The 125,176-nt window shown below is 35.3% G+C and overlaps 6 protein-coding genes and 3 pseudogenes across 6 annotated transcripts; 1 reads left to right on the forward strand and 8 right to left on the reverse strand.

The window, feature by feature from the left end:
• Window positions 1-18,629: 18,629 nt before the first annotated feature.
• Window positions 18,630-19,580, reverse strand: Or5d41 (olfactory receptor family 5 subfamily D member 41). Its single transcript, NM_001000336.1, is given in 1 exon segment — window positions 18,630-19,580. A coding segment is annotated over 1 exon segment (951 nt).
• A 10,462-nt stretch (window positions 19,581-30,042) lies between these two features.
• On the reverse strand, window positions 30,043-30,999 carry Or5d41b (olfactory receptor family 5 subfamily D member 41B). Its single transcript, NM_001000926.1, has one exon. It carries the CDS (start codon window positions 30,997-30,999, stop codon window positions 30,043-30,045), a length of 957 nt encoding a protein of 318 aa, NP_001000926.1.
• On the reverse strand, window positions 44,709-45,410 carry Or5bo1-ps1 (olfactory receptor family 5 subfamily BO member 1, pseudogene 1; annotated as a pseudogene).
• Window positions 49,024-49,956, reverse strand: Or5w8b (olfactory receptor family 5 subfamily W member 8B). The gene is given in 1 exon segment (NM_001000654.1): window positions 49,024-49,956. A coding segment is annotated over 1 exon segment (933 nt).
• Window positions 49,957-60,116: 10,160 nt separating this feature from the next.
• Or5d40 (olfactory receptor family 5 subfamily D member 40) lies at window positions 60,117-61,067 on the reverse strand. Its single transcript, NM_001000337.1, is given in 1 exon segment — window positions 60,117-61,067. A coding segment is annotated over 1 exon segment (951 nt).
• Window positions 61,068-79,064: 17,997 nt separating this feature from the next.
• On the reverse strand, window positions 79,065-82,002 carry Or5d45 (olfactory receptor family 5 subfamily D member 45). Its single transcript, XM_087655043.1, has 2 exons — window positions 81,991-82,002; window positions 79,065-80,021 (listed from the first exon to the last, which is right to left on the reverse strand). Exons 1-2 carry the CDS (start codon window positions 82,000-82,002, stop codon window positions 79,065-79,067), a joined length of 969 nt encoding a protein of 322 aa, XP_087511169.1.
• Window positions 91,972-92,896, reverse strand: Or5d45-ps1 (olfactory receptor family 5 subfamily D member 45, pseudogene 1; annotated as a pseudogene).
• On the forward strand, window positions 110,515-111,462 carry Olr617-ps (olfactory receptor pseudogene 617; annotated as a pseudogene).
• A 4,390-nt stretch (window positions 111,463-115,852) lies between these two features.
• Or5d3 (olfactory receptor family 5 subfamily D member 3) lies at window positions 115,853-117,782 on the reverse strand. The gene is made up of 2 exons (XM_087655338.1): window positions 117,754-117,782; window positions 115,853-116,783 (listed from the first exon to the last, which is right to left on the reverse strand). The coding sequence occupies exons 1-2, from the start codon at window positions 117,780-117,782 to the stop codon at window positions 115,853-115,855; spliced, it is 960 nt and encodes a 319-aa protein (XP_087511464.1).
• Window positions 117,783-125,176: the final 7,394 nt, after the last annotated feature.

The following is a 125,176-nucleotide window of genomic DNA, read 5'->3' on the forward strand; positions in this document are numbered from 1 at the left end:
AACATTGGATGGGGGTGGAGATCATTGTGGAACAGTTGAGGAAAGGATTGAAGGCCCTGAATAGGGTAGAAACCCCACCGGACGACCAACAGTGACAAATAACCTGGAGGCCTGGGAGCTCAGAGAGGCTCAACTACCAACTTTAAAGTATCCATAGGCTGGTCAGAGACCCTGGGCACTTATGTAGTAGAGGGGGGCTACTATGTATGAATTCAGTGAAAGAGGATCTGCCCAATCTTGCAAAGACTTGCTTGATGAGTCTGGGTCAGAGGATGCTCAGGGAGGCTACACCCTCACAGACATGAAAAGGAAGGAGGAGAGGGGAAGAGAGTCTCTGAGAGGGGATCTTCGTTGGGAGCAGAATTTGAGAAGTAAATAAACAAATAAATAAACTACAATGAAATAATATTTTCTATAAAATATTTAAAAAGAAGATGAACATTATATTTTCTGGAGACTGTTGATCAAGATGAAATAAAATAAAATGATAATCGCTGTAGCCATATTATAAGAAATTGAATTTTGCAAGAAGTACCTATTGACTTCATCATATTTTTCTTTTTCATTCCTTTGCATATTTGATAATCTTTAGTATAAAAGCAGATAGTAGATAAGCAAATGAAAAAAAGAGAGCTTGATTCATCTGTGAAACAGAAACAATCTCTAGCAGTTTCTATTTTTTTGAAAAATAAATTTTCAGAATACGCTTCATTTCAAAATTATTATTCTGCATACGTTTTCAGAATTGGATGCAGGTTTATATAAATAGTGTCATGCTGACAATATCTTCATCTTCAAAACTGACATTTAATTGTAGTTTTAAGAGACAAATTCCAAAATCTGTAGGTACGTTTTATGTACTCAAACTCAGATTATATGTATTTCAAAATACAATAGAGAAATTGAGAAGAAATTGATATTTTATTGGACTTATTTTTAAGAAGGAATATATTATAGAAAAATATTTTCAAGTTGTTATACAGAAAAGCAGGACAGTTGTTAAAAGAATAACTCTAGAGATTCATTCTTTTCTTCACAAATTTATTAAATAATTTTAAAGAATAAAGTATTCATTTATTAAGGAATTGGAGTTGAGAGCACCAGGTGTGCTTTCAGGTACAATAAAAAGACATTACAAAAGGTTTCTGACAAGAATGGACACATGCCTGACAGACTGAGTTTAAATTTTCAAACCCCAAATTAAAAAGCAAAACAAAACAACAAAAGAAACAACAAACCAGGTGTTCTGTGATGTGTTCTTCATCTGTTGTTAAAAAAAAAAGTTCCTTGATGAGGGGGGAGAAAGTAATATTCAATGGGAGAAATAGAGTTACCCTAGAAGAGAACACCAACTGTTTGCACAAGAATTAAAAACATAGAAACATGTAGCATTAAACATACTTAGCAGTTGTGTCTATGTATTTAGGACTAAATATGTATATCCAAATGCATATAAGCATTTAACAACAAGTAATTTGAAGGAGCAAGAAAGTGCATATGACACAGATTTAAATGAGAAAAGGAAAGACTGAAGTATATATATTTATGATATAATCTCATAATATATCAGTATTTTCAAAGCTAGTGGTGTTACCATGCATACCACTGCTATTCAAATGTAGGCAGAACAGGATAGTCTCTAGAAGCTTATGGACCAGGCAGCATGATGTGCATAACAACAAACAGCACTATTACTGTCTCCAAAAAGGTGGAAAGTAAGGACCACACAAAATTGGAATTTAACCTTTTCACATAGCAAGGCATGTGTGTGCTTAGATTCATAAACATGAATATGTATGCACATACACAAAAATCATATGCACACATGCACCCATCCCTCTATCACAAATCTTGCAGAAAAATATAGCAATAAATAAAATAAATTAGAATAATACACTATGAGAATACAGTATCAGGAATATTTTTAGGATTTAATTTTAAGTAAACTTTCTAAGAGTAATAAATAATAATTTGTATCTCATGAATCTTAAAAAATAAGCAATTGGTTAAAAATTATAAATACATAGACATGAAATGATAAGAATGTTTCCAAAAAACAATTATTTGAAATTAGTATCAGGACATTTAAAATATTCATTAGCCAACAAAATTGCAGTAGTTACAATTTTAAAAGAAAAAAAATTTATATAACCACATGACATTTTCAAAAAAAAAACTACAATCCATAAAAGAGAAAAATCAGAAGAGAAAAGCTAAAAATGCATATTTAACGATGAAATATCCAATAATTATGAAATTTTAACAAAGTTATAGTCCTAAAACCCTTACTAGTTTCTTCCTTATTAATAAATACTTTATTCATATATAATGTACATGGGCAACCAAAAATTATTAATAAATAAAAGGAAAGAGCAAGACATACCATTAAATCCAAAACTGTAGTTTTCAATGTATAATAATGATGATGATAATAATCACTGAAAACCATTTAAAGTATGAATTTTCAATTGTTATGATTTTTTTCATAGTGAAATGCATATAATTATTGGTCCTTTTCAACTTCAATAAGCACGCTGAAATTTTTGTGCTAATTTTAAAGAGTTTTAAAGCTCTGTATTAAGTGATAAAGAGTATAAGACCATATACGGAGCTTAATAAAACTAGGTCAGAATATGATAACTAGGGATGTTTTGCTAACAGTTAAAAATGAAACAATAGGGGTTGGGGATTTGGCTCAGTGGTAGAGCGCTTGCCTAGCAAGTGCAAGGCCCTGGGTTCGGTCCCCAGCTCCGAAAAAAAAAAATAAGGAAAAAAAAAACAATAGTTCTCTGCTGTTCTCTGCTTTCACAATGTTCACATTGATTCCATTTGGTCCCACATTCTGAAGTCTGCTAACATGTCTCATAAGAGCTTTTAATCATTTCTTCATCAAAAGTTGTAACCAATTCATTGAATTAAAAGGCAAACCACACCATGCCTATTGTGATTTCATCCACTATCCAAGTAACTAATTTCAACTAAGTCAACAATTCCAAGGGATGATCTTGATACATCTGGAGTGAAAGGAGGTTGTGCTATAACACCTCTGTTTCACTGGTATTGGTTACTTATCTCATTTTCAAAAGACACCTTAAAAAAGCCCTTGATGAAGGCTTTGTTTTAAACATGCTTTCTAGGTTAAGTCTATCATGGAAGAAGTAGACTGAGTGATGCTGGTACGCAGACTGCTTCCTTCTTTTCAAAATGTTGTACAATCTATTTGCAGTTCTGTAGGCTTCCTATATGCTCATGGACATCTCTTACTTTAGGCAAAGGAAGTTCTCTTCTATAATTTTATTGAAGATATTTATTGGCTTTTTAAGTTGTGAGTCTTTCTTCTCTATTATATGTATTGACCTAGGTTTAATCTTCTCATTGTTTCCTGTATTTTCTGGATGTTTTGGGTTAGGAGCTTTTTGCATTTTACATTATCTTTGACAATTGCATCCCAAATAGATTTGACCAGAAAAGAAATTCCTCCCATCACATAACACTCAAAACACCAAAAGCATAAAACAAAGAAAGGATATTAAAAACAGTAAGGGAAAAATGTCAAGTAACATATAAAGACAGATATATCAGAATTATACAAGACTTCTCACCAGAGACTATGAAAGCCATAAGATCCTGGGCAGATGTGCCACAGATCATAAGAGAAAACAAATGCCAGCCCAAGCTACTATATCCAGCAAAATCCTCAGTTAACATAGATGGAGAAACCAAGATATTCCATGACAAAAGCAAATTTACACAAATTTTTCTTCAAATACATCCCTACAAAGAATAATGGAAAACTCCAACACGAGGAGGAAAATTTGAAAAAGCAAGAAAGTAATCTCCATACAATGAAACCAAAAGAAGAGAGCCACACAAACATAGCTCTACTTCTAACAACAAAAATAACAGGAAGCAAGAATCACTATTTCTTGATATCTCTTAACATCAATGAATTTAATTCCCCAATTAAAAGACATAGACTAAACAGACTGGATATGTAAAGAGGATCCAACATTTTTCTGCAGACAGGAAACACACACCTTAGTGACAAAGACAGACACTACCTAAGAGTAAAAGGCTGTAAAACAATTTTCCAAGTAAATTGTCTGAAGAAACAAGCTGGAGTAGCTGTTCTGATATCGAATAAAGTTGACAAAACAGACAAGGACGGACACTTCATATTCTTCAAAGGAAAACCGCACCAAGATAAACTCTCAATCCTGAATATCTGTGTTCCAAATGCAAGGGCAACTGCATTCATAAAAGAAACCTTACTAAAGTTCAAATCACAAATTGCCCCTCACACAATAATAGTAGGAGATTTCAACATCCCACTCTTATCAATGGACAGATCAAATGAAACAGAAATTAAACAGAGACATGGAGTAACTAGCATACATTCTGAACCAAATGGATTTAACAGATATTTTTAGAGTATTTCATTCTAAAACAAAAGAATACATCTTGTTCTCAGCACCTCATTGTACCTTCTCCAAAACTGACCATATAATTGGTCACAAAACAGGCCTCAATAGATACAAGAAGATTGAAATAATCCCATGCATCTTATCAGATCACTATGAACTAAGGTCTTCAATAACAGCAAAAATGACAGAATGCCTACAGATACATAGAAGTTGAACAATGCTCTACTCAGTGATAACTTGGTCAAGGAAGAAATAAAGAAAGAAATTAAAGACTTTTAATATTTTAATAAAAATGAAGGTATAACATACTCAAATTTATGGGACACAATGAAAGCAGTGCTAAGAGGAAAACTCAAAATTCTGAGTGCATCCAAATAGAAACTGGAGAGAACATACATTAGGAGCTTGACAGGACACCTAAAAGCTCTCGAAAAAAAGAAGCAAATATACCCAAGAGGTGTAGATGGCAGCAAATAATCAAAATTAACCAAGTAGTACCAAAAGAACTAAGTAAAGAATCAACAACACCAGGATCTGGTTCTTTGAGAAAATCAACAAGGTAGATTAAACCCTTAGCCAGACTACCCAGAGAACACAGAGAGACTATCCAAATTAACAAAATCAGAAATGAAAACAGAGACACAACAACAGCATCTGAGGTAATTAAGAAAATCATCATAACATCTGCAAAATTCTATACTCAACAAAACTAGAAAATCTGTATGAAATAGGCAATTTTCTGTACAGATACTAGGCACTAATGTTAATTAGGATCAGATAAACCATCTAAACAGTCCCAGAACTGGTATAATAATAGAAGCAATTATTAAAGTCTCCCACACACACCCCAAAAATGCCCAGGACAAGATGGATTTTGTGCAGAAATCTATCAAACCTTCATAGAAGAACTTCATACTAATACAGTTCAAACTATTCTAGAAAACAGAAACAGAAAGGTCACTATGAAGCAACAATTATGCTTATTCCTAAATAGAACAAAGACCCAACAAAGAAAGCTAACTTCACACCAATTTCCCTTATGAATATCAACACAAAAATAATCAAAATTTTCACAAACCAAATCCAAGAACACATAAAAACAATCATCCATCAAGGTCAATAGGTTTCTTCCCAGAGATGCCGGGATGATGCAATATATGGAAATCCATCAACATAATCCATTATGTGAACAAACTCAAAGAAAAAAACCACATGGTCATCTCATTAGATGCTGAGAATGCATTTGATAAAATTCAACACTCCTTCATGTTAAAGGTCTGGAAAAGGTGAAGAATTCAATCCACATACCTAAACATAGTAAAAGCAATAAACAGCAATCTAGTAGCCAACATTAAACTGAATGGAGAGAAACTTAAACAATCCCACTAAAATCAGGGACTAGAAAAGGCTCCATAATCTCTCCCTACTTATGCTATATAGTACTTGAAGTAGTAGCCAGAGCAATCAGACAATAAAAAGAGGTCAAAGGGATACAACTTAAAATGGAAGATGTCAAAATACCACTATTGCAGAGGATATGATAGTATACTTTTGTGAAACCAAAAATTCCACCAGAGGACTTCTAAGGCTGGTAAACAACTTCAGTAATGTGGCTGGATATATAATTAGCTCATATATATCAGTAGCCTTCTACTGCTACTCAAAGGATAAATAGGTTGAGAAAGAAATTAGGGAAATGACACCCTTCACAATTGTCCCTAAAACATAAAAACCTCAGTGTGATTCTAACCAAGCAAGTGAAAGATCGGTATGGCAAGAACTTAAAGTCTCTAATGAAAGAAATTGAAGAACATCTCAGAAGATGGAAAGACCTTCCATGCTCATGGATTGGCAGGATTAATATTGTAAAAATAACCACTTTGCAAAAAGCAATATACAGCTTCAATGAAATTCTTATCAAAATTCCAACTTAATTATTCATAGACTTAGCAAAAGCAATTTGCAAATTCATTTGGAATAACAAAAAACACAAAAACTATACTCAACAATAAAAGAACTTCTGGGGGAATCACCTTCCCTGACCTCAAGCTGTATTACAGTGCAATAGTGATAAAACCTGTATGGTGTTGGTACAGAGAAAGACAGATCAGTGGAATAGAATTGAAGACCCAGAAATGAACCATCTATGGTCACTTGATCTTTGACAAAGGAGTTAAAACCATCCAATGGAGGAAGGATAGCATTTTCAACAAATGGTGCTGGTTCATCTGGAGGTCAGCATGTAGAAGAATGAAGATCAATCCATTCTTTTTTTGTGTGTGTGTGTTTTTTTTTCAACTACATTTTTCTTTTCTTTTCTTTTTTTTTTTATTAACTTGAGTATTTCTTATATACATCTCGAGTGTTATTCCCTTTCCCGGTATCCGGGCAAACATCCCCCTCCCCCCTCCCCTTCCTTATGGGTGTTCCCCTCCCAACCCTCCCCCCATTGCCGCCCTCCCCCCCATTCTTATTGCCTTGTACAAAGCTTAAGTCCAACTGGATCCAGGACCTCCACATCAAACCAGATACATTCAAACTAATAGAAGAAAAAGTGGAGAAGAATCTAGATCACATGGGCACTGGGGAAAATTTCCTGAACAAAACACCAATGTATCGTGCTCTAAGATCTAGAATGGACAAACGGGACACTATTTCTATAAGGTAAAGGACACTGTCTTTAGGACAAAATGGCAACCAACAGATTGGGAAAAGATCTTTACCAATCCTATATCCAGTAGTAGAGGGTCAGTATTATATATATATATATATGATATTGGAACTCAAGAAGGTAGACTCAAGAGAGTCAAATAACCATATGTATGTATGTATGTATGTATGTATGTATGTATGTATGTATGTATGTATTAGAAATCAAGAAGTTAGATGCCAGAGAGTCAAATAACCCTATTAAAAATGGGGCTCAGAGCTAAACAAAGACTTCTCAGCTGAGGAATATCAAATGGCTGAGAAATACCTGAAGAAGTGTTCAACATCCTTAGTCATCAGGCAAATGCAAGCACTTCTTGACATCAACAACATTGTCTGGGTTCGGTGGCTGAATATGGGATGGATCCCCAGGTAGGGCAGTCTCTGATTAGCTTTTTCTTTAATCTCTACTCCACTCTTTTCTCTGTGTTCCCTTTAGACAGGAGAAATTCTGGGTTAAAATTCTTGGAAGGCTGGGTGGCCCCATTCCCCACCTGGAAGCCTCTGGATATGTTCTCTATAGGTTCTTCCTCTCCTTTGTTGGGTTTTTCAGCTAATCTTATCTCTGTTGGGTCCTAGGAGCCCCTTGCTTTCCTCACATCTTGGACTTGCTGGTGACTGACACTAGTTCTCTCCCCCTCATTGCTACAAACCTATGTTCAAATTCCTGATGCTCTGTGTATCATCTCATTCTCCTTGCACACCTGATGCTCCTCCCCTTCTCCCCCTTCCCCTCCTCTTTTCCTCCCAAGTCCCTCCAACAATCTACCTCCTGTGAGTATTTTGTTTCTCCTTCTAAGAAGGACTGAAGCACCCACATTTTGGTCTTCCTTCTTCTTGAGTTTCATACGGTCTGTGAATTGTATCATGAGTATTCTAAACTTTTGTTCTAATATCCATTTATCAGTCACTCCATACCATGTGCATTCTTTTGTGACTGGGTTACCACACTCAAGATGGCTCAGCAATTAAATACTAGGATCACAACAAAAAATAACTTTCCAAATCCTCCCCATCTCTCCACCCACTCAAAACCTTCCACTCTTTCTCCATCTCAGGATCCATTTATTACATATATTGTCTCCAATATTTATCAATGCCTATGTTCTACAATCAGAATTTTAAATGTCTTTTAAAATAATTTTGCTTCAGACCATACATGTTTTAGTGCAGAAATTTAATATATGAACAAGTCTTCCTATTTTACATTATAGTCATTCAGACCATCTCAAGAATTCCAAATTTCTCCAAACTTTGAAGAAACCTAAAAGTGAAAAGCAGCAGTCTATGACATGTCCATAAAGACAAATTAGTCAGGAAAAAAAAGAACTGCACATGTATCTGGGTAATGATGAGTAAACTTTAATAGCAAAGAGACAGAGAGACACTTATAATATCACATTTGAATGAATGTCTAATCCACATTTCAGTAGATTTCAGACATCCACAGAAGAAGAGAATTGTAAGAGCCAGAGGAGTAAAGGACTCCAGAAGAACACAGCCTATAGTGTCAACTAAACAAGGCGCATAGGGTCTCACAGAGAATAAAGCAGCAAAGAAGCAAAGAAGGGTTAGAACTAGGTCTACTGCATACAGTTTTTAGAATGGCATTTTTGACTTTTATGGAATTTTAACAGTGGTAGTGGAGGTGTCTCTGACTCTTTTGTCTGGTTTTGGGATCCTTGCCTCGCCCAGATTTGATATGAGAGTTTATGACTAGTTTGACTATAACTTGTTATGCCATTTGCTCTTTTCTTAATGGAAATTGAAGAAGAGTTGATCTGGGGAAGAAGAGAGGAGTTCCTCAGAAGAGTGGAGGAAGACGAAATTATGGGAGATATCTTTTTTTTAATTAACTTGAGTATTTCTTATTTACAGTTCGAGTGTTATTCCCTTTCCCGGTTTCCGGGCAAACATGCCCCTAACCTCTCCCCTTCCCCTTCTTTATGGGTGTTCCCCTCCCCATCCTCCCCCCATTGCCGCGCTCCACCCAACAATCATGTTCACTGGGGGTTCAGTCTTAGCAGGACCCAGGGTTTCTCCTTCCACTGGTGATCATACTAGGATATTCAATGCTACCTATGAAGTCAGAGTCCAGGGTCAGTCCATGAATAGTCTTTAGGTAGTGGCTTAGTCCCTGGAAGCTCTGGTTGCTTGGCATTGTTTTTCATATGGGGTCTCGAGCCCTTTCAAGCTCTACCAGTTCTTTCTTTGATTCCTTCAACAGGGGTCCTGTTCTCAGTTCAGTGGTTTGCTGCTGGCATTCGCCTCTGTATTGGCTGTATTCTGGCTGTGTCTCTCAGGAGTGATCTACATCCGGCTCCTGTCTGCCTGCACTTCTTTGCTTCATCCATTTTGTCTAATTGGGTGGTTGTATATGTATGGGCCACATGTGGGGCAGGCTCTGAATGGGAGTTCCTTCTGTCTCTGTTTTAATCTTTGCCTCTCTATTCCCTGCCAAGGGTATTCTTGTTCCCCTTTTAAAGAAGGAGTGAAGCATTCACATTTTGATCATCCATCTTGAGTTTCATGTGTTCTATGCATCTACGGTAATTCAATCAATTGGGCTAATAGCCACTTATCAATGAGTGCATGCCAAGTCTGTTTTTCTGTGATTGGGTTACCATGCTCAGGATGATATTTTCCAGTAACAACCATATGCCTACGAATTTCATAACGTCATTGTTTTTTATAGCTGAGTAATATTCCATTGTGTAGATGTACCACATTTTCTGTATCCATTCCTCTGTTGAAGGGCATCTGGGTTCTTTCCAGCTTCTGGCTATTATAAATAAGGCTGCGATGAACATAGTGGAGCACGTGTCTTTTTTATATGTTGGGGCATCTTTTGGGTATATGCCCAAGAGAGGTATAGCTGGATCCTCAGGAAGTTCAATCTCCAATTTTCTGAGGAACCTCCAGACTGATTTCCAGAATAGTTGTAGCAGTCTGCAATCCCACCAACAATGGAGTAGTGTTCTTCTTTCTCCTCATCCTCACCAGCATTTGCTGTCACCTGAATTTTTGATCTTAGCCATTCTCACTGGTGTGAGGTGGAATCTCAAGGTTGTTTTGATTTGCATTTCCCTTATGACTAAAGATGTTGAACATTTCTTTAGGTGTTTCTCAGCCATTTGGCATTCCTCAACTGTGAATTCTTTGTTTAGCTCTGAACCCCATTTTTAATAGGGTTATTTGTCTCCCTGTGGTCTAACTTCTTGAGTTCTTTGTATATTTTGGATATAAGGCCTCTATCTGTTGTAGGACTGGTAAAGATCTTTTCCCAATCTGTTGGTTGCCTTTTTGTCCTAACCACAGTGTCCTTTGCCTTACAGAAGCTTTGCAGTTTTGAGATCCCATTTGTTGATTCTTGATGTTAGAGCATAAGCCATTGGTGTTTTGTTAAGGAAAACACCAATGTTCAGTGCCCATGTGTTCGAGATGCTGCCCTAGTTTTTCTTCTATTAGTTTGAGTGTATCTGGTTTGATGTGGAGGTCCTCGATCCACGTGGACTTAAGCTTTGTACAGGATGATAAGCATGGATCGATCTGCATTCTTCTACATGTTGACCTCCAGTTGAACCAGCACCATTTGCTGAAAATGCTATCTTTTTTCCATTTGATGGTTTTGGCTCCTTTGTCAAAAATCAAGTGGCCATAGGTGTGTGCGTTCATTTCTGGGTCTTCAATTCTGTTCCATTGGTCTATCTGTCTTTCTCTGTACCAATACCATGCAGTTTTTTATCACTATTGCTCTTTAATACTGCTTGAATTCAGGGATAGTGATTCCCCCTGAAGTCCTTTTATTTTTGAGGATAGCTTTAGCTATCCTGGGTTTTTTGTTATTCCAGATGAATTTGCAAATTGTTCTGTCTAACTCTTTGAAGAATTGGATTGGTATTTTGATGGGGATTGCATTGAATCTGTAGATCGCTTTTGGTAAAATGGCCATTTTTACTATATTAATCCTGCCAATCCATGAACACGGGAGATCTTTCCATCTTCTGAGGTCTTCTTCAATTTCTTTCTTCAGAGTCTTGAAGTTCTTATTGTACAGATTTTTTACTTGCTTGGTTAAAGTCACACCGAGGTACTTTATATTATTTGGGTCTATTATGAAGGGTGACGTTTCCCTAATTTCGTTCTCGGCTTGTTTCTTTTGTGTAGAGGAAGGCTACTGATTTATTTGAGTTAATTTTATACCCAGCCACTTTGCTGAAGTTGTTCATCAGCTTTATTAGTTCTCCGGTGGAACTTTTAGGATCACTTAAATATACTATCATATCATCTGAAAATAGTGATATTTTTACTTCTTCTTTTCCTATATTTATCCCCTTGATCCCCTTTTGTTGTCTGATTGCTCTGGCTAGAACTTCAAGAACTATATTGAATAAGTAGGGAGAGAGTGGGCAGCCTTGTCTAGTCCCTGATTTTAGTGGGATTGCTTCAAGTTTCTCTCCGTTTAGGTTAATGTTAGCAACTGTTTTGCTGTATATGGCTTTTACTATATTTACGTATGGGCCTTGAATTCCTATTTTTTCCAGGACTTTTATCATGAAGGAGTGTTGAATTTTGTCAAATGCTTTCTCGGCATCTAATGAGATGATCATGTGGTTTTGTTCTTTCAGTTTGTTTATATAATGAAACACGTTGATGGTTTTCCGTATATTAAACCATCCCTCATGCCTGGGATGAAGCCTACTTGATCATGGTGGATGATTGTTTTGATGTGCTATTTGATTTGTTTTGCCAGAATTTTATTGAGTATTTTTGCGTCGATATTCATAAGTGAAATTGGTCTGAAGTTCTCTTTCTTTGTTGGGTCTTTGTGTGGTTTAGGTATAAGAGTAATTGTGGCTTCATAGAAGGAATTCAGTAGTGCTCCATCTATTTCTATTTTGTGGAATAGTTTGGATAGTACTGGTATGAGGTCTTCTATGAAGGTCTGATAGAATTCTGCACTAAACCTGTCTGGACCTGGGCTCTTTTTGGTTGGGAGACCTTTAATGACTGCTTCTAGTTCCTTAGGAGTTATGGGGTTGTTTAACTGGTTTATCTGTTCCTGATTTAACTTCGGTACCTGGTATCTGTCTAGGAAATTGTCCGTTTCCTGCAGATTTTCAAGTTTTTTTGAATATAGACTTTTATAGTAAGATCTGATGATTTTTGGAATTTCCTCTGATTCTGTAGTTATGTCTCCCTTTTAATTTCTGATTTTGTTAATTTGGACACACTCTCTGTGTCCTCTAGTTAGTCTGGCTAAGGGTTTATCTATCGTGTTGATTTTCTCAAAGAACCAACTTTTGGTTCTGTTGCTTCTTTCTATGGTCCTTTTTGTTTCTACATGGTTGATTTCAGCTCTGAGTTTGATTATTTCCTGCCTTCTCCTCCTCGTGGGTGTATTTGCTTCTTTTTGTTCTAGAGCTTTTAGGTGTGCTGTCAAGCTGGTAACATATGCTCTTTCCTTTTTCTTTCTGCAGGCCCTCAGGGGTATGAGTTTTCCTCTTAGCACAGCTTTCATTGTGTCCCATAAGTTTGGGTATGTTGTACCTTCATTTTCATTAAATTCTAAGTAGTCTTTAATTTCTTTCTTTATTTCTTCCTTGACGAGGTTATCGTTGAGTAAAGCCTTGTTCAACTTCCACATATATGTGAGCGTTCTTCCCTTATTGTTTTTGAAGACCAGCTTTAGGCCGTGGTGGTCTGATAGGACGCATGGGATTATTTCTATCTTTCTGTACCTGTTGAGGCCCGTTTTTTGACCAAGTATATGGTCAATTTTGGAGAAAGTACCATGAGGAGTTGAGAAGAATGTATATCCTTCTGCTTTAGGATAGAATGTTCTATAAATATCTGTTAAGTCCATTTGGTTCATGACTTCTGTTAGTCTGACTACATCTCTGTTTAATTTCTGTTTCCATGATCTGTCCATTGATGAGAGTGGGGTGTTGAAATCTCCTACTATTATTGTGTGAGGTGCAATGTTTGTTTTGAGCTTTAGTAATGTTTCTTTTACGTATGTAGGTGCCCTTGTATTTGCGGCATAGATATTTTGAATTGAGAGTTCATCTTGGTTGATTTTTCCTTTGTTGAATATGAAGTGTCCTTCCTTATCTTTTTTGATGACTTTTAGTTGAAAATTGATTTTATTTGATATTAGAATGGCTACTTCAGCTTGCTTCTTCCGTCCATTTGCTTGGAAAGTTGTTTTCCAGCCTTTCACTCTGAGGTAGTGTCTGTCTTTGTCTCTGAGGTGTGTATCCTGTAGGCAGCAGAATGCAGGGTCCTCGTTGTGTATCCAGTTTGTTAATCTATGTCTTTTTATTGGGGAGTTGAGGCCATTGATGTTGAGAGATATTAAGGAATAGTGATTATTGCTTCCTGTTATATTCATATTTGGATGTGAGGTTATGTTTGTGTGCTTTTCTTCTCTCTGTTTTGTTGCCAGAACGATTAGTTCCTTGCTTATTCTAGGGTGTACTTTGCCTCCCTATGTTGGGCTTTACCATTTATTATCCTTTGTAGCGCTGGATTTGTAGAAAGATATTGTGTAAATTTGGTTTTGTCATGGAATATCTTGGTTTCTCCATCTATGTTAATGGAGAGTTTTGCAGGATACAGTAACCTTGGCTGGCATTTGTGTTCTCTTAGGGTCTGTATGACATCTCTCCAGGATCTTCTGGCTTTCATAGTCTCTGGCGAAAAGTCTGGTGTGATTCTTATAGGTTTGCCTTTATATGTTACTTGACCTTTTTCCCTTACTGCTTTTAATATTCTTTCTTTATTTTGTGCATTTGGTGTTTTGACTATTATGTGACAGGAGGAATTTCTTTTCTGGTCCAATCTATTTGGAGTTCTGTAGGCTTCTTGTATGTTTATGGGCATCTCTTTCTTTATGTTAGGGAAGTTTCTTCTATGATTTTGTTGAAGATATTTACTGGTCCTTTGAGCTGGGAGTCTTCACTCTCTTCTATACCTATTATCCTTAGGTTTGATCTTCTCATTGAGTCCTGGATTTCCTGTATGTTTTGGACCAGAAGCTTTTTCAGCTTTCCATTATCTTTGACAGTTGAGTTGAGATTTCTATGGAATCTTCTGCTCCTAAGATTCTCTCTTCTATCTCATGTATTCTGTTGGTGAAGCTTGTATCTACAGCTCCTTGTCTCTTCTTTTGGTTTTCTATATCCAGGGTTGTGTCCATGTGTTCTTTCCTGATTGATTCTATTTCCATTTTTAATTCCTTCAACTGTTTGTGTTTTCCTGGAATTCTTTCAGAGATTTTTGTGATTCCTCTCTGTAGGCTTCTACATGTTTATCTATGTTTTCCTGTGTTTCTCTAAAGTACTTCTTCATGTCTTTCTTGAAGTCCTCCAGCATCATGATCAAATATGATTTTGAAACTATATCTTGCTTTTCTGGTGTGTTTGGATATTCCATGTTTGCTTCGGTGGGAGAATTGGGCTCAGATGGTGCCTTGTAGTCTTGGTTTCTGTTGCTTGGGTTCCTGCGCTTGCCTCTGGCCATCAGATTATATCTCTAGTGTTACTTTGTTCTGCTATTTCTGACAGTGGTTAGACTGTCCTATAACCCTGTGTGTTAGGAGTGCTGTAGACCGGTTTTCCTGTTTTCTTTCAGCCAGTTATGGGGACAGAGTGTTCTGCTCTCGGGCGTGTAGTTTTTCCTATCTACTAGTCTTCAGCTGTTCCTGTGGGCCTGTGTCATGAATTCACCAGGCAGGTTGCTTGGAGCAGGAAGGTTTGTCTTACCTGTGGTCCCGAGGCTCAAATTTGCTCATTGGGTGTTGCTTATGAGCTCTCCGTGGGGGCAGCAACCAGGAAGATCTGTGCTGCCCTTTCCGGGAGTTTCAGTGCACCAGGGTTCCAGATGGCGTTTGGTGTTTTCCTCTGGAATCAGTAATGTGGGCAGAGTGTAGTCTCTTCTGGTTTCCCAGGCGTGTCTGCCTCTCTGAAGGTTGAGCTCTCCCTCCCATGGGATTTGGGTGCAGAGAACTGTTTATCTGGTTGGTCCCTTCAGATTCCGGTGGTGTCTCAGATGCAGGGGACCTTCTGCTCCTTCTGCCCTTATCTCCAGAAACCAGGGAGATATCTTATAAAAGAAGAATAAAAGTTATATTTTAATTGCAAATGAAACTTAATAAAATGCAGTGATAAAATTGTGAATGGTTTATTTGTGATTTAACAAATTCATCTAGTATTTTTTGTGTTTTAGATATTATTTATTTAATTTTTGCATTGTTTTTTGTTTGTTAGTTTTTGAGACAGGTTTTCACTGTGTATCCCTTGCTCTCCTGGAAATTTCTCTGTAAAACAGGCTGGCCTTCAACTCATGGAGATCCACCTGCCTAGGCCTCTGGAGTTGTGAAATTAAAGGCATGTATCAGTTGTATCTGGTCACTAAATTATTAATAAATTATTATCTCAATAAGTAATTACATAGCTGCATATTTTATATATATTATATATGATTTAACTTCATTTTGTAGATTCATTGAATTTTTGCTGCAATTAGATAATCAAGGGGGAAATATTTATTTTAACTAATCTCTTTCTGTGGCACAAAATCTCATATTTGATCCCTTGAACTAATAGCAGAGTTTGGAACTGGCGTTTTGGAACTTCTATACTTCTGACAGTGTGATTGGTTTGGCCTTTTACTTTTTATCTAAATTTCGTTGCTTCTATTTATACATTATGTTGATGATGATTTCCACAGTGTTTATGTATTCCATTTATTGACCATGTTTCCAGCATTACTGTTTGCTTATGCCTCTTCATTTCAGTTTTATTACTGAATTATCCTTTACATTTTGAAATTTGTCTTCTCTGAACTTATACTTTTTATTCATGAAAGACTATTCTGTGTATGAAATTTATTCCACTGAGGATATTGTTAAGGTGTAATGGTATGCATGAATAAAACCTAAAATAACAAATTGCTTTCATAAGAGAGACACAGAAAAAAAATGGGTGTTTATAAAGTAGGAACAAGCTAGATTTATATGAAAACAGAAACTAGACTTATTTAAAAAATTGTATTTTGTTATTGTGTTTTCACTGTTAATCTTTCTCCAAGATATATTGCTCAGCAGAAGCACTCTGACTTTGAGAAATATTCCAGTCATTGACAAAATATAAGATATTTATAACATACACAGCAGATTTCATTTCTTAATACAATTGTAATTGTACTTTCTGAATTAAATACTTTGTGCTTTACATTAACTTACATCTACTGGTTAGACTTAGAGGAGATGCCTTAATAATTGGCTATGAAGATACTTCGAGTACTGGAAATAAGATGGGAAATGACAGAACAGTTTATGTTTAATTCACTTTACATTCGGATCTCTGTGCCCCTTCTAGATCCCCCTTTCCATAGTTCTCCCCATCCAACCCTCCTTCCCTTCTCCTCGGAGAGAGTAGTCCCCTCCTTTGGCTTTCCCCACCTGAGCTCACGAAATCTCTTCAGGGTTGGATATTTCTCCTCCAGAGACCAAAGAATAAATCCAAGTTAGAGGAACAGGTTACACACAGACAAACCACCTCATTTTTATTGGTTATTTTATTTACTTACATTTCAAAAGTTATCCCTATTCCCATTTTCCTTTCAACAAAATTGCTATGCCATCCCCCATCCCCCTGCCTCTATAAGGGTGCTCCCCAATCCATCTACCGACCCATGCCTCAGTGCCCTACTATTCCCCTGCCCTGGGTCATCTAGCCTCCACAGGACCAAGGGGCTCCCCTCCCAGTGATGTCTGGTAAGGCAACCCTCTGCTATGTATCCAGTTGGAGCCATGTGTACTCTTTGGTTGGTGATTTAGTCCCTGGGAGCTTTGGGGGGTCTGGTTGGTTGATATTGTTGTACTTCCTATAAGGTTGCAAACCCCTTCAGCTCCTACAGACAAACAAGAACTTTAAGGATATTCCCCATCCAACTTGTTCAGAAGACCAAGTTGTACATCTTCTACATATATTCAGGGTGCCTTGGTATTTTTTTTTGTTGGTGTTTCAGTCTCTGAGAGAACCCAAGGGTTCAGGTTAGTTTTCTCTGTTGAACCTCTTCAGGGGTCCTCAATCCTTCCTATGTACACCTTTAATTCCTGCACTTGGAAGCAGAGGTGACCACATATCTAAGAGTTTGAAGTCAATGTTGTCTACAAAGCAAGTTTGAGGAGAGCCAAGGCTACATATAGAGGACCTGTGTTAAACAGAATAAAACAGACACTGGCAATACTCCCCTAGTACACTGCTCAGAAATAAAATGCATATTTTCCTAAAGTTATTTTATTTTAATGATGATAAAGAGTAAGTAAATGATATTTTTTGTGAAATTTTTTTCACATATACACTGGAAAACTCTGACAACAGTGTCAGGCTCCTAAGAAAGTCAGCATGCTTATAAATTTTCAATAATGATACTAGATATGCATTATTCATGAGGCTAAACCTAAATTGATGTTAAATATTAATAATGTGATTGTACTAGCAACTCTAACAGAAGAGACGTTAAGATAAAATCACTTTAGTTATATAAATCTTATCACTGAAAAAATTAGGAAAGACAAAGAAACAAAAAATTTATCATCTTTGGTCAATCGATGAAGTATATTCACATATAATTAACTTCTTAGTAATAGACTCAGGGGGAGATTGCACAATCCAAGACACAAATTAGTAATGTGATTTTCTGTCAGTGAAGAATTAATTTATGTGCTATTAAAATAAAATGGAGCAAGTAATTGATACCTTTTTGCCTCAATGTTTAAACATAACATGTTGTTATCATGAATTGGTAAGAAATAGAGATAGTTGTTTGGAATTATTGGCTTTTTTAATATGGGACATTGTTTTCATAATGAAAAACACAAACAGATATAGGATTGCTTTATAAAATACGATGAGGAATTGAAGCTAAAGTAAGAGTTACAGAAAAAAAGCATTGAGACAACTCGTGAGTTATGATCACAAGAGTTTGGATTCTGTACCGATAACTATCATCTGCATGAAAAGAATTCTTATGAAGCTATCTGCATATTAAAAAATAATGTAAGTAGTGAATTGTGCTATTAAACGTCTGAATCCTAATATCCAACATATCTAGAGGTTTGTAAATATTCCCTATGCTGAAATTGATTACATTTAGTTGGTCAAATTAAACTATAGATAAAATAGAGAACATATAAGGCCATATGAACTAAGAAAAGTACAACAGTCTCTTGACTCCCTCTCACTACTTTTTGCTTCTCACTATTTCTCTTTCTCAGTGTGTGCCTCTCCTGGTCTCATCATCTTCCTCCCTCCCTCCCTCCTCCTCCTGTTCCTTCTCCTCCTGCTCCTTCTCCTCCTCCTCCTCCTCCTCCTTCTCTCTGTCTCTGTCTCTGTCTCTGTCTCTGTCTCTCTCTCTCTCTCATACATACATACATACATACACACACACACATACACAGAAACACATACCACCCAATATTCATAATCATGTCAAGTGGGAGTGTAGTTTTGAGCTGATGAGTCTCCTGACTGTGTCCTTTACATCTTTATTTCTAAGGCTATAGATAAGGGGGTTCAGCATGGGGATCATGACTGTATAAAGAGCAGTGGCCACTTTCACAAAGAGCCGTGAGCTGTTTGAGTTGGGGACACAATATAGTAGGAGAATGATCCCATGAAAGATTGTTATGGCAGTCAGGTGGGAAGTACATGTGGAAAAGGCTTTTCGTAGTCCTCCTTTGGAAGGCATCTTTATAATAGTGACAACTATGAACACATATGAGGCTAAAGTGATCAAGACACTAGAAGATTCACTAACTATAGAAATGACTAAGCATGTTATCTGGCTAAAGGAGGAGTCAGAGCAAGATACAGAGATGACAGCAGAGTACTCACAGCCAAAGTGATTGATGATGCCATATTCACAATAGGATAGTTGCAAAAGAGTATATATGAGTATCACAGCACATAGTCCACCAATCATGTAAGTCCCAGCTACTAGCAAAGCACAGAACTGAAAAGGCATTACAACTGTGTAGAGTAGAGGATTACAAACAGCCACAAACCTGTCATAGGCCATCACTGCTAACATGAACATTTCTGTAATCACGAATGTACAAATAAAGAAAAATTGAATCATGCATCCTGTGAAAGAAATGGTCCTGTCTTCCATGATCAAGATCTGTAAAAGTTTGGGTGTAAATACACTAGAATAACATATATCCAGAAATGAAAGATGGCTAAGGAAAAAGTACATGGGTGTGTGAAGTTTAGGATTGATCTTTATAACCACAAGTATGCCCAGGTTCCCCATCAGTGTCACTGAGTAGATGGCCAAGAACAGAAGAAACAGGGGTATTTGGAGCTGTGGATATTCTGAGAAACCCACCAAGATGAATGTGGTCACAGAACTCTGGTTTGTCACTTCAGAGGCCATCACTTTTCATATTATAAAAGAGGAAGAAGAGAAAAGTGAAACTAAATAGAACTTGAGAGAGTGGAGCAGTAGAAACTCATGTGAGGCTCACCATAAATCATGAAGTGAGATGTGAACATATTCCATTTGTCAGTGATCTGTCTTGCTTTGGGTTCTTATGTGGCCAGTCAGTGATTAGTGATTTAGGACAATGTCCTTTGTTCTTCACAATTGTATTTATTTCATCTGTAATTAAAAGTTAGTACTCATCAGTATCATTCTATGTGAGTTATGTTTATATGAATGTGTAAATGATATATCCATTTTTTTGATGCTAGAGTACATCATGATAAAATATCATTATAGTCATTAGAAATAGAATGCAAGGTTTTGTAAGCACCGAGAAGATTGCAGTTGCCATTAGTTCAGGTTAGAGAATGTCCACACAAACTAAATACCCAACATATGGTTACAAATGCCGAATCCTTGACACGAAGTGGAAGAATACTAGAAAAGTCTTCAAATTTTTACATTTCTTACCTTTATCAAATTTTTTATTCATTGTGTTCATATATTGAAAGAAGACATTGATAGCTATTTGTTGGCAATTAGAAACAAAAATAAACACTTTAGCATTAAAAATGTAAGAATATATTTTAATAAAAATACATAATATTTAATTTAAAATAAGTGTAAATGCTTTAGTCATGTGTGCAACTGAAGAGCATGAGGCAAAATGATTCATATGTAAAGTTAAATAATGTGACTGTTTCATATATTCCTCAAAGATATTAAATAATAATTGCCAGGGCTTATGTCATGCATGTAGAGGACTGGCACATCTTTTTATCTTTCCCTAACAACAAATAACTTACCTTAATCATAGTCACTACTATATTCTAGTAGAGACCGCAATCTATACAATCATACTGCCAGTGGTATTGGGATTTATGGGACTTATATGAATTTCAGTCAGTAATAAGTATTGAGAAAATCTTATCTATGAACTTACATTAATTCTACTGTCTTGAAACTATACAATTTGCAGTTTCTCACAATAATCTGCTACCACTATAGATAATTTTGATAAAACCATTATATACATAAATGATCTTCATTAGCCGTTGGAGAAAGAACACCCAGAATATTTACAACATATGTTAATTAAATGATTTAAGTAAATTTTCTGATCTCAAAACAGGACAATGAATATTGAAAATAAATGGATTCCAAATGATTTATATGTCTTGTAGTCTCTCTTCATTAACAAATTTTCCACTATTTTCTCTGTAGTTAAATTTCTCATAACTAAAGAACCTTTTTTAATGTTTTGACTATAGAATCCTAACCATTGACTACATTTAAATTTACATTAAATATTTCATAGAATATTAAATTTCTTATTATTATTAGAGACATTGATTCATAATAAGTTTTTAACAAGTCTCATGTTTTATTTTGAGTGTCATTGAATAGTTATAATTCTAGTGAATTTCCATTTATATTTACAAATATTTCAAGCCACAATGCCCAATATTCCATTTAATTAAAGAAATAGCTTTACACTTGTTCTTGTTTCTGTTTTTCCCTACTTTACAACCTGATCTCTCTTTTTTTTCTTGCTTTTTTTTAACTTGTTTTCTCACACAAGATAATTTGTTTCTCAGAGTACATAAACAACTTTCTTCATCAGCTCTGCATCTTGAATTAGTGTAGGAGCATTATGAGGCTAAATACAGGTAGCCCTGCATTCAGGATTGAGATGCAGAAAATTCGTGAATTTGAGGCAATTACATATAAATACTGAGAATATCTTGATACAAGAAGAAAAACATAGTCAATTTTATTATTTGGTACAGATAAATAAATTTCCATTGTTTATATATACTACATTTTATTGTTGAAGAGCACATAGGTATATCTCTTTTCTAAGGAGATATTAAAATAGCTCAAGTATAATTAGAGCATTATAAATTGTGCCCAGAGTTCAAAACAAATAGTACATTTTAAAAAACAATTTAAATATATAGGAACAACCAGAAAACCTTTAGCTGTTCATGCTCTAAGTGAACATGTCAATCATGTCATTTTCTAGTTCTGAGAATAATATAAAGTACAATAAAAAATATAAAAATTTAATTAAGATTCCTAAAAAAATCATTGTTAAAATTATATTTTGGTGGTAAGGTTCTGTATAGTAACTAAGATGTTCTTTGAAGTTGATAAAGAAGATAACAAAGAACCTTGGTAGATTGTTACAGGGAATAAATCATGCTGATTTTATAGCATTTAAAAATGAAACATAAGAGACATGTAGAGCTATATCTTGTCTCGTTTTAGAACAAGGATTAAGAGTCACTTTTGTATCTATATGTACATTGATGCTTCCCTTAATGCCAGTGTTAAAGAAACAGATTTTAATATTTTCCAATAACACTCTAGAGCTTAATGATTATCCTGTTTACTGATGTAGCTGTAGGAAAGTACTCCACATCAATGATCACCAATCAAAGAGATAAGACTATGTGCCTCTGTGCTCTTCTTTCTCTGTCATTACCAACTTCATGTTATTTTGATTAAGGGTTCTTTACTCTCTTCTTATCAAATAATCCATGTTTTTTTAATTGTAAGGACACTAATTTCCCCAAGCTTCATATGATTTTATAAAATTCACAAATTAATACTGCTTTGCACACACTACAATGTATTATGTAAGAAGCACAAAATTCAAACTATCATGATCATTTTTATCAGTATGCTTTAAAAACAAAACAGAAAAACAAAAACAAGTTCCCTTTATATAGCTTTAAACTATATGTTAGTTTAAAACTTAAAAAATTCTACCTGCCTGTACTTCCCAAGTGCTTAGATAAAAGGCATGAACAAATAAAGTAAAAATAGTTCATGATTCTGAAAAATTACATGGAGGAGTTCAAGAGAGTGCTTGGAAAAAGTAAAGAAAAATAAAGTAAAATAAGTGCAATCATTGAGTAACGTTTCAAAATGCCCACGGTGACTTTTAGAGGTATTTTAATTTTACAACCTCTAGGGAAAATAATGTTTGATGGTTTATATTCTGTTTTTTAGACAAGTCTTATACCCAGCTCTTCTAAGAAATCTGCTTTGTCCATATTAATCCCACCATTTTTATTACTGCTCCATTTTTCTTTGCAACTATTATATTGTTTTATATAACCTGTTTTATATGTTGTGTTATTTTTAGTGGACATATCTTGTGTTCTTTATACTCACTAAACTCATGAGGATGAGGGAACTATTTGATTAATTTTCAGCAGAGTAACATAGTATTAACAAACAATTTTAAAATCATTAGAGTGGAAAGGAACAAAAAACTTCAAATTTAACACTCAAATATGTATCACTAAATAAAGGAGGAGTTTATCATTCTTTTTCAGCTCACATGAGTTTATCCTTCCTTCTAGTATGTGTAGATCCTGTGTACATCCACAGACTGAAAACAGAGAGAACTCACCAAAATAGTGGCATTCCTGGTATCCAATTTTTGATAATGTTGTTAATATAATCAATAAACCACATGTACTGTTTACCTCAAAATTTTTCTTTGCTTTTGAGTGCTTTATAATCTTTCCAACTACAGTAACAACAAATAAAATAGAATTCAACAGAGTACACAAATACTAATATTTTAGCTACTGGGACCTCTTTGTAAAGAACAAAGAAGAGTCATGCAGAAGACTGAAACCTGGAAATTTATTTCGTGCTATTATTCATTGTTTAATCTGTAAGTGCTTGACACTAGGGACATAAACCCTGAGGAATCCAAACTGCTTGTTTTCACAAAGCATGCAGAAATAATTAAAGGAAATCTCCACTCCATTACTGAAAATAAAATTTCATCACAATAATTTTTATTAGGCTCTCTCATGACATGATAAATTCTAACCCTATATAGATAATATATTTTAAAGTCAAGGAAAGAATAATAAATATATAATATTTATTCTAATATATTAACCTAATGAAATTTTATATGGTTTTGCATTTCATGATCACTGATACATGACTAAGAAGTAGACATGATATATGTAAAAACATGAAACTTTCCTGCCAAAGATATATTCATTAGGAATTTTATACTAAGTATGTATTCAACTAGCACTTCATTGGTTTAGTAAGCATTGTCATCATTCTATATATCCATTTATGCTTATCAGAACAAGAAATGAAGTACAATGATTACATTTTAAGTATTCATGTTGTTTATCTTTCATGGAAACCTGCTGATAAAGGGGTTAGTTCATTAGTCGGGTACACATATCTGCATCTGACTCTTTCAGTTGATTGTTGGATCTTTTGGAGGGCAGTAATGATAGGTTCATTTTTTCAATGCCCTATAGCCTCAGTGATGTTGTCATATCTTGGGGCCTCCCTTTGATTTGGATCCCTCTTTGGGCCTGTTACTGTGCCTTCTTTTCCACTGGACCCCTGAGATCTCTCAGACACTGGTTTACCAATCAGGCAGTATATACCAGCTGAGACAAGGCCCCCAACATTTATACCATACAGGACTCCTCGGTCTTAGTTCAGTTAGGGAAGATCCACCTTACCCTCAAGAAACTGGAGGCCCCAGGAACTATAAAGGTCTGGTGGGGTGGGTAGAGTGTGGACCTCCGTTCAGAGACATGGGTCGGGAGGTGGTATGGGATGTGGAACTGTCCAGGGGGGACGTTTGTGGAATGGCAGGGAATAAAATCTGGAGTGTAAAGATAAATAAAAAAAAAAATTAAAAAAAAGAAACAAAAAAAAACAAAAAAAATTGAGAGACAGGCTCCAGTGAGGAAAACAGACCAACACCAAATGCTTCATTTCTTTCTCCACTGCTCCAAATTCAATAATGCAGGCTCAGCACTAACTCGGTAGCAGAGTATTTATTGTAGCAGCCTTGTCTCGCATTATCTCTAGCAGATCTCAAAGAGTTTTCCCTCCCAATGTTCCTACCCTGGTGCTTTGTCCTACCCCCAAACTCCCTCAGTGCTAACATATAGGCCAATCCACACAGGGAAGAGGAGAATATTCTTAAGCCCACTAATACAGGAAAGACTTGATGAGAAGAAGAGCATTAGCACAGGAACTAACACCAAAATTCAATATGGGACGTTCCACTACCTGAGGACCCAGCTATACCTCTCTTGGGCGTATACTCAAAAGATGCTCCAACATACAAAAAAGACACATGCTCCACTATGTTCATAGCAGCCTTATTTATAGTAGCCAGAAGCTGGAAAGAACCCAGATGCTCTTCAATAGAGGAATGGATTCAAAAGGGTGGTACATCTACACAATGGAGTACTATTCAGCTATCAAAAACAATGACTTCATGAAATTCATAGGCAAATGGAATGAACTAGAAAATATCATCCTGAGTGAGGTAATTCAATCACAGAAAAACACACTCGGTATGAACTCATTGATAAGTGGATATTAGCCAAAAAGCTCGAATTACCCAAGATACAATCCACAGGCCACAGGAAGCTCAAGAAGAATGACCAAAATGCTGATGTTCCCACTCCTTCTTAAAAAGCGAAAAATATAACCATAGGAAGGGATATGTAAGCAAAGTTTAGAGGAGTGACTCAAGGAATGGTCCTTCACAGCCTGCCCAACATGAGGCCCACATATATACAGCCATAAAACCTAGATAAGATTGATGAAGCTAAAAAATTCAGGCTGAAGAGCAATCAGAAAACAAAAGGAGATCAAAGGGATATGGATTGAAAAGGAAGAAGTTAAAATATCACTATTTGAAGATGATATGATAATATGTTTAAGTGATCCCAAAAGTTCCACCAGAGAACTACTAAACCTGATAAACACCTTCAGCAAAGTGGCTGGGTATAAAATTAACTCAAATAAATCAGTAGCCTTCCTCTACACAAAAGAGAAACAAGCTGAGAAAGAAATTAGGGAAATGACACCCTTCATAATAGTCCCAAATAATAAAAATACCTCTGTGTCATTTTAACCAAGTAAGTGAAAGATCTGTATGATAAGAACTTTAAGATTCTGAAAAAAGAAACTTAAGATCTCAGAAGATGGAAAAATTTCCCATGCTCATGGACTGGCAGGATTAATATAGTAAAAATGGCCATTTTACCAAAAGCAATCTACAGATTCAATGCGATCCCATCAAAATTCCAAGCCAATTCTTCAGAGAGTTAGACAGACAATTTTCAAATTCATCTGGAATAACAAAAAAAAAACAGGATAACTAAAACTATTCTCAACAATAAAAGGACGTCCTGGGGAATCAGTATCCTTGATCTCAAGCAGTATGATAGAGAAATAGTGATTAAAAACTGTATGGTATTGGTACAGAGACAGGCAGATAGAATAGTAGAATAGAATTGAAGACCCAAAAATGAACTCACATACTTATGATAACTTGATTTTTGACAAAGGAGTCAAAACCATCCAATGGAAAAAAGATAGCATTTTCAGCAAATGGTGCTGGTTCTACTGGAGGTCAGCGTGTAGAAAAATGCAGATCAATCCATGATTATCACCCTGTACAAAACTTACATCCATGTGGATCAAAGACCTCCACATCAAACCAGATATACTCAAACTAATAGAAAAACGGTGGGGAAGAATCTCGAACACATGAGCACTGGAGAAAATTTCCTGAACAAAACACCAATCACTTATGCTCTAAGGTCAAGAATCATCAAATGGGATCTCAAAAAACTGCAAAGCTTCTATAAGGCAAAGGAGACTGTTGTTAGGACAAAACAGCAACCAACAGATTGCAAAAGATCTTTACCCATCCTACAACAGATATAGGCTTATACCCAAAATATACAAAGAACTCATGACATTAGACTGCAGGGAGAGAAGTACCCCTGTTAAAAAATGGGATTCTTAGCTAAAAAAGAGTTCACAGCTGAGGAATGCTGAATGGCTGAAAAACACCTAAAGAAATGTGCAACATCTTTAGTCATAGAGGAAATGAAAATCAAAACAACCCTGAGATTTCACCTCACAACAGTCAGAATGGCTAAGATCAAAAACTCTGATGACAGCAGATGCTGGTGAAGATGTGGAGAAAGAGGAACACCCCTCCATTGTTGGTGGGATTGCAGACTGGTACAACCATTCTGGCAATCAGTCTGGAAGTTCCTCAGAAAATTGGACATTGTGTTACCAAAGGAGCCAGCTATACCTCTCTTGGGCATATACCCAAAAGATGCTCCAACATACAACAAAGACACATGCTCCACTATGTTCATCTCAGTCTTATTTATAATAGCCAGAAGCTGGAAAGAACCCAGATGCCCTTCAACAGAGGAATGGATGCAGAAAATGTGGTACATCTACGCTATAGAATACTACTAAGTTATCAAAAACAATAACTTTAGAAATTCATAGGAAAATGGATGGAACTTGAAAATATCATATTTAGTGAGGTAATTCAGTCACAGAAAAACACACATGGTATGTACTCACTGATAAGTGGATATTAGCACAAATGCTCAAATTACCCTAGATGCACAGAACACATGAAACTCAAGAAGGATGACCAAAACGCAGATGCTTCACTCCTTCTTTAAAGGAGAAAACGAATACCCTTGGGAATGAATAGGGAGGCAAAATTTAGAACAGAGGCTGAAGGGATGCCTATTCAGAGCCTGCCCCACATGTGGTCCATACATATACAGCCACCAAACTTGATAAGATAGATGAAGCAAAGAAGTGCAGGCTGACAGGAACCAGATGTAGATCTCTCCTGAGAGACACAGCCAGAATATAGCAAATACATAGGCGAATGACAGCAGCAAACCACTGAACTGAGAATGGGACCAAGTTGAAGGAATCAGAGAAAGTACTGAAAGAGCTTGAAGGGGCTTGAGACCCTTGAACAACAATGCCAACCAACTAGAGGTTCCAGAGACTAAGCCACTACCCAGAGTATACATGGGGGTAATTACAGAAAGTATTGAAAGAGTTGAAGGAAATTGCAATCCCATAAAAACAACATGCCAACCAACCAGAGCATCCAGGGACAAAATCACTACAGAAAGAGTATTCATGGACTGACCCAGGGCTCCATTTGCTTATGTAGCAGATAATAATCTTGTTGGGGCACCAATGGAAGGAAAAGCCCTTGGTCTTGCCATGGTTGGACCCTCAGTGCAGGGGAATATGGGGGATGTATAGGGGGAATACCTGTATGGGGAGGGGGAGGGGAGGGAATGGGGGCTATGGACAGGTAACTGGGAAGGGGAAAAGTCTTTGAAATGTAAGTAAATAAAAATATAATAAAAAAATTTAAAAAAGATACTTCAGATACTGGAAATCAGATTGGAAATGGTGGGACAGTTTATTTTTAATTCACTTTACATTCAGATCTCTGTGCCCCCTCTAGATCTCCCTTTCCATCCCTCCTTCCCTTCTTCTCGGAGAGAGTGGTCCCCACCCTCGGTTTACCCCACCTGAGCTCATAAAATCTCTTCAGGGCTGGATATTTCTCCTTCAGAGACCAGGAAAGATATCCAAGTTAGAGGAACAGGTTACACAGACAAACCATGACCTTTTTTTATTGGTTATTTTATTTATTTACATTTCAAATGTTATCCACATTCCCATTTTCCTTTCAACAAACTTGCTATTCCATCCCTCATCTCCCTGCCTCTTAAGGGTGAATCCTCCATCTGTCTATCCACCCCTGCCTCAGTGCCCTAGCATTCCCCTACCCAGGGTCATCTAGCCTCCACAAAACCAAGGGGATCCCCTCCCAGTGATGTCTGATAAGGCAACTCTCTTTAGCTATATATCTATCGAGTTAGATCCATAGGTGCCCCCATGTGAACTCTTTGGTTGGTGATTTAGTCCCTGGGAGCTTTGGGAGGTCTGATTGGTTGATATTTTTGTTCTTCCTATAAGGTTGCAAATCCCTTCACCTCCTACAGACAAACAAGAACTTTAGGGACAGTCCCCACTCCAGTTGATCAGAAGACCAAGTTGCACATCTTCTACATATATTCAGGGTGCCTTGGTATGTTCTTTTGTTGGTGTTTCAGTCTCTGAGAGCACCCAAGGGTTCAGGTTAGTTGTCTCTGTTGAACTTCTTGTGGAGTTTCTATCTCTTTAGGGGTCTTCAATCCTTACTCAGCACACCTTTAATTCCTGCACTTGGAAGCAGAGGCAACACATATCTAAGAGTTCAAAGTCATTGTTGTCTACAAAGCAAGTTTGAGGATAGACAAGGCTACCTAGGATCTGTGTTAAACAGAACAAAACAGACACTGGCAATACTCTCCTATTATTCTGCTAAGAAATGAAATGTATGTGTTCCTAAAGTTCTTTATTTTAATGATGATAGAGAGTAAATAAATGATATTTTTGTGAATTTTTTTCACACATACACTACAAATCTCTGACAACAGTGCCAGCTTCGTAAGAAGGTCAGTATGCCGATAAATTTTCAGAAATGATACTAGATATATATTATTAATGAGGCTAAAAACTAAATTAAGGTTAAATCTTGATAATGTGATTGTAGTAGCTGTTATAACAGAAGACACGTTAAGATAAAATCTACTTTAGTGATACAAATCTTATCACTGAAAAAATTAGGAAAGACAAAGAAACAAATAATATATCATCTTTGGTTCATCGATGAAGTAGATTCACATATAATTAACTTCTTAGTAATAGACTCAGGGACAGAATGCACAATCCACGATATGAATTAGTAATATGATTTTGTGTCAAGGAAGCATTAATTTATGTGCTATTAGAATAAAATGGAGCAAGTAATTGATACCTTTTTGCCTCAACGTTTAAACATAGAATGTTGTTATCATGAATTGGTAAGAAATAGAGATAGTTGTTTGGAATTATTGGCTTTCTTAATATGAGACATTGTTTCATAATATAAGACACAAACACATATTGGATTGCTTTATAATATAAGATAAAGAATTAAAGCAAAATTAATAGTTATAGAACAAAGCATTGAGACAACTCGTGAGGTATGACCACAAGAGTTTGGATTCTTTACCAATAACTATCCTCTGCATGAAAAGAATTCTTATAAGGCTAACTACATATTAAAAAATAATGTAAGTAGTGAATTGTGCTTTTAAACACCTGAATCCTAATATCCACCATATGTAGACATTTTTAAATATTCCCTATGCTGAAACTGGTTATATTTAGTTGGTCAAATAACATTATACATAAAATAAATAACATATAATCCCTTGTGAACTAAGAAAAGTTACACATTCTTCTCACCCTCTCTCACCTCTCTTTGCTTCTCACTATGTCTCTGTGTCAGTGTGTGCCTCTCCTTGTCTCACCATTTCTCTCTCTCTCTCTCTCTCTCTCTCTCTCTCTCTCTCTCTCTCTCACTCTTTCTCTCCCTCTCTCTCTCTCTCTCTTACCTTCATACACATGAATATGCACACACACACAGATAAAAACACACACTGAACTGTACTTATAACCATATCGAGTGGGAGTTAAGTTTTGAGCTGATGAGTCTCCTGACGGTATCCTTCACATCCTTATTTCTGAAGCTATAGATAAGGGGGTTCAGCATGGGGACCATGACTGTATAAAGAACAGTGGCCACTTTGACAAAGAGCTGTGAGCTGTTTGAGTTGGGGACACAATATAGGAGGAGGAGGATACCATGAAAGATTGTTATGGCAGTCAGGTGGGAAGTACATGTGGAAAAGGCTTTCTGTAGTCCTCCTTTGGAAGGCATCTTTATAATAGTGACAACTATGAACACATATGAGGCTAGCGTGACCAAGACACTAGAAATTTCACTAAATATAGAAATGACTAAGCATGTTATCTGGCTAAAGGAGGAGTCAGAGCAAGATACAGAGATGACAGCAGAGTACTCACAGCCAAAGTGATTGATGATGCCATATTCACAATAGGAGAGTTGCAAAAGAGTATATACGAGCACCAGAGCACATAGTCCACCAATCATGTAAGTCCCAGCTACTAGCAAAGCACAGAACTGAAAAGGCATTACAACTGTGTAGAGTAGGGGATTACAAACAGCCACAAACCTGTCATAGGCCATCACTGCTAACATGAACATTTCTGTAATCACGAATGTACAAATAAAGAAAAATTGAATCATGCATCCTGTGAAAGAAATGGTCCTGTCTTCCATGATCAAGATCTGTAAAAGTTTGGGTGTAAATACACTAGAATAACATATATCCAGAAATGAAAGATGGCTAAGGAAAAAGTACATAGGTGTGTGAAGTTTAGGATTGATCTTTATAACCACAAGTATGCCCAGGTTCCCCATCAGTGTCACTGAGTAGATGGCCAAGAAGAGAAGAAAGAGGGATATTTGGAGCTGTGGATATTCTGAGAAACCAACCAAGATGAATGTGGTCGCAGAAGTCTGGTTTGTCACTTCAGAGGCCATCACTTTTCATATTATAAAAGAGGAAGAAGAGAAAAGTGAAACTAAATAGAACTTGAGAGAGTGGAGCAGTAGAAACTCATGTGAGGCTCACCATAAATCATGAAGTGAGATGTGAACATATTCCATTTGTCAGTGATCTGTCTTGCTTTGGGTTCTTATGTGGCCAGTCAGTGATTAGCGATTTAGGACAATGTCCTTTGTTCTTCACAATTGTATTTATTTCATCTGTAATTAAAAGGTAGTACTCATCAGTATCATTTTATATGAGTTGTGTTTATATGGATGTGCAAATGATATATCCATTTATTTGATGCTAGAATACATCATGATAAAATATCATTATAGTCATAAGAAATATAATGCAAGTTTCTGTAAGCACTGAGAAGATTGCAGTGGCCATTAGTTCAGGTTAGAGAATGTCCACACAAACCAAATACCCAAATATGGTTAGAAATGCCAAATCCCTGACACGAAGTGGAAGAATACTGGAAAAGTCTTCCAATTTTCACATTTCTTACCTTTATCAAATTTTTTATTCATTGTGTTCATATGTTGAAAGAGGACATTGATAGCTATTTGTTGGCAATTAGAAACAAAAATAAACACTTTACCATTAAAAAGGTAAGAATCTAATATTTTGCCTTTCAAAACACTATTTTTTTAATTTGCATCATATTGTTTTTTCTTCTCCATCTTTATTAAATTGGGTATTTCTTATTTACATTTCAATTGTGATTCCCTTTCCAGGTTTCCATGACACCATCCCCCTAACCTCTCCCCCTCCACTTCTATATGGGTGTCTCCCCCTAATACTCCCCCCGTTGCCTCCATCCTCCCAAGAATCCCGTTCATTGGGGGTCCAGCCTTGGCAGGACCAAGGGCTCCCCCTTTAACTGGTGCCCTTACTAGGCTATTCATTGCTACCTATGCAGTTGGTGCCCAGGGTCAGTCCATGTGTAGTCTTTGGGTAGTGGCTTGTCCCTGGAAGCTCTGGTTGGTTGGCATTGTTGTTCATATGGGGTCTCAAGCCCCTTCGGCTCTTTCAGTCCATTCTATGATTCCTTCAACAGGGGTCCCGTTCTCAGTTCAGTGGTTTGCTTCTGGCATTCGCATATGTATTTGCTGTTTTCTGGCTTTGTCTCTCAGGAAAGATCTACATTTGGTTCCTGTCAGCCTGCACTTCTTTGCTTCGCCCATTTTATCTAGTTTGGTGGTTGTATATGTATCGGCCACATATGGGGCAAGCTCTGAATGAGCGTTCCTTCAGTCTTCGTTCTAAACTTTGCCTCCGTATCCCCTCCCAAGAGTATTCTTGTTCCCCTTTTAAAGAAGGATTGTAGCATCCGCATTTTGGTCATCCTTTTAAGTTCATATGTTCTGTGCATTTAGGGTCATTCGAGAATCTATTTTTAATAAAAATACATAATACTTAATTTGAAATAATTGAAAATGCTTTAGTCATGTGACCAACTGAAGGGTGTGAGGCAAAATGATTCATATATAAAGTTAAATAATGTGACTGTTTCATATATTCCTCAAAGATATTAAATAATAATTGCAAGTACTTATGTAGAGGACTGGCATATCTTTTTATCTTGTCCCTAACAACAAATAATTTACCTTAATCCTAGTCACTATTATATTCTAGTAGAGACCATTATCCACACAAGCATACTGCCAATGGCATTGGGGTTTATGGGACTTATATGAATTTCAGTCAGTCATATGTGTTGATGAGAAAATCTTATCTATGTAATTAGATTACATCTACTGTCTTGAAACTATACAATTTGAAAAGTCTCTCACAATAATCTGCTCCCACTATAGATAATTTTGATAAAACCATTATATACATAAATGTTCTTCAATAGCAATTGGAGAAAGACCACCCCGAATAATTACAAAATATGATAATGAAATGGCTTAAGTAAATTTTCTGATCTCAAAACAGTAGAAACCATATTTAAAATAAAGGGATTCCTAATGATTTACGTTTCTTGTATTATCTCTTCATTAGCAAATTTTCCACTATTTTCCCTATAGTTAAATTCCTCATACCTAAAGAACCTTTTTTTAAAATTTTTTTGACTATAGAAACCCAAATATTCACTACATTTAATTTTACATTAAATATTCCATAGAATATTGAACTTATTATTATTATTATGGATATTGATTTACAATATCTGTTTTTTACCAGTCTTATGTTTTATTTTGTATGTCATTGAATAATTATAATTCTAGTATATTTTCATTTATATTTACAAATATTTCAAGCCACAATGCCCAATATTCCATTTAATTAAAGAAATAGCTTTACATTGTTCTTGTTTCTCCCTTTGCTCTCTCCTTCACAGCTTGATCTCTCCTCTATTTTTTTTGCTTTTCTTAACTTGTTTTCTCACTCTAGATAATTTGTTTCTCAGAATACATAAAAATTTTTCTTCATCAGCTCTGCATCTTGAATTAGTATAGAATTATGATGCTAGCCCTGTATTCAGTATTGAGATGCAGAAAGTTCATGAATGTGAGGCAATTATATACAAATACTGAGAATAACTTGATAGAAGAAGAAAAGCATAATTAATTTTATTATTTGGTACAGATAAATAAACTTTCATTGTTTATATATGCTACATTTTATTATTAAAGAGCACATAGTTATATCGCTTTTCTAAGGAAATATTAAAATAGCTCAAGTACGATTAAAGCATTATAAATAGTGCCCAGAGTCCAAAACAAATAGTACATATTATAAAACTTTTTAAAAATATAGGAACAGTCAGGGAAGCTTTAGCTGTTCATGCTCTAAGTGAATATGTCAATCATGTCAATTTCTAGTGCTGAGGATAATATAAAGTACAATAAAAACAAGAAAAATGTAATTAAGATTTCTAAAGTAATCATTGCTGAAATTATATTATGATGGTAATGCTCTGTATAGTAAGTGAGATGTTCTTTGAATTTGATTAAAGATGATAACAAAGAACCTTGGTAGATTGTTACAGGGAATAAATCATGCTGATTTTATAGCATTTAAAAATGAAACATGAGAGACATGTAGAGCTATATCCTGTCTTGTTTTAGAACAGTGATTAAGAGTCACTTCTGTATCTATATGTGCACTGATGCTTCCCTTAATGCCAGTGTTAAAGCAACATATTTTAATGCTTTCCACTAACACTCTAGAGCTTATTGATTATCCTGTTTATTGACGCGGCTGTAAGAAAGTACTCCACATTAATGATCACCAAATCGAAGATATAAAACTATGTGCCTCTGTTCTCTTCTTTATCTGTCATTACCAACTTCATGTCATTATTATTAAGGGTTCTTCACTCTCTTCTTATCGAATAATCTGTATTTTGTTTAATTGTAAAGACACTAATTTCCCCAAGCTTACATGATTTTATAAAATTAACAAATTAGTACTGCTTTGCAAGCACTACAATAAATTATATAAGAAGCACAAAAAGCAAATTATTGTGTTCCTTTTTATCAGTATGGTTCAAAAACAAAACAGAAAAACAAAAACAGGGTCCTTTTAAATAGATATAGATAGCGTGGAATTCACTAGACTATGTTAGCTTTAAACTTACAAAACTATACCTGCCTGTGCTCCCCAAGTGCTTAGATAAAAGGCATGAACAAATAATGTAAAAAGAGTTCATGATTTTGAAAAATCACATGGAGGAGTTCAAGAGAGTGCTTGGAGAAAGTAAAGAAAAATAAAGTAAAATAAATGCAATCATTAAATAACATTTCAAAATGCCCACAGTGACTTTTAGAGGTATTTTAACTTTATATCCTCTGGGAAAAATATTGTTTGATGGCTTATATTCTGCTTTTCTCACAAGCCTTATACACAGCTCCTCTAAAAAGCTGCTCTGTCTGTATTAATCCCACCATTTTTATTACTGCTCCATTTTTCTTTGCAACTATTATATTCAGTTTTATATAACCTGTTTTATATGTTGTGTTATTCTTAATGGACATATTTTGTGTTCTTTATACTCTGCAACTGACTTCAATAAACTCATGAGGATGAGGGAACTATTTGATTAATTTTTTACAAAATAACATAGTATTAACAAAACAGTTTTAAAATCATTACAGTGGAAAGGAACAATAAACTAAAAATTTAACACTCAAATATGTATCACTAAATAAAGTAGGAATATATCATTCTTTTTCAGCTCACATCAGTTTACCCTTCCCTCTAGTATGTGTAGATCCTGTGTACATCCACAGACTGGAAACATAGACAACTCACCAAAATAGAGTCCTTCCTGGTATCCAATTTTTGATAATATTGTTAATCTAGTCAATGAACCACATGTACTGTTTACCTCAAAATTAAAGTGCTTTTATTATCTTTCCAACTACAGTAACAACAAATGAAATAGAATTCTACAGAGCATGCAAATACTAATATTTTAGCTACTGGGACCTATTTGTAAAGTACAAAGAGGAGTCATGCAGAAGACTGAAACCGGGAAATTTATTTCGTGATATTGTTCATCATTTAAATTGTAAGTGCTGACACTTGGGACATAAACCCCGAGGAATCCAAACTGCTTGTTGTCACAAAGCATGCAGAAATAATGAAAGGAAATCTACACTCCGTTACTGAAAATATAATTTCCTCTCAATAATTTTTATTAGGCTCTCTCATGACATGATAAATGCTAACCCCATTTAGACAACATATTATAAGTCAAGGAAACAATAGTAAATATATAATATTTATTCTAATATATTAACAAAATTAAATTTTATGCGGTTTTGCATCTCATGGTAACTGGTACACGATTGAGAAGTAGACATGATGTATATAAAAACATGAAACATTTCTCCCAAAGATATATTGATTAGGAATTTTATAGTAAGTATGTATTCAATTAGAGTTTCATTGGTTTAGTAAGCATTGTCATCATCCATATATCCATTTATGCTTATCAGAACAAGAAATGAAGTACAATGATTACATTTTAAGTATTCATGTTGTTTACCTTTCATGGAAACCTGCTGATAAAGGGGTTAGGAGCTTCTGTTCATTAGTCGGGTACACATATCTGCATCTGACTCTTTCAGTTGATTGTTGTGTCTTCTGGAGGGCAGTCATGATAGGTTCATTTTTGTCAATGCACTATAGCCTCAGTGATGTTGTCATATCTAGGGGCCTCCCTTTGATTTGGATCCCTCTTTGGGCCTGTTACTGTACCTTATTTTCCTCTGGACCCCTGAGATCTCTCAGACATTGACTCAACAACCAGGCAGCATATACCAGCTGAGATGAGGCCCCCAAAACATATAACACAGAGGACTTCTGGGCCTGAGTTCCATCAGAGAAGATCCGCCTAACCCTCAAGAGACTGGAGGCCCAAGGAAATATAAAGGTCTGGTGGGGTGGGCAGAGTATGGACCTTTTTCTGGCGACATTGGCAGGAAGGTGGTATGCAATGTGGAACTGGGGAGGGTGGTATGCGATGAGGGGGGGTTGTTGTGGAATGGCAGGGGAATAAAATCTGGAGTGTAAAGATAAATAAAAAAAGAAGAATTTTAAAAAAGAAAAAAAAAATTGAGAGACAGGCTCCAGTCAGGAAAACAGACCAACACCAAATGCTTCATTTCTTTCTCCACTGCTCCAAATCCAATAGTGCAGGCTCAGCACTAACTCAGTAGCAGAATATTTATTGTAGCAGCCTCCTTTTACATTTTCTCTAGCAGATCCCACAGAGTTTTCCCTTCTAATGTTCCTCCCCTGCTGCTTTGTTCTATCCCCACACTCCCTCAGTCACTCCCTGCTAACATATAGGCCAATCCACTTAGGGAAGAGAAGAATATTCTTAAACTCACTAGGACAGGAAAGACGTTGATGAGAAGACGACCATTAGCACAAGAACTAACATCAAAAGTTGGTATTGGACATTCTACTACCTGAGGACCCAGCTATACCTCTCTTGGGCATATACCCAAAAGATGCTCCAACATGCAAAAAAGACACATGCTCCACTATGTTCATAGCAGCCTTATTTATAGTTATGAGAAGCTGGAAAGAACCCAGGTGCCCTTCAACAGAGGAATGGATTCAAAAAATATGGCACATCTACACAATGAAGTACTATTCAGCAATCAAAACCAGTGACTTCATGAAATTCCTAGGCAAATGGAATGAACTAGAAAATATCATCCTGAGTAATTCAATCACAGAAGAAGACACTTAGTATGTACTCAGTGATAAGTGAATATTAGCCAAAAGCTCGAATTACCCAAGATGCAATCCACAGATCACTGGAAGCTCAAGAAGAAGGATGACCAAAATTGGGACTCTCCCACTCCTTCTTAAAAGGTGAAAAAAGAATGTCTGTATGAAGGGATATGTAAGCAAAGTTTAGAGTGGCGACTCAAGGAATGGTCATTCATAGCCTGTCACATATGTGGCCCATATATATATGGCCACCAAGACTCGATAAGATTCATGAAGCTAAAAGATGCATCCTGAAAGGGACCAGATATAGATCTTTCCTGAGAGACACATCCAGAGCATGTCAAATACAGAGGTCAATGCTAGCAGCAAACCACTGAACTGAGAACAGGATCCCTTTAGGGGGAATTAGAGGAAGAATTGAAAGAGTTGAAAGAGATTGCAACCCCACACAAACAACAGTGCCAACCAACCAGAGCTTCCAGGGACTAAACCACTACTGAAAGACTATACATGGACTGACCCAGGTCTCCAACTGCATATGTAACAGAGAAAAGCCTTGTTGGGGCACCAGTAGAAGGGGAAGCCCTTGATCCTGTCAAGGTTGGACCCCCAGTGCAGAGGAATATGGGGGGGCAGTAAGGGTGATGTATAGGGGATATACCCATATGGGGAAGTGGGAGGTGAGGGAATGGAGTCTTATGGACAGGAAACTGGGAAGGAGAATAATATTTGAAATGTAAGTAAAGAAATATATCTAATTTAAAAAGGAAAAAAATAGAACTTCATAAACCTGATAATCTTATGCATAATAGAAGGTATTTTCATTCGAAGTGGCAGCCAAAGAATAGAAAATAGTTTTGCCAATTACAGATTCAGTAAAGGGATAATATAAAAATATGTGAATAGCTCAAGAAGAAGATATGAAAATCAAATAACCCAATTAAAATTATGGCACATATCAAAATACAGAATTCTGTTTACATGATATTGCATTGGTTAGATGACTTGGGTCAATAACAAAAACAATCACTCATGATGGCAAAGATGGGGAATAAGAATACTCATTCTTTGCTTGTGGGGAGTCAATCTTGAACAGTCATTATGAAAATTAGTATGTTGGTTATTTAGAGGGATGGGAATAAATTTTAATACTATCCACCTACACTACTCTTGGGCATGCAAAAGTGTACATACTCTTGAGTACATGCCAAAGACAGTAATTCATCTTACCACAGGATCACATGTTCAGCTGTGTTTACTACTATGTTCACATAGCCAGAAATTGGGAAAAAAACTAGATGTCTCTCACGAAGATTGGATAAAGAAAATGTACATTAACACAATTGGGTATTACTCAGATATTGAAAAATACATGACAGTATAAAATTTGAAGATTAATGGATGGAATTAGAAAAAAATACATCTATCTTGAGTGATGTTACTTAAACTCAAATATATAAATATTGTATATATATTCAGTTATATGTATATATTAGCCATCTTGTGTATGTTAACCAAGCTACAATTTGTAGACTCAGTAATATCAATATAGAGAAAAGAGTACACGGATGTATGGCTTGTTCTTGGTAGAAAGGTAGAGTATATTTAATGAGTGGAATATGGATGAGTATGGGATTCAAATGGGAGGATCCTATGAGAGAAAATCGGGTAAGGAGGTAAAGGGAATGCGGGAAGAGACAGCTATATTGAGGAACATTTCAGGGATTGGTATGGGAACAAAGTGTACTGAAAATTACCTAAAATATATGAAATAGATCCTAATAAAGTAACCAGTGTGAAACAGTGTCCTGATTGGACATCACTTGTCTACAAATAAAACTTCTAATAACAAGATTGGATTATAACCAATTTGGTTAGACAAAATGGTCCCACAGAAATGCTCAAACAATGTTGCCAATACAAAGGTTGTTCTCTACAAAATGACAGCAACGTCCCATTGCTGTCAAGACCCACACAAATTACTGAATATTGAGAAGTCAGTGTGGTATCTAAACAAAACTTTTTTTATCTTCATTTAGTTTCTTTGGTTCAGGATCATTGTCAGCAGGCTATGATAGGAGAAACACAGTCATACCCCATTCAAAAACTCTTTGATCTAAGTAATGTCCTGACTATAAAATATGCTAGGGCAATGTTGACAGAAAGTTTGTGGGAGTAATTATTCAATGTCTGATTTGACTTAAGGACCACTCAGCCAGGTGGAACCACTACCCAATACTGCTTATGTTACCAAGAACCAGAGAATAGAGGCCTAGAGTAAAACCAAATACTACAGGTCATAAAAAGAAAAGTATTGATAGAAGACCTCTAGTTAGAATTCAGCTACACTCATCTGTCATTTTCTTATTCCTCCATAATCATAAAAACTCCATCAAATCTCTCCCCTGAGAACACAGAGAACTCCATGGAAGAGGAGGCCGGAAGGGCATAAAAGTGAGTAGGAATGGATAGCATCAGCCACATACATCCTTCTAAGTCATATCTAAACAAAAATCAGAGGAACTCACAGAGACTGAAGCAGCAATCAGCGTGCTCAGTTACACCCAGGTCCTTCCATACATACAGCTTTCAGTTTAGGATTTTTATGAGATCCCAAGATGTGAATATGAAGCTCTCTAATTTTGATGCTTTATTTAAGCTCCTTCCCTTATATTTGCTTGCCTTGTCCAAATTCAATGTGATAGGTTTTGTTTTATCTTATTATATTTTATTTTGTCGTGTTTTGCTGTTATCTCTTAGATGCCTGTATTTTTTAATGAGATAAAGAAATGGAATGGATTTGGATGAGAAGCAGAGGGGAACTGGGAAGAGCAGAGAGAGGACAAACTGTAAACAGGATAAACTGTATGAGAGCAGAATCTATTTTCAATGAAAGAGGGAGAAAATTATGGTAAATCCATATTGCCTAAGGAAATATGCTTTAATTTCAGAATAGGGTTACATACCTGAAGTTGGAACTTTGCCAGAACAATCTTCCCTGAAGCACAGTTTTCATATTGCTTGAAGGTGGTATTCAGTCTTCTGGAAAATAAGAGAGCCATGGTCATATCTAACTATGATGCTTGTTAAGTACAACACTATCTTGACAGATATATCATGCCCATTGATGCAGCAGTGTAATGGCTTTCTAGTCGTTCTGAGATCTGAGCATCCCTAGAAGAGAATTCATGTCTATAGAGTAAATCTGGAAAACAAGCAAACAAATCAACAAAAACCCAACAGTTCAGGCATCATAAGTCATGGGGAAATCTATTAATATTATTATGCTAAATGGACATGCTTTAAAACTGTCATCTATTTACATTTATTTTTGTAGATTTATGCTGTTCTTAGGTATGGTTGGAACAGCTCTGTTTGTAGTTGGCAATGATTGGTAAACAGAATCATCTCTACAAATATATGAGAATATAGGACTATTGAGTTCACAGTGCTAGACTGAGCCCCAAGTCTTTGGAAATACCACAGAGGAAAAAGTAGGACTCACAAAATTAGAAATGTTAGGAAATAATGCAAAGAAACCCAATCTTGACACTGCTAAACTGACCAAATATTTTAGACTACATAGGTCATAGGCCTAACAAAATCATGCTGTTTTATGTTTGTGTGCGTGTTTCTTTTTATTTATTATTCTCTCAAACAATATATACTGACTCCTGCCAAATCCCACTTTAGACTTGTAGCTAGCTTCCCCCCACCTCCTGTCACTCCAGTTCCACTGTTTCTCAATTTCCCTTTAAGAAAGATCAGGTTTCACAGTAATATCAACTAAATATATCATAGTAAGATGCAATAAGTCAAGACATATATCATTATATTAAAGATGGATGAGGGAACCCAATAGTAGAGAAGGAGTACCCAAAGCAGACAGGCAAGTGAGTCAGACACAACTTACTCCCATTGTAATGAGTCCCACCAAAACACCAAGGTAAATAGCATTTATGGAGAAGACATAGTAAAGATCTCCATGATTGCTGCTTCAGGGTCTGAGAGCCCTATGAATACTGTTCAATTGGTTGTGTGGGCAGTGTTCTCCTGATATGCTTGGCACCTCTAGCTCCTACAATCTTCCCTCTCCTTCTTCTACAGAATTTCCTGAACTCTATGAAATGTATGGGTATGGGTCTCTGCATTGCTCCAAACAGCTGTCAATCTCTAATGATAATTGGAGTAGACAACTGTCTGTGTTTGTAACATAATATCATTAGGAATCATTTCATTCACTTTTTCTTTTTCTGGTCAGTTGTGTTTGGTTCTACTCTAGGTCTCTGAAGCACCCAGATTCAGATTCTTGTCAGCTAGACAGTATGGAACACGACCTCCTCTTGCCATTTTAGCCTAAAGTTATACAATATATTATTTGTCCACTCTGAGCAGCACTGAGCCTCCATTGTTTAGCACAATTTGCAAGCAGGACAAGTGGTGGGTTGAAGATTTTTTTATTTTTTTTCTGAGTTGATGTCCTAGTATCATCACTGGGAGATGTGCCTGGTTACAATAATGGCCAGTTCAGGATCCCTCACATGGGTCACCCAAATCAGGTTCCAGAAAGTTTCCACTGCATTAAGTGTCCATATTTCCCCCTAAATATCCACAGTTTCAGTTGTCTCTCCCTGGACTCTTTACATCCATCTCTCCTCACACACCTGTTCCCTCCTCTTCTCATCTATAGTTGCCCCAGACCAACTACAAAATCTAATCTATTTAACCTTCCTAGGAAAAGCCATGTGTCCCCACATAGACTCCCTTGTTTATTTAACCCCTCTGGCCTGTGAATTGTTGTATTCTTATTCTATACTTAACAGCTACTATTCATTTTTAAATGAGTGTATATCATGTTTGCCTTTCTGGATCTGGGATTTCTAGCTCAGGATGACTTTTTTTGTCTAATTCCATCTATTTGCCTGAACACTTTGTGATGTAATTTTTTGCTTACCACTGAGTAATAAATACATCATTTTTAAACATACCACATTTTCTTTATTTATTCTTTCATTGATATATATATATATATATATATGTATATATATATATATAGCCAGAAGTGGGTATATATATATACTTACTTCTGGCTATTATGAATAAAGTCACTATGAACATAGTTGAGCAAGTGTCCTGGTAAACAGATAGAGCATCCTTTGTATATCTGCCCAAGAGTATTATAGGTGAGACTTATACTAGATAGATTCCTAACTTTCTGAGTATGAACTGGCTCTACCAGTTTGCATTGTCACCAGCAATAGAGAAGTGTTCCCCTTGCCTCACATCACTGCATGAACTGTCACTTCTGCTATTGCTCTTACCAATGGAAACAGGTATAAGAAGGAATCTTAAAGAAGTTTTGACATACATTTCTTTTATGGCTAAGGATGTGGAATATTTATTTTTCCATTATTTTTTGTAAGATATATTTCTTTATTTACATTTCAAATGTTATTCCCTTTCCTGTCTATAAGCCCCCATTGCCTCCCTATCCCCCATAAGGGTATGCCCCTGAATCGACCCTCCTTACTGCTCCCACCCCAACATTCCTCTGCACTGGGGGTGCAACCTTGGCAGGACCATGGACTTCCCCTTCCACTGGTGCTCCAACAAGGTTATTCTCTGCTCCATATGCAGTTGGAGTCCTGGGTCAGTCCATGAATGATCTTTTGGTAGTGGTTGAGTCTCTGCAAGCTCTGGTTGGTTACCATTGTTGTTCTTATGGGGTTGCAAGCCCCTTCAGCTCTTTCAACCCTTCCTCTAAATCCCACAAAGGGGTTCCTGTTATTAGTTCATTGGTTTTGCTGCTTCCATTGACCTCTGTATTGGACATGCTCTGGATGTCCCTCTCAGGAGAAATCTATATCCAATCCCTTTCAGCAAGAACTCTTTAGCTTCATCAATCTTATATAGTTTTGTTGGCTGTAGATAAATGGGCAACATGTGGGGCTGTCTCTCAATGGCCATTCCTTTAGTCACTACCCATATACCCTCCTATGTATATGCCCACCCCCTTTAAGAAGGAGTGGGAGTATTCATATTTTGGTCATCCTTCTTCTTGAGCTTCCTGTGGTCTATGGTTTGCATCTTGTGTAATTCTAGTTTTTGGGCTAATATCCACTTATCAATGAGTGCATACCAAATGTGTTTTTCTGTGATTGGGTTACCTCACTCAGGATGATATTTTCTAGTTCATTCAATTTGCCAATGAATTTCATGAAGTCATTGCTTTTGATAGCTGAGTAGTACTCCATTGTATAGATGTACCACAATTTTTTAATCCATTACTCTGTGAAGAGCATATTGGTTATTTGCAGCTTCTGGCTATAATAAATAAGGCTGCTATGAACATAGTGGAGCATGTGTCTTTTTGTATGTTGGGGCATCTTTTGGGTATATGCCGAGGAGAGGTATAACTTGACAGAATTAAAATAGTAAAATGGCCATTTTGCCAAAAGCAATCTATAGATTCAATGAAATCCCCATCAAAATTCCTACTCAATTCTTTATAGAAAGAAAGAGCAATTTTCAAAATCATTTGTAATAACAAAAAAACCCAGGATACTGAAAACTATACTCAACAATAAATGAACTTTTATGGAAACACCATCCTTCACCTCAAGCAGTATTACAGAGCAATAGTCAAAAAACTGTATGGTATTAGTACAGAGACAGGCAGATAGATAAGTGGAACAGAATAGAAGACCCAGTAATGAAACCACACACCTATGGTCACTTGATATTTGACAAAGGAGATAAATGCAAGAAAGATAACATTTTCAACAAATGGTGCTGGTTCAACTGCAGGTTAGCATGCAGAAGAATTCAAATCTATCCATTCTTATCACCCTATACAAAGCTTATGTCCAAGTGGATCAAGGACCTTCACATTAAAGCAGATATACTCAAACTAATAGAAAAAAAGTGGGGAAAAGTCTTCAGCACATGGGCACTGGGGAAAATTTCCTGAGCAAAACACCAATGACTCATGCTTTAAGATCAAGAATGGACAAATGGGACCTCATAAAATTTCAAAGCTTTTGTAAGGCAACGGACACTGTCCTTAGGACAGAATGGCAACCAACAAATTGGGAAAATATCTTTAACAAACTTATATCTGATAGACAGCTAATATTTAAAATATACAAAGAACTCAAGAAGTTAGACTCCAGAGAGAAATAACCCTATTAAAATGTGGTACACAGCTAAACAAAACATTCTCAGCTGAGGAATACTGAATGGCTGAAAAGCACCTAAAGAAATGTTCAACATCCTTAGTCATCAGGGAAATGCAAACCAAAACAACCCTGAGATTTTATCTCATACCAATCAGAATGGCTAAGATAAAAATCTCAGGTGACAGCAGATGCTGGCAAGGATGTGGAGAAAGAGGAACACTCCTCCATTGTTGGTGAAACTGCAAACTGGTACAACCACTCTGGAAATGAGTCTGGAGTTTCCTCAGAAAATTGGATATAGTACTACCTGAGGCAACTACTCTTAAATAGTAGGTGGAGTTAGAGAAACCTTGACTCTCCCTTCGGCAGTGAAAGCTGATAAAACAGAACGAGGGAAGAATTCCTGAGAATGTGCTCATTTCAGTGGAACCAAAAAACAGTGAAGAAAGCCATTCTTTGAATTGTATATCAGAACAAGAGAGGAGGGAATGTGTAAATAAAAGAAAAAAATATCTCATTGGATCAACAGAAACATATGCAAATGCTAATATTGTGTATATCACAGCATCTACAATACCAACTAAGTAAACAACAGGCAGGAGTGGTAGCAAACATTACTGGACATGTCTACTGCATATAACAATGGTTTTTGGCTGTCGTCTATTAATCAAATGCCATTATTTCTAGCAGTATACATTGTATACCTGTAATGTTGAGGAAGTTAAAGACATGGACATCATAATCAAGAAAAGTAATTGAATTGCTGTTCATGTTCGTGACAAGCTGGTGCACCACCAATTTTTTGCTACTATAAAGTAGCAAACATCAGAGGAATAGAGGTAGCTGAGGAAGAAATACATTAACGTGTGAATCTGGTTGTCCATTCTATTCAAATTGATCAATCCAAAATTGTCAATTGAAATAATTAGATGGAAATGAGGAAAAATGTAAACACTTTAACCATAGTTATTTCTAATTCCCAAGAAACAGAACTCAGTGGCTGAACAATTCTCAACAGCATCCTTCTGTTCCTATAAAGTGTTTCCAAATAAGGAAGATAATGATTAATTAGACATTATTTTTGCATGTTTGATTACTATGTTAGATACTAATATTAATTTCTATGGTAATGTCTTCAGAAATATAGACCATGCTATTTAAAAGAGCACATTTAATAAAATATGTCTAATGAAAATTGATTGAGACATTTTGGTCCTACAAAGTACATAGTTCAGCAAACAAATTCATCTTGCCAGGTTACCCATCATCATACATTCTTGAACCAGTCTCTGGGTTCAGATTTACAATGATTTGAAAATAATTTCAATATTTGCCAGAGAAGTCAGAAGATAGAAGACAAAAGAAATCCTGTTTGATGAAAGATCACATTCATTGACTCATGAAATATTAATTTAGCACCATTTATGATATTTCATATAAATTAGTAAACAAAAATAGTTTGATAAAATTTAATATCAAAGCTTTACTAAGAGGTCAAATGGGATTTAGAGATACCTGCTACTTGGAGCCACTGTTGAGCAGAAATTTTATAATTCTATCATAAATTGCATCTCAAAAGTGAAAAATACATTATTGAAAAAGTAGAAGGCTGAATATAACCAGAGTATGAGACTTAAACTGGAAGTTTAAGGACTAAAGCTAGCCTAGTCGCATGTAATATTAGACATGTGTGCTTGCCAACATATAATCTCAGAACTGAAGAGGTTGAGCCTGAATCTCCTGTAAAAGAAGGGCAGTGATATAATGAAGATAGTGAGCCTCATGTTCAGTGAGAAACTCTACTTAATATATCATGGGGAATGGCAATTTATATCCTTAACATTCGGCCACATGCACTTGTAATCACATGTACACCATATCCATAAGAACATGCATGCATATACATTTATGAAAAGTAACAAAACAATAGATTCATGTATAAGGTGGAATATTATTAGGATTCTTTTTTGTTTTTATATTTTTAATCTTGCAGTGGGGTCTCCAGATAGTAAATACAAAAAGACAGAAGGTAGCACATATATAAATAATTTATACTTTATCATTTTACATGTAAAAAGGATGAAGTACAGCTTGTGAACAACAGTTTATTCTTTTGATTAGTCATTCCTTAAGCAAGGATAAAGGAAAAGATAGCATACAAAAGGATAGTTATATCATTAGCCCTGGTAACATTGTTTTTGACTACATAGTAATAAAATAATACTCATACCCAGTTACTAGAGAACAGGAAAGAATGATTTATTCTAAATAACTGGCGATGAATACACGCGAAATCAAAAGACTATTATTTTTAATTTATGTTTCAGTCACAACTTCATGAATTGGAGTTTCAAATGTGTGAATTAACAGACATGATGCTGAAAACCAGATCATCTTGTTGAATGTGGCATTAACATTTTAAGCAACTTATTTACTTCACAGGCAATTCACCTAAAATGAGGGGACACATGGAGGTCAAGTTGATTTTTTTAAATACTACAACAGAAGTAAATACAGGTTAATTGCATAGAATTAGCAAAAGTTAAGCTTTTCTTTATATTTCAATGTATTTCAAATAATGCCTTCTGCTATGTGACTGATTTAAGATTTAGAGTTAGCATACAAAATAAGAAATACTAGTTACTTTATACTCAGCAATAAAATATTTATCATGGCCCAAAAGTCACTAGTCTATGGTCCATTCAGTGCCAGAATCAGTTATGGTTAGAACCTACTATCTGGTTCAGAAAACAGGGATTCCACTATCTTTACAGAGTAGAAAGGTCAAGTAGAGGTCCAACTATGTGTTGTGAGGAAAAGCACAATTTCTAAAGGTTCAACATTTATGACTTAATCATTTCTCAAGAACTTCAGCTCCTAATAGCATCTTTTTGAGGGTTGTAATTTCAAGATAGAAGGAACAAACCAAAAGCATATTGACAGAGTCTATTGTGGAAAGATAAATGGTTAATTGCAAAAACATTTCCCAGAGGTACACATTCAAAACACATTTTATCTTTTAATTTATCATTTTATTTTATCTTTATTCTATGAAGAATCTTTCATAGGGTTTTTCTTCCTGGTGTCCTGTTACCCCATTTTATGTTCCAAAGAGAAAACAAAGAACACTTCTTGGCCTTTATTTTTATAGCAAAATATTGATATGGGGGAATATTTAAGACTTTGTCCTATAAAGTCTGAAATAATACATGGCATTTTGCTTCTTTGATCAATGTAAAATGAAAAATGTCCTTCTGTCTTAGACTCTCCCAATGTTATATGCCTTCTTCCAGGAAAGTACTTAAGCTCTAAAAGTATTGAACAAACTGTGGTGCAAAATAATATGGAAATATATGCTAATTTCTTCCAGTCAAATTGATATCTTTATTATTATTTGAAGCATAAGTGTCCACAGTCATTTCATATATTATACTAAATGTATTTGTCTGTGCATGTTTGTGTGTATGCATGTTTAATAATACATCCTCCAATCACTTTATCAGCATGTAATATATACAAAAATGTTGTTATCTTGTGTCCCATTTTTTTTTGGCATTCTTTTCCCAAAATATGATGAAAGTTTTAAATTGCAGGAAAGAAAACTTAGATCTAAACTAAAGAAAAGAAAAAAGTTAATTTGGTAATTTGAAGTGATTTAAGTGAAGAAAGAGTAACATTAAATAAGAACAGAAGAAACAAAAATAAAACAGAACCTATATTTAGAGAAACATATGGAAATGATGAAACAGAAAAGCTGTATTAGAGAAATGATACATATTTGATGGGGGAAGTTCTATCACACAGAGAGAAGCTGGATAACAGTGAAATAGAACCACTCTAATATCTCAAGAGCTTTTATATAAGGGACATTGTCCTGTTTTCAAGTAATAAAGATGATCAGACAATTAGGTGCAGATATTTATGCATTATAAAGTCTGCCTCCCAAAAAATCTGCTGATGCCACTACTACTATATGACACTGAGAGTGTCAGAAATGGCAGAACCAGTGTCATTGATTTTAGCATGATAATCAGGTAAGACTTCTGTGGTTTCTCAATGCCATAGACCTATTTACCTCAATCCCTCTCTAGTTCTCACGGCTTCAATCTATAATGTGTTTATCTCTCCAACATGCATAATTTTACTTACCTAGTTACTTTCTCCTGCACACTCAATTTAAGTAATTTCCTCTTGACGATATTTTGCATATTATCTATTTCAGGATTGTTTTGAAGTATGTTATAAATTTTTGAGGTTCAATTGAAAAGAGTTGCTTCCACAAGAAAACAAATTTATTACAAAATGAACTATGAAATTTGCCTTAAAATGTTATATAATAGGTAAGATGAAATAGTGAATGCTCATTAAAAAGAATACTCAAAGCTATGACAAAAATAGTTAAGTAGTCAAATAATCAGGAAAATTTTTAGTCATGAATTCTATGTAATAGTATTAGACTTATACTGAAATGTCATATTTTGAGGTCAATTTTATTTATTTTATTTTTGTGTTACAACAAAAGCACATTTCAGTATCTTAAACTAAAAATCACAGCCATCTTCTAAGGCATCATTTTAATTTTCCGGAAAATAGCAAACATATTTGTGAATGAATAAGCATGTGTTATACAAATTTTTAGAACCATATTTTCATTTTAAGTTTTTGCAGGGCCTGTTTCACATCCTTGTTCCTTAGGCTATAAATCAGAGGGTTCAGCATGGGAATCACAAGAGTATAAAACAATGAGGTTATTTTGTCTTGATCCAGAGAATATGAAGAACTTGGTCGAAAATACATGAAGAGTACAGTTCCTTGGAAAATGGCAACTGCAGTAAGATGGGAGGTGCAGGTAGAGAAAGCTTTGAACCTCCCCTCAGTAGAACTGATCTTTAGTACTGATAAAATGATGTAACAATAAGAGATCAGAACTCCTGAGATGGTACTTAGTTCAATAAAACCAAAAACAGTAAATAAGGCAAGTTCATTGACTTGTATGTCAGAGCAGGAGAGCATGTAAAGTGGAGGTAAATCACAAAAGAAGTGGTTGATCTCATTAGAACCACAGAAACATAAACGGAATGCCAAGGTTGTATGGATCAAACCATCTGTTGTTGCAATCAGGTAAACCCCAACCATGAGCATGGAACACACCGTGTTGGACATGTTCACTGTGTAGAGCAATGGATTGCTGATGGCCTGGTATCTATCAAAGGCCATTACTGCTAGTAGCAGACATTCAGAATCTGCAAAGACACAGAATGTCAAGAACTGCAAAGCACAACCAACAAAGGGAATTGATTTATCGTCAGCTAAGAGATCCACCAGCATCTTGGGTCCAATTGCTGTACAATAGCAGAAGTCACAGAAGGAGAGATTTGTGAGAAAGAAGTACATGGGTGTGTGAAGCTGAGCATCCGCTCTAATTAAAATTATCATTCCAAGATTGGCAAGAAGTGCAATGAGATAAACAAGTAGGAATGTGATGAACAGGGCCACTTTTGTATCATGGTTATTGGTAATTCCTGAGAAAATAAATTTGTTCACAGAGGAGCAATTTCCCCTATCCATTCTTCTTTTATGTATAATTTAAAAGATAATTTCAAAGTGGGCTTGATGAATTATTAGTTATCTCTAAAAATGTAAGAAAAAGAAAACAATAACAATTAATTTTCTGGGCTGTTTTTTCCCTAATAAATCTATCCAGTCACATTACTCTTTAAGTAGACCTTTATGATATTGATCATAATAAAATACATCTTATAGTCTGAGAGTTCAGTTGTTATGTGTAAAAGCCACACATCATTGTGAAAAATATAACATCTTATGTTTTAACATTTTAAACCAATCTTCCCTTTGCAAAACCACTGATTTATTAATTCATTTTCACTTGATCTTAGCCAAAAGGCCGAGAAGCGATTGATTCATTTTCAATGTTTGTGGACAAATATAAATCATACAAGAATTAGGCTATACAATAAAATGTTAGACTTTTTTCATGTTTAAAACAAAGCATTCAATTGAAGAAAATATTAAATATAGGCATTCTGATTCTTCAAATTCATGACTGGATTAAAGAATATTCATTTCAAATGCAATGGAAGTCTCTGGCACTGTTTGGTAAATATTAAAATTGTTTTATTCTGATACTATGTACCCTGTTATCATTCAGTAACAAGGAAGCAGATCAGATTTTAACTAAGAATATGCTTTATTTTCAGTCTATGTCTGCTCCAAAGAGTGTTCTAGAGATAAAATAATAGAATATGATCACTCAGGAGACATATTAAAATTGGATAATGTGTAAATTAACACACTAACACACATGTCTTGGCCTTGTATAAAATTTATAAGTCAAATATATCTTTTAAATTTAAAGATACATGAATCTTCGTGTGTGTGTGTGTTTGTGTGTTTGTCTTTTATATATAATGGATTTTCATCCTTAAATTTGGACCAATAAATGAAATATAGGGAGTGGGAAATAGGGATAGATATTCCTTGAACATCATTTTTATTAGTTTACCTTAATAAGCATTATTTGTAGCTTACATGGTATACAAGTGAAGCTGTGTCATCATGTACTGTTAAGTATAAGGTAATACCTAGTAAAAAAGTAATCATCGATAGAGAACAATAACAACAACTTCAGTTAATGTATATATTTTTTGGTGGTCAGACAAGCAAAGGGTTGCTTGTGAACCTAGATTAAAATAAATTAATAGCCATTTGAATAATTCTAACAGTTTTATTCAAAGTCTTCTACTTTGGAGAACAAACTTTCATCTATTTATTACTCTTCAGATTTTGCTAATATAAATAATAAGAAATTGGTTCATCTATGGTTTTTATCCACCCTCCCACAAGTCAATTTATTTAGCCTATGCTTTTAATTGCTGAAAATCAGTAACCTACCTTAGCTGAACAGTTCAATGGTGAGTGCATGCTAGTTGGCAATTTTTCATGTCAGTGAAAATTTGGTGTCTATATCACTGAAGCTCTTCCCCTAAGGCTTTTATGTAAAGAAAATATTTAATTTATTATTTTCTGGTTCTGTATTTTCCCCAGTGAATACATCAACATCATAGGCAAAGCTTGCACTTTAATTTTGATGACAACCAATTAATCTCTCTCAGGATGAAAAGAGAAAATTAATTTGACACTCTAAAATATATTTATAAAAGCAAAATATGTACTAAAAATCTGTATTCCAAACTGAAATTAATTAAACCAAAATTTTTGCTTAAAAATTATAAATATCCTTCTAGTATTTATTTCATTGTGATCCATCATCATAAATTCTATATTGGATTGTTACTTACTTGAAATGATCAAGTTTTGAGATATAATTCATATAAAATATAACATAATCACTAGTTTGATTTTTAATCCTTTTTATTTGATTTTAAATTATATCTTGACTTCTCTGTTCTGTACTTCCAGACATTCATTTCTTTAATATAAAGCATATGTGTGTAGTGTTCACTTAAATATATTACTTCCCTCAGTCCTTAGGAAATTATAAAATACTTCTGATTCATTGGAATTTATTTGTATATATTATAAGCATATATAATATATGATATATTCATGTAACTAAATCTGTATATTTGTAAACAATACATATTTGTATATATTATATGTATATGTTACTGTAGTTGTATATAACATCATTTGTATATAACAAAGAGTTTTATATCATACAATGCATTTGTTGTCTTTACTGCTTACTATACTTTACTACTTTCATATACTGTGGACTGAAAAGCTACTGAGTTCTTGGACCTTTATGTTTTTAGACTGTTATTGTTACAGTATCTGGACCATAGCCCATGAGCCATTCTTATAAATCCATTTGGTATAAATGTATATATACATTCTAAACAGTCTCTTCCTCTATATAACCCTGACTAGTTCAAGGAAGGTAGTCAGTACAGAAGAAACAATATGGATGAGGAATAAATAACACAAAAGATGTCTAAAAACCGATAAACCTTATTTTATATTTAACTATATTTACATATTACATGCAGTATATATTATGTATGCATATTATATATATACCAGACATAAGAAAACTCCATTTGAGTAGTTGATCAGGAGAGACGAGACTCCCGATGCAATAAGCCATGGATATTATCCTGGTTTCTTCTAAGACATTGAGATAAATCACATATTGCTAAATACACTTTACACTTAAGACTCAGGACTTAGAAAATTCTAGCTGTATCTGACTTAAATGCCTCCACCTTGAGAACAAGATTTCATATTACCATACTCTGCTAGGTTATACATTAAGAGTGGAAAGAATCCAAAGCTCTGCCTAGTTAAGATTCCTATTTCCCCCAACAATGACCAGCATAGCACTACAATGGTGCAATAGTTACACTTTCATCTAGCATGACCACCAGGTATATGATTGGATTTAAGCCGATTCACCAATAGGGAAATCATGCCTTAAAGTAGAAACCAAACCAAACACTCATGGTTAGTGAGGCATAAGTCTCAGAGGAGAAACTGTTAATGTCAATTTCCAAAAGTGTTATGCTATTACTCAATGCTTACTCTCATGTTAACAGATAAATGTCGTTCTTTCTTGTCATCAAAGAAGCTATGCTTGCACCAGAATAAAGACTATAAAGGAAAGTTATAAATAGTAAAAATGTATAGAAAAACTTACTGTAGGCTGTTCTGCTCAAGAAAATACAATACAACCTGAACACTTAAAGCTTAAGGAACATAGTGTAAAGGGAGAAGAAAGAGCTAGAGAAACAAGATATCTACTGTAAGATTGTGCTTTCTACATATGACAGGAGAGATATCCCCATGAAATCCCAGCAATGTGGCTGCTTAAATGATTCAAATAAAAGCAGCACAAACTGGCATACCATAATGAATAGGGAAAAAAACAAATATTTCTCCAATCTGAATTAATCATCCATAAGATATTTATATAGTATAATCTATATTAAATTGATTTTTCATCTTGAATTTATTTATCCATTTGAAACACATATAATAGCAAAAATAAGAAAATAGCAAATTAGTAATCAGTAAATTAGAAAAGAATAGTTAAAAATACTAAGATTCTTTCTGCTGCCCACAGGAAACACACCTCAGAGACAAAGACAGACACTACCTAAGAGTAAAAGGCTGGAAAACAACTTTCCAAGCAAATGATCTGAAGAAGCAAGCTGGAGTAGTCATTCTAATATCGAAAAAAAATCGATTTTCAACCAAATGTCATAAAAAAGGTAAGGAAGGACACTTCATATTCATCAAAAGAAAAATCCACCAAGATAAACTCTTAATCATAAATATCTATGCTCTAAATACAAGGGCAACTGCATACATAAAAGAAACCTTACTAAAGTTCAAAGCACACATTGCACCTCACACAATAATAGTAGGAAATTTCAACATACCACTTTCATCAATGGACAGATCATGGAAAGAGAAATTAAACAGAGACATAGACAAACTAAGAGAAGTCATGAACCAAAAGTATTTAACAGATATTTATAGAACATTCTATCCTAAAACAAAAGGATATACCTTCTTCTCATCACCTTATGGTACTTTCTCCAAAATTGACCATATAATCAGTCATAAAACAAGCCCCAATAGATACAGAAAGATAGAAATAATCACATGCTTCCTATCAGACCACCACAGGCTAAAGCTGGTCTTCAATAACTGTAAGGAAAGAATGCAAACATATACATGGAAGTTGAACAATGCTGTCCTCAATGATAATCTGGTCAAGGAAGAAATAAAGAAAGAAATTAAAGACTTCTTAGAATTTAATGAAAATGAAGGTACAACATACCCAAATTTATGAGACACAATGAAAGCTGTGCTAAGAGGAAAACTCATAGCTCTGAGTGCCTGCAGAAAGAAACACGAGAGAGCATATATCAGCAGCTTGACAGCATACCTAAAAGTTCTAGAACAAAAAGAAGCAACACACCCAGGAGAAGTAGAAGGCTGGAAATAATCAAACTCAGAGCTGAAATCAACCAAGTAGAAACTAAAAGGACTATACAAAGAATTAACAAAACCAAAAGCTTTTTTTTGAGAAAAATCAACAAGATAGATAAACCCTTAGCCAGAATAACCATAGGACACAGAGAGAGTGTCCAAACTAACAAAAATCAGAAATGAAAAGGGGGGCATAACAACAGAGCCAGAGGAAATTCAAAAATTCATCAGATCCTTCTACAAAAGCATATATTCAACAAAACTTGAAAATCTGGAGGAAATGGACAATTTCCTAGACAGATATCAGGTACAGAAGTTAAATCAGGAAAAAAAAACATTTAAACCCTGCCATAACTCCTAAAAAATAGAAGCAGTCATTAAAAGTCTCCCAACCAAAAAGACCCCAGGTCTAGATGGGTTCAGTGCAGAATTCTATCAACCTTCATAGAAGACCTCATATAAATAATATCCATACTATTCCATGAAATTGAAAGAGATAGAGCGCTACCAAATTCCTTCTATGAAGGCACAATTACTCTCATACCTAAACCACACAAACACCCAACAAAGAAAGAGAACTTCAGACCAATTTCCCTTATGAATGTCGATGCAAAGATACTCAATAAAATTCTTGCAAACCAAATCCAAGAACACATCAAAACAATCATCCATCATGATCAAGTAGGCTTCATTCCAGGGAGGCAGGGACGGTTTATTATACAGAAAAACATCAACGTAATCTACTACATAAACAAACTGAAAGCAAGTAAAAGATCTGTATGATAAGAACTTCAAGCCTCTGAAGAAAGAAATCAAAGATCTCAGAAGAGGGAAAGATCTCCCATGCTCATGGATTAGCAGGATTAATATAATAAAAAATGGACATTTTACCAAAAGCGATCTACAGATTTAATGCAATCCCATCAACATTCCAACCCAATTCTTCATAGAGTTAGACAGAACAATTTGCAAATTCATCTGGAATAACAAAAAACCCTGGATAGCTAAAACTATGCTCAAAAATAAAAAGAATTCTTGGGGAATCAATATCCCTTAAATCAAGCAGTATTACAGAGCCATAGTGATAAAAACTACATGATATTGGTCCAGAAACAGACAGATAGACCAGTGGAATAGAATTGAAGACCCAGAAATGAATCTACACACCTATGGTCATTTGATTTTTGACAAAGGAGCTAAAACTATTCAATGGAAAAAAGACAGCATTTTCAACAAATGGTGCTGGTTCAACTGGAGGTCAGCATGTAGAAGAATGGAGATCGATCCATGATTATCACCCTGTACAAAGCTTAAGTCTAAGTGGATCAAGGACCTCCACATCAAGCCAGATACACTCAAACTTTTGGAACAAATAGTGGGGAAGAATCTTGAACACATGGGCACTGGAGAAAATTTCCTGGACAAAACACCAATGGCTTATGTTCTAAGATCAAGAATCGACAAATGGGATCTTATAAAACTGCAAGCTTCTGTAAGGGAGAGGATATTGTTGTTAGGGCAAAATGCCAACGAACAGATTGGGAAAAGATCTTTACCAATCCTACAACTGATAGAGGACTTATATCCAAAATATAAAAAGAACTCAAGAAGTTAGACTGCAGGGAGACAAATAACCCTATTAAAAATGGGGTTCAGAGCTAAATAAATAATTCACAGCTGAGGAATGTCGAATGGCTGAGAAAAACCTAAAGAAATGTTCAACATCTTTAGTCATAAGGAAAATGCATATCAAAACAACCCTGAGATTCCACCTCACACCAGTCAGAATGACTAAGATCAAAAACTCAGGTGACAGCAGATGCTGGCAAGGGTGTGGAGAAAGAAGACCACTCCTCCATTGTTGGTGGAATTGTAGAGTTGTACAACCATTCTGGAAATCAATCTGGAGGTTCCTCGTATACCTCTCTTGAGCATATACCCATAAGCTGCCCCAACATATAACAAAGGCACATGCTCCACTATGTTCATAGCAGCCTTATTTATAATAGCCAGAAGCTGGACAGAACCCAAATGCCTTCAACAGATGAATCGATACGGAAAATGTGGTACATCTTCACAATGGAATACTACTCTGCTATCAAAACAATGACTTCATGAAATTCATAGGCAAATGGATGGAACTGGAGAATATCATCCTGAGTGAGGTAACCCAATCACAGAAAACACACTTGATATGCAATCATTAATAAGTGAATATTAGTCCAAATGTTCGAATTAACTTAGATGCACAGAACACATGAAACTCAAGAAAGAATGACCAAAATGTGAATGCTTCTCTCCTTCTTTAAAAGAGGAACAAGAATACCCTTTGGAGGGAATAGGGATGCAAAGTTTAGAACAGAGGCTGAAGGAAACTAATCCAGAGCCTGCCTCATATGTGGCCCATACATAAACAGCCACCAAACTAGATAATATCGATGAAGCAAGAAGTGGAGGCTGACAGGAAACGGATGTAGAACTATTCTGAGAAACATAGCCAGAATAAAGCTAATACATAGGCGATTGCCAGCAGCAAACCACTAAACTGAGAATGGGACCCTCGTGGAAGGAATCAGAGAAAGGACAGAAAGAGCTTGAAGGGGCTTGAGACCCCATACGAACAAAATGCCAACCAACCAGAGGTTCCAGGGATTAAGCCACTACCCAAAAAACTATACATGGACTCACCCTGGGCTCCAACCTCATAGGTAGCAATTAATAGCCTAGTAAGAGCACCAGTGGAAGGGGAGCCCTTGGTCCTACCAAGACTGAACCCCGAGTGAACGTAATTGTTGGGGGAAGGGCGGTAATGGGGGGAGGATGGGGAGGAAAACATCCATATAGAGGGGGAGAGGGAGGAGTTAGGGGAATGTTTGCCCGGAAACCAGGAAAGGGAATAACATTCGAAATGTAAATAAGAAATACTCAAGTTAATAAAAAAGAAAAAAGAAGTTCAGACATAAATCCAATTTCAAATATTATAACATTCCTTCAAATAAAACCTGTCAAACTTTAAAATCAACAAATAACTGTTAATAAAAGGTATTAAAATTTCAGTTATTTTAATTTATTCTTATTTATGTACTTATTATTAAACACAGGTTCTCCATATCAACATGTGAATTTTTTTTTTTTTGGTTCTTTTTTTCGGAGCTGGGGACCGAACCCAGGGCCTTGCGCTTCCTAGGTAAGTGCTCTACCACTGAGCTAAATCCCCAGCCCGTGAATTATTTTTTTAAGTTCTGTAAAGAATTGTGATAAAATTTTGATAGCTATTGCATTGAATCCATAGATTTGTTTCTGTGTTTTTAAAATTTTTAAAATTGGCAATGTGCTGAGGGGGAGAGATTCACTTTCTATTAAGTTTCTGACGTCTAATAGATTGATAATATTCTAATGAAGACCATATATTCAAGAATATATAAGCAGAACAAAGTTCTTATTAAGGGGGAATAAATTAATTGATATAGAAGAAAGAATGGATTTCAGAGAAGTAGGTTGAATGTACAAACACACACAATCACAAACACACACACACACACACACACACACAGGAATCAACAAACATTTCTCCTTGATATCTTTCAACAGCAATGGTCTTAATTCTCTAATAAAATGAGTCAGAGTAATTAAATGGATGTGAAAAGAGGATCCATCTTTCTGCAACACTCAAAACCACATATTAACATCAAATATAGGGTTGGAACAAAATTATTAAAAGCAATAGACCAAAGGAAAAAGGCTGATGTATTTTAATAGTTGACAAAATTGATTTCAAACTAATTGTCATGTGAAGAGTTATGGAAGATCTTACACCTCATATTCATCAAAGGAAAATACATTAGAATGGTGTTAAAATTTTTAACATCTTAACCAAATGCAAAGACTCACAGTATATAAAAAATGCTACTACAGCTTAAGCCACATATTGACACTTGCACACTGGTAATTGGAGATCTCCATATATCCCATTAAATAAACAAGAAGAGTTTCTGCTGCCTATATATTTTTGGATATTTGACTTGGATTTGATTTGGATCATTGGAACATGATCAATCTACCATGTACTGAAAACTTAATGAATTATTAATCTCTCTCTCTCTCCCAGAACACAGACATCTAAAAAATTTTAAAACAATATAGAAGACTAAGAAGAATGCAATATTTTTCAAGAATATGTATTCATATCAGTATGCAATGAAAACCTATTTATAATGACTTCAATAAAATTGAGGAAAGGAATGAAAGAACGTAAGTGTAACTATCAACAAAAGTTTTAGTCCAAAGAAGCTCAAAGCTGTAAATAATATATTTCATGGAATAAATTTATGTGATTTTAAATAATAAATAGTATTATCTCATTGATTAAGCAGCAAAGTAATTACTTTGTTGTCGCTAATGACTAAAACAATTAGCAAAATAAGGAATCAATTGTACATTTTTAAAATACAAACTTTTGTCTGTAATTGGGATAAGAGAAACTAGAATCTAATAGAATATTTTAATTATTCGAAAACTGAAATCAGGAGAGATGATCTTCCCCAGGGAAGAACATATGAACAATTTGTGGCAAGTGGCAAATTATTATCCATGAAAACATACATACAAGTGCACTATACCAACAGAAATATTATGTTCAGAAATATATACATATGTCCATGTAGTTAGGCAATGACAAAATAGTGAAAAAAAAAATCAGGCCATGAATTTGAAGGAGAGTATGGAGAGTTACATGGGATGGTTTAAAAGTAGGAATGTGAAGGGAATAATGGAGTTATAATCTTAAAATTAAGACCAAGTGAAATGAGTGCACATTGGTGATAGTAAGTATTTCAATGTGTGATTCCTAATAGAATCACATTTTCATAAAGCAAATCTAAATCATTAACTTACATACAGTATAATACCATATATCTGTTTTACAGAGCTTTCCAAGTAAAAAGTAAGGGTTAATTGTAAGGACTTGAATGTTGATGTCATAAAAAGCTAAAGCATTGAGAAGAGATTTTTTTCTTCTTCATTCTAATTTACCTAAAACTAATTGAATAGATTTTGAAATGTTAACTTTTCTTTAGCTGTTCAATGGGAGTACAGAACATTTGTATGAAAGTGTAGAAAACCAATATAAATGGCATAATTTTCAATATTAGGTTTAAAACATAACACATATTTACTAAAAACTAATATGTGATTGATAATATATGTATTAAAAAGGAGTTTTTAGAAAATGAGTAAATACATATTAAATTGAAAATGCATTTTTTCCTTTTTTATGTATTTATATTGGTTATTTTATTTCTCTACATTTCAACTGTCATCTCCCTTCCCAGCTTTCCCTCCATAAGACCCTATTCCCTTTTCCCTCAGCTTGCCTCTATTAGGGTGCTCCCTCACCTGCCCATCCCCTCCTGCCTCTGTGGCCTAGTGTCCCCCTATCTTGTGTCATCAAGCCTAAAAACGACCAACGCATTCCCCTTCCAGTGATGGCAGATAAGATAATCCAGCTAGAACTATGGGTGCCCACTGAGTACTCCTTGGTTGTTGGTTTAGTTTTCAGGAGCACTGGGGGATCTGGTTGTTGATATTGTTGTTCTTGCTATGAGGTTGCAAATTTCTTCAATTCCTATAGTCCTTGCCCTAACTTTTCCATTGGGTACATGTCCTCAGTCCAATGTGTGGTTGTGTACATCCGCATCTGTATTGGTCCCGCTCTGGCAGAGCCTTTCAGGGGAAAATGCATTCTAGCGGTATTACATTGAATGACGGTGCAGTTTTGAGCCGATGAGCCTCTTCACTGTGTCCTTTACATCTTTGTTCCGTAGGCTGTAGATGAGGGGGTTCAGCATGGGAATCAGGACTGTATAGAGCACAGTTGCTATTTTGACTAGGAGCTGTGAGCTCTTTGCGTTGGGTACACAGTACAGAAGGAGAATAATCCCATGGAAGATGCTGATAGCAGTCAGGTGGGAAGTGCAGGTGGAGAAGGCTTTTCGGAGTCCACCTTTAGAAGGCATTTTGATGATTGTAACAACTATGAAGACATAGGAGGCCATAGTGATAAGAAGGCTACTACCCTCACTTAATATGGAAATGACTAAGCATGTCATCTGGCTGAAGGAGGGGTCAGAACAGGATACAGAGATGATGGCTGAATACTCACAGCCAAAGTGATTGATGATTCCAGGTTCACAATAAGACAGCTCTAAGAGAGTGTACGTGATTATCACAGCACACAGACCTCCCCACATATAACTTCCAGCTATTAGGAGACCACACAATTGATGAGACATAGCAACAGTATAGAGCAGAGGGTTGCAAACAGCCACGAACCTGTCGTAGGCCATCACTGCTAACATGAACATCTCTGTAATCACGCATGCACAGCCAAAGAAAAACTGTGTCATGCAATCTTTTAAGAAAATAGTTCTGTTTTCCACAATCAAGATCTCTAACAATTTTGGTGTAAATACACTAGAATAACATATATCCAAAAATGAAAGATGACTCAGGAAAAAGTACATGGGTGTGTGAAGCTTAGGGTTGATCCTTCGGATCACAATTATGCCAACATTTCCTACCAGAGTGATTGTGTAAATGGTCAGTATCATAAGGAAGAGGGGTAGCTGGAGGTGTGGGTATTCTGAGAAGCCCACCAGAATAAATGTGGTTACAGAACTCTGGTTTATCATTGCATGTATCATGAGCTCCCGGTTACAAAAAAATGAAGAACAGGAAAAAACAAGGAATTTAATCAGTAGAACTGGACAGGTTGGAGTGGTAGACGCCTAGATAAACCTTGACATAAACAACAAAGACAAACAATGGTTATGTATCCATAGCGTCCTTCTTCAGCTTAGATTCTTCACCTCAAACTCTCTATGTTTCTGCAGGATAGATCTGTTCTTTAATCCCATATATTCTCATCTGGAATAAAAATAATTTACTATGTGAATTGCATATAAATTCAACATGATTATTTCTGATTATTGAAATACTTACTAATAGATGATAATTGCCAAGGCTCATTCAGATAATGAGATCAGTGCTGTCAGGTTCTCATGTTTGAGAAGACTCCAGCTAAATGTATATAATATGCCAGAATAATGAAGGAATAAAAACTGGTCTTTAAGTGTTTGAAATAAAAAATAAATCTATGATTCCTTACAACAAAATTTTGTGTTGTTTGTTTTTCATTTATGAATGTAATCTAGGGCCTTGTGAATGCTGGGTAGGAACATGACATTATAGCTCTACAACATTCTTTTTACTTTTTGGAAAATTTTGAGACAGATTCTTAATTGTGTTCCTAAGCTAGTTGGCCTTGACCTTGTTAGACTCTGTATTTACACCAGGCTCAAAGCACACTGACACAGTTTCTAACCAAATGACTATTTATGATTTTTATAATCTGTACTATCATTTTGCTAACAATATTTTCTTCATTTTTTAACATGAAGCTCCTCTGCTACCAAAAATAAACCCTTCACTTTGTCTTTAAAAATAATCATTACACTGATCATCAAAATTAATTTCAAATTCAAATGTGTAACTTTGGAGGCTTTAAATATTAACTTAGTAGTAGTAGTAGTAGTAGTAGTAGTAGTAGTAGTAGTAGTAGTAGGAGGAGGAGGAGGAGGAGGAGGAGGAGGAGGAGGAGCAGTAGTTTTATCTGCTTACCCAAACTACTTAAATATCTCACATTTGTGCAGTCTATATACAATACTACTTTAATTGTTTAAGTATTTTATATATAATTACATGTTAATCAAATCCTTCCCTTTCCTTCTCAATGTCTTCCTATATAGTCCCATCATTTTACACTCCCAATTTCAAGATTTTTTAAAACTAATATGATATTATCAGTCCTGTGCTGAAGTTTATGCTAATATCTGTAACCACTACCTTAGGAAACAATTACCATAGCCAACGAAATTATAAATTAGAGAACCTGGTATAAATTTGTGACTTGGCATAAAACTTTTAAATCACAAAGTATACTAGTTTGAACTTATTTATTTCACTGGTTGGCAAAATGTCTTCCTGCATTACTAATGAAACAAATGGTTCATTATTTCACTCTAAGAATTTTTAGAAAAATTTGAGATTATCAGTTTATTGTTAAATTACAAATCTAGATTCATTCTTCTCTCAATTCCTAATATGCATATTGTCAATTTATATCCTATTTTGTTGAATCTTTGACTAAATTTGCCTTAATTCAGCACAGCCAAAATACATAGAATCCTCCACTCAAATTCCAGTTTTCATGAATTATCCTGAATGTTTGTGATCATCCTATTTTATACATCATTAAGATTGGGACAATGTTTTAAGTTTTGTTTTGTTTTATTTTGTTTTGTTTTTAAAAATTGTCATCTCGTATCTTAAGGCACACACACACACACACACACACACACAATCATCATCACCATCATCATCACCATCACCATCATCACCACCACCACCACCACCACCACCATCATCATCATCATCGTCATAATCATCATCATCTTTTTCTTGGTTATAAAATGAGGATAGTCCTCCATATTTCTCAACTCAACACCCAGTAGTCTTAAGCAAGAAAATAATGAATTATAAACTGTAACACTTTTCCTAAAAACAGTTAAGGGGAAATCTACATAAGCTTATGAATATAATAAAATTATCATTTGCAATTGATTAAATTAATTACCCAAACCTCATGTAGGATTGTTGCGCGAGAGACATTTGCTAAACCAAGATTTATAACACTCACTATAGAAATAAAAAGGAAGGGGGATTCAGAGTTGTATGTATCCTAATTCTGTTAATTTTATAAGACTGAGTTGTGTACTCTGATGCCTTACCAGGAATCTTTTTCTTCCACTAAAATTTCTTAAAAGTATTTTTCAATTATGATTTTCAATATGACTTCCTGAGGAAGGTGTTGTTTTTCTGTGAATATCACTATTTTCAACTACTTGGTTTTCCTTGCACCTTAGTTCTTAATATCTAAGTTGCATTGTATTTTATTGTCCTATGTTTATATTCACATATTTGCTGACCTAAATTAATCAAATTTCATATTGACACAACTTATATTTCACATTTTAAAGTCTTTATATTAGTAACAACAAAAAAAGAAATGGCTCAAACAAAAACAGTGTTGTTAAGAATTAGGGATATAGGGGTTGGGGATTTAGCTCAGCGGTAGAGCGCTTGCCTAGCAAGCGCAAGGCCCTGGGTTTGGTCCCCAGCTCCCGGAAAAAAAAAAAAAAAGAAAGAAAGAATTAGGGATATAGAACTTACCACCTTAACATATGCTAAGTACTCAAAGGAGTCTCAATTCACATTTCTATCCACTTGTCAAGTTCAAAGGATTTTCAAGTACCTCTTTGAAGATTCAAAATATGGCAAGAAACTCACCAAAAAATATTCTTGATGTGCATTTGATATTGTGTAACATACTTATTAATAAATGGGACAATTTCATTGAATATTGAAATATTTTAAGGTTCTCAAATAAAGGTAGCAACTGTCCTTCGTAAAGTGAAATTAAGTAAAGAAAGCAAACACCAAACTATACCTAAAGAAACAAAATAAACAGAAGACACATTTTTAAGCTATATTAATGATGGCATCATTTACTATGATCTAAGTCATTGGCTTTGGGAAAACATACCCTAGAGAATATTGTCTATATTGTTGATGATTGCCTTGGACTACAAACAAATGTGTAATTAGAGAAAACTTTATCTTTCTTTTTAATTAATAATTTGCTATTGTGTTCACAATTTTTTGTGCACATGCATGGAAATAACAAAAAGAAATGCACTACTATGTAATATATGCTAATAAATCATTAAATAAAAATAGGTTGATTTAAAAATTAAAAATTTTCTCATACAACAGACATTTAAAAGGGAAAACACATCCGTAATTATTCCCATATCATACTAAAACCTTGAAAACCATGTATTTTATTCCCAAACACTAATTAATATATTTTATGGAAACATTATATATCATTATATATTAGCAAACATTCTATTTTTGATTTCAAAATTTTTATGCCTATCTATATACTGAAATTTGAACTTTTTAACCCCCCAATATTCTGTCATAATTATCCTACCTCCAGTTTTCTAATTTGCTTTTTGATAGTGTTGTAAGAGACTACCAACTATCAAGTTGATAAAGGAAGGTTCACATTAGCTTAAACTTCTTTTTCACAATCCATCATTAAAGGATGTGAAGGAATTTAAGCAGGAACCTGGAGCCAAACACTGAAGCAGAAGTCAGGGAGAAATACTGTTTATTGGAATTCATACCCTGGCCTAACCTACAATAAGCTGGACCCTGTTATTTTATTCAAGAGATCTTTGGCCAATCTACTGGAAACTACTCTTCAAGTGAGGTTCCTTATCCAAAATTGACTCTTCTGTGTGTCAACAAAAACTAACAAGGACTGTTACTGAAAACCTTCTCAATAAACAAACTCCTACATCTATTATATTTTTACTTGCTGAACTTAATAGATTGTCTTGGGTAAGTATGAATAAGGAAGTATTTAGTTGATCATGGGCACATTAGTGGTTACACTGTTTAAGATAAATGAGATTCCTATCACTAGCTAAATGATTTACTTTGAGTGCTAAAATGATAATATGAAAATCTAATAGGAAATTTAAGTATGCTTTCAGAATGAATCTAGTTAATGCGATTCTGCTTCTGACTCAAAATTAGAGAATATTTGATCCAAAAGGCACCAACATAAAGTGCAAGCAGCTCAAAGGACAACATTTGAGATACCTTAGTAATATTACTGTTTATGGGTTACTGCTCAATTAATATTCTATATGGTTAATGACTGCTCTTTTTCATTAGTGATTAAGAGATGTGTGCATCTGTTACATCGGCATGCTGAATATTATATTCTCCTGGGGTAGAAATGATCTATAATTTCATATATTATTATGAACTAACCAAATAAAAATTTCTATAAGCAAATATACAGGTAAAGCTACATTGAAATGCTGGCACACATTTTTATGTATATTTGTAGAAATGCATGACCGGTAGCCACGATTCAGAAAAAAATAAACTATACTGTGAAATATAATTTACCTGTGCTATATTTCAACTTGTATAAAAAAGAAAGAAGCTCAGTATAGTGGTGGATGCTTTTAATCCTGATGATGTCAATACAAAGATAGACAAAGTGATCTACAAAGATAGTTTGGTATAATGAGATGCTACCCCAAACAAGAAAAACAGAAAAAAAAGATGCAAATTAAATTTTATTTATGTTCAAATAAAAACATTTCCAATGCAAAAAATCATCCTGATAAAAGTGAATATAAAAACTTCTGCATAGTCAGCATTCCTATTTAATAGGTCTCAAGATAGAAGTTCAAATTTATTACCTTAATGATTTTATGCAAATCTACTAAAAATCCACAGACATTTTGAATATAAATTATACTAAAAATCTTCCTCAGAATAAAATATTTAATTCAAATAGTAGGGGCATCAATCTATAATATTATTCATAGAATACTAACATGATAATAAATATTGGAATGAACTATTGTTGGAATGCTTTATAAAAAGAAAACAAGATATGGGTCTGTTTGCTTCTCTGAGAGAAAACAAGTACTCTAAAATAAAAGCCCAACTGGTCAGGAAACATATTTTATTTTATCAAAAGCACAATAACTTTCTAACTGCATTCTTCAGATTCTTGTTCTTGAAGCTTTAAGAATATAAAAGTGTTTGCCTTGGAATTAGGGTCAAAAGTAAGTGTTTAGAAACCACTACATGATAAGGTAAGGAGAAGAAATAAGAGGTAAAAAAATAAATGTTAGTCTTATGCAATATGTTCAATTTGACATTTGACTTATTGTTTTCTAGTTATTCATTCTGTAAATGTTCTTCTGCACTTGAATGACAAAATTTCAAAGCCTATAATGGATGTTTATAGCAATGTATAAGATATCTTTTTCACTTTGAACTGATTTGACTTTATTTTTCACTAAAATTGTGAGTCCACTTTTTTCTTTCTTCCACTTTTATTAAATTGGATATTTCTTATTTATATTTCAAATGTTATTCCCTTTCCTGGTGTCCTGTCCATCAGCCCCTAACCCTACCCACTCCCCTTCCATATAGGTGTTCCAATCCCCATCCACCCTCCCATTGGAACCCCCCCAACAATCCCCTACACTGGAAGTCCAACCATGGCAGGACCAAGGGCTTCCCCCTTACACTGGTGCACCAAAAAGGCTATTTACTGCTACCTATGCAGTTGGAGCCCAGGGTCAGTCCATGTATAGTCTTTGGGTACTGGTTTAGTGCCTGAAAGCTCTGGTTGGTTAACATTGTTGTTCTTATGGGGTTGCAAGCCCTTTCAGTCCTTTCTCTAATTCCTTCAACAGGCGTTCCATTCTCAGTTCAGTGGTTAGCTGTTGGCAACTGCCTCTGTATTTGGCATGTTCTGGCTATGTCTCTCAAGAGAGGTCTATCTCTGGTTCCTGGCACCATGTACTTCTTAGCTTCATCTGTCTTATCTAGTTTTGGTGTCCAAATATATATGGGCCAAATGTGGGGCAGGCTCTTTATTGTTGAGAACAGTTTTAGCTATCCTGGCTTTTTTGTTATTCCAGATGAATTTGCAAATTGTTCTTTCTAACGCTACGAAGAATTCAGTTGGAATTTTGATGGAGATTGCATTGAATCTGTAGATTGCTTTTGGTAAAATGGCCATTTTTACTATATTAATCTTGCCAATCCATGAGAATGGGATATTTTTCCATCTTCTGTGATCTTCAATTTCTTTCTTCAGACACTTGAAGTTCTTATCATACAGATCTTTCACTTCGTTAGTTAAAATACCAAGGTACTTTATATTATTAGGGACTATTATGAAGGGTGTCTATTCCCTAATTTCCTTCTCACCCTGTTTATCTTTTGTGTAGAAGAAGGCTACAAATTTGTTTGAGTTAATTTTATACCCAGCCAGTTCGCTGAAGTTGTTTATAAGGCTTACTAGTTCTCTGGTGGAACTTTGGGGTCACTTAAGTATACTATCATATCATCTGCAAATAGTGATATTTTGACCTCTTCCTTTCCAACTTTAAATCCTTTAACCCCTTTTATTGTCTGATTTCTCTGACTAGGACTTTGAGAACTATATTAAATAAGTAGAGAGAGAGTGTGTAGGCAGCCTTGTCTAGTCCCTGATTTTAGTGGGATTGCTTCAAATTTCTTTCCATTTATTTTAATGTTAGCTATTGGTTTGGTGTATATGGCTTTTACTGTGTTTAAGTATTGTCCTTGAATTCCTGATATTTCCAGTACTTTTATCATGAAGGGTTCTTGGATTGTCAAATGCTTTCTAAGCATCTAATAAAATGGTCGTGTGGTTTTTATCTTTGAATTTGTTTATAGAGTGAATTACGTTGACGGTTTTCTGCATAGTGAACCATCCCTGAATACATGGGATGAAGCCTACTTGATCATGATGGATGATCATTGTCATGTGTTCTTGGATTTGATTTGCGAGAATTTCATTGAGTATTTTTGCGTCGATATTCATAAGGGAAATTGGTTTGAAGTTCTCTTTCTTTGTTGGGTGTTTGTGTGGTTTAGGTATAAGAGTAATTTTGTCTTCATAGAAGGAATTTGGTAGTGCTCCATCTGTTTTAATTTTGTAGAATAGTTTGAACAGTATTGGTATGAGGTCTTCTATGAAGGTCTGACAGAATTCTGTCCTAAACCCATCTGGTCCTGGTCTCTTTTAGGTTGAGAGACTTTTTATGACTGCTTCTCTTACTTTAGGAGTTATGGGGTTGTTTAAATGGTTTATCTGTTTCTGATTCAACTTTGGTATCTAGTATTTGTCTAGAAAATTGTCCATTTCCTCCAAATTTTCAAGTTTTGTTGAACATAGGCTTTTGTAGTAGGGTCTGATGGTTTTCTGAATTTCCTCTGATTCTGTTGTATGTCTCCTTTTTCATTTCTGATTTTGTTAATTTGGACATACTCTCGGTGCCCTCTGGTTAGTCTGGCTAAGCATTTATCTATCTTGTTGATTTTCTAAAAGAACCAGCTTTTGGTTCTGTTGATTCTTTGTATAGTCCTTTTTCTTTCTACTTTGCTGATTTCAGCCCTGTGTTTAATTATTTCCTGCCTTCTACTTCTCTTGTGGGTATTTGATTCTTTTTGTTCTAGAGCTTTTATGTGTACTGTAAAGCTACTGACATATACTTTCTCTTGTTTCTTTCTGCAGACACTCAGAGCTATGAGTTTTTCTCTTAGTACAGCTTTCATTGTGTCCCATAAGTTCATTTTCATTAAATTCTAAGAAGTCCTTAATTTCTTTTAAATGTATGTTTTTCAATACCTGCTGTCACCTGAGTTTTTGATCTCAGTCATTCTGACTGGTGGGAGTTGGAATCTCAGTGTTGTGTTGATTTGCATTTCCCTGATGACTAGAATGTTGAACATTTCTTTATGTGCTTCTTACCCATTCAATATTGCTGCTGAGAATTCTTTGGCTCTGTACCCCATTTTTAATAGAGTCATTTGACTATCTGGAGTATAACTTCTTGAGTTCTTTGTATATATTAAACAGTATCCCTCTATCGGATGTAGAATTGATAAAGATATTTTTCCCCAATCTATTGGTTGCTGTTTTGTCCTATTGACAGTGTTGTTTCCCTTATAGATGCTTTGCAATTTTTTGAGGTCTCATTTGTCAATTCTTCATTGTTGTGCAGAAGCCACTGGTGTTTTTTTCAGTAAAATTGTGTTCATGTTTCTTCCCCACTTTCTATTCTATCAGTTTCAGTGTATCTCATTTAGTGGGGGTTCTTGATTGACTTGTACTGAGCTTTGTACAAGGCAATAAGAATGCATTGCAGCCCATATGAAAGCTTTATAACAAAGAGAAAGAAATATACCCAAAAGGAGTGGATGGCAAGATATAATCAAATTCATAGCTGAAATCAACCACTTAAAAACATAGAGATCTATATAAATAATCAACAAAATTAACAACTGGTTCTTTGAGAAAATCAACGAGATAGATTAAACCCTCAACCAATCTAACTAAATGTCAGAGACAGTATTCAAATCAATAAAATCAGAAAATAAATGAGAAACATAACTACAGAAACTGAGGAAATTCAAATAATTATCAGATCCTACTACAAAAGCCTATACTTAACAAAACTGGAAAATCTAGATGAAATGGATGATTTTCTAAACAGAAACCAGGTACCACCATTAATACAGGACAAGATTATCTATCCAAAGAGTTCCATAACTCCTAAGGAAATAGAAACAATCATTGAAAGTCTCCCAACCAAATAAATAAATAAATAAATAAATAAATAAATAAATAAATAAATAAATAAATAAAATTAAAAAAACAAAAAACAAAAAACAAAACAACAACAACAAACAAACAAAAACCAAAACTAAACAAAAAACAAAACAAAACAAAACAAGGGCTAGATGGTTTGATTGAAGAATTTTATCAGGCCTTCAAAGAAGAGAACTAACACCAATATTTCTCAAACTATTCCACAAAATAGAAACAAAAGGAATACTATACTATGTAATTCAATCTCTGAAGCCACAGTTATCCATGATACCAAAACTATGCAAAGACCCAACAAAAAACGTTAAGTTTAGAACAATTTTGTTTATGAATATTGATGCAAAAATGCTCAATAAAATTCTTGTAAACCCAATTGAAAACCTATCAAAAGATCATTTATCATGATTAAGTAGGCTTATTACAGGGATGCAAGGATAGTTCAATATTAGAAATCCATAAGCATAATCTACCATATATACAAACACAAAGTAAAAAGAAAAATCACATAATCATCTCATTATATACTGAAAAATCCATGGACAAAATACTTGTGTCTTTTGAAACAGTGGGATGGGCAACTAAACACAGATCCAACTTTCTTGTCCCATTATTTCATTGTGAAATTTGACCATAAACTAATATTCTGATGGATATTTGTGATTTGTAGACAGATATAGACAATATTGCTTGTGTTTGCTGTAGAAACCTCTTAAAGCACTTGTAATACATAGGTCCAAATATTTCTATGAGTATTATCATGTATTATTAATGTTTATATACAAGGGTGAATCTTCAATGTTAAGGTAACTTTAAATTATTTATAAAATATGTGCCTTTTTTAAATGTGATTTTTATTAATATTTCTTCATTTTTATAAAACAGAATCATTCTCTATAATGCTTCAGATGACAAAATATCTTATCTAAAATATTCCTTTCTCATCTAGATATGTTAAGCCCCCTTAAAATTACTATCTTATATAGATATAAAATAAAATAATAAAACAAGTATGTGTCAAAACTAAAGAAAAGGATTAGATTTATAAAAGTAAATAATCATGTATGGACAAGTGCTCTTAAAGTAGAAATAATTTCAGAATTTGTGAGCCCGAGATGGGGAGGAATAGAGAGATTGGATATTGTGCCCCAGATATATTGTATGAGAGAAGTATCTATTTTTGGTGATAATAATAATAATAATAATAATAATAATAATAATAATTGTAAAGTATCTAAGTATTTAATCTAAAAGTAGATGAGTGGGAAATGTATGTGTACTTATAAATATTCAATTAAAATTTCCATGAATAACTTTAGAAAAATCAGTTTCAAATAAATGACAGCACAGTTATGTGCATATTTGCATAACTATTTTGATATAAATATAAAATATTTATATATTAAATATAAATTGTGGAGCAAAGTGTTTACTCAGTGTTTTCTAGGGTATATTGGGCTTATAACTGGGTCCTTAGTTTTCATTTTCAGCATCCATACTGGTTGTTTAAAAGGCCTCTAATCAAGCTCAAGGGAAAACATAAGTTCTCTGCTGGACTCAACATTATGTACACATAGCCACATTAACACAGAGACATACATAATTGAAAATGAAACAAAAATCCTTTCCAAAACAAACACAGGCTTTAATACCAATAACGTTTCTGTCTACTAATCCTTAAATTTGCTAAAGGTAATTTATAAGATTTATGTTTTGTATTTTATAATTTTGTATAATACTATATGATTAAGTTAATTTAAAACTTCCATTAGAAAATATTACTACTATTAAATAGGTAAAGTGGTTTATTATTTCCATATTACTTCTGATTGTTTTGTATTTCAAATATCAATTAATACTTTTTGTTGAAACATTACAAAAATTACAAAAATTACAAAATTACAAAAAATTTCTTTATTTGTTTTTCAAAAATTCCCTAACAGCATACTGACATTCTAATCTCCTTTATAATATCATCATTTCTTGCCCAACTTTTGTTTGTTGTTGTTATTGGATATATTATTGGATATTTTTTATTTACATTTCAAATTGTATCTCCTTTCCAGGTTTCCCATCCATAAAGCCCCTCTTCCATCCCCACTATCCCTGATCCTATGAGAGTGTTCCCCACACCCACCCACCTACCCCTTCCAACCACCCTGCCCTGACATTCCCCTACATTGGGGCATCTAGCATGACAGGATCAAGGGCTCCTCCTTCCATTGGTGCACCACAAGTTCATCCTCTGCTGCATATGTACCTGGAGCCATAGGTCTGTTCATTCATATAATTTTTGGATGGAGGTTTGTTCCTGGGAGCTCTGGTTTGTTGGTATTGTTGTTGTTGTGAAATGGCAAACCCCTTCAGCTCCTTCAATCCATTCTCTAACTCCTCAATAGGGACCTCATTCTCAGTTCAATGGTTGGCTGCTAGCATTCACCTCTGTATTTGTCATGCCCTGGGAGAACCTCTCAGAGGACAGCTATATCAGATTCCTGATTGAATGTACTTTTGGCATCAGCAATATTGTCTGGGTTTGGTGGCTGTATGTATATGGGCTGGATCCCCAGGAGGAGCATTCTCCAAATGGCCATTCTTTCAATCTCTACTCTAAACTTTGTCTCTGTATCTCCTGCTATAAATATTTTTTCCGCTTCTAAGAAGGACTGAAGCATATGCACTTTGGTTGTCCCTCTACTTGAGCTTCATGTGGTTTGTGGATTGGATCTTGGGTAATCCAAGCTTTTGGGCTAATATCCCCTTATCACTGAGTACCTAGCATGTATGGTTTTATTTTTTGTGATTGGGTTACCTTACTCAGGATGATATTTACTATTTGGTATTCATTCAATGATGTTATGGTTTTTCATAGCTGATTAGTACTCTATTGTGTAAATGTACCACATTTTCTGGATCCATTCCTCTTTTGAGAGATATCTAGGTTGTTTCCAGCTTCTGGTTATTATAAATAAAACTGCTATAATCATAGTGGAGCATGTGTCCTTGTTATATGTTGGAGCATCTTTTGTGTATATTCCCAGGAGTGGTATAGCTGGGTCCTCAGGAATTACTATGTCCACTTTTCTGAGGAATCTCCAGACTGATTTCAAGAGTAATTGTACCAGCTTGCAATCCCACAAATAATGGAGAACTGTTCTTTCTCCACATCCTTGCCAGCATCTGTTGTCACCTTAGTTTTTTATCTTAGCCATTCTGACTGGTGTGAGGTAGAAAATCAGGGTTGTTTTGATTTTCATTTCCCTGATGACTAAGAATGTTGAACATATCTTTAGGTGCTTCTCAGCCATTTGATATTCCTCAGTTGAGAATTCTTTGTTTAGGTAGGTACCCCATTTTTAATCTCTGGTTATTTGATTTTCTGGAGTTTATCTTCTTTAGTTCTTTGTATATATTTGATAATAGGCCTCTGTTTTATGTATGATTGGTAAAGATCTTTTCCCAATCTGTTGTTTGCTGTTTTGTCCTAATGACAGTGTTGTTTGCCTTAGAGAAGATTTGCAATTTTATGAAGCCCCATTTGTCGATTCTTGATCTTACAACATAAGCCATTGGTGTTCTTTTCAGATAAATTACCCTAGTGCCCATGTGTTTGAGGTGGTTCCCTACTTTTTCTTTTAGTAGTTTGAGTGGGTCTGGTGTTACGTAGAGGTCTTCGATCCACTTGGGCTCAAGCTTTTTACAGGGCAGGTTGTCTTTTTTACCCTCTGGATGGTTTTAGCTCCTTTGTCAAAGATCAAGTGACCATAAATGTGTGGGTTCATTTCTGGGTCTTCAACTGTATTCCATTCACCTAACTGCCTTTCTCGGTACCAATACCATACAGTTTTTTTATTACTATTCGCTCTGTAAAACAACTTGAGGTCAGGGATGGTGATTCCTCCAAAAGTGTTTTTATTGTTGAGAATAATTTTTGGTCTCCTGGGTTTTATTGTTATTCCAAATAAATGTGCAAGCCCATCTTATTTGCTATTCAATAATGTTATAAAGCACTAAAAAACACAACAACAAATAAACAAAAACAAACAGAACAAGAAAAGTGTGTCTTTGGCATATGCTTCTATTTTACAGGTCATCACTAAACAAATGGAGACAGAAATTGAACCAGGAACCTTGAATCAAGCACCAAAGCAGAGGCAAAGAGGAAACTATGCTTGCTGACATGCTCAGCCTGCTCTCTTACACAAATCAATGCTATAGGCCCCAGTGGTCTCTCACCCACAGTGAGTTGGGTTCTTTCACATCAGTTAGAAGTGGGCTCATGACAATTTCTATCATGCATAATGAAAAAGCAAAGGTTCCAATCTTGTGCAAGTATTGTGAAAGTAACCAAACATACTGTATATTCATGAGTACAATGTCTACATTATATCCAGAAAGCATGGGCTCAAGTATCCCTTGCAAATCCCCACACATTTACGTTCTTTCTGCATTTCTTCCACAACGGTCCTTAAGCTTTCGAAAGGATGATGTGATATTTAGTGATAACCAGTCTAGAATCATAATGTCTGTATTTAGATCTGCAATATCTACTATTAAATACTCCTCACTGATGAAGTCTGTGATCAGGACTGATCTACAAATATAAAGATGTTTGTTTAGAATATCATATGACACCTTGTGTTTTTAGCCAAAACAGCAGGATTAAATTCTTCTCTGTGGTTTATGACAAAGTCAACCATAGGCTTGTGACACATTATGCAATATTAAGAATGAGTGTTCTTCTGTAAAGCATGATTTAAATACAAACAAATGTTGGTTGGTTAAACCCATAAGAGTTATATGCCTCTTGCAATACTGGACATGCTTTTCTAAGAAAATCATTGATGCATCTATGTTCAGTGTGAGTTTACTTCCTAACTGACTACCAGCTCTCATAGTGGTATTCTGCATTTGATACTGAAATTTTCAGTTAATAATCATTGGCTTCTGGCAGTTTTGCCACAAAGCCCTATGTAGAGCTTTTATTTATTTTTTATTACTATCCTAGAACTTTTTAAAATTTAATAAACTCACACAGTAGAAGTTTCATTGCCCCTTTTCTACATTATATTGTTTTGCTAAACCCTAACTCACCCCTGTACTCTCCCCTACCTCCATAGCCCATTCCCATCTAAGCCTTATAAAAATGGTATGCTTCTCTGCTACTTTAATATCACACGTGCTCCTCTGTAAACCTACCTTTATGGTTCTTTCATTTCTCATCTCTTAGTAATGTCTTTTTTATTTCCTAGCCTTGAGAGGTTCTCCAAGTTAAAAAATAGTTTAAGTCTTGGAAGAAATAATTGGCATACATTGGAGAGCTTATACCTTTTTTTCTTTTTTTTTTTTTGTGCTTATTTACTTTTAAACTTTATTGATTTTGGCCAGATAGTGTTCTTAACCCATTATCCACCTCTCCGGCCCCGTTTTGTTGTTTGTTTGTTTTTTCTTTTCTTTTTTCGGAGCTGGGGACCGAACCCAGGGCCTTGGGCTTGCTAGGCAAGCGCTCTACCACTGAGCCAAATCCCCAACCCCTACCTTTTTTTCATCTAGGACTAAGTCACTTCACATAGTATACTTTTCACAATTTCACCCACTCTCTTAATATCATAATTTAATTTTCTTTATATATTAATAAAATGGGATTTCATTAATTACTACTAGTAAATTATCAATACACATATTGTTGGACATCTAGAGAGTCTCCATAAATTCACCTTTTTAATTAGATGATCACTGAGAACAAATGAATAAGGTTATATGTAGGGAGAAACAGAGTATTTAGAACACACTAGAGAGTGGCACATCTGATACATGAGAAAACACTAATGTTGACTTTACTAAACATTCTACACTGATAAGTTCTCTACCAGATTATAGGTCTATAACTGTGAATGATGTTCCACTTTCCAAGTATCCTCACCGATTGTGATTTTCATTTGTTTTCTACATAATAATTATTCTGTTTTATTATTTTTTTTTGGTTCTTTTTTTCGGAGCAGGGGACCGAACCCAGGGCCTTGCGCTTCCTAGGCAAGTGCTCTACCACTGAGCTAAATCCCCAACCCCTATTCTGTTTTAAATTACAGACAATATCAAGAGGGTTTTTAATCATCTTCTTTTTTATTTTCTCTCATTTTTATTAAAAATAATTTTCCATCTTTATTAACTTGAGTATTTCTTATTTATATTTCAATTGTTATTCCCCTTCCTGTTTTTCCAGGCCAACATCCTCCTAACTCCTCCCCCTCCCCTTCTCTATGGGTGTTTCCCTCCCCATCCTCCCCCCATTATTGCCCTCCCCCCAACAATCACGTACACTGGGGTTCAGTCTTGGCAGGACCAAGGGCTTCCCCTTCCACTGGTTCTCTTACTAGGCTATTTATTGCTATGTATGCAGTTGGAGTCCAGGGTCAATACATGTATAGTCTTTGGGTAGTGGCTTAGTCCCTGGAAGCTCTGGTTGGTTGGCATTGTTGTTCATATGGGATCTCAAGCCCCTTCAAGCTCTTTTAGTCCTTTCTAAGATTCCTTCAATGGGGCTCCCGTTCTCAGTTCAGTGGTTTAATGATGGCATTCGCCTATGTATTGTCTGTATTCTGGCTGTGTCTCTCGGGAGAGTTCTACATCCGGTTCAGGTCGTACTGCACTTCTTTGCTTCATCAATCTTACCTAGTTTGGTGGCTGTATATGTATGGGCCACATGTGGGGCAGGCTCTGAATGGGTGTTCCTTCTGCCTCTGTTCTAAACTTTGCCTCACTATACCCTCCCAAGGCAATTCTTGTTCCCCTTTTAAAGAAGGAGTGAAGCATTCCTATTTTGGTCATCCTTCTTGAGGTTCATGTGTTCTGTGCATCTAGGGTAATTCAGGCATTTGGGCTAATATCCACTTATCAAAGAGTGAATACCATGTGTGGTTTTCTGTGATTGGGTTACCTCACTCAAGATATTTTCCAGTTCCATCCATTTGCCTATGAATTTCATAAAGTCATTGTTTTTAATAGCTGTGTAATATTTCATTGTGTAGATGTACCACATTTTCTGTTTCCATTTCACTGTTGAAGGGCATCTGGGTTCTTTCCAGCTTCTGGCTATTATAAATAAGGCTGCTATGGACATAGTGGAGCATGTGTCTTTGTTATATGTTGGAGTATCTTTTGGGTATATGCCCAAGAGAGGTATAGCTGGGTCCTCAGGTATTTCAATGTCCAATTTTCTAAGGAACCTCCAGACTGATTTCCAGAGTGGTTGTACCAGTCTGCAATCCCACCAACAATGGAGGAGAGTTCCTCGTTCTCCATATCTTTGCCAGCATTTTGCTGTCACCTGAATTCTTGATCTTAGCCATTTTCACTTGTGTGAGGTGAAATCTCCGGGTTGTTTGATTTGCATTTCCTCTATGACTGAAGATTTTGAACATTTCTTTAGGTGTTTCTTAGCCATTTGGCATCCCTTAGCTGTGAATTCTTTGTTTAGCTCTGAACCCCAATTTTTAATAGGGTTATTTGTCTCCCTGCAGTCTAACTTCTTGAGTTCTTTGTATATTTTGGATATAAGTCCTCTATCAGTTGTAGGATTGGCAAAGATCTTTTCCCAATCTGTTGGTTGCCATTTTGTCCTAACAACAGTGCCCTTTGCCTTAAAGAAGCTTTGCAGTTTTGTGAGATCCCATTTGTTGATACTTGATCTTAGAGCCTAAGCCATTGGTGTTTTGTTCAGGAAATTTTTTCCAGTGCCCATGTGTTCAAGATTCTTCCCCACTTTTTATTCTATTAGTTTGAGCGTATCTGGTTTGATGTGGAGGTCCTTGATCCACTTGAACTTATGCTTTGTACAGGGTGATTAAAAATGGATCGTTCTGCATCTTCTACATGCTGACATCCAGTTGAACCAGCACTATTTGCTGAAAATGCTATCTATTTTCCATTGGATGGTTTTGGCTCCTTTGTCAAAAATCAAGTGACCATAGGTGTGTGCATTCATTTTTTTTGCAGAGGATTTGATAGTATATTTAAGTGATCCCAAATATTCCACCAGAGAACTACTAAACCTGATAAACACCTTCACCAAAGTGGCTGGATATAAAATTAACTCAAATAAATCAATAGCCTTCCTCTACACAAAAGAGAAACAAGACGAGAAAGAAATTAGGGAAACGACACCTTTCTTAATAGTCCAAAGTAATAAAAAATACCTTGGTGTGACTTTAACCAAGCAAGTGAAAGATCTGTATGATAAGAACTTCAAGACTTTGAAGAAATTGAAGAAGGTCTCAGAAGATGGATAGTTCTCCCATGCTCATTGATTGGCAGGATTAATATAGTAAAAATGGCCATTTTACCAAAAGAGATCTACAGATTCAATGCAATCCCCATCAAAACACCAATCCAATTCTTCAGAGAGTTAGAACAATTTGCAAATTCATCTGGAATAACAAAAAAACCCAGGATAGCTAAAACTATCCTCAACAACAAAAGGACTTCCAGGGGAATCACTATCCCTGACTCAAGCAGCATTACAGAACAATAGTGATAAAAACTGCATGGTATTTTTACAGAGACAGACAGATAGATCAGTGGAATAGAATTAAATCATCTTCTTATGTTTAAGTATAATAAATGTATTTAAAAAGTATTTATCAGTAACTTTTGTATCTTTTAGACCCCTCTCTACTGAAGAGATAGTACTACATTAAAATGTTTAAAACTAATAAATGCAAATTTCTTAAAGTACATGTTTGCCTGCAACTACTTATACAAATTGAAATTATAATATAAAATAAAAATTACCTGTGCTCTTCTAACCTATATAAGAGAAGGAATTCTGGGCATAGTGATGGATATTTTTATTGTCAGTAGCTGCAAAACAGAGACAGACAGTAGGGCAGCCTATTATAGCTGTCTCAGTATAGGTAGATATAATCCCACATGGGAAAAGCAAAGAAAATGAGGTGAATTACATTTTTGTATTTATTGAAAGAAATGCTTTCCAATGCAAAATGAGTCCATATGTAGTTGAATGTAAAAAAATCATCCACAGTCATAATTGCATATTAATCTTTTCAAGCTCAAACACCAATTTTTTCTTTCAAAATTATTAAAATCATCTAAAATTTTGATGTATAAATTATACTTGTATCTTATATCTTATAATTGCATAAGATTATAATTTAAATGAGTATCAATCTATGGTATTATTTATAGTTTACAAGTTTGATACTAAAATGAGAATAGAATGATATATGAATGTCATTTAAAAATGAATAAATGAATGAGTCTGTTTGCATTTCAGAATAAAGACCGCTACACTAAAATAAATGACGAACCAATGGTTATATTATGATGACAAACAAAAGCTCATTAGCCTCTTAACTGCATCCTTCACATCTTTGTTTCTGAGACTGTATATAAGTGGGTTCAGCATGGGAATGATAACTGTGTAGAAAACTGAGGCCACCTTGATTAGAAGCCAAGAACTTTTGGTGGTGGGAACACAGTAGAGACAGATGATAATGCTATGGTAAATGGTAATGGTAGTGAGATGGGAGGCACAGGTGGAGAAGACTTTGTAGCGCCCTCCAGTGGTAGGCATTTTCATGACAGTGATGACAATAAAAACATAAGAGGTGAGAATGATCAGCAGACTGCTTAGCTCATTGAAAGTAGCAAAGATGAAAATGACCTTCTGACTAATGTAGGGGTCAGAGCAGGAAACAGCAACAATGGCATCGTGTTCACACACAAAGTTATTTATGAACTTGGTACCACAGAAAACCAAGGTCAACATAAAATGGATGAATATAAAGGAACAGATTATACTCCAGGAGTATGATGCAGCTACCAGGGACCAGCAGAGCTTCTGAGACATAGCCACTGTGTAGAGAAGAGGATTGCATACTGCCACAAACCTGTCATAGGCCATCACTGCCAACATAAAAGTTTCTGTCACCACAAATATGCATGCAAAGAAGAATTGCATGACACAACCGGTGAAGGAGATCCTTCTGTCTTCCACAATCAAGTTTTCTAAGAGCTTTGGTGTGACAACAGTGGAGTAACAGAAATCCACAAAGGAAAGATGACTTAGAAAAAAGTACATGGGAGTGTGGAGCTTATGGCTGATCCTGATGAGAGCAATCATGCCCAGGTTCCCCAGCACAGTGACTGTGTATATGGTAAGGAACAGGAGGAACAGGGGCACTTGGAGGTGTGGGTATTCTGAGAAACCCACAAGGATGAAGGTCACAGCAGAAGTCTCGTTTTCTTGAGTGCTATGAAGTAAAGAAAGAGTGATCTGCCAAATCAGAACTAATGCCAGTATTAGGGAAAAGTAAGAAAAAGTTCATACTTTGATGGGTTCTATATAAATATTACAGTAAAACATTACATTTTCAACATTTTATTTAAATGACACATATATAGGAGACAACACTTTCCGATTAAAATTTTGTAAAGATAATTGAAACAGGATTAGAGAAGTTAAAACTTACCAAGGTATATTCCAAATAAAAGAAGACTATTACCATTGAGAACTAGAATCTGCATAATGGTCCCTGTGTCAGCTTGCATGAATTTGAAATTATAAAACCACCTTGCTTGAATTTCAAAGTAGGAAATTTTTTTTCTGAAGGAATGGCCTTTCAGTGCCTGCCCCACCTCGGAATGTAGTTGGTATATAAGTATAATCTCCACCAAAACTAGATAATAAAGAAATGCATGTTCACAGGATCCTGATATAGCTGTCTCCTGAGAGACTCATGCAGAGCATGTCAAATACAGAGGCGAATGCTAGCAGCAAAGCAGTGAACTGAGAATAGGGCCCGTTGTTGGAATTAGCGTAGGGATTGAAAGAACTTAAGGGGCTTCCAACCCCATAAGATAAACAATACAAATCAACCAGAGCTGCCAGGGACGAAATCACTGCACAGAGACTACATATAGACAGATCCTTTGCTCCAGCTGTATATGAAGTAGAGGATGGCCATGTTGGGCACCAATGCAAGGAGAAGCCCTTGTAGGGGAATGTCAGAGGGGGAGGCAGGTAGCAGGGTGGTTGGGGAGGAGGAACACCCTTATAGAAGAAGGCAAGGGAGGTGGAATTGAGGCTTATGGCAGGGAAACTGGGAAAGGGAATAACACTTGAAATGTAAATACAAAATTCAGTAATACAAAAGATAAAAAAGAAAATAAAATAAGTAATTGTTTAAAACAAAAAAGTCTCATATACTTAGAAAAAATGTTCTTTCAAAGAAAATAGATATAGTTACTTTTGTTTCACCCAAATTAATAAGCACTTAAAGTGAAAATGTGAAAGATTTCCATTTAGAACTAGGATCACAATTGGGTATCCTGAGTACACTACAGGATGAGACTTGAAAAGAAACAGAAGAAGCAGAAGGATGAGAAAAAGAAGGAGAAGGAGGAGGAGGAAGAGGAAGAGGAGGAGGAGGAGGAAGAGGAGGAGCAACAACAACAAAAACAATGACGAGAACAAGAAGGAGAAGATCAAGAACAGGAAGAACATGAACAAGATGGTCAAGAACAAGGAGAACAAGAACATAAAGTTAAAGAAGAATATCATCATCATCATCTTCATCAACAATAACAATAAATGCAAACACAAAAGAAAAGTAAATGTTAGCTTTATGCAACATTCTAAATTTGGTATCTGGATACATATTTAGAGTTACTTGCCCTACAATTTTTTGTACATGAAATACATAATTTCAAAGTATATTGTGAACCTATTTTTGTGTTCATGAGTTAAATATTTTTGTACATTTTGTACATTTTGAATTTTAAAAGTATTTTCTGATTAATGTTATGTTACTGATGATAATATAATAAGAGAAAGTGTATGCTAGGTTTTCAGAGGAGAAATATTTTAAAAGAATCGGTAATATAAAATTGACCTTTTCATTATAATATATTTAGAATATGAATAATAGACATAAAATCAAAGAAGAGCCAAAAAAGCACTATAGCATTCTTATAATGTTTAAAGCATTGCCAAAGATAATTTTCTAAGCAGAGAGCTTCTAAAATTAATGCACAGCACTTCTAAATGATACTAGTCATTTCTTCAAAAGCAACAAAAGGGTAACTTACTGACATGCAACTTCAAGAATAGAGTGAGTATGTAGAGACACCAAAGTAATTAAAAGAATTTCTGTGTTTTCAGAGGACTCCAGATCTGTTCTAAGCACCCAAAACTGGAAGCTCCCATTTCTGTAACTTTAGCTCCAGGGAAGAGATACACTTACCTTTTCTCCCATAATCACCTTCACACATAGGATATAAATTCATAAAAATACCAATTTATATCTATATCATATCTATATATATATATGAAATAAAACACACCTTAAAAATTAAATAAATATAAGGCAAATTTGTTATATATTAAAATGTGTAAACTGTAGTATGATATACAGGAAATGCAAAGTTTTAGTAAACATCTCTGATAATCAAACTTACAAAAATTTATAGACAAATGTTTTCCTCCACTTAAGGAGGAAACAGAAAAAAATGTTTTCTTCTGAACTCTGATGTAGATGCCACATGATAATATCTGGACAGCCAATCAAAAAACATAACATCATATTTTAGATTCTCCTACACATTTGCATTATCCTTTCATTGGGCTACAGCAGCCTCCAACCCAGAGAATCAATATTGCAAAAAATACAGCAATTCCTGATCTGTCCTTTACAACATCCATCAGGTCTCAAACTAGCCCTACATTCTTGCCTCATTTTACAGTTAAATCCATACTACTTAAAAGATTCTACCAAATGCTACATTCCTCCTTGAGCATAGAACAGATTGAAGCAAAGAGTAGTGAATTGTGATGCTCATGGCTCCTTAAAATGCTAAGAATAATGAACTCATGACTGCAGATCTCTGAACAATCTATTAATAGCACATTTTGGAAAAATCAGTAAACATTATGGAAGAACAGAAAGATTGTAAGAGCCACTGTGAAATGGAGTGAAAATGCTATTTTTGGGGTATAGCATGGCTATGACAAACATAGTTACCATTCTTTGTGCTGGTTCTGCATAAACTATCAGTATTCATGGATCAGATAAAGGTCCATAAATGTTCATGCAGCTCATCTCCTTGCAGAATTATAAATGGATGTTGTATTCTGGGTTAAATATAATCATTTGTTTTAGTTTGGCACAAAATAAGTAGCTGATCAGTGTTCAGTGCATAGTTCCAAATGCATGGATTTACAGAATATTATAAAATGAAATAAGAATCCTAGAATGTAAAAACATAAACTTGTCCAAAGTGACAGGAATTAGACTGAGGTCACAAAGGATTGGTGGTGAGAGTAAACAGAGGCACTCTACATGTATGCTACTGTGAGACAACAACGTTAACCAGTAAAAAATATTTTGTGACATTTTGAGGGTAATGTACATAATCATGTAAGCGTGCCAAACACAACTTTAAGAATTTTAAATGAAATGAAAATCTACATTGTTCTGACTTTTTAAAACCAACAGAATACAAATCCAGTCTCAATAAAACTGATGTATTTTTTAAACACGGGAATATTTGACAACCTGTTATAATCAACATATTTAACAGGAGGCATTTAGATTTCTCTTGTCTCTCTATATCCTCATGCATTATTGAATTCTTCTTTGTGATAAGTATTTGTCTCCTCCATACATAATCCATTAAAATGATTGCTATTGATTTACTACCACAAAATATTGGATATGCTCTTTCATTTTTCTGATACCACCTTGTATGTAGCCCAGCCTAGCCTTCAAATAACTGTAAAGCCAGACTTTGCAACAAACTAAGAACTCAAATAAGAATGAATTTTTAAACCTCATCTTGCAGCTTCAACCTTTCAAAGGCTGAGATTATGTATCTATGATATCATATTATACTTTAAATTTTAGTTTTATAAAGAATACTGTCTCACTTACCTGCATGGAGTTATAACTTATATTTTACTATTATTCCAAAATGTTTCTTTCCTTCATTGATATTCAGATAGCTAACCCTAGAAAACTGTGAAGGAATCATCATATAGTAGTAAGAAATCTTCATTAAAGAAGAAAGCTGGATTTAAAATTTTGGGGTATCCACAAATTTGTAAAAATACACTATGGCCTCATTTCCTCATGCAAATGAAATAACAGAAATGAATCAACTCACCTAAATACAGAGGGTCCTGAATGATGCATTTACTTAAGAATTCTTTGTTAAAGTTAATGAGATACCAAAATATGCTTTTGTTTTACTAGTTAGTCAACAGATATAGCTCTGGAAGAATGTTCATCTGCAATATATTTAATGGTTGTTTTAAATGAACTTTAGCCACTCCCTTAGTCAAACAAAGACAGAACATCACATTTTAAAAGATAAACATTGTTTATTAATTTTGCACAAATATATGTGCTCAAGGCATCAGGAACCAGTATATTAGGGGTTTTCACTGAACAATTACCTAGGAGAATACATTTTAAACAATTAGAGGTAACAATGTCCCATATGGTTTTGTGTTACATGTTTAAAACCCCGGGGCATTAATCCAATCAACTCTATTCTGTAATCATAATGAATAATAATAAAGTATACATGCAGTATATATACATGAACATATATAATGTATGCATTACAATATACCCTAATATACTCTAATGAATATGAAAAAAGAATTATTCAAGGAAAAGAGGTCATAAATGTGGCTCAAGGAAAATTGTTTATAGATAGACAAATGCCCACTCACTGAAAAACTGTATACAGACTTAATGTATTTCCCATCAAAGTCTCAACACAACTTTTTACAGACCTTGTAAGAATACTTTTCTACTTCATATGAAAAGAACAACAATAAAAAAAAACAACAAAACAGAACGCAGCAATATCAGGACAGCTAAAACAATCTTGAACAATAAAAGAATTGCTAGCGGCTTCACCATTTCTGATTTATATATATTATAATTTGCTCTCCTGGACATGGGTGTTTGACTCTCCCTGAAATTATCTTATAACATTTCCTGCAAATGTATAGATAGGAGTACTCATCAAATGTCAAATTCTCTAATGACATAATCCAATTCATTTTTAAAGTTTTAGCTATTTACATGCATGCGTGTTTTACCTGTATATATTCCTGTGCACACTCTATATTGATGCTAGCCAAGGATATCTAGAGATTCTGTGCAATGAGAGTGAAATGTAACTGTGAGCACTGGATAGTAGTTGTGCTTTGAACCTGGGCCCTCAGCATAAGCAACTAGAACTTTTAACCCTTATCTATATCTCCAACCTTCCACCTACCATTTTATGTGTGTATATGTCTGAAGGATAATGAACGTACAGGTGAGAGTGACCTCATTGGCCAACAGAATCTTGTACTTGAATTGCAGAAACAGACAGAGAGTATATAGATCTACTGGAAGAGGACGATGTGTATTCAACCATAGAGCCATCTATCCTGTTCCATCATCTCATTGTCAAACCTGACTATAAAAATAACATCATGAAGATTTTAATACTATATTTCTGTAGTACAACTTTAAATAGGAGTGGTGATGCCTGTGATTTGAACCTGAAATTGTTGTGTACTGTATTGTTCGATTTTTTTTGTTGTTTGTTTTATATGAAATAGAAGGATATCCTTATAAAATCGGTAAATAATTGTGTTGAGATTTTAATGGGGGAATATTTCAAAGATGTATTTTTTGATTGAATAGGCATTTTTACTATGTTTATCACACTGACTGATGAGTTTGGGAGATCTTTCCATTCTGATATCTACTTCAATTTCTTACTTCAAAACAAGAAGTTTTATCATACAAGTCTTTGAACTGCTTTGTTAGATTTACCATAACATATATTATTTCAGGCTCCTGCAAAAGATGCCCTTTGACTTCTTTCTCAATCCATTATTCACTTTTATAAGTTTCTGTCTGAGTTAGGAATTTCTATCACTGTGAAGAGACCCCTATACCAAAGTAACCTTTATTAAGAACAATATTTACTTGGGGCTGCCTCATAGGTTCTGAGGTTCAGTCCATTATTAGAATTGCAGGAAGCATAGTAGCATCCAGGCAGACATGGTACTGGAGAAGCTGAGAGTTCTACAACTTGATCCAAAGACCAGCAGGAGAATACTGGCTCCCAGGCAGTTAGGAGGAGGGTTTCTTAAAACCCTCCCATAGTGATACATTTCTTCCAACGGGGCAATACCTCCTAATAATTCCACTGCCTGTGCCAAGCAATCTCACACCACCACAGATGGCTCTTGATCATGCATTTGTGGTTTTGTAATTTTCTTAATTAAGAAGCAATTTACTTCTTGTCCCTCCTAGTGTTTACTACCAAAAACAAGTAGTCAAAGAAAAACCTGACCATAATACTCACATGAGGAAAGGTATTATAAAGATAATTCATGGCTCCACAGGTGCTGAGGTTTATCTAAATGCATATGAAAAGTTTCCAATAGTCATGTTTTGTTGGTTTAAAGTAAGACATATGTCAGTGTTTAGATATGGATATTGATGATGGTTGAAAGGATTCTGCAAGGAGGACCTTGATGTTCCTTGAGGTTTGAGGAAGATGATGTTCTATTTAGCAATGAACAGTTCACAGTCACATACTCTACATTTAGACCTACAATGTGTTTCTGTATTAACTATTGCCAACAAGAATACCAACAAAAAACCTTCACTGATACAGGATGTGAACAACACTAATCTACATGAATAAAAATAGTTGTTTAGAATGCAATATGACACTATGTGTACTTAGTCAAAACAGCAATACTACTTTTCTCTATGTCTTATGACCAAGTTAACCAATGACTACTGACATTATATACAATATTATACATACATACATACATACATACATATGTACATACATTCATATACAAACATAGACACACACACACACACACACACACACACACACACACACACACACACACACACACGATCATGGAAAAAGACAAAGGGCCCCACAATGTAAAAGGCTATTAATTTCCACTAGAAGTTCATCTGCTTACAAAGAGATCTAACTTGATTAAATAGGTAAGAACCATACTCTTTCGTACTACTGAATATGTCTTTCTAGAAAAATCATTTTTGTACCTCATGTGGCCCACAAATGTGTAGGATCCCTAGTTAATTTTCTCACTATCTGCTTAGATAGACACTTCCTGTACTCTGAAAAATAGCCAGCAGTGTGGAAAGTACTTGTTAATAGAAAGCTTGGTTTTGCACTGCCAAATAGTCCAAGCATTTGGTATCTTTAGCAACAGCATCTTAAGATGACTATCTGGTGGAAACCAAGAGCCTTTCTATTGTTGGGTCCTTTGTCTTTCTCTAGGACCACCAGCTCATGGACAGCAATTCTGCATTTGATACTGAGATTTTCCTTTAATAACCATTGACTCCTCAGAGTCATGTCATCTAACCATATATGGTATTTCCATTTAAATGGTTTTTAATTAATTTTAAAAATTAATTTAGGTTCTTTTGATGTTTAATATACTCACAAAGTAGTAAGTTCCCATTGTCCCTTTACTACATTTTTTGTTTCATTTTGCTAAGCCCTAACTGAACCCTTTACTATTGCTTCTTTCCTACTCCCATAGTTTTCTAAACATGGTATTCCTCCCTGCTTCTTTCATACCATGTGTGTTCTATATCCCCTACTCTTACACTCTTTTATACATCACCTTCTAGTGATCTCCTTTTTAATTGATATTCTTAACATGTACTCAAATTTGAAAAATTGGCTAAGCATTGGAAGAAAAGATTGGCATATATTAGCATATACCAATTTATCTGGGCCTAAGTCAGATCACTTATTCCAATTTCACCCATTTTCCTGTTAGTTTCATAATTTTATTTTTATTACACACGGATAAACAAATTTACTATATGTATTATAATTTAAATATCTGTAAATCTATTGTTGGACATCTAGAGTGGCTCCAAAAATTCACCTTTTTAACTAGATGATCAATGATTAAGGTTGTATGCAGGGGTATACAGAGTACTTAGAGCACACTCAGGAGTGGCATATGTGAGATATGATAAAGTTCTATTTTTAAATTGACTACAACATTGCACACTGAGGTGTCTGTACCAGTTTATATGCCCTCCAACTGTGAATAAATGTTCCCTTTCCAAGTATCCTCATCAGTTCTGATTGTCATTTTGTTCCTACATATTATTCTGCCTAAAGTTACAGGGAATCTCCACATGGTTTTAAATTTCTTTTTTATTATGTCTCAGAAGGATGTACTCATTAAAAAATATTTATCTGTACTTGTATGTATTATGGAAAACTCTCCATTGAAGAATACTTTTTTTTTACATTATTAAAACATTTTTTTTTATTAACTTGAGTATTTCTTATATACATTTCAAGTGTTATTCCCTTTCCCGGTTTCCGGGCAAAATCCCCCTCCCCCCTTCCCTTCCTTATGGGTGTTCCCCTCCCAACCCTCCCCCCATTGCCGCCCTCCCCCCATAGACTAGTTCACTGGGGGTTCAGTCTTAGCAGGACCCAGGGCTTCCCCTTCCACTGGTGCTCTTACTAGGATATTCATTGCTACCTATGGGGTCAGAGTCCAGGGTCAGTCCATGTATAGTCTTTAGGTAGTGGCTTAGTCCCTGGAAGCTCTGGTTGCTTGGCATTGTTGTACTTTTGGGGTCTCGAGCCCCTTCAAGCTTGAAGAATACTTTTTCTTCAGTTTATTTTATGTTCAAGATATTTATCCTGTCTCATATGTATGCTAGTAAGAAATCATTAGTAAACCTTTATTTCTTGAGGCCCTTCCTCCCCAGAGTACAAAAGGCAGTGAATAACCAAAATATCTGAGACTATATCATGCTGGTTATACTCCATTCAAAGTTGTCTTTTGTATATGAAAATATAATTTAATCTTGAAATATATAAATGATATTTAGTAGATTTAAATGTACAATATTTCAAAATTTCAAGCAGAGCTATATGTAAAAGAATTAGTATATTCTACTTAATTACTATGAATGATATCCAATTCAAATATTTTATTTACAAGCTATATTGAGCAGGTTCGGGATCTATTCTAACTTACACTCCAGCCATCTGTCTCTTGTTACTTGTTTCTCCTGGCCACCTACTCATGACCCATCTCTTCTCACTGACTGTCTCCTTCCTTTGTCTCCTTTTTTCCTTCTCCTTGGTCTCTCCTGAGAACCATCACTGGATTGTCAACCAAGCCTTTTTCTCCATACTGCACAATCACAGGATGCAAGTTTTTATTAACCAATTAATTTTAAATTGGAGAGCAGAGTTTGCATCATGTCACTTGGTGTACATGAGGATCTTCTTACCAGAGGAAGAGTGTGTAATATTTGAATAAATAGTAGCACAAGACCAACACCGCAAGCTGTTGGAAAATGGCTTTAATCCTAGACTTGAGGGAAGAATATGTGGATCTTTGTGAGGCCATCATAGTCTACAGAGCAAGTGCCAAGACACCTAAGAGCACAAAAAAAAAATTTATTTTAACCCCTCATCAAAAAAAGAAAATATCTGTAGAATCAGCTGCTAAACTGAGTGATGATTGGAAATGTACAGATGATCTAATGAGAAGGTTTCACACTTAATTGAAAATAGCCAAAGGCTTAAAGATTAATATATGTCAGCTGCTGTTGGCCAGCCCTGGCAGTTCTACTCTTTTGTCGGTTCTTCTTGAGGCAGAGGAAGGGGAACAGGGTCTGTGGGGGTAAGAATTGTTTTTACAAGATAGTTAGTGTTGCTATATAATAATAAAATATTTACCTATCTTAAATCTTAGTCACTGTGCTTCAGTAGATAAACTTCCTTATGAGTTCCTTGGAGGAGAGAAACTACTCAGTACCTCATCATAAAGCAGCAGAGGATTGAGTAGGTTCTGCTCTGTTTATGCTTCTAGTTGAAGTTGCAGGAAGAAAAAAGAGTACTTTGAAAAGTGATTTTAGCCTTAAGTTCTAAGTTCTCTCTAAAACATTTCCTATGAAATTTCTCTAAGTAAAGGGAGGACAGGCTTCCAAGAAAAGGGAGATAAGGGATTTCTTTTCTCTCTGTCTTCACTTATACACCTTTTTGAATACATGATCACATGGTAAAAAACATCATCACAAGTTCACACATAGATTCAAATAAATTGAATAAAAGCTTACAACAGAGAAAGTTTTCATGCGTATCTATTAGTAATAATTTTCTGGCTAAACATTCATCACCTGTGCCAAGCTCAACAGGTTAAGGGAGGGTAAAAAACCATAACTTTAGTGAATAAGTAATTAGTGAATTTTTGTATAGTTAAAACCAGTCAATATTTTATAATCTGTCCTTGCACCTATAGTAAATTATTAGCTCACTTTTTTGACCTTTGGTTAATAGTTTTAGAACCTATTGGAATTTGCTCTGCATAGTAGATGTATTCTTGCTATCTCAGGAGCAATTATCTAGTGACACTTGAAAACTGGCACAGTTCTCATTGCAGACTTGACATTCAGAGAGACCCTAGTAGGAACCCTACTATAAAAAAGCACAGGAAAAAAGCATAATAGTTACTAATATAGTTTTAGGATTTCTTATTCGATCATCGTTAAGAATTAAATGTCATCATTTTTCTATATAGGATCACTACAAGACAGTATACTTTTTTGTTAGGCAGAAATCTGCTCAAACAGGTAGGCTAATACCCAGGGATTTTATAGGCTTAATAATAACAGGAAAAGTGTATTAATATCAGGAAATGTTCCTAAAATGAAATACTCCTGGGCCTTCCTACAGGAACAAATTTGTTGTAAATTTTAATCAAAGGAAAATCTATCTCAGGATGATTGTCTGCAAGCTTTTAGCTTCTTCTTGTTGGTTCCTTGCAGTTAATCATTTAAAAAGTTTAGTAACATCATTAAACATGGTCATTTTATGTTATATATGATTGTGATTATCAAAAAAAGATTAAAGAAATGAGTGTATCTTATAAATAATAGAATGGCTTCAACTTAATGATTTACTTCTAATTCTCTTCTGAGTTGCAGGTTAAGAAATCTATATTTGTACAAGTTGTGGGTAATATTTTTACATTATCACTAATACATCATTTACATCGAGTACTGTAATAAATAATAATTCACAAAATATCTAACAGGAAATTGGACTGTGCTTTTAGGATATATTTAATTAATGTAATTATTCATCAAACAAAACCATTAGCCACATGGCTCAGAGAAGAACCAAGATTAAAGACTATTATTAAACTGACTCCATATAACAGTCCAAGCTGCTCAAAAGTCAATGTCAATGAAACCTTATCAATTACTACTTATGGAATACTGGTCTGTTAATATTAGTGTTCAGTATTGCTTCTTTTTATCAGTGAATAAAACATGAAAATGTTTATCAATTATATCAATGTGGTGGCTGCTATATTTTGCTGAATAGAAATGATCTAGACTTCTTTAAATGTTTATTAAAAACTATTCAATTAAGAATTTCAATAAACAATTACAGAGATAAAGCTGCATTAAAATATTGATTAAAATGTTAAATTTATGTGTTAAAGTACGTTTGTTAGCAAGTATTTATTCAAATATAGTTATAATAAAAATATAATTTACCTATGAGAGTTTCCAAACTCTATGAGAGAAAAAGTATGTAGAGTGAGGGATAATTTTAATCCCATTAGGTGCAATGCAAGGATAGACAATAGGGCAGCCTAGACTACAGAGCTAACTCAGTATAATGAGATGCTGTTTCAAACAGGCAAACAAAGAGAATGAAAGAAATTATATTTTTGTGATTATTAAAGTAGAAAGTTTCCACTCAAAAATAGCCCATATAGTTCAATGTATAAAAAAAATCATTTACATTCAGTATTTCCTATTCAATAGTTCTCAAGCTCAAAGTTTAAAACTTTTTCTTGATAAAATTATAAACATCATCTAAAACAGTTTGATTTATGAATTGTAATAAAATCTTCCTTAGCACCTAAATATTTTTAAAGCAAATAACTGCATAAAATTTTAATTTAAATATTAGGAGCAATAGTTTATAATGACATTTATGGTTTACAGGTTATGATAAATATGGGAATGTGATAACTCAGTAATGTTTGCTTCAAAAAAAAAAAGAAAAGAAAAAAGAAACACCTTAGAAATCTACTTGCTTTTCAGAAGAAAAACCAGTACTCTAAAATAAATACCTAACAGTTCAGGACACACATTTTATGATGACAAAGTAGAGCACATTAGTTTCTTAACTGCATCCTTCACATCTTTGTTCCTGAGACTGTATATAAGTGGGTTGAGCATGGGGATGATAACTGTGTAGAAGACTGAGGCCACCTTGACCAGAAGCCAAGAACTTTTGGTGGTGGGAACACAGTAGAGACAGATGATAATGCTATGGAAAATAGTGATGGTAGTAAGGTGGGATACACAAGTGGAGAAGACTTTGTAGCGCCCTCCAGTGGTAGGCATTTTCATGACAGTGATGACAATAAAAACATAAGAGGTGAGAATGATCAGCAGACTGCTTAGCAAAGATGAAAATGACCTTCTGACTAATGTAGGGGTCGGAGCAGGAAACAGCAACAATGGCATCGTGTTCACACACAAAGTTATTTATGAACTTGGTACCACAGAAAACCAAGGTCAACATAAAATGGATGAATATAAAGGAACAGATTATACTCCAGGAGCATGATGTAGCTACCAGGGACCAGCAGGGCTTCTGAGACATAGCCACTGTGTAGAGAAGAGGATTACATACTGCCACAAACCTGTCATAGGCCATCACTGCCAACATAAAGGTTTCTGTCACCACAAATATGCATGCAAAGAAGAATTGCATGACACAACCGGTGAAGGAGATCCTTCTGTCTTCCACAATCAAGTTTTCTAAGAGCTTTGGTGTGACAACAGTGGAGTAACAGAAATCCACAAAGGAAAGATGACTTAGAAAAAAGTACATGGGAGTGTGGAGCTTATGGCTGATCCTGATGAGAGCAATCATGCCCAGGTTCCCCAGCACAGTAACTGTGTATATGGTAAGGAACAGGAGGAACAGGGGCACTTGGAGGTGTGGGTATTCTGAGAAACCCACGAGGATGAAGGTCACAGCAGAAGTCTCGTTTTCATAGATACTATGTAAAATAGAGGAAAGAGTGATCTGAAAAATAGAGAAGTATTATTTTCAATAGAGAAGTGTGATAAAAAAAATACTGAGCAGTTTGACGGGTATTATGGAATATGGCTTAAATATAATTGTTTATTCTTTCAAATTTTTACTACATATTACATATAATGATATAAATCTTCAGCTTAAAATATTAAAAGTATAATGGTATAAATAGATGTCCAAATTTATCCAGTTAGATTTTATTTAAAAAAAATGCTTCTACTTTCATAGATAGCAAGTTTCCTAGGAAAGGCTCCATTAATCAATCACTTGAATGAATCAGAAAGTAAGAGTATTGTTCATTGGCAATGAATAGGCAATGCCATTGTCTGCATGGTATTTTCTGCTTTGTCACACAAATCAGAGCTTTAATGAAAAATATGGCAGTGTTTCTATTTATATCCAGTATATGTACTGAGAAAAATAAAGGACCTTATGTGAGTGTCCAGTCTGGTTACATGAGACTGTGCTTCAGGAAAAAAAATCATATAAAAGTAAATGTTATAGTTGATTACTTTTTCTCTACTCAATTAACCTATTAATGTATTTTGCAGTTCAAGTTACATAAGCCCAAAACATAGTATGAGTCTAGTCGTTGGAAGATTTTTATATGTTCATAGTTATAATGAGTTGGTTTGAATATTAAAGGTTTATTCTTGGAGTAATGTTATGTTATTTATTATAATTTTAACAGACAAAATATTACTGGGTTTATTGTGGGAGAAATGGTCAAAATGCGATAGTGAAAAAAATTCTTTTTCAGTAAAATGTGTTTAGGCTATGAATAACCTTGATATAAAATCAACTAGGACACACACACACACACACACACACACACACACAAACACACACACACACACACACCATTTTAACAATGAGATTTAAATGAGATTTAAAGCATTGCCCAAATATCTGTCAAAATGCAGGCCTCCTAAGAATGGTGCCTAAAACTCTTTTCAATGCTTTTATTCATTTCCTCAATAGTAAAATCGAGTTTCTTTTCTTTTTTACACTTATTTATTCATTTATTTTTATTGGATACTTTCTTAATTTACATTTCAAATATTATCCTCTTTTCCAGTTTTCCCTACAACATCCAACATCAAGAAAAAAAAAAGGCTGTACTGGAGAGGTACCTAAGTGGCCAAGAAGCTTTCTGTTCTTTCAAAGGTACCAAGTTCAGTTCTCAGCACTCATGCCCAGAATCTCAAATCTTCCCAGAACTTTACCTCCAGGGACACCATCTCCTGTCATGCATAGTCACCCTCCCTCTCCTGAAATATATATAAATAAAAAAACACAATTATACACATTGTGAAATAACAATATAGAGTAACTAATTATATACAAATATTGATTTATACCAATAGTTCAAACCTATTAATCAATTTCTGTTATTCTGTATATAAGAGTTAATCTTCTTTTCCCAAATGGGAATGTTAAATGTCAAAAGTGGTAAAAGAAAAATAAAATTACTTGGATCTTAAATAATTGTAGTGGGGGATTTCTGTCTCTATTGCTTTTGATAGAGAGGAGCTTTACAGGTGAATAAAACAATTGAATATTAGCCTTTTGAAATTTTTTATGAATATTTAATATGAACATATGACTTCATATTTGACACTTCCCACAACTATCTCATAAAGGAAAGATGCATAAAGGTATTTGTTTTAGTTGATATATAGTATTACTCCTTTAATGGGTCTGTGTCTAATAAGAACTTTGGGTATAAATAAAATACAAGTTAAAAGGAAAAAAATGAAATAAGTTAGAAGGCAAATTTGTAATGAACTTAAAGTAATTAAAATGTAGTATGCTAGCACCAGTGGAAGGGGAAGCCCTTGGTCTTGCCAAGACTGAACCCCCAGTGAATGTGACTGTTGGGGGGAGGGTGGTAATATGGGGAGGATGGGAAGGGGAACAAAAAGAATGTAGTATGCTACACAGGAGATAACAGATTAAACAGTAAAGATCTTGTGATAGGCAGGCATCCTGAAAATTACATCCAGGTGTGCACTCTTATGAATAAAGTTCTAAAAGAAAAGTTTCTCCCTGAACTATGGTGTAGATGCTTCAGGGTATTATTTAGAAACTAAATCAATGAAGATAACCCCCTCTTATCCTACATATTTGCATCAGCTTTTCAAGATAATACAGCAGCTTTCTACCCAACACAAAACAGAGAAAAACACAAGCAACTTCCAAACAGTACTCTACAGTAGTCATCAAATTTCAAAACAATTGCTACATTCTTGCCACATTTCCAAGACATAGATACTACTTGAAATGTTCTGTCAAGAGACTGAAGGAACACCCATTCAGAGCCTGCCCCACATGTGGCCCATACATATACAGCCACCCAATTAGACAAGATGGATGAAGCAAAGAAGTGCAGACCGACAGGAGCCGGATGTAGATCGCTCCTGAGAGACACAGCCAGAATACAGCAAATACAGAGGCGAATGCCAGCAGCAAACCACTGAACTGAGAATAGGTCCCCCGTTGAAGGAATCAGAGAAAGAACTGGAAGAGCTTGAAGGGGCTCGAGACCCCAAAAGTACAACAGTGTCAAGCAACCAGAGCTTCCAGGGACTAAGCCACTACCTAAAGACTATACATGGACTGACCCTGGACTCTGACCCCATAGGTAGCAATGAATATCCTAGTAAGAGCACCAGTGGAAGGGGAAGCCCTGGGTCCTGCTAAGACTGAACCCCCAGTGAACTAGTCTATGGGGGGAGGGCGGCAATGGGGGGAGGGTTGGGAGGGGAACACCCATAAGGAAGGGGAGGGGGGAGGGGGATGTTTGCCCGGAAACCGGCAAAGGGAATAACACTTGAAATGTATATAAGAAATACTCAAGTTAATAAAAAAAAATGTTCTGTCAAATGTTGCTTTTCTCCTCAAGCATAGAAGTTTTTGCAGTGACCAATAATGAGTTAGTCATGGCTCCTCATCAGTAATGGACTGATAAGTGTGATCCCTGAATGTTATTGAAAGCACGTTAGGGAAGGATCAGGAAACATGGGAAAAAGAAAACAAAGACTGTAAGAACCCAAAGACAAGTAGAAGGGATGGGATATGTCACCCTCAGGGCATGGCACAGCTGTGGCAAGCATAGTTAAAGTTGTTTGTGCTCATTCAACACAAACGAAAGCTGGAAATACTCATGAATCAGACAAGGGTTCGTAGAGCTCAAGTCCTTGCATAATTATAAGCAGTTGTTGAATTCTAGTGCAAAACTGTTCAATGGCTTCATTTTGACACCACATAATGAGCCTATCAGGCTCCAATGAACAGTTGCAACTCATTACTATATAAAATGTCTTAAGTTCAAAAGGGCAGAAAACAAAAACCAACAAAGACAAAACAAAGAAACAAAACAAACAAAAAGCTCAAAATCCCTCCAGGAAGGTGGAACAGGGACGTTCCTGGTGGTTATAATAGAGATAAGTTTAAGATCAGAATTCAAGTGTGAGGGACAGTGAATACCATGCAAAATACTCATGTATGATGTTGTCATAGAATCATCTTAACCAGAAAAAATAGTTTATATGATATTTAGAGATTAATGTATATCATGCTAGCCTGACAGTTGCAACTTTAAAAATTCCTAAAGTTTTGTGAACAAAACATGAAATATATATTGTTCTGACTTTCTACAACCAACAAACTCTACACATTCAATCTCATTATAACTAACACATTCTTCTCAAATCCTGGAATATTTGATAACCTATTATATTGAACATATTCCACTGAAGACATTGAGTTTTCTCTTTTTTCCTCCATATTTCAAATTTCTCCATGTTTATTCTAATTTCTCTCATGCATCATTGAATTGCTCTCTGTAGTGGGTATTACCAGTGTATTCTTCTCCATCTATAGTCAAAAAAGATGTATCTATCTCTTCCTTATGAAAAAGTACTGACTTTAGACTTCTTTATCACATGTGCTCTGTCTGGCCTTCAAATAACTATGAAATCACAGCATACTGAAAGTTACGACATAGTTCAGAATGGCTTTGTAATGTTGATCTTCCATGATTTAACTTCCAAATGCTGAAAATATTAATCTATGTCACCATAATACTGTTGAAATCTTAGATTTACAAATAACACTGTTGGTTTTACTTACCTCCCGAGAGTTATGCTAAATTAGATTTTATTACTTTTTGCTAAGATGTTTTTGTCATTGATTAATGTGCAAAAAATATCCACTACTCCCACACCCGCGGATCCCGGCCCGCAGCACCTCTCTGCTCCCAGACCCGGTGAGAGAGAGACCCAACCGCCTGGTCAGGTGGGCACTCCTGAGGCTGCAGAGCAGAAGAGACCACCAACACTGCTCACCCCTGCCCACATCCCTGGCCCAAGAGGAAACTGTATAAGGCCTCTGGGCTCCCGTGGGGGAGGGCCCAGGAGCGGCAGGACCCCTGCCAGAGACACCGCTGGACCCTGAAGGAAACAGACCGGATAAACAGTTCTCTGCACTCAAATCCCGTGGGAGGGAGAGCTAAACCTTCAGAGAGGCAGACAAGCCTGGGAAACCAGAAGAGACTGCTCCCTGCACACACATCTCGGACGCCAGAAGAAAAAGCCAAAGACCATCTGGAACCCTGGTGCACTGAAGCTCCCGGAAGGGGCGGCACAGGTCTTCCTGGTTGCTGCCGCTGCAGAGAGCCCCTGGGAAGCACCCCACGAGCGAACCTGAGCCTCGGGACCACAGGTAAGACCAAATTTTCTGCTGCAAGAAAGCTGCCTGGTGAACTCAAGACACAGGCCCACAGGAACAGCTGAAGACCTGTAGAGAGGAAAAACTACACGCCTGAAAGCAGAACACTCTGTCCCCATAACTGACTGAAAGAGAGGAAAACAGGTCTACAGCACTCCTGACACACAGGCTTATAGGACAGTCTAGCCACTGTCAGAAATAGCAGAACAAAGTAACACTAGAGATAATCTGATGGCGAGAGGCAAGCGCAGGAACCCAAGCAACAGAAACCAAGACTACATGCCATCATCGGAGCCCAATTCTCCCACCAAAACAAACATGGAATATCCAAACACACCAGAAAAGCAAGATCTAGTTTCAAAATCATATTTGATCATGATGCTGGAGGACTTCAAGAAAGACATGAACACACTTAGGGAAACACAGGAAAACATTAATAAACAAGTAGAAGCCTACAGAGAGGAATCGCATAAATCCCTGAAAGAATTCCAGGAAAACACAATCAAACAGTTGAAGGAATTAAAAATGGAAATAGAAGCAATCAAGAAAGAACACATGGAAACAACCCTGGATATAGAAAAACAAAAGAAGAGACAAGGAGCTGTAGATACAAGCTTCACCAACAGAATACAAGAGATGGAAGAGAGAATCTCAGGAGCAGAAGATTCCATAGAAATCATTGACTCAACTGTCAAAGATAATGTAAAGCAGAAAAAGCTACTGGTCCAAAACATACAGGAAATCCAGGACTCAATGAGAAGATCAAACCTAAGGATAACAGGTACAGAAGAGAGTGAAGACTCCCAGCTCAAAGGACCAGTAAATATCTTCAACAAAATCATAGAAGAAAACTTCCCTAACCTAAAAAAAGAGATACCCATAGACATACAAGAAGCCTACAGAACTCCAAATAGATTGGACCAGAAAAGAAACACCTCCTGTCACATAATTGTCAAAACACCAAACGCACAAAATAAAGAAAGAATATTAAAAGCAGTAAGGGAAAAAGGTCAAGTAACATATAAAAGGAGACCTATCAGAATCACACCAGACTTCTCACCAGAAACTATGAAGGCCAGAAGATCCTGGACTGATGTTATACAGAACCTAAGAGAACACAAATGCCAGCCCAGGTTACTGTATCCAGCAAAACTCTCAATTAACATTGATGGAGAAACCAAGATATTCCATGACAAAACCAAATTTACACAATATCTTTCTACAAATCCAGCACTACAAAGGATAATAAATGGTAAAGCCCAACATAAGGAGGCAAGCTATACCCTAGAGGAAGCAAGAAACTAATTGTCTTGGCAACAAAACAAAGAAAATGAAAGCACACAAACATAACCTCACATCCAAATATGAATATAACGGGAAGCAATAATCACTATTCCTTAATATCTCTCAATATCAATGGCCTCAACTCCCCAATAAAAAGACATAGATTAACAAACTGGATACGCAACGAGGACCCTGCATTCGGCTGCCTACAGGAAACACACCTCAGGGACAAAGACAGACACTACCTCAGAGTGAAAGGCTGGAAAAAAACTTTCCAAGCAAATGGTCAGAAGAAGCAAGCTGGAGTAGCCATTCTAATATCAAATAAAATCAATTTTCAGTTAAAAGTCATCAAAAAAGATAAGGAAGGACACTCATATTCATCAAAGGAAAAATCCACCAAGATGAACTCTCAATCCTAAATATCTATGCCCCAAATAAAAGGGCACCTACATACGTAAAAGAAACCTTACTAAAGCTCAAAACACACATTGCACCTCACACAATAATAGTGGGAGATTTCAACACCCCACTCTCATCAATGGACAGATCATGGAAACAGAAATTAAACAGTGATGTCGACAGACTAAGAGAAGTCATGAGCCAAATGGACTTAACGGATATTTATAGAACATTCTATCCTAAAGCAAAAGGATATACCTTCTTCTCAGCTCCTCATGGTACTTTCTCCAAAATTGACCATATAATTGGTCAAAAAACGGGCCTCAACAGGTACAGAAAGATAGAAATAATCCCATGCGTGCTATCGGACCACCACGGCCTAAAACTGGTCTTCAATAACAATAAGGGAAGAATGCCCACATATACGTGGAAATTGAACAATGCTCTACTCAATGATAACCTGGTCAAGGAAGAAATAAAGAAAGAAATTAAAAACTTTTTAGAGTTTAATGAAAATGAAGATACAACATACTCAAACTTATGGGACACAATGAAAGCTGTGCTAAGAGGAAAACTCATAGCGCTGAGTGCCTGCAGAAAGAAACAGGAAAGAACATGTGTCAGCAGCTTGACAGCACACCTAAAAGCTCTAGAACAAAAAGAAGCAAATACAACCAGGAGGAGTAGAAGGCAGGAAATAATCAAACTCAGAGCTGAAATCAACCAAGTAGAAACAAAAAGGACCATAGAAAGAATCAACAGAACCAAAAGTTGGTTCTTTGAGAAAATCAACAAGATAGATAAACCCTTAGCCAGACTAACGAGAGGACACAGAGAGTGCGTCCAAATTAACAAAATCAGAAATGAAAAGGGAGACATAACTACAGATTCGGAGGAAATTCAAAAAATCATCAGATCTTACTATAAAAACCTATATTCAACAAAATTTGAAAATCTTCAGGAAATGGACAATTTCCTAGACAGATACCAGGTATCGAAGTTAAATCAGGAACAGATAAACCAGTTAAACAACCCCATAACTCCTAAGGAAATAGAAGCAGTCATTAAAGGTCTCCCAACCAAAAAGAGCCCAGGTTCAGACGGGTTTAGTGCAGAATTCTATCAAACCTTCATAGAAGACATCATACCAATATTATCCAAACTATTCCACAAAATTGAAACAGATGGAGCCCTACCGAATTCCTTCTACGAAGCCACAATTACTCTTATACCTAAACCACACAAAGACACAACAAAGAAAGAGAATTTCAGACCAATTTCCCTTATGAATATCGACGCAAAAATACTCAATAAAATTCTGGCAAACCGAATTCAAGAGCACATCTAAACAATCATCCACCATGATCAAGTAGGCTTCATCCCAGGCATGCAGGGATGGTTTAATATACGGAAAACCATCAACGTGATCCATTATATAAACAAACTGAAAGAACAGAACCACATGATCATTTCATTAGATGCTGAGAAAGCATTTGACAAAATTCAACACCCCTTCATGATAAAAGTCCTGGAAAGAATAGGAATTCAAGGCCCATACCTAAACATAGTAAAAGCCATATACAGCAAACCAGTTGCTAACATTAAACTAAATGGAGAGAAACTTGAAGCAATCCCACTACAATCAGGGACTAGACAAGGCTGCCCACTCTCTCCCTACTTATTCAATATAGTTCTTGTAGTTCTAGGCAGAGCAATCAGACAACAAAAGGAGATCAAGGGGATACAGATCGGAAAAGAAGAGGTCAAAATATCACTATTTGCAGATGACACGATAGTATATTTAAGTGATCCCAAAAGTTCCACCAGAGAACTACTAAAGCTGATAAACAACTTCAGCAAAGTGGCTGGGTATAAAATTAACTCAAATAAATCAGTTGCCTTTTTCTATACAAAAGAGAAACAAGCCGAGAAAGAAATTAGGGAAACGACACCCTTCATAATAGACCCAAATAATATAAAGTACCTCGGTGTGTCTTTAACCAAGCAAGTAAAAGATCTGTACAATAAGAACTTCAAGACACTGAGGAAAGAAATTGAAGAAGACCTCAGAAGATGGAAACATCTCCCATGCTCATGGATTGGCAGGATTAATATAGTAAAAATGGCCATTTTACCAAAAGCGATCTACAGATTCAATGCAATCCCCATCAAAATACCAATCCAATTCTTCAAAGAGTTAGACAGAACAATTTGCAAATTCATCTGGAATAACAAAAAACCCAGGATAGCTAAAGCTATCCTCAACAATAAAAGGACTTCAGGGGGAATCACTATCCCTGAACTCAAGCAGTATTACAGAGCAATAGTGATAAAAACTGCATGGTATTGGTACAGAGACAGACAGATAGACCAATGGAATAGAATCGAAGACCCAGAAATGAACCCACACACCTATGGTCACTTGATTTTTGACAAAGGAGCCAAAACCATCCAATGGAAAAAAGATAGCATTTTCAGCAAATGGTGCTGGTTCAACTGGAGGGCAACATGTAGAAGAATGCAGATCGATCCATGCTTATCACCCTGTACAAAGCTTAAGTCCAAGTGGATCAAGGACCTCCACATCAAACCAGACACACTCAAACTAATAGAAGAAAAACTAGGGAAGCATCTGGAACACATGGGCACTGGAAAAAATTTTCTGAACAAAACACCCATGGCTTATGCTCTTAGATCAAGAATCGACAAATGGGATCTCATAAAACTGCAAAGCTTCTGTAAGGCAAAGGACACTCTGGTTAGGACAAAACGGCAACCAACAGATTGGGAAAAGATCTTTACCAATCCGACAACAGGTAGAGTCCTTATATCCAAAATATACAAAGAACTCAAGAAGTTAGACCGCAGGGAAACAAATAACCCTATTAAAAAATGGGGTTCAGAGCTAAACAAAGAATTCACAGCTGAGGAATGCCGAATGTCTGAGAAACACCTAAAGAAATGTTCAACATCTTTAGTCATAAGGGAAATGCAAATCAAAACAACACTGAGATTTCACCTCACACCAGTGCGATTGGCTAAGATCAAAAACTCAGGTGACAGCAGATGCTGGCCAGGATGTGGAGAAAGAGGAACACTCCTCCATTGTTGGTGGGATTGCAGACTGGTAAAACCATTCTGGAAATCAGTCTGGAGGTTCCTCAGAAAATTGGACATTGAACTGCCTGAGGATCCAGCTATACCTCTCTTGGGCATATACCCAAAAGATGCTTCAACATATAAAAGAGACACGTGCTCCACTATGTTCATCGCAGCCTTATTTATAATAGCCAGAAACTGGAAAGAACCCAGATGCCCTTCAACAGAGGAATGGATACAGAAAATGTGGTACATCTACACAATGGAATATTACTCAGCTATCAAAAACAACGAGTTTATGAAATTCGTAGGCAAATGGTTGGAACTGGAAAATATCATCCTGAGTGAGCTAACCCAATCACAGAAAGACATACATGGTATGCACTCATTGATAAGTGGCTATTAGCCCAAATGCTTGAATTACCCTAGATCCCTAGAACAAACGAAACTCAAGACGGATGATCAAAATGTGAATGCTTCACTCCTTCTTTAAATGAGGAAAAAGAATACCCTTGGCAGGGAAGGGAGAGGCAAAGATTAAAACAGAGACTGAAGGAACACCCATTCAGAGCCTGCCCCACATGTGGCCCATACATATACAGCCACCCAATTGGACAAGATGGATGAAGCAAAGAAGTGCAGACCGACAGGAGCCAGATGTAGATAGCTCCTGAGAGACACAGCCAGAATACAGCAAATATAGAGGCGAATGCCAGCAGCAAACCACTGAACTGAGAATAGGTCCCCTATTGAAGGAATCAGAGAAAGAACTGGAAGAGCTTGAAGGGGCTCGAGACCCCAAAAGTACAACAATGCCAAGCAACCAGAGCTTCCTGGGACTAAGCCACTACCTAAAGACTATACATGGACTGACCCTGGACTCTGACCCCATAGGTAGCAATGAATATCCTAGTAAGAGCACCAGTGGAAGGGGAAGCCCTGGGTCCTGCTAAGACTGAACCCCCAGTGAACTAATCTATGGGGGGAGGGCGGCAATGGGGGGAGGGTTGGGAGGGGAACACCCATAAGGAATGGGAGGGGGGAGGAGGATGTTTGCCCGTAAACCGGGAAAGGGAATAACACTCGAAATGTATATAAGAAATACTCAAGTTAATAAAAAAAAAAAAGAAAAAAAAAGAAAAAAAAAGAAACTAAAAAAAAAAAAAGATTATAGACAAGTTCCAACAAGTTGAACAAACTTATCAAGAGTTAACTATGGTTACAAATGTTTCCTTATTATTCTGAGGGGCCATAAACATAGAGTTTAAACTTTATTATGACAAAGATAAATGATGAATGCATACCTGGTGCCCAGAAATCTGACAGTATTACTGCAGTTTTTTAAACTATTGTTTGCAGTTGAGAACTGTTTCCTGGCCTGTATGTTTAGCTTTCCTCTCTGCAAGGGACATTTGGTGGGGTAAAGAATAAGAGCTGAATGACTGCCAATTATGATGTTCCTGTTTTAACTGCTTAAATCTATTCCAAGAAGTAAAGCTTCTTACAGCAACAGAAAAAAAATATCCACTACAGAACCATGAAAGAATTATCCAAGAGTACTAAAGATTCCTTTTTAGAGAAGGAAGCTGGATTTAAGGCTATTGGACTCTCCAGATGTGGCTTTCCACATCTGTAAAGAACACTAAGCCTGTAGGAGAAGGCAGAGAAATACCAACCAACAAGAGTTCCCAGGGACTAAACCAGTACACAAAGAATACACACGGGCAGACCCATGACTCCAACTGCATATGTAGCAGAAGATGACCTTGTTGGACACCAATGGGAGGAGAAGCCATTGGTACTGCAAATGCTGGATCCCCCAGAGTGGAGAATTTCAGGGTGGGAAGGGGGGTGTTTGGGGAGGGGGAACACCCTCATAGAAGAAGGGTAAGAAGAGATGGAATGGGGACTATGGTACAGGAAACCTGAAAGGGAATACCATTTGAAATGTAAATTTAAAAAAAAGAAAGAAAAAAAAGAACACTAAGGTCCTCATTCTTTTGTTTAAATGAAATAATGATCAAATCAACTCACCTAAATACAGAAGGTCCCGAGTGATACATTTACTTAGGAAATTTTTTGTTAAGATTAATAAGCTACCAAAATCTTCTTGTTTACTAGTTATTCAGCAGAAATACCCCTGGAAGAATGTTCATCAGCAGTATATTTTCTGAGCATTATAAATGAAATTTAGACACTCCTTTAGACAATCTCAAAATACCAGACCAATCATCACATTGAAAAATATAAAAAGGAGAAAAACACTTAAAAGGTTTCTAAATTTGACATAAATACATCATCAAGTCCTTGGGGATCAGGACATTAGGGATTATCACTGGAAAAAAGTCTACAGTCTGAATAATTAAATGTTACACTGTTCCATATGATTGTATATTACATCCGTAAACCTTAGATTATTCATACTATCAGGATGAATATTATTAGTTTGTAAACATAATCAATATATATTGATTTTAATAGATATAAAATGCAGAAAAACAAAGAAAATGAGTGATAGTAGTCAAATTATATGAAATACATATTACATAATATATTACATGTTATATTAATTAATTAAATGTATTATGAGTATAATATATAGTGTATATATTATCTCTGGGTTGAATATATGAAAACCAGTCAATCAAATCCGCTATATAAACAAAGTAAAAGAAAAAAATTACATGAACTTCCCATGAAATGCTGAAACAACCTAGAACAAGATCCAACAGCTCTTGATTTTAAAAGTTTTGTCAAGAACAGGGATTCAATGCACATACCTAAACATAATTAAAGCAATCTACAGCAAGCCATAGCCAACATCAAATTAAATAGAGAGAAACATGAAGCAATACCATTACAATGAGACATAAAACAAGGCTGCCCACTCTCTCCCTATCTATTCAACATAGAATTTAAATTTCTAGCTAGAGCACTAAGAAACAAAAGTAAATTGAGGAGCTACAAATTGGAAAGGAATAGGACAGTATACCACTATTTGTGGATTATATGTAGTGTAAAGGAGCAACCCCAATATTTTACCAGAAAACGTCTACAACTGATAAACACCTTTAGAAAAGTAGATGGATACAAGACTAACTCAATGAAATCAGTAGTTTGCCATTATATGAATAGAAACTGGTCTGAGAAAGAAATTAGGGAAACAACAACCTTTCCAATAACCACAAGTAATGTAAAATATATTGGTGTAACTCTCAACAAGCAAGTGAAATATCTGTATGACAAGAACTTTGATCTATATGCCAATAACTTCAAGCCCCTGAAGAAAGAAACTAAAGAAGATATAAGAAATTGGATAGACATCTATTGTTCATAAATAGGAAGGAATGGGGATGGGGATTTAGCTCAGTGGTAGAGCGCTTGCCTAGCAAGCGCAAGGCCCTGGGTTCGGTCCCCAGCTCCAAAAAAAAAAAAAAAAAAGAAACAAAAAAAAAAAAAAGAAAGAAAGAAACAAATAGGAAGGAATAACATAGTGAAAAGGGCCATCTTACTAAAAGAAGTCTGTGGATTCAATACAATCCTCAGCTGGAAATCTATAGGCCAGGGTAGAGTGGTTGAATTAATCTCAGTTAAGTCAAGGAGACATGGGATGGGGGAGTTCCAAGGAGTATATCAAGGTGACTTTGCCAGGATGCATAATAGTGCAGATAAGGAACCTGAGGAGGCCACCTCCAGTCAGGCGAAGTGGACAACAAGCCCAACCCAAAACTCTTGTCAACCAAATTTGTCCTGTCTCCAAGAAGAGAAGGGTCAAAGATAGAAAGAACTGAGACTGAAGCAATGACCAACCAATAACCGGTCCAAATTAAGATGCATCTCATGGGCAACCATCAATCCCTGCCACTGTGCTTGAGTCTACCATACTTCCCTATGAGAGGTTCTACCCTGCAGCTGACTAAAACCTGAAATTCAGAATCTTGCTAGGGAATTGTTGGAAACATATATTTTAGTAAAAATGAATGTAGTAGATACATTCCTTAATGCTCATGATCTTCCAAATATAAAACAAGATAATGAAGCTTTGATATGAGGGCTTTTGACTTGTCTTATTGTACCTTGTTTTATTCTGTTTGTCACTCAGTCTCTTGGAGGCCTAATCTTTTTGAGGAGCAAAGGGAAGAAAATGGATCTGGAGGAGAGAGGAGGAGAGAGGGAGCTGAGAGGAGTGAAGAGAAGGGAAAATTTTATAAGGAAGTATGGAATGAAATAAGAATTTATTTTTAATAAAAAATTAAAATTTAAAAATTCAACCTCTAGCAGATAAATATGGCTATAAACACAGAGACACACATACACATGTTAATGCACACACACACAAACACACACACATACACACACAAACACACACACATACACACATACACACACACATACACACACACACAAATACACACACATGCACAACACATGATAGAAAAAGAACCACTCAAATATCTCTATTTGCAAAAGATATGAATTACATATAAGAATCCATTAAGACACAACCATAAATCTCATACATTTTAATATCATACTAAATAAAGTAAAATAAGTGAAAAATTACTCTTTAATAAAGTGATAATTTGATAACAATTGACTTCATTTTGACAAAATAACTAGGCAAGTCTGCTGAACTGTCTTAACCTCAAGTTGTATGTCTTGGAAAAGCACAATCCAAGGCATGCATTACGACAATAATTTAATAAAATAAAATTTGGGATATTATACCTAAAATATACTGTAAATGACAACAACCTTTGAGAATTTATCCCTAAAATTTCTTCTAGATTTTTCTGTAACATAATTTAACAAATACCCCAAATATTATGCATTAAAAGATCTATCAATTAACAAATAAATGTGTATATGGATAATCAGCTTTATTATAAAATTATACAATTTATTTATTTATACAATTAAATTGACAAGTTGTAAAACAATGCTATACGTAGTTTGTTATTAATTTATTTAAAATAAAGCAATCTGATAAAAATGCAAGATATAATTTTTGAGAAGTTATATTTTCAGCAATAAACTTACATTTAACTGCACCATGGTTGTTATAAATTGGTAGACTTGTTCTAGTAATGATAATCAACCTATTGAAGTGTCCCATATGATTTGGTGATTTGGATTAATTATGCTCATAATTGGGAAACTGTTTCCTTAGTCATCTTATTTCTAGTTAATGGTAAATTTTTGCTCAAGACTGCTGTGGTTTGATTCCCTGGGGCCATGCATTTGGAGTTAAAACACACTCTTTGATCTCCAGATTTGGCTTCAGAGCCTTATTAACATCAAGCGCATTTTTATGCTGACCATTATTATTTTAGTAATGAATAATTTTTTGCCTTTTCTAGTAACACATTTTTTAGTATGAAACTCTTATGACTTAATTCCAAATTAGTTGTCTTAATCAAACTTTTGTAAATTTATTGTTTTTATAATTTACTGGATTGGTTACAGAAATCTATACCTGATTTTGGATGGATGGTTAATTAACACATGAGAGAATATAAGATGAAACTATATTTTTGTTAGAGAAGGAGCTCTGTGAAACTAGTGTCAGTTAGGCCATATGATTCATCTGAGATTCATATTACAAGGTACTGAAGTATTTATTGTATTTGTAAAAATCATGATTTTTTTCTTGAGTTTCATTGGTATCCCATATGTTTAATAAACTTGGTAGAACTAAAATGATATTAATTTAAACTTTCAATTTTAAAAATACTTTCTGTGGATATATAAATGCTTCTCATTGAGACATCGTTATTTTGATAAATAAAAATGCTGGCAAGTTAGAATCCACTCAAGGGTGCATGCTCAGTAACTCTTGTATTTCCCTTAACTGGAATAAAATGAAACTATTAAAAACAATGAGTGATACTTTGAAATGCTGAAGGAAGCTTTAGCTGGGACCTTAGGAATATTACAATAAAACCATGGAGAACATTTTTTTAGTGAGTCTCTGCCAATGTGCTTCTATTTCTGTCTTCTTATTTGAAACAGTAGTATTTAGAAAATATTGACTCTTGATAATCTCACATTTGTTTCTCATATATTATAATTTCTAAATAAACCAAGGAAACAATGACAGAGAGAAAAAAAAAACAGTCTATGTTTTGTGGCCATTCCCTGCAATGTGCAATGTTGTATTTATGGCTATGTAATTGATTTAAATACATCACAACATAAAGCAGTGACAGCAATAAAATTGAGTTAATAATTCCTCATTATATTTACATGTGTAAGGAAATGGGGAATAGACCTTAAACAACTTGTTAGAGCCACACACAAATAGTTTATTGAAGCAGTATTTTAATACATGCTGACTAGAACCAGTCAAAGATCTTACAGAAGTCCCATCTGTACACCGAGAATGACTCAATAAATGGCCTATTATTAAGGCTTGAGTAGTGAGTCATGTCATGTACATACTGGAGACAAGGTTATTGGATGGAATAATCTGAGGTCTAGAATAAGTTAATTAAATGTTAAGTTAATGTAAAGAGAAAGTGTGACAGCTCAGATATCTGTGACGACAAATGATATTACATATGAAAAAGAATGAACATAAAATATTTACATAATGAAAAGTATATTGTGTATTATTGAAAATGTATTATTTTATCTACAAAAGTTACAATTATCAGAACTACAAGAAAAGCTGTATAAAAGTAATGTATGCATTTACTTCTGAATGTCAAATTCCAAACAAAACACTGTAAACGTTTGAGACATTTAAAGCCAATCCAAAATAGGAGGTAACCTAATTTTAGAGATGAAGGCTTGCTAGAAAATGCTAGGAAACCTAAGTCTTCTAAGAGTGCAAATGATTGAAGAATAAGATTTTTTGCTTGAAGATAAAATACTCTACATTCCTGAGTGATCTTTATCTAAGGAGTGCGAACAGGAGAGACTATAGACCAGGTCAAATTCAGCAAAAGGTAATTTTAACCTAAGAAATGAGAAAGGAGAAAAAACATTGTAGATGGCTTCATATAGTAAAGAAAAAAATTAGACATTTTGTTTGCATTGTGAAACTGGTTGTTTATATTATACTTCTTTCTTCTAAACCAGCAAGGTCTTACTAAATAATATAAAGTATATAAAATTTATGTTTAAACATGAACATTTTGTTCAACCATATAAGCAATTCAACATAAGAAATATGGCTCTCTACCCGTGGTATTGATGATTTATGGTCAAGTTATATAAATCCTGAAAATGACTTAACCTTGCAAACATAGATTACATTATAAGAGTCCATAGAGTATGGACTATTAGAGTCTAGACTAAAATTGTTCCTAGGTTTTGGTTAAAATCATGGTAAATGAATCACTAAATTCACTTCTGAATTTCAGTGCTTTTGCATTTTGTTTACATCATTATACTCTAAAACAATTTAAGATTTTATACCTCACTATTTCCATGCATATCTTTTTACCAAGATGTACAAGAATATATGTAATTTCTTTTCTTTCAGTTAATGTTTTAATGTCTGTAACTACAAATGAATACACTTTCAATCTAAAAGGCTTCCAGACAGAGACAGGCAGATGGAAACATAGAAGTAGACAGTAAGACCCTTTCACCATAATATCTAATAAGAGAATGTTTAAATGTTTTCAGGAAAATCTGAAATATTCTTTAGAAAGAGTTATTTGTGGTTCTGAATCCGTTGTGCATATCTGTATTTTAACAGCTTAGTTTAAAAGTTGTATTGCTGTACCAGTATTAACAAAGAAGGTAGTTTTAAGACTTGGGTGACTAAATGGGAGTTTTATGCAGTTTAGAGTGTAGTCTAGCAATGAGCACTAACATTATAGTGTTTACACAGAGTTGTTCATGTCCTCTCAGTGTATATTGAGATGCTAGTTTTCCCCTACTGATCTAAGAAACTCTCTGTGATAAATAGTCAAGCTATTTTCTTTCGAAATCCCTGTTGGTATATGGTGTGCCATAAATTAAGACATATTCTTCTGTTTCCCTTCATAATATCCACATCTTCTACTGTATCCTGCTGCCTGGGATGGACTCTCTAATTTCCTCAAGAAAGTTTCCAAATGCAGCATCAAGTAAATCAGACTACTGGAATCTTACTTGTCTTCGTGGGATTCTCAGACTATCCGAACTTACAGGTTCCTTTATTCCTGATCTTTTTGATCATATATGCCATCACTGTTTTGGAAAATCTAGGTATGATTTTGGTTATCAGGATCAATGCTAAACTCCACACTCCTATGTACTTTTTCCTCAGCCATTTATCATTTGTTGATCTTTGTTACACCACTGTGATTGCACCAAAACTCTTAGACCTTCTGATAACAGAGGACAGATCTATGTCCCTCAAAGGATGCATAATCCAGTTTTACTTTGGCTGTGCTTGTGTGGTTACCCAAACCTTCATGTTAGCAGTAATGGCCTATGACCGCTTTGTGGCCATTTGTAACCCTCTGCTCTACACAGTGGCTATGTCTCGTAGGCTCTGTGCTCTACTAGTAACTGGAACTTACCTATGGGGTGGGCTCTGTGCCACCACACTAACATATTTTCTTTTGGCACTATCTTACTGTAGATCTACCATCATTAACCACTTTTGCTGTGAGTACTCTGCCATAATTTCTGCTGCCTGCTCTGATTCTTCCTTAAGCCAGATAGCATGCCTGTTAATTTGTATGTTCAATGAGATTTGCAGCCTCCTTATCATCACCGTCTCTTATGTAGTCATATTCATCACTGTCATCAAGATTCCTACTAAAGGAGCACTACAAAAAGCCTTGTCCACCTGTGCCCCTCATCTGACGGCCATCTCTTTCTGCCATGGGATTATTCTCCTTCTATACTGTGTGCTCAAGTCAAAGAGCTCACTGCTTCTTGTTAAGATAGTCACTGTGTTTTACAGCATGGTCATCCCTATGCTTAATCCTCTTATTTACAGCCTAAGAAATAAGGATGTAAAAGAGACTGTGAGAAAGTTAATCCACATAAAAATCCTTTCTCAGTCATTATAGATATGCACAGACACTACACTTACACACACAACATAAAGAACATTTTCTTGATTTCTTTATTCATTGAATTCCTAATATTAAAATAATGAATCAAAAAGAAAATATTTTTAGAAACTGTGGGAATAATGTGTGTGTTTGAGTGTGTGTATTTGTGTGTGTGTGTGTGTTTATGTATGTAATAGTTACATTATTAATTATATTCCCTATAAGTAACTTTATGGAGAATGGAAATTATGATATTATCTTAGAATGGAGAAGGCTAAATCATTGTTTTCTCATGATGTTCAAATATAATTTAATTAGATTTTCTATTTTGCTTATATTTTTACTCTTCTTTTACCTTTCCTTTTCTAATTATATATACACTCTTTTCCTTTCTTGATCCTCTGGTGTACTTGTTTGTAACTGTTCATGAACACCTATACATTCATATCTGAGTACATTTAGATGATAATTCCTTTTGCTTCTTTCTCTAGCAAATAATAAAAAAGCATATTACGTACTGTACACTCACCAAATGTCATATGATCAGTTTTAGTGCCAATTTTTCTGTCTTCCCTCATTAGGAAGGAACTATATGGTGAGAATTATAACATTTACATCTTTTCTTTCAACCATAGTATCTAACTGCTCCTTCTGAGATTATAAACTTACGTTTGACTATAAACCTGAAACTTAAACATTCAAAACATTAATGTTTAAAACTTACTAAGGCTAGCTAAAATGTTATATATTTTGTTCAGAGCAGTATTTATGTTATTTGAAACATCACTCATTGATAAGTGGCTATTAGCCCAAATGCTTGAATTACCCTAGATCCCTAGAACAAACGAAACTCAAGACGGATGATCAAAATGTGAATGCTTCACTCCTTCTTTAAATGAGGAAAAAGAATACCCTTGGCAGGGAAGGGAGAGGCAAAGATTAAAACAGAGACTGAAGGAACACCCATTCAGAGCCTGCCCCACATGTGGCCCATACATATACAGCCACCCAATTAGACAAGATGGATGAAGCAAAGAAGTGCAGACCGACAGGAGCCGGATGTAGATCGCTCCTGAGAGACACAGCCAGAATACAGCAAATATAGAGGCGAATGCCAGCAGCAAACCACTGAACTGAGAATAGGTCCCCTATTGAAGGAATCAGAGAAAGAACTGGAAGAGCTTGAAGGGGCTCGAGACCCCAAAAGTACAACAATGCCAAGCAACCAGAGCTTCCAGGGACTAAGCCACTACCTAAAGACTATACATGGACTGACCCTGGACTCTGACCCCATAGGTAGCAATGAATATCCTAGTAAGAGCACCAGTGGAAGGGGAAGCCCTGGGTCCTGCTAAGACTGAACCCACAGTGAACTAGTCTATGGGGGGAGGGCGGCAATGGGGGGAGGGTTGGGAGGGGAACACCCATAAGGAAGGGGAGGGGGGAGGGGGATGTTTGCCCGGAAACCGGGAAAGGGAATAACACTCGAAATGTATATAAGAAATACTCAAGTTAATAAAAAAAAAAAAAAAGAGTAAGAAGAAAGTAAAAAAAAAAAAAAAAAGAAACATCACTTATTTTTACATGGCTTTTATAACATGCTTATCTGTACTACAGCTTTCTTGTACTATTTCCTTTCAGAAGTACTGAAATGGCATCTAAGCATCTCCGTCTGATTTCCTCTACTGTTGTTCTTCACAAAGTGCTAAGATATCAAATTTTAAGGATAGAACCATTTCTTTCATAGAATGCACCAAGCATTTCTTTGTTGTGTATATGCTATTAAAGAACATTTTTCTTTAATTATTTTATGTATGTCACATTGTACTTTTATGCACCTGAGTACAGTATCCTTGGAAGTCAGAGATGGGGTTGGATTCTTTGGAAATGGAGTTTCAGTTAGTTGTGGACTACCCAGCATGGGTGTTGAGACTTGAACTCACACACTCTGTCCCTCTGTAAGGGTAATATGAGTTTTTTCATCTTTATTTACATTTTGATTGTTATTCCCTAACCCCTCCCTCTCTCATTCTCTATGGGTATTCCCCTCCCCATCCTCCCTCCATTACCACCCTCCCCCAAACAATCACGTTCACTGGGGGTTCAGTCTTGGCAGGACCAAGGGCTTCCCCTTCCACTGGTGATCTTACTAGACTATTTATTGCTACCTATGAGATTGGAGCCCAGGGTCAGTCCATGTATTGTCTTTGGGTAGTGGCTTTGTCCCTGGAAGCTCTTAACCATATTTTTTAGACTCTGGTACACATGTATGCTAATAGGTTTATGCATGCTGGCAAAGTTGAGAGATGGCTAATTTGTGGTGATCCTTAATCATCTTTTCTAAAGAGCTCTAGTCTTCTTCTTTGTCAGTGACTATGTCACTCCCTTGAGCTACCATTGATTCTTTGGTATTAATATGCTCTTTGGTCACACAGGACTATGTTCACACACACACACACACACACGGACTCATGCATGTATACATGCACACAAACCTACTATGAGCTTGGTGGCACTGTTAACATATCTTGTTCTGATAAAGCTTAAGAGACAGAAGAATGTTTTATTTCCCACTAAAATTTGAATAAAAGTGTTGCCTAAATTTGTTTCTCTCCCTGCCTGCCTTTATTTTAATCACCACCATCATGATTTCAATGTAGGATGGTACACAGCAGTGCACATATCTGCCACCCCATTGTCACTGAGATTTTCAAAATACCAGTCTTTTTCATCCTGTTTTTCTTCTGAATTTTCAAGGCTTGCAAAAGGTATACTTTGTCTTTGTTTGTCAGATCATCTCTAAACTAAAACCAAAGAACCAAGGATGTGTTGAAGATAGATAACCAATGACAATTCATGTAGTATGGAATATCATTTTAGGACTTTTATTTAGTTTGCATAGTAACTGTGCTATTGCTCCACATCAAGTCAGCTCATGAATGTACGAAAACATATTAATTAATATATCATTATCCCGTTAATTTACACTATAGAAATTATGAGGAATAAAATCATAGAGAATTTAAAGGGAACCAACAAATTAGATATTCTAACTTGAAGATATGATATCAGTAAAATCATCCATTTTCCAGCCTAGATCAACATTCATTTTAATTCATATCTCATGAAGTATAGTTACTTTGAGATATCCTCAAGTACATATAACTTTAGTGCTAAGAATTAAACCATCATCACTTATTTCAGTGCTTTATATACCTCAAAAAGAGCCTTTACTAAAGTTCACTAGAAAGAAAGACTTCAATGATTAAAACTGTTAATGATGGATCTGTATGGATACAAACATACTTATGTAGAAGGTAGTTTCATGCTATACATGAGGATTAAATCTCCCTATAGGTCAAATACCCTGCACTATCAGGGCTTAGATGATTTACATTATTAGGTATGGATTACTTCCTAATTCTAGTGAGATAGATTACCTCTAATATGGTTATTTGTGAACTTCTGTTTACTTCTAAATAACAAATAAGTCAATTATACTGTGAGAACTATAATTTACTCTATATCTACTATCTACTCTTGAAATTTGGGAGCTTCAATATATAGGGTCTTATGTGACAAATACAGCTCATTTTTAATGTGATCTCGTCACCCAAAACAATATTTATTATTAAAAATATTATTTTATTTAAATATATAAAGTATTTTGTAGAATCTTTAGGTAAATGCATTATCATATCTAATTACAGACTCTCAGATATTGAATAGGTGATATATACCTGTAGCTAGAGTACATGATTTTTTTGATATATAAATGTTTATTTTTAAATAGCTAAAAAGTTTTGGTTACATGAGTTTGTTATAAATTATTATGACAAAACAAATTACAGTATTTCTTTTGGAAATAATAAGCAAGGATTCAGAAGAAAATAAAGATTAGGGTTGGCAATCTATAGTAGCATAGGCATTGAAGTACATCAAAGTTTACCAGGAATATGGTATCCCAAAAGATATGAATCATGATTAGTAAGTGATAATAGCAAAAATATAATCATTTAGTTAAGACAATTAAATAGCCTACTAATTACAAAGATATTTTCCAATCAATTCTATGCATGTATGTCTTTATTCTCCAAGCATTGAAAATGAGAAATTTGTTTCATCATTAATGTATGCTAGCTTAAAAGTTGTGTATGTTAAATTTCAAGTATGAAATCTTTATTTAACCAAAAGTTATTATTACTTTCTTTATTATTTTATAGCTGAACACCCAAACTCAAAATAAATAGATTTTGAATAATTAGCTAACTTGGAGATAGGATCACTGTTGTTGGTGGTAGGTGGTTGGTTTTAGTTTGTCCATTCTTTTAAATATCGTAAAAATTCTGCACAATATTTCTGAATATGAAGGGATAAGCAAACCACATTAATATGACATTTGGCATTATATACTTTTCCTCACCAGCTTGCTGAAAGTCTCCTTGACATCTTTGTTTCTGAGACTATAGATCAAGGGATTTAACATAGGGATGAAGACCGTATAGAACACTGAGGCCACCTTGACCATGAGCCAAGAACCCTTTGTGTTAGGTACACAGTAAAGAAAAAGAATTGTTCCATGGAAAATAATAATGGCAGTCAGGTGGGAGGCACATGTAGAGAAGGCTTTACTACGGCTCCCAATGGAAGGCATCTTCATGACAGTAATGAAGATGAAAACATAGGATGTAAGAATAATGAATAGGCTGCTTATTTCATTAAATGTGGCAGAGACAAAAATAATCTCCTGACTAATGTAAGGGTCACTGCAGGATACAGCCACAATAGCAGCATGCTCACACACAAAATTATTTATGATATTAATTCCTTGGAAGGATAATCTCAGCAAGAAGTAAGTAAGTGTAAGGGAACAAATTAAACCCCAAGAATATGATGCACCCACTAAAAAGGAACACAGCTTTGGGGACATGGCAACAGTATAGAGCAGAGGATTACACACTGCAACAAATCTGTCATAGGCCATCACTGCTAACATGTAGGTTTCAGTCACTACAAATGTACATGCAAAGAAGAACTGCATAATGCAGCCTGAGAAAGAGATGGTTCTGTCTTCTATGATCAAGTTTTCTAACAGTTTGGGGGTTACAACAGTAGAGTAACAGAAATCCACAAAGGAAAGGTGACTAAGGAAAAAGTACATGGGGGTACTGCGGAGCTTTGCGTTGACCCTGATGATGCCAATCATGCCCAGGTTTCCCAGCACAGTGATTGTGTATATGGTCAGAAACACAAGGAACAGGGGCACCTGTAGATCCGGATATTCAGAGAAGCCCAAGAGAATGAAGATCACTGAGAAAGTCTGGTTTTCTTGGTCCCTGAGTTAAAATAGAAAAATTGAAAGAGAGAAGCAATCAAATAAGATAGACTGACAGAAAGTGTTTTGAGGTTTAAGGATACTCATAAAGATCTATATAGGTTTTTTTCCCAGTATTAGACTTGTGTCCCTGATATTAAAATATTATTAATATATGTACAATTTTACTTCAAGTATTACTTCAGATTTTATTATTCTATCTACAGGGTTTACTATATCCTGAATACAGTTACACATTTTGTACAAATTATATTGAATCTAAATTCTATAATTAGACTTTTAAAATGTGGGAATCAAATCTCTGTTCTTTCTTGCATCCTATTCTAGTAAAATTAGAGCAACTTAGGGTTATTGTTATTCTACCAATAACAAATACTGTTTCAGCAAGTTATGACACATATTTCATTATACTTAACTTTGTGGTAAACTTCTTATATGCTGTGTTTACCTTAATGAACTGGGGCTAAATTTCAAAATTACTCATTTTACCTCAGAAACTGCCTGTCATTTATGTTCAGTTGTTTGATGGTACAATGGGCTGTGTATATAATATGCATATGTAATTTCTGGTAAGTTGCATCTTGGTTTTTCTCATTACATTTCTCTTATGTGCTAAATACAATCCTGAGTATTTTAGAAACTCCAGAATAACCAAATATAATTTATATCCTTAGTTTTTCTATGAGATTAGAATGAGATTTAATACATATTATGAGTTATAATTGATTGAAACTGACTGCATATATAAAAAGGAAATATATAATGAATAAGAAGATATTCTCTAGAAATATTGGTCACATAATAACAAGTACAGTGACACACATGATGATAAATTCATCTACTTAGGAAAACTATCATAAATGCTTATCGTAGAAGTTATAGTCATACATACATTTTAAAGCCTGAAAAAATTAGGGTCATACATTACATTCCTTATAACATAAAATAAAATGAGAGTTGAATAAACTCACCACAAACCAGAAAACTTTGATGTATTCATTTAAGACTTATTTTTGAAAAAAAAAAGATAGGTTCTAGAAATGCCTCTGCTAGAAATTCTATTTAAATATATAATAGAATACAAGTTATGGGAAAATACAGGTTTTACTGTGTTTATCAAAGAATATTTTAGAAAAAGATGACTTCTATCACATAACCTTTACAAAAATATCTCAGTGATAACTGAGAGAAAGGGAAATAAAAAGATAGAACCTTAGCATCAAACTATGTCTCACATTTATGTCACAGATACCTCAGAGATGTAAACCCTAGAGAATGCAAATGAAGAATTGCTCTGGAGGCCTAAATCAAACAATTAGATGAAACAAAGCACCATGTTCTATTTTGTCTGTAATTTTATCTAAACTTAGTAATACTTTTAAAGACATGTTTAATGCTTTAAATATCTTATAAATATTTTATAAGAGATCAACATTCTTTAAACTTAGATATATACAGGAAGCTACAAAATATTTATAAACTAAGGACTAGTTCCCATGATACTGGAAGATACCATGCAAGTTTCCAAAGGATGAAGGAAACCAACAGTTCTATCTAGTAATTCCCCTTGAACAACACAGTGACCAACATAGTGTTATAACCCTACGAGTAGAGAAGTAATGTGCATACATTCCCAGTAAACAAAAATTCTTTTAATGGACTTAAGAACCCCAGCCCACTCCCAGCAAGAGGGAAATCTTGTCTACTACTGGAAACCTAGATAACTAAGTACTCAATGCTAATGAAGACAAGAATCTTGGCAGAGAACCTACAACACCATTTTACTAAAACAGCATAATCTATAACCGCATTCTAAATATTTGATTTATACTCACAGATAAGTGTAGTCTTCACCTGTAATCAGGAAAACTCTTTGCCACAGTCAGAAATCACCACCAAAAATCACAACCAAACAATATGCAGAATTATGGAGCTCAGCTTGCCTTTCGGCCAAGGAGGTCTGCTCTAACAAAGGACATAGGATGACTTCTGTAACCAGTTACATAGGGGACGTACTCTAACCAGAGACAAAGGGGTCTGGCTAACCAGAGACAGATGCCTGACTCCCAGTAGTCCTGCTCTAGCCCAGGTCAAACAGCTGCACTTGCCTCCAAAAAGGACTACTCCACTCTGAGACACCCAGGCCAGTTAATACCAGAAATAGCCAGATGGCAAAATGTAAGTGCAAGGATATAAGTGACAAAAGTCAATGTAATTTGTCACCATCACAACCCAGTTCTCTTACAACACCAAGTCCAGGGTACCCTCACACACATTGAAGAGCAAGATTCTGACATAAAGTCCCATCTCATAAAGATGATAGAGGCCTTTAAGTAGGGTATATATAGCTCCTTAAAAGAAATAGAGGAAAGTACAGATGGACAGGTAGAAGCTATTAAAGAGGAAACAAATACCTTAAAGAAATACAGGAAAATAAAATCAAACAGGTAAAATAATTGAACAAAGCGATTCCTAAACTGGGAATGAAAAACATTTTTAAAAATCAAGCAAATCTAGAAATGGAAAACCTTGGAAGAAGAAAAGAAACTACAAATGAAAGTATCATCAAGAATATAGGACATGAAAGTCAGAATCTCAGGTATGAAAGATAACATAAAAGAAATTGATATATTTGTCAGAGAAAATGCCAAATATACAATGTTCCTAACTCAAAACATTCAGGAGATTTGACATGCTAAGAAAGCACCAGAATCAGAATAATAGGAAGAGGAAAAGGGTGAAGATTCCAAGTTGAAAGGGCTGGAAAACATCTTCAACAAAATCATAAAAGAAAACTATCCTAACCTAAAGAAGGAGATGGTCATAAACATACAAGAAACCAAGGAAGACTAAATAGATCACACTAGAAAATACTTCCAGCATATGATAATCAAAATGTTAAATGTATAGAACAAAGAGGTATGTTAAAAACCGTAACAGGATAAGGCCAAATAACATATAAAAGCAAGACCTATCAGAATTATGCCAGACTTTTAAAGACATTCTAAAAGACAGAAGATCCTGGACAGATGTCATATGGACCCTAACAGACCACAGATGCCAGCCTAGTAAAACTCTCAATCACCACAGATGAACAGACCAAGATAGTCTATGACAGATTGAAATGTAAACAATATCTTTATACTAATCCAGCTCTACAGAGGAAAATAGGAAACTCCAACACCAGGAGCTAACTATGCTCAAGAAAAAGCAAGAAATGAATCATTTCACAACAAATCCGAAAGAAACGAATAGCATTCACATGTTCATGCATGCACACACACACACACACACACACACACACACACACACACACACACACACACACACACACACTACACCACCCTCAACAACAAAAATACCAGGAACCTAACAGCATCATTTATCTTTAGTATCTCTCAACACCGAAGACCTCAATTCACCAGAAAAATACACATGCTAACAGATAGGATAAGAAACAAGAAGTATTTTGCTGCATACAAGCAATTTACTTCAATTATAAAGATAGCAACTACCTCAGAGTAGAAAAAAGTTTTCCAAGGAAATGGTCCCAAGAAATTGTTGTTGGGATTGCCGAAGTCGCCATTCTAATACCCAATAAAATATAGTTATAACCAAAGTAAACAAAAGAGGTAGAGAAGGACACTTCATACTAATCAAAGAAAAAAAATCTACCAAGATGTAGTCTCAATTCTGAATATTTAGGTCCCAAATACAAGGGCACCAAAATTCATAAAAGAAACTACTAAAGTTCAAAATACACATTTAAACTCACAAAATAATAGTGGGAGACTTCAACATCCAACTCTCACCAATGAATGGGTCATTGACACAGAAACTAAACAGAGATATGGTAAAAATAACAGAAGTTATGAAATGAATTTATTTTAGCAGATATCTCCACAATATTTTACCCCAAAACCAAAAAAAATATACCTTCTTCTCAGCACCTCAGGGAAACTTCTCCAAAATTGATCATATAAATGGACAAAGAAGTCTCAACAAGTACAAGGAGACTGACATCATTCCATGCATTCTATCAGATCACCACAGACTAAGGTTGGACTTCAATAACAGCAAAAACAACGGAAAGTCCACATAATCATGAAAACTAAACCACTCACTGCTCATTGATAACTTGGCCAGGAAGAACATAAAGAAATGTAAGACTATTTAGAATTCAACAAAAATAAAAGCACAGCATACCCAAATTTATGGGAAATAATGAAAACAGCATGAAGAGCAAAAATTCATAGCACCAAGTGCCTTCATAAAGCTTCATAAAGAAATTAGATATAACCTACACTAGCAAGTTGACAGCACACCTGAAAGCTCTAGATCAAAAATAAGCAAACACACAGAAGAGGAGTAGACAGAAGGCAATAGCCAAACTCAGGGTTGAAATCAACCAACTGGAAACAAAGAAAAAGAGAAAGAATCAACAATATTAGCAGTTGCTTCTTGAGAAAATCAACAAGATACATAAACCTTTAGCCAAACTAACTAAAGGGCACAGAGATAATATACAAATTAACAAAATCAAAAATGAAAAGCTAGACAAACAACATAAACTGATGAAATTTAAAAAAATCATCTTATCTTACTACAAAAGTCTATACTTGACAAAACTGAAGTATCTAGACAAAAATAGATGATTTTCAAGACAGAAATGATCTACCAAAGGTAATTCAATGTCAAGTAAACTATCAAAACAGTACCATGACCACTAAGGAAATAGAAACAGTCATTGAAAATTTTCACACAGAGAGAGAGAGAGAGAGAGAGAGAGAGAGAGAGAGAGAGAGAGAGAGAGAGAGAGAGAGAGAGAGAGTGCTCTTTCACAGGTCAAGATGTTTGTAGTGAAGAATTCCACCAGACATTCAAAGAAAAGATAATTCTTCAAACTAATCCACAAAACAGAAAAAGAAGAAACACCACCTAATTCATTCTATAAAGTCACAGTTACTCTGATACCTAAAACACACAATGACCCAACAAGGAATAAGGACTTCTGACCAGTTTTGCTTATGGTTATTGATGCAAAAATACTCAATAAAATTCTCACAAACTGAATTTAAGAACACATCAAAAACAACATTCATCATGATCAGGTAGACTTCATCTTAGGGACACGAGGATGGTTCAATATACAAATATACAAAAACAAAATCAATAATATAAGCAAACTCAAAGAAAAAAGGCACATAATCATCTCCCTTAAGGATCTCTCTCCCTCAGCCCTCCATTGGGTATGTATTAGTCAGGCTCTGGCAGAGCCTCTCAGCAAACAGCTATACCCAGCTCCCTGTCAGGAAGCACTTGTTGGCATCAGTAATAGTGTGTAGGTTTGGTATCTGCAGATGTGATGTATCCTTAGGTGGGGCAGTTAGTTTCTGGATGCCCTTTTCTTCAGGCTCTGTTCCACTCTTTGTCTCTTCCTTTCTTTTTGACAGGAGGAACCTTGGATTAATATTCTTGAAATGGGTGGATGGTCCCATCCCTCAACCAGGGGCTGTGCCTATACAGGTTTTCTCTGCCCTTTGTTGGTTATACTGGCTAATGTCTTCCCTGTTTGTTCCTGGAAAACTTTTGGATTATTGTCTGGACTTTCTAGTAGCTACCCTTAGTTCTTCCTCTCCCAGAACTACACACCTACATTCTAATTCCGGACCCATTTTACTTCTCCCCATCTCTTTCCATATCTGAACTGGCACAACTTTTTCCCTGCCCCTCCTCTCTCCCTACTAGATCCCTCTCTCCCTCTCTTTCCTGAGATTGTTTTCTTCCTCCTTCTGAGTATAGGATTGTAGCATCCACACTTTTGTGTGATCATCTTTCTTCTTGGGTTTTAAATGGTCTGTGAGTTGTAACATGGGTATTCCAAGATTCTTTTAGGCTAATATCCACTTATCAGTAAGTACATACCAGGTTTGTTCTTTTGTGATTGGGTTACTTCACTCAGAATGATATTTTCTAGTTCCATCCATTTGCTTCTGAATTTCACGAGGTCATTGCTTTTAATAGCTGAGTAGTACTCCATTGTGTAGATGTACCACATTTTCTATATCCATTCCTCTGTTGAAGGGCATCTGGGTTCTTTCCAATTTCTGGCTATTATAAATAAGACTGCTGTAAACATGGTGGAGCACGTGTCTTGTTATATGTTGGAGAATCTTTTGGGTATATTCCAAGGAGAGGTATAGCTGGGTCTTCAGGTAGGGAATGTCCAATTTTCTGAGGAACCTCCAGACTGATTTCCAGAGTAGTTGTACCAGTTTGCAATCCCACCAACAATGGAGAAGTGTTCCTCTTTCTCCACATCCTCGCCAGCATCTGCTGTCACCTGAGTTTTTGATCTTAGCCATTCTCACTGGTGTGAGGTGGAATCTCAGGGTTGTTTTGATTTGCATTTCCCTGATGACTAAGGATGCTGAACATCTCTTTACATGCTACTCAGCCACTAAAGATTCCTCAGTTGAGAATTTTCTTAAACAAACATTCTTAAAGAGGAATCAAAATATGCTGCACCATACTACAGGGACATGTACACAGAATGTTTATAGCACCCTTATTTTAAAAAGAAAGAAACTGGAAGAAATCCAGATGTCCCTCAAGAGAATAATGAATACAGAAAATGTGGTCCATTTACACAATGGAATTTGATTCAGCTATTAAAATTGAAGACATCATCTATTTTGCATGCAGATGGATAAAACTAGAAAATATTATTCTGAATGAGGTATTCCAGATGCAAAATGATATGCATTGTATTATCCCAAAATTACAAAATACCCATTAAACAACCCACAGACACTGAGAGGTTTAATAAGAAAAAATGCCAAAGTGACAGTGATTTAATCTCGCTTAAAAGGGGGGACAAAAATAATCATGAGAAGCAGAGGGAATGAGAACCTGGAGAGGAGAGGGTAGAGGAAAGAGGGATTGAACCAGGCATGCGTGAGAGAGGAGAAAAGGCCAGAGGAACAGAAGAACAAATGGAAGTAAGCAGTTCTGTGCATAGGTGACAGGGAGAATCCTCTAGAAAGTCCTGAGAACTGTGATGTGAAAGGCCCCAGGGCTCAATGGAGATGTCCTTGGTCGAATGCCCAAGAGTGGGGAGATAGAACCTGAATAGACTGCCTCCTCTAGATGAGAGAGATGGGGCATCAACTTACCTTCACACACAAGGGACAAAAATGGAGCAGAGACTGAAAGAAAGACCAGGGCAGCAAACCCTGATATTATTACTGATGCAATGTTGTGTTTTCAGATAGGAGCCTAGCATGGCTGTCATCTGAGAGGCTCTACCAGCAGCTAAGACCGATGCAGATGCAGCCAACCACTGGACTGAGTTCAGGGACCTCTGCGGAGAAGTTATGGAAGCATTGAAGGAGCCTAAAGTAATGACAACACTGTAGACAGACCAACAATGTCCAAGATCCTGGACCCCTGGGAGTTCTCGGAGAAAAACCACCAATCAAAAACCATACAAGGTCTGGTCTGGGGTCTTGGCAATATGTAGATGAGGACTACCTTGTCTTTTCTCAGTGAGAAGGGGTATGCCTAATCTTGTAGAGACTTGATGCCCCAGAAAAAGAGGAAGCCTGCATGGGTCTGGGGAAATGGAATGGTGAGCATCCTCTTAGAGGCAATGGAGAGGGAGAATGTGGTTAAGAACTCCGGAAAGAGGGACTAGAAAGGGTGCAAAATGTGGAATGTAAGTAAATAAAGTAATTATTAAAAAACACTATGAACACATTTGTGGACAGCAAACTGTGAACTCTTGAAAGAGTTTGTTTGATAGTTTTTTGTCCAAGGCATTTAAAATAAGATATTAAAATTTTTTAAAAAGCAAAATGACAAAGAAATTAACTGCCTAAATATGTGGGTGGCTAATAATGACACAGTAATGAGCATTAGGTGAACTTAACTTATATCCAATTGAGTCTAGCTTAAAGTATCGATTTCTGACAAGGATGAATATAATCGATCACAGAGGTTTATAGCTGTGGTTGAGAGCTTAGCCTTTAACAGATGAGCCATATCTCCAGTTCCAGACAGGTTTATATAATTGTCCCAAATATTGAGATAAACTCTTAGAACTGTGTACTAAAGTAGTACATACCTTAATCTCAAGGTTTGAAACTCATAATGAGTCTAGTATTATACATGTACATTGGGAATCTTATTCTCGGGAGGGAGAGTTGACACTCAGGTGATCCTCCTTACATGTGCTTCTGAGGTGAATGAAATTAGCACTAATTTGTCTAATCCACAGTTTATGGCAGTCCTCGTTTTCCTAATGTTTGGGGAAGGAGGATTAAATTTGCGTGAATGTATGATTTGGGATTGACAGAGGGGGTATAAAGTTTTATAATGGGTAAATATACACTA

Source organism: Rattus norvegicus, chromosome 3 (genome assembly GCF_021556685.1).
Source record: "Rattus norvegicus strain SHRSP/BbbUtx chromosome 3, alternate assembly SHRSP_T2T, whole genome shotgun sequence".
In the NCBI taxonomy this organism is placed as follows: Eukaryota; Metazoa; Chordata; class Mammalia; order Rodentia; family Muridae; genus Rattus; species Rattus norvegicus.

What these genes read in the sequence shown, in the direction of transcription:
- Or5d41b (NM_001000926.1), bottom strand. Translation starts at nt 30,999, where the DNA reads ATGGCCTCTGAAGTGACAAACCAGACTTCTGCGACCACATTCATCTTG.
- Or5d3 (XM_087655338.1), bottom strand. Translation starts at nt 117,782, where the DNA reads ATGAATACATCAAAGTTTTCTGGTTTGTG. An exon ending in TCAAAGTTTTCTGGTTTGTG is followed by an intron (nt 116,784 to 117,753) that starts GTGAGTTTATTC and finishes ATTTTAACTCAG; the next exon opens with GGACCAAGAAAACCAGACTT.